The sequence below is a fragment of the Molossus molossus genome, unplaced genomic scaffold (genome assembly GCF_014108415.1).
Source record: "Molossus molossus isolate mMolMol1 unplaced genomic scaffold, mMolMol1.p scaffold_m16_p_3, whole genome shotgun sequence".
Lineage (NCBI taxonomy): Eukaryota > Metazoa > Chordata > Mammalia > Chiroptera > Molossidae > Molossus > Molossus molossus.
Window position 1 is genome coordinate 110,177,566 of NW_023425366.1, and position 135,545 is coordinate 110,313,110.

General features: G+C 45.6%; 1 protein-coding gene across 3 annotated transcripts; it reads left to right on the forward strand.

Moving 5' to 3' along the window:
* The first annotated feature begins 9,177 nt into the window (after nt 1–9,177).
* CPPED1 (calcineurin like phosphoesterase domain containing 1) lies at nt 9,178–120,881 on the forward strand. 3 transcript variants are annotated; one of them, XM_036279649.1, is made up of 4 exons: nt 9,178–9,315; nt 28,899–29,117; nt 83,128–83,550; nt 120,382–120,881. In XM_036279649.1, the coding sequence occupies exons 1-4, from the start codon at nt 9,246–9,248 to the stop codon at nt 120,609–120,611; spliced, it is 942 nt and encodes a 313-aa protein (XP_036135542.1). In that variant the 5' UTR covers nt 9,178–9,245; the 3' UTR covers nt 120,612–120,881. The 3 variants fall into 3 exon arrangements, with proteins under 3 accessions (XP_036135542.1, XP_036135544.1, XP_036135543.1); XM_036279650.1 differs by lacking the exon at nt 9,178–9,315 and adding an exon at nt 27,314–27,353; XM_036279651.1 differs by lacking the exon at nt 83,128–83,550.
* The last annotated feature ends 14,664 nt before the right edge of the window (nt 120,882–135,545 follow it).

A 135,545-nucleotide genomic window follows, 5' to 3' on the forward strand; every position in this document is an offset into this window, starting at 1 on the left:
ACAGAAACAGCCCTGGCCGGTTTGGCTCAGCGGTTAGAGCGTCGGCCTGCGTTCCAGAGAAACCCAGGTTCAGTTCCCACTAAGGGCATGTACCTCGGTTGCAGTTTGTCCCTGGCCCTGGTTGGGTCGTGCAGGTGGCAACCACTAGATATGTCCCTTTCACGTCGATGTTTCTCTCTCTCTCTTCCACTCTCTCCCTCCCACTCTATCTGAACAAAAAAATGAAAAAATGTCCTCGGGTGAGGATAAAAAAAAAAAAAAAAACCTATAGAAACAGACATTCTCTCAACTCTGGAGGCCAGAAGTCCAAAATCAAGGTGTCAGCAGGACCAGGCATTCTCCAAAGGCTCTAGGGAAGAGTCCTTCCTTGCTCCCTCCCTAGCTCCTGGTGGTCTCTGGCAATCCTTGGTGTCCCTTGGCTTGGAGCTATTATCACTCCAGTCTCTGCAGCTGCCATCACAGTCTTCTCCATGTCTCTGTGTGTCCACTCTGCTCCTTATAAGGCCACTAGTCACAGATTTAGGCCTACTCTAATCCAACATGACCTCAGATTAACTTGATCCCATCTGCAAAGACCCTATTTCCCAAATAAGTTCACTTTCACAGGTTCAAGTAGACATGACTTTTGAGGGGACACCATCCAATGCAGTGTACAACCATTTAAGATTGTGGTAAAACTTAAATGGCACCCCAATGAAAAGGCACAAATCCCAGTGCCCAGTGACTGAGTAGCTGTTGCTGTGCTTCTCTCATCACACCTGCAGCAGCAGGCTGTTCCCCTGACTCAGGTAGTTGGCTTATCTTAGAGTCTAGACAGTTCTCCACCCCAGCTGCATATCAGAATCACTTGGGGCATTTTAAAGACCAAAGCTGAGGTCTCACCCAAGACATATTCAATCAGAAACTCCAGAATGAAGTCTGGGAATAGATATGCTTTAAAAACTCCCAGGTGATGGATCTAACCCACTGGTAGGGTTGACAGCCATTCATTGAGACTAACGTGGTCAGAGTCCCCAGGGCTGAAACCCAGACTCACATGTTGGAGTGCCTTTGGATGCAGCCCTATTTCTCCAGAACATTAGCTCTGTAGAAACCTGGCTAGTGCTTTGGGAAGATAAAAACCAGTGAAACTTGTCAGATTCAAACTATGTGTAGTTGTTCCTTCTTGTGGGAAACAAAGTATCATTATGACGTCAGCAAACAGGATTTGCTTTCAACCAAACAGTGCCTGGTGTGACAAAGATGGAAAAATAAAATGAAAACAGAGGGAGAGCTGAGTGTGTCTATAGTGTCTGCCAATGAACTCAATGGCTTTCACTTTGGTCCTGAGCTTCCAAAGGCCGAAATCTTATCCAGAGATGGCCAGGAATCAACTGAAGTCACTTTGCGTGGACACATGACAAATTAAAAAAAAGCATGATGTAAGAGGCAGCCGTTGAAGCATGCGGGATTGTGTTAGTGTTGTCACCATCCATTGCGAACTGATCCAATAGTGGGGCATGTGGAGAAACGGAACTGAATTTTAAATCTGTCCTTAAGACTCTCAACTTTTGTGAGTACGTTTAATTGAGAAGTAAATTCAATTCAACATTAAGGGCTTCCTTTGTATCAGGTTCTATTCTAGACACTTGGTATATTCCAGTGGAGAGTTATATACAGATATCTATATCTGTCTGTCTGTCTATATCTTGGGGAGCTTACATCTCTGCAAGGAGCTTAAATTTAACATTAAATATACAATTGGGTTGAGATGATTGGAGCTTTAAGGAAAACCCTTATTCTTGTTGAGAAAGAAAAAAATGGTTTTTCACAACCCAAACGGAGTAACTATGAAGTATTTAAATGCTTCAGGAGGCTGAGTTCACTATTCAGATGAAGAAAATGAAGATTAGAAAATCAACGTAAGCGCCTACAATGATACCAGAAGGTTATTTACTTGGAGCGTTAAGCGCTGTATGAGAGATAAAAAATAAAATAAATGGATGAACAAAAGCCTAAGTGAGGAAATTAAATTCCAATTTCTGGGTAAAAAAGAATGGGAACAATGAGTATAACCTAATTCAAAGCTAAGAACTTTATTGGAGTAGTGAGAGATCCTTTTGGTTGTCTGTGGTCCTCATGCCAGTCAGGTGCCACTGGGCAGAAGAACAGAAGTAACAGGATGGGTTCACTGCTGCAAGTTGCTCCTTGTGGTTTTAATTTTCTTTTTTTTAATCTTCATCTAAGGACATTTTTGTATTTATCTTGAGATAGAGAGGGAGGGAGAGAGAGAGAAAAATATCGATGTGAGAGAGACACATCGAGTGGTCGGCATCCACACGACCCCAGGGCCCAGGGACAAACCACAACCGAAGCACGTGCCCCTATCAGGAACCGAACCCAGGCCTCTCTGGTCCGAGGGCCAATGCTCCAACCGCTGGGCCAAACTGGCCAGGGTTGCTCATTGTGGTTTTAAAGCAGTGCTGTCCACCTAGACTTTGCTGCCATGATGGGGATGTATGTATGTATGTATGGTAGCTACTGGACAAACACATGGATGCCCAGTTATTTGAATTGCAGGTAAACAACAAATAATTTTTTAAAAATTGATTGATTGATTGATTTGAGAGAGAGAGAGAGAGAGAGAGAGAGTAGAAACACTGATTTGTTGTTCCACTTACTTGATGCATTCATTGGTTGTTTCTCTTAATGTGCCCTGACTGGGGATCGAACCCGCAATCTTGGTGTGTCAGGACGACACTTTAACCAATTGAGCTATCTGGCCAGAGCCAAATGATTTTTTTTCATATAAGTATGCTGGGACATATTTTATCTGAAATTGAAATGTAACTGTCCTGTATTTTTTTTCTTTCTTCCTAACTCTGGTCACTCCAGTAACATGTGGCTATTGAGCACTTGAAATATGCCTAGTGTGACTGAGAAATTGTCACTTTAGTTGTATTTAATTTAAGTAGCCACATGTGGCAAGTGGATGCCATATTGGTTAGTGAGTTCGTTCTGAGGAAACAGAGTACATGAAAGGACTTCTGGCAGCGTGAGATTTCATCGACGATGATTTTAAAACTCAGATTCTCCATTCCAGGTTCTGAATGTCAGGAAGACCTGCCTCCGTGCACAAGAAGCTCAAGTGTGCTGCCGTGCTGGGAGGCCTTCAGTGGCTTATCTGCAATAATTACAACTACAACAATAATGAGCAATTTATTGAGCAATTATTATGTGCTATGTTACACACTTTAAATATTCTAAGATATCAAATTCTACCAACAACTTTATGGGTAAAAATCTGTAGGTAAACATTATCCCCACTTTATGGGTGACAAAAACAAAGCTCAGAGAGGTTAAGTGACTTGCCTAAGTGCACAGAGCTAGTATGTAGAATAAGCAAGTTTACATTCAGGTCATTAGATGAACCAGCCTAATGTATAAATGATTATGTCCTATGGACACAAATTTTCAAAGCCAAGACTTAAGAAACTTTTAAAGCCAAATGGTAGGCAACAAGTAAGATTGGCATAGGTCTAAAAAGTACCAAATGGTTGTGGAAAATGACCACAAGAGGCAGGAAGAGGATGTGAAGGGAAATCCTGGCTTTGCAACTTTTGGTAAATGGTGGGATGACTCCAGCCAAGTCACTGAGCTTTCTTGAGGCTCTGTGATCTTATTTTTAAAATGAGGTGAACTTTCATTTGGTTTAGGGGATAAAAGGAGATAATATGCATGAAATGCCTTGGCAGACACTCATAAAGAGTGATTACATGTGATAGCATACAATAGTTATAGTTTTCTAATAATGAAAACAAAATTTGTATGCTATGCAACTCACCTTAGAGAGTTGCAATGATGTCTGAAAAGTGTCAAGGAGATGATTTAACTTTTATGTTGGAAAACATAGGTATACCTGAGACATTTCAGAAATTTCTCTAGCATCTTGAAAAGCAGGAGAAATCTGAAAGTCTTGTTAATACCAAGCCTGTGGCAATATTGTAAAATCAGTCATTTAAAAAAAAATCCTCATTTTTTGGATCTGAAGTACAAAGAGCACTTTGACCTGGTCACATCTATTTCCACTTTTTAAAAAGTAATCAAATGTGTAAAACTGACATCCTCGTGGAATTCCCTTTACCCTGGCCCTACCTCAGCCCCTACTCCATCATTTGTAGGTCCCACTTGAAAAAGTTCAGGTCAGGATTGGGTAAAGATGAGTGGCATCCAGTGCCTACATTGCTAATTAATTACATTGTGCTTTCATGTGTCCATGTCTCAAGTGTGCTGCATCACAAAACCACCCTTCACTGAAGAATGATCATACTAACCTGAATTATGAGCCCAGCTTTGGGACTCTAACACTTCCAATGAGGACCTGATAGTCTGTGTTAAGGTTCTCCAAAGGAACAGAAACAATAGGATGTGTAGATATACAGAAAAACATTTATTTTAAAGAATTGGCTCATGACGATTATGGAAGGTGGCATGTCCAAAATCTTCAAGGTGGGCCAGCAGGCTGGAGCCCCAGGAAGAGCCAATGCGGCATTTCAAGTCCAAAGGCCATATGTTGGCTGAATCCCCTCTCACTGTGGTAGGTCATTCTTCTGTTCTATTCAGACCTTCAACTGATTGGACAAAGCCCACCGCATTATGGAGGGCAATCTGCTTTGCTGAAAGTCCACTGATTTAAATGTAAACCTCATCTAAAAAACACACTCATAGAAACATTCAGAATAAGGTTTGGCCAAACATCTGGGTACCAGGGACCAGCCAAATTGACACATAAAATTAACTATCACACCATCTAACCAGGAATGACTATGCCCATTAAAGTAAAGCCCAAGCAATTTATCCTAAATGAGGCCTGGGGCTCTTAGGCCAAGCCTACTGGCTCAAGTCCGTAAGACAACCAGGCTCATAATCCTATCAACCTTTGTCACCTAGTTTCACAAATCTGGGCAGATGACAAATGAGGGAAGGAGGTAGAGAATGAGTACTTGCTAGGGGCAGATTCCGGGAACAGTGAGAAGGGACAGCTCACAGCCTGCCAGTGAGGAGCAGACAGAAGATCTATAAAAAGTAGACAGAACTATACAAGCTCTGCTGCCTAGGGCCTTTGAATGTGAAGACAAATCGTTCTGCTTGCTTCACGGAGTGAGGCTATAATACAGGCCAGCACAGCAACTGCTGTCCTTCATAATCTACCTGGGTCTCTAAATACCAACACATTTTAACGGGCAGTTACAAGGGGCGGGATGAAAGAAAAAGGGCAGTTTTTAAAGAGTGGGGGAGGGGGCATGATAGTCACTAGCTGATATGCTCTCCCTCCCCTCAAATGCTCACTTGTATATGGGGAATGTAGTGGGTTATCTATTGGCTTTTTTTTTTTTTTTAAGCCATTCCCCCTTTCTCAGGACAATAGTATCCTGATCTCATTTGCAAAGATCTCTGCATTCTATCCTTACGCAAGTAGTATGGGTAAGATTGACAGAACTCCTCCAGCGGTGGCCCTATAGGTTCAGCAGGTCTAACCATGCCATTTACCCTTTGACCTTGCTTCAGAGAGGAGCACATATTCAAACTGGCACTGTAGTGATGCAAGGGAATGTTTAATGGGGCTAGTGAGTATCTTAGGAGGATGTGGTCTAGAACTGCTATAGCCATGTTCCTCCTGTGAAGGGGGAGCCTGGAGCTTCCAAGTGATGAGAGGGAATCGTCTGTGGAGATTAAAGGTAAAAAAAAAAATCACAAAAGGCAGAGAGGATAAATGGAGAGAAGCCGGACTCATAACATCATATGAACAGCTGGATCACACCTCACCTGAAGCTGCTTTGGGGGTTTAATTTATACATGTCAATGGGTCCCCTCCCCCCTTTTTCTGATTAAGCCACTTTGAACTGATTTTTAGTTAATTGCAATGAAATGATACTGGCTGCTATAATCAGTGACACCTGAACAGAATCTTGAAAGAAGAGTAGAATTTTGACCAGAAAAGAATGAGTTGAGGGGTATTTCAACAACAATAATAATATTAACAATATCGACTATAGCAAAAATGTATCAAGCACTTCATATGTTCCAGAAACTCTACCTATAACTTCATTTACTCCTAACAAAAAACCATATGAGTTCATTTGAGATGAAGCTCAGAAAGATTATGTGACTTACCCCACGTCACACAGCTGAGAAGTGGATGGGACAGGACAGCCTGATGTTCAGGAATATGTTCTTCTCATGATGCCTGTCTGCCTCCTCTAACCTTTCAGGCAGACAGCTAAAAAGAAGAGTCTATGGGCCGAAAGACCACGGTCAGGGGAGAGTAGAACCACTGACCTGTACTGTGATGAAGGGAAAATAGGGCAGGCAATGTTTTCAGAGGTCGCTGGACCGAGTGGTGGACAAGGTATTATTGCAGCCGTGACTACTGTCAATGCAAGAAATATCCAAACCTGTGGAGAATTTTTATGAGAGTCTGAGCCCAAACTGATGACATACGTCAAATGCTCCAGAGAGTACCAGTTTTGCAGCTTCCTTTATGCATTTAAAATTAAGAAGGGAACTAAGGAAGATTACATGGAGGTGGGAGAAAGCAAGGTGGGGACTGAATTATAGGACAGTTAACAAGATTATGTGCTCTCTTGAGGGTTAATACCCCCTTTGAGGGGTATTACTTCTGGTCTTCAAAGATGTGTTAACCTAATGCACAAGAACAGTGGACAGGGTTGGCTTAAAACTTTTTATTAAAGAAACTATATGCCTGGTCATGCCTACCCATCATGACCTGCCCACTTAGGAATTTATGACCAGATCACCCTGTGAGGTTACTTCCACAGAACCCCCTTTCCTTCCATACATATCATTACCAACTGTGCAAAGGGCTGAGGCACAAGAGCAGAGGGCTATGAAAAGAATGGGGGAGACTTAGTTTAGACCAGGAAAGTGTACAAGTGTGTAGGGTAAGGCTTTTCCATGCAAGTGTGACTTAAGCAGAGGCACTGATGTTCAAATAAGCGTGTACAGTCTAAGCCAGAAGGAACTACATATGCAAAGAGGCTAATAGATTTGCATGTTTAAAGAGCTGAAATAGGATATGTAGCTGCAATGTTAGTGGGTGAGAGGTAGGAATGGGCTGGATCTTGTAGTCCTTGAGGCCCCCATTAGGGCTTTTGATTCTCATTTTTCCATTTCCCCCTTAAACTTTTCCTGAGAATCCTCCCCTGGGCCAGGCCATACCCAGGTAGCAGGGATACAGTGATTAATAATAATGAAAATGATAATGGCTGATATTCATTGAACACTACTTACCACTTGCTATTAGAACTACTGTTCTAAGCACTTGGCTGCACCAAGTCATTTAAGCCTCCTGGCAACCCTATGCTGAGAGGTTAGAAACTAAATAACTAGTTAGAAACTAAGTAATTTGCAAGCTCCAAGTACCAGTAAGTGGTAACAGGCAGTCTGACTCTAGAACTGCTAGGCACTTAATATTCTTAATGTGGGGGAGTGCAGACATAAGAAACAAACCTTAGAGAATTTTTAGATGACATATGCCAGAGAGCAAGATCTCAAATTCTCCTGAGAATAATAGTTTTGCAGCTTCTTTTATGCATTTGAAATTAAGAACATACCATAGAGGTACGTCTTAGGGTGATTCCTCTGAATCTCTACACTAACCACTATGATTTATTACCTATTGCCTAAGATTAGAGGACACCCTTCCTGGTCATTTTAGCACTTCAGATATAGGTAGCTAGTTAGGAAGAGAATTTCCCAAACTTGGCAGAACTAAGAACTCTTGGGTGAGTTAAAAACAGACTCTTCTCCTGAAGATTTAGTTTCAGTAGGTCCACCCTGAAATTTGTTGGTTTTTTGTTTTGTTTTGTTTTGGTGATAAATTTATTCAAACATATCTTTTCATATGGACTCACAGTCGGGTCTTCTCCCCCATTCCTTCACTGGGTTTATTTTTAATTTTGGCATTTTAGATTCTTATATTTTAAAATGATCTTACGTAGCCTGGCTGGTGTGGCTCAGTGGTTGAGGATCGACCCATGCACCAAGAGGTTGCCAGTTCAATTCCTGGTCTGGGCACATGCCCAGGTTGGGGTGGGGGGAGGGCATGAAGGAGGTGGCCAATCCATGTTCTCTGTCATGGATGTTTCTCTCTCTCTCCCCCTTCCTCTCTCTCAAGAGTCCTGTAAAGCAGCTACAGCCCTGCTTACAGGGTAATTTATAGCTATAAGTGCCGCTAACATCAGGAATATCCATTCTTGCTACTTCAATTCACATTGTAATGGAGGTTCCTGGTGTTGGCCCAGAGGGAGAAGAAAGACGAGTAGGCATGAGGGCCCCTGGTGAGGACTGGCTGGACCAGCACAGGCAAGAGCAGCCTGGAATTTATATTTTTAACAAGTTCGACAAACACTGGCTTGCAGTTCAGTTCAATGGTTTTTGCTGGATCCTCGTTTAAGTCAGCTGCTGCTTTGCTATATTTCTAGGTGTGTCACCTTGTGCAAACTGCTTCACCTCTCCGAGCATCAGTTTCCCTATCTGACAAATGAAGGGAATGATACAGCACCATCTCCTGGGGCTGTTGCGTGGATTAAGTGAGCTGCCCCCAAAGTGCTTAGAGCGTGTCTGATATGTAGTGAGCAATGAAGACAATAATAGGATAGTGATGATGACAGGGAAGCTGAAGACCCTGGTGATTGTCATAGATCACAGCTGGTGCTTGGAGGACTGTCCTGAGACAGGGCTCAGTCCTGTTGACCTTAAAGTACGGTTCCCAGATAAAATACAGGTGCCCAGTTAAATAGGAATTTCAGATAGACAACGAAAAAAATGTTAGCCTAAGTGTGTCCCAAACAGTGCATGGGGCATGTTTATACTAAGCTAACATTCACTGCCCATCTGGGCGTTCTGCGTTTGTATTCGTTACACCTGACAACCCTACCTGTAGGGAAGGGCTGGCCCCCAGCCTGAGCCCGAAGACACCCCTCCACGCACGTGGGCTCCAGACTGGGGGCCTCCACTCGCCAGGCGCCCCAGCCGACCCCAGAGGGGCCGCTCAAGCGTCCGCCCGGCCCAGGCGACGCTAGGGGCGCCCCAGCGGCCAAGCCCGCGAGCCCGCCCGCCCGCCGCCCCGCCCCGAGCCAAGGGTGCCGCCCCCGCGGACCGGGCGGGGCAGGCAGTTGGGCTGCGTGGAGTCGTCCGCTCCCTCCCACGCAGTGTACTCAAGCGGGACGAGAAGCTCGCTGGCCATGTCCGCGGCGGAGGCGGGGGGTGTTTTTCACAGAGCCCGGGGCAGGACCCTGGACGCGTTTCCCGCAGGTACTCGGGGAGGGGATGACTTGAGGACTGCGGAACCTTCCGCCGGGGGAACCTTCAGTCTGGGTGCGCGCGTCTCCAGCCGGACCCCTTTGGGGCCGCAGTCGGCGCCGCGGACCAAAATAACGTCTGCACAGCCGGCGCGGAAAGGCTTCCCGGGCGCTCTGGAGACCAGAGGAGGCGGGTCGCGGAGCCCCGCGGGCCTTGACCTAACTTCCCCGAGGGGACAGTGAGGCAGCGAAGCAGTTAGTGGAGCGTGGGGTTGGTTTCTACGCCTTGCCTAGGACTCGTGACTCAGCACGCCGTGGCCTCAGTTTCGCCATCTGTAAAACGGGAATAATAACAGCGGGTCCGTGTGGCACGCGATGAGTGTCAGGTGCATGCCCGGCCCCTGTCAGAAGTCGTTATTTTTATTACGTCGCTCACCTTGATGTGTTTTATACGCCGCAGTCACAGCTCTTTACTGTAATATGAGTCATCCCCTAAAACGGTAACAGCGCCCATCAGAACAGGAGAGAGGGGCGCCTCAGGAGTCGCGTGCGAGTTCAGTGCTTGGACTTTGGATTTAGATAATCTGCCTCACTGTAAAAATGGGTTTGTGAGGCTTCTCGCAGGTAACAGATTAACCAGATTTTCCTTGGAGCAGATCGACACTGTTTTTGAAACCCAGCGTCTGCCACAGACTAGGTGCTGCTGAGTGAAGGTTGGCCCTCGAGCTCTAAGTCCTGGTTCCTTGGTTCTCTCTGTGGCTTTGTGCTGCCTGGAGTCAGATTCCCTCCCTTGCACTCACCCGTGCTGCGACCCAGGGGAAGTCACAGAAGCCCTGCTGGATCTGGCTTGTGCTCACCTTCCCTGCGTCGTGCTGCCTGCTTCCCCTCGCCCAGTTGCCACCCTGGTTTTCTCGAACTCGTTGAAAAGGGCCAGCTGTGGTCTCTCTCTCCTCAGGACCTGGGCTCTTGCCCTTCCCTGCTCCCATAGCTAATAGCTGGGCTGGGGGCTATCTTCACAGCTTATTTAAAGTTAAGTCACTTCTCAGACAGATTGTCTCAGTTTCTCTCTCTAAAGGAGGTTCCTCCTGCAGTCCTGTCCTAAAACCTTGTTCTTTTGTTTCTTTGCAGCTGCTGGTGGGGAGTGGGAAGATTCTGGAAGAGCATGGGGTCCCGGTGGGGGCAGAAATGTAGCTGTGGTGGATTTGGGGAAGTGCAGTCCGCTGTAGTGCCCGTTCTCTAAACATTTTAATATACTTTTTTTTTGCCCATTATGTGATTTTTGAGATTTATCCATATTGATATAAGTAGCTCCAGTTTACTCATTTTCCTGCTGGGCAGTATTTCATTGTATAAATATATACTTTGGGCATTCTGTTGCTGTATATGCTGAGTATCTTCCCTTTGTCTCTCTGAATTAGTCATCCTTCTCCACCTGCTCCAGGAGGATAACCTCTAAGGGCTTCAGTGGGCTCCTTGTCCTCTGGCTTTCCATTGGGTTCAGCCAATGGAGAGTCCCGACCAGAGAGCAGAGTAAGGGGGGATTTAAGTCAAGGTATTTATTCCTCCACTTTACTCCCTGTGGGCTTTGGGCTGGTTATATTCCTTACCCTGAAGGTCGCTGCTTTCAAGATAGTCTTTCCATGGGACATTCTTTTCAGATGTGGGTAACCACTTGCTCCCTCCCTCCTTTCAGATGTAGGAGCGGCAACAGCTCTGTATTTCTATCTTTGGGCTCCTAAATTGTCTTTTGTAGTTTTCTACACTCAACACATCCCAAACAATCTATTTTTAAACCCTCCTTTAGTTATCCTAATTCTGAATATGCCAGCTATTCCCTGATAATAATGGACATTGAGTTGTTTCTGTTTTTTTAACTCTTGGTAACAGTGCTGTTATGGACATTTGTGTACACATCTCCTTGTGAACACATAGGGAAATTTCTCCAGGACACATACCCAGGAGCAAAGTTCTGGCTTTAAGGTATAATCCCCAGCTTTACCAGATCTTGTCAAATTGCCTCCCAAAACCCTGGCACCAGTTTATACACCCGCCAGCAGTGAATGAGAGTTCTTTGTTACCCTCTGCAGATCTCATTTCAGTTCAGAATGTGTTTATTAGGTTCCTGTTGCATTCTTTAGTATCTTGTAGAGCTACCAAATGCAGACGAGGGGATAACTGGTAGACTTCTGGGCCACTGCAGTGGGAGGAGTCGGGATGTTAAGCATTGGTCCTGGGTGATGGTGGGTTTGTTAACTGAAATCACAGAATAAGGAGTAGGGTCAGGTTTGATGGGATTGTTTTGGGAAGTAATGGCTTTGAGTTGCCATCAGGAAGTATGACAGATCTTGTGGGGTATAGTGCACAGCTGGGGTTGGAGGTGTGGTTTCTACCCACAGAGAGGAGAGTAGGTTGTATTGCTGTAGGAGTCAGTGACATTGCTAAGGGGGAAAGTGTGGCGTAGTGGATGATGTGTGTCTCTGTGTGTGGAACCTTAGGATATGCCAGTGTTTAGGGGGCAGGAAGAAGAAAAAGATACACTGAAGGACTTAGCAGAAAACAACCAGAAGTTTTGGAATATAAACCCAGGAGCTGACCTTGGCACCAAAGTTGGGGAGGAGGGCTGAAGGCAGGATGGTACACAGGATCAGATGTTGACGATGTCCAGGTGAATGTTAGCTGAGCAGAGAATGGCAGGTTTGATTGTTTTGTCGCCTGGAGGAGAACAATTTCAGTGGAGATGTAGGGAGACACCTGGTACATCATGTTTGAGGAATGGCAGAGAGTGAGGATCTGAAGTCAGCAAGGGTAGGATTCTGTTTGCAACCATAGGTCAGTAGCAGCTTAAGGGAGGAGCCATGCAGAAGGACGCCTGAAGGGTTTGAAATAGCAATAATGATCGGAACAATAGGAGCATCTAACATTTATCAGGTGTTTGTGCCAGGCAGGCACTATACTCTGGGTTGTATGTGGATTATGCCATGGAATCTCCAAAACAGTCCTGCTGAGGTAGCTATTATGATTATTCTCCTTTTATAATAGAAAAAAAAATCAAGCTCAAAAAAGACTAAGCAACTTGGCCAAGGTCTCACAATTGGTATGAGATGGATCTGAGGTTGAAAATGCAAAAGGCAGGATAATTGTTGGAGAGAGATATTGTGGAGATGGGGAAAGATGGGATCAAGGCCTAGGAAGAGCGGGTGACCCTGGGACCAAATGTACTCTTTGACCATCTCTCCATCCTTCTGTCCATCTATCCAACTGTGTCTATCCATCTATCTACTGGGCCATCCACCCATCATTCTATCCATGATATGTCCCTATCTTCATCTGTCTCTCTATCCATCTGTCTTTGGTTCATTCACATGCCCACTCATCCAGTGTACTAAGCACTTGCCTTTTCCCAGCCATGGTGCTAGATGCCAGAGGGAAAAACAGATGTGTTCTGCACCTCTGGCACGTAGCTACTAGGAAAGCCTGACATTAACCTGCCAGTCACACAAACCAGTGTAAATTGCAGTTGTGGCAAATGTCAGAGAAGTGAGGGATTGGTACCAAGAGAGCATTAATAAGGACGTTCGGGGAGGGCGTCCTTGAGGAAGGGGTGTGTCATCTGATTGCTGGAGGATGATTAGGAGTGAACTGGGCCTTGAAGGGAGGGCAGACCATTGTGGACCATGGGCAGAGCAAGTCTGAAAGTCTGGCATGGTGGGACTGGAAAGGGAAGGATGAGTGAAGAAAGCACTGGGTCTGGAGCAGTGTGGTATGGGAGGACACTGGAGAATGGGTTGGGGGTAGGTGAGTTTGTCTTTGCCTAATGGCATCAAAGGATTTTAAGCTGCATGTGTATAGAATGTCAGATATCCACTTTGAATCGAATGGCCTGTCTGCAGCAATGACAACAAAAGCATTTCTCCTTACGAGGAACTTGGGGTGCAATCTGATTGGAAGCTGGAGCTCAAGAATTTGCCTTGGAGCATCATTTCCACTGCCCTACATTGTTTATTTTCAGCAACTGGAGGTGCGTGTGGTCATGGTGGTGGGGCTTTCGATGGAGATGGTGGGATGCTGAGGTGTTGAAGCCCCCTAACCCTTTGGAGCTTCCACAGGCTGCCAGTAAGGCCAGAGAACAAGAATTGTTCTCATGGAAAAGACTAGGTGGGGGGAGGGGTACATGTGGGGAGGGAGTCTTAGAAGATAAATTGATGAGATAGAAGAGTGAAAATTACCCTGGACTTCTCTAGAAGTGGGGTCTGCACTTGGTCTCCTGTGGGTCAAGCAGCCCTGGTGGGCATGCCCAGTATGGGTCCTGTAGCACAGGGCTTTTGGAGGCTCGTCCTTGAAGGCTTAGGCTGTGAATCCCTGGTCTTGTTGGTTTACTTCACTGGGTGCTGAATCCCTAGTCCACAAAGACGCCTTTGTTGCTATCACTGGCTTTTCCCTGGGTTCTAGTTCTGTTAGCATTGCTGGTGACTTTGAGAGATGCCTTTAAGGTCCATTGTCAGTCCAGGCTCTGCTGGAACGTAGAACCTTGAACCCGTAGAGTTGCCCCAAGGGCAGGCCTGGAAGCAACTGGCATTTCCTGTCTGTTGCCCAAATACATACTGCCTGTCAAAGGGGTTCGGTTAACTCAAACAACAGTGCCTAACATCACATCCCCGACACGGAAGACTCTCACTTGCTACCAGAAGCCCCTACCAGCCAGTTAAACAGTTGGTTTCTCAAGTGAAGTCTGGCAAGTGAATGAATGTCTTAGTCTGTTCAGGCTGCTGTAACAAAATACCACAGACTGAATGGTTTATAAACAGCAGATACTGCTCACCGTTCTGGAGGCTGGAAGTCTGAGATCAAGGCACCTGTAGATTCGGTGTCTGGTGAGAACCCTCTTCCTGGTTCGCAGAGGGCTGTCTTCTCACTGTATCCTCTCATGACAGAAGGGTGAGGAAGCTCTCTGAGGTGTCTTTTCTAAGGGCAATAATCCCATTACTAAGCCCTCAAGACCTAATCACCTCCCAAAGGCCCCCACTTTCAAATACCATCACATTGGGGCTTAGGTTTCAACGTAAGAATTTGGGGGCGGGGGACACAGACATGCAGCCTCTGGCAAGCACTGTACTCTAAGACCATTTCCCCTGGTGATTTACATGAGTAACTGTTCCCAGGCATTTCTTCCCACCGTGTTAACAGGAGAAGCGTGGCTTCAGTCATCCATTCCCTGTTAACATCGTCTGCTAGGCTCTGCCGACAGATGTTTACAGAGAGCAAATTGTACATGTCTCACCTGAGAAGGCTCACATTCCTCAGGCTTGTTCAAATATTCATTTTAATCAGGCAAATTGGTAATTATGTTTCCTCGACACATACCCTCATTAAGACCACTTTTTCCTAGCAAATCACTGTCTTTCTGAAAAGTTTAAGACATCTGTTTGGAAGACATTTTCAAAGGGAGAAATATCAAGATAAAATATGTTTTAAAAATTACCTATATTTAACTGTTTTCCAGTCCTAATCCATTTTCCCAGTTAATTTTACCACCAGAATATTTCCCCCTTAGAGAACAGGGTTTTCTTAAAAAGGTTTGTGGTTTTCTTAAAAAGGTTACTTCCCTGGACATTTGAAACCTCTGCAGCTAATTCAGAGGAACCAATTATATTTAATCCTGAATATTTCTTGGTCCCCTCTTATACGCAGAGAATAAACAGTCTCTATTAAAAACAAACAACACAAAAAATGTCATCTCTGTTAGGTTTCACCTAAGAACTTTTCTAGAAACAGTAGCCCTATTTATGCAAGTCTGAAAGGGGTTGAAAGTATTGTGGTTTTAAAAATTCTAACATATCAATGTCTGACTTGTTTATTATAATGAGCCGAGCCGAATGGGTGTGAAGTGGAATCTCACTGTGGTTTTTATTTGCATTTTCCTAATGTTTATTTGCATTTTCCTAATGGCTAATGATCTGAACATCTTTTCATGTGCTTACTGGCCATTTGTAATCTTTGCAGAAATGTCTATACAGATCCTTTGCCCGGTTTTTAGTAAGGTTATTTGTGTTTTTATTATTGAGCTGTGAGTTCTTTTATGTTCTGGATATAAGACCTTTATCAAGTATTTGATTTGCAGATATCTTCTTCCATTCTTTGGATTGTCTTTTACTTTCTTGATATCATTTGCAGCACCAGCGTTTTTAATTCTGATGAAGTCTATATTATCATCTTTTTCTTTTATCACTTGTGCTTTTGATGTCACATATAAGAAATTTTCACCTTGTGTTTTCTCAAGAGTGTTATAGTTTAATCTCCTATATTTAGGTCTAGGTTTGTATTTGAGTTAATTTTTATGTATGGTAGTTTTTGAAAACTACCATAGTAGATGTCTGATATTTAGCCAATGAGTAGAAAAAACCAGTTCAACAGGGCAATCATAAAAATACCACACATTCTTTTAACATTTCATTTTAATATAAACTATAAATGTACATTTATTTACTGCTCTTTGAGGTTGAGCCAAGGACGTGCGTTGGAGTATGGATTTGTGGATGTGGCTGTCATGTAGCCTTTCTTGCATAAACACCCGCAGTGAATCTTTTCCAGTTTGGGTTTTTTCCAGGGGAGCAGTCAGTTAAAAATCACTTGGAGAGCACTCTGAGTGAAGAATGCTTCCAGGTTTATACTTTCTCTTTCTTCAAATATTTTACACTTGTTTCCCTAACACCTAATTCAACAGTATTTTATTTTTACCAGCTTGCCTTTGTTAAGTCTTCCCAAAGAATCTGTTTTGGTTTTATTAGAAACAACCCTTTATATATTCCTACTTCTCTGGTTTACATGTTTAATGGAAGTACAAGCATAGACAGATTTGGGGACAACTCCTGATGGACACGTAATGAGCAGACTCCTTGGGGGCAGAGGCAGAGGTGCATAGAGCATGGGAGGGCTCAACTTGCCCTCAGCAACTGTCAGTGCCTTTATCAAGGGCATGGAGAGTGTTGGCAGATCCTTCCCGTTGGTCTAGTGGAGGTCTGTTCAGAGAGGGTCTTCTTCACAGAGAGGACTGACAACTTTTTATATTTGTGCAGTATGTGTTTTTTAACTTTGCCAAATTCTCCAACAAGGAAGGGGCAGTGGTGTCAGGACAGCTGGAGACTCCAAGAGCCCCAGAACAGCCAGCCACTCTCAGAAACGTCTGACACTCGGGAAATGCTTGAGTGAAAGAATGCCCACACTCTCCATGTAGCCTTGTTGAAAAGAAACCTAGCCATGCTAATGCCACAGGTCCTCATTTGTAAGACGAAGCAGTGTTGGCCAGGTGCAGCTGTATCGATGTGTGCGCTGGCTTCATCTGCGAGAGGGCACTGTGGCACTTTGCTGATTTCAGGTCCCAGCTGGAAGTGGGAGGGCCAGGAAGACAACGCAGCCCTTCTGGCTCTCCAGCCCTTTGGTTTTGCCACCAGACCACACTAGAACAGGACAGAGCTTTTCACCTTCCCAGTGTTCCCCCAGCTCACCTGTTCCCCCAGAAGCCTTGGAGTCATTCCTGACCTCAGCTTCTCCCCCGCCTCCATGTCCCAGCTGTCCACAGTCTTGTCTGTTCATCCTCCAGAGCTCACCTTGGTTTTGTCCACCTCCTTCCCAGCTCCTACCACTGTGGCCCCAACCACCCCATCTCTCACCTGGCAAGTCCACAAGCCGTGTGCGTCCACTCTTGCCACTCCAATTCATTCCCTGTGCAGCATTCAGAGCCATCTCTTTGAAGCAGAAATTGGGTCCATCACCCCTTTATATGGCTTTTCTCTGTTCCTCTCTTTTTCTGTCTGTGCTTTCTCATTCGTCAGGTCACAGTTTAAAGGAAGCCTACGCTGTCCTGGCTGGTTTGGCTCAGAGGTTAGAGTGTCGGCCCTCAGACCAAAGGCTCTCGGGTTGGATTCCAGTCAAGGGCTTATACTTGGGTTGCAGGTTCTAACCCTGGCCCCAGTCAGGGTTGTGTGGGAGGCAACCAACTGATCTCTCTCTTTTTCTCTCTTCCTCTCTCTCTCTCCCCCCCCTCCCCTCCCTCCTTCTTCCTCCCTCTCTCCCTCCCTACTACTCTCTCTGATTAGGTCTCCTGTCATTCACCTTCACTCATTCTTTTCCTTTATGACACTTATTACAATTTATAGTTGTGTATTTATTCCAATGACTCTGATGTCTTTCCTGCCTCTAGACTATGAAGTCCTGGAGGGCAGAAAGCCTGGACCTAGGATGGTGTTAGCAGTAGTGGATACTCAGTGGCCATTTGTTACATGAATAAATAAATGAATATGAATATACTACCTCTGGGTCACGTGTACATCTACCTAACCCATTGCTTGCACACACCATGTATTCTCTGGACAAAACAAAACAGAACCTGGGATATTGAACCAATCAGTAAAACCCTTGCAAACTACCCTGGGGCTCTGCAGTTTGTGAGTTACTCAAAGATGTCTGATGGAGGAGGTTCTTGTAACCAGGTGGGGGCCCTTGCATGGAGCTGCATCTGACCTGAGGAAGGGTTGTCTTCTCTTGACCTTCAAGGCCTCTGCGTGCCCAGCCTTGTGCCTGCAGGCTGCCTCTGCCCAAAGCACCGTCTGGGCCAGCCGCCTGGGCAACATGGGGAATGGTGGGGAAAGTCATAGCAAACAACCACCCCAGTCAGGCCAACTCCAAGTGGAGTTCTGCTTCTGAAAAGTGAGAGAGGTTCAGGAAATGCCCCCTCCCCCCCACCTTTAGCTGTTGTCTAGAATAGCATTGGCCAAAGCCAGTGATGCTGAGAGTCGTCCTGGCCCATCTGCTTGCTTACGTCTCTGAAGGGCTGCAGATAAGATTTTGGCAGGTCCTTCCTTCCCAAATGGAAGTGTGGCAGCCAAGCCATGACTCAGAAGCTTTTGTGTATCTCAGAGACTACCTTTTAGATGCATTTAGGCCAGGAGAAGAGAAGTTGGATAAATTTACTTGGTACTTAGGAAATATAATTTGGAGACTGAAGATATTGCTATAATAGTTAATTATTTTGGGGGAGGAGGCGGTCCTAAAGGACACTAATTTTTTGTTTTTTTAATATCTTTTTTATTGACTTTTAGAGAGGAAGGAAGAGGGAGAGAGGAAACATCTATGACATAGAAACATCTATTAGCTGCCTCCTGCATGCCCCCTACTGTGGATCAAGCCTGCAACCTGGGCCTGCGCCCTGACCTGGAATCGAACCTATGACCCCTTAGTGCATGGGGCAATGCTCAACCAACTGAGCCACGCCGGCCAGGGTAGACACTAGTTCTTCTTAACGGCTTCACAGATCATACCCTTTTATTTTGTTTATTTATTTGCCCTCACCTGAGGATTTTTTTTTCCCATTGATTTTTCGAGAGAGTGGAAGGAAAGTGGAAGGGAGGGAGGGAGGGAGGGAGGGAGGGAGGAAGGAAGGGGGTGGGGAGAGAGAGAAAGAAGCATTGATGTGAGAGAGACACATCAATTGGTTGATTGCCTCCCACACATACCCCTACTGGGGCCAGGGAACCTGCAACCCAGGTACATGCCCTTGACTGGGAATCGAACCTGCAACCCTTCGGTCTGCAGGCTGACACTTTAACCACTGTACCAGACTGGCCAGGGCCAATTTACCTGTTCACAGTGAACCATTCAATGGCTCTTAGTCTGTTCACAGAATTGTGTAACTGTCACCCCAGTCAGTATTAGAACGTTTTCATCACCCCAAAAGAAACTCCATACCCCTCGGTGTTCACCATCTACCTCCTTGCCAGTCCTGGGCAAACACTGTCGAAAGACACTATTAACTGTTACATTGAGTTCTGGACGTTTTACAGTTGGGATATTTGGGTTGTTAAACCAGAAAGAGTCTAAAGTGGTGGAGGATGGCTTTGTTACTGTTTTTCATTTTGTTTACCTCTAAAATAAGATTAGTCCCCAGAGAAGGTGAGGGGTGTTGCCGAAGACATTTAGATAGTGATTCACTGTGCAGATTGTTACCATGAGAAACTGCGAAAATTGCATTTGTTGGCATTTGCTTTTTAGCCAGAAAGCCTCCAGGCTATCCATCTTTGCTGTTTTATAACCAAAGCAATATCTATAATATGTGAGGAAAAGATGTGAAGGCCAAAGCGTGTGTGTGTGTGTGTGTGTGTGTGTGTGTGTATACAGAGTGAGGTAAAAGTAGGTTTACAATTGTTAATATGGCAAAGAATTCAATAATTAATAATAATACAAGAATAAACTTCATGTTTCACTTACAATTGTAAACCTACTTTTGCCCCTGCCCTGTATACATATGTATGTAGCTGCATCATCAGATATTTTCTGAACCACACTAAATGCTATGGGGAACAAAGAAGTGGGTAAGATTTGGTAGCTCTGTCTCTGCTAAGAAGGGTAGGAGTTACCGTGAGTAATAGTCGTGGAAACAGAAGCTCACGCTTGACTGCTTATTGTGTGCCAAGTCCAAATGCTTTGCATGTGTTAACTCATTAGTTCTTCACAACAACCCTTCTGAGGCAGGTACATTCTTCTTACTTTGCTGATAAGGAAACCGAGGCCCAGGGAGGTTAAGAAACCTGCATCCCATCACTTAGTTGGTAAAGGATGGAAATGGGATTTGAACCTGGCATTCAAGCTTCAGAGTCTAGGCTAGACTTGGGACCAAGTTAGGGCTTTGGGAGATGGAGGCCCAAAGTGGTACAGGGCGTTAAGCCCTTCCCCAAGCCCTCATGTATTGGTCTGATTTATCCCTCCTTATATTCCCATTTGCCCCTGGTCTCAGGGCCTGAGTATTTGCCCTGTTCTTTGCCTGGAGTGCATCCCCACAGCTCCCCCCGTGCCTGGCTTTTTCTCATCCAGATCTCGGCTCGCATGTTTCCTAGCTACTCCATCCAACCAAAGCTTTCCCACCCACCAGTCCCTCTGCCTGTGACCACCCTGATGATTTCTGTGGAAGTACGGGGCACATGTGTAATTTAGTTAGTTGTTGATCTGTTCATTGTCCACCTCCCCACTATTCTGTAAATCTTAAAGAATGGGACCTATGGCCTTGTTCACTGTTGAATGTCCAGTGACGAGGGTGGCATATGTCATAACGGTGGGTGCTCAGAACAAACTTGCTGAATGAGGGAAAGAGGCAGAGCTGCATCTTGCAGAGGAGGGAGACAGGCTTTGTGGCGGAGGTAGTGTTTGAGCTGGGCTGGGAATGACAGATGGAATGTCAGTGGGAAAAAGAATTGGTAGGAAAAAAAGAGAAAAGAGCTGGTGGGGTGGAGAGCTTCCCTGGAGGAAGGGGTGGGAAGGCAGAGGCTGTGTTTGAGGAGCAGATAAGGGTCCGTTGGAGGCATCCTGTGCTATGTCTTGTGCAGGCTTTCTCAACCTTGGCGTTGACATTGTGGGCTGCAGTAGTCTTTGTTGTGGCGCTGCCCTGTGTCACATGGGATGTTTAGCACCATCCCTGCCCTCTATCTACTGGATGCCTGAAGCACCATCCCCCTCCCGGTGTGACATCCAAAAATGTCTTCAGACATCAGGTGTCCCCTGGGGATCAAAACTGTCCCTGATTTAGAGCCATTGGTCTAGTGGGGACTAATCTATGCAGCTGGCAAAGTTTTGGACGACGTTTTAGCCCCAGGTGCCAGAATGAGTGAGGATCCATTGCCATCTTCATTTATCCCTTCACCAAATGTTTACTGACTACTTCCCACATGCCAGGGCCCAAGTGATGCATGCTGACAATATACTGGGGAGGGAAAGCAACCCTGGGGCTTTTCTCACAGAGATTAGAGGCTTGTGGCCCTTTAACAAGGGAGTTTGATGATCAAAGTAAGGGTTTTAGGAAGAGTGATTGCCCTGGTTGGATCAGAGGGGGGGGGCACTGCATGGAGCTGTCCTGGTAACCCCAGATGGGAATGATTAACACCTGACCCAAGGTGATGTTGCTGCAAATGAGAAGGATGCACCAGTATGGGAGATGCTATGGTCATGAATACAAACCATCTGGTTGGCTAAAAGTACACAGTGACACATGATTCTACCATCTACAGATGGGTGGCCTGGGGACCATAGTGGCAAAATCAGGGCCATCAGGAGAAGGAGCCAGTCTTGAAGGAAAGATGATATACTTGCTGTGGGAATGTTGAATTGAAGGTGCTGAAGGGACAAACTGGGAGCTTGGACATATCCAGAAAAACAAACAACTGCTTTCTACTCACTTTTCCATTAATTCTGTGGCTTTCTAGACAAATGGAGAAGTGCGGCCCCTGTAGTCCCAGTTCATGTATTATTTTGAGCCAGATAAGTTAATAGGAGCCCAAAACATTGAATTTTTAAATATTCTTACAGTACAATGACGTGGTATTGTAATAACAGCAACCTCGTTAATCACATGATTTGCTCATCAGACTTCTTAACCAGTATCTAATGACTTTAATTCGGTCTTTCAAAAGGCAAACTAGATTTCGAAAATGAGGCTTTTCTTTATAAAAATTAAATTATCATTGTATTCACCTTGAATTATTTGAGGTTGCCTATAAAGTCACAGGTTTAGCGCATCATAAATTATTGTAGTATTAGGTATTAATGACAGAGCTGGCTCCCTTAGGCCTTTTCCTACTTGGGTAATGAAAGTAGTGATTCATTTGCTTTTGGGAGTACATTTATTATAGTTAGTCATTGATTAACTGGTAATAGTGAAAGGATCAATGAAATTTCTAATTCTTGGTATATATTAAAAAGTCAGCTTTCATTAACAATGACCAAATATGCCCAAAAGGTGTAATAAAAATGAGAGAAAATTTATTGGCAGAGACAGATTCGAGAAAACATTTAGTTTGTGATATTAAAGAGTGATTACAATTTGAGTATCTGTCTTGTCTTTCAGGCAGGCTATTGGCACATAAACAGTCTCATAGGAAGGATTACTGCTAAGGCATGGTGTGATTTTTTAAAGGTTTTTAAGATGTTTTTTCTGTATGCAGTTATTTTACACTTGATAGTGCTTACGGAAGACTCAAAGGCCTTTCCTGTCCATAGTTTAATGCTACCCCAAATCCATTGTCTTTTTATTCCTCAATTTTGAAAGATGATTATGTTGACAGTCTCTATCAGTTAGGTGGCCCGATCTCTTTATTCTCTATACGATGGATGAATGAAAGTTCTTTCTAAGGTTAATTTTTTTCTTTGAAAAATAACTTCAAATTAGTTTAAAATTTTGATTTAGGCTATGTTAACTATTTGATTTAGGCAGTGGTAACAATAAGTCATGGTAATTTATGATGGCAGCTCAGAGCTTGTTTTTTCTGGCTTGTCATGTGGACAGACTTCAGCATTTCTAGCTGGGTAGTTCTTTGTAATCTCACCTATGTGACCACCTGCCCTGAAGTTGGGGCTCTGGAGTAATAGGCCTGGTTCTGCCCCTCACCCCTTGTGGTCTCCATCAGGTTGTTTATCCGTGACCTTGCTTGGTTTCCTCTTCTGCGCCACTGAGCAAAATCGAAGGGTTATCATAGATAAGCTGCTTGCCGTCACAGATATCTAAGGGGGCTTGATGGTGACTTGGGCCAGGTGTGGACTGTGGTGAATTTGAGAGCACATGCCCTTTTAGAGGGGTGGCCACTGCTCAGCCCCAGCCAGTCATTGGCACATTCCACAGGGGCCTGGTATGGTCAGATTGTCCATGAAAAATCACAGGTGTATGTTTGAAACTCATGAATTAAAAATGTTGGCAACAAATTCAAAATTTTATAAACCCTGTATGAGCCAAATAGAACATATCTGCTAACCAGACCATATCCAAAGATCTGGAGTTTGTAATCTCTGGAGAAATCACCAGTTAGCATCCCAGGGACAATGAATGTGCTGGCTCCCAGTCTGTACCCCGTATCAGCCCTGTGCTGTTGGCACAGGACTGTGAGCATCACAGCCTACTGGGGTAAAGTTCAGGCCTTGCCAGCATTATCTTTGTGTCCAGGCTTCTTATTTACCAAAATGTTCCATTCAAAGGAGACTTTTTGGAGACAAAAGTGTCTTTGTGGAGGGGGACAACTTTCAGGCAGCTCAGGGTAATTCCATCTTCTTTGTGGCTCTCTCCTCTTCAGACCTGCCTGGCTGCACTGAGATTCTGAACAGTAAAAGTTGCTGCTTATTAACTGTGTGACCTTGAACTTGAACCATGACTAAGTTCCCTAGCCAGGCCTCAGTATCCCCCCTTGGTTAAATGAGGGGGTTGATTAAAGTAACTCTGGGAACCCTTCCATCACTGACAATTTCCAGTTCTTCATTGGGAAAAGGTGGGCATCTGTAAGGTAAGCCTTTGGCCTCCTAGGAGGGCCTGCCTGCAATAAACAGGCTCACTCGTCCTGGCCGGTTTGGCTCAGCGGTTAGAGCGTCGGCCTGTGCACCAGAGAGTCCCGGGTTCGGTTCCCGCTAAAGGCACGTACCTCGGTTGCAGTTTGTCCCCGGCCCTGGTTGGTCGTGCGGGTGGAGGCCACTCGATGTGTCCCTTTCACATCGATGTTCCTCTCTCTCCCTCCCACTCTACCTGAACAGAAAATGGAAAAATGTCCTTGGGTGAGGATAATAAATAAATAAATAAATAAATAAATAAATAAATAAATAAAACAACCAGGCTCACTCAGCTCAGTACAGGTAATTTAATGGGTGATGATTAGATAGTAATGGATAATACCAAGAAATGTTTAGGACCAAATACCTGAGCTGGGCACAGACAGGGACCTAAAAATGAATAGGAAAATATACGAAACAATGCAAGACCATAAAAACACCACCACTTACAACAAGAACAAATCCTCTAAGTCGTTATTTTAATTTAGGGAAACAAAAATCACTTTGCATGTGTTTCTTATAAAACAGTGTTAAAGCAGTTCCTTGATTAGTTGCAAGCTAATGCTTCTCAAACTTGGATTTGCATGCGATCACCTGGGGATTTGTTACAATGCAGATCCCGACTCTGAGGCGGGTTTAAGATTCTGCTTTTACAACAAACTCCCAGTGGTGATGCTGCTGGTGGTCCACCGGCCACACCTTGAAGACTGAGGTGTGGGCCCAGCCCTGCCCTCTGAACCCCAGTGCTCCCGCTTATCCTCGCTCCGGCATCCTGGCCTTCTCTCTCTGACTCGGCCTCCATTTCCAGGCAATTCTGCTTCTTAATTTGCATTGTAAGTCATTTACTCTTTAAGCAGGCAGTCTCATATTTAAGTTATTTGACTAGGGGAAAAACAACCCTCCCCCAGCTGCAGATCCTTACACGTCTTTTCTAATGCTCTGATGGTGTATCAGGGTGCCTCGGGAATGGGCCTCAGTATGTCCACACTTCGTGGCTTGAACTGCCAGAACAATGCTTTCAGAGAGTCTAAAGAGAGTCTGGGCTCTTGCTGTGCCCTGGAAGGGATGGCATCACTGGCTCTTGAAGATGTCACCTAACTAATACCTATGCCCTGCTTTGCGGGTAACTCTGGACTTCGGTGAAATAATTTCATGCAAATGTTAATTTATTCTCATAAAAATTTGCCCTTCTGAGGGGTTGGAGCAAGTATAAATGTATACAAAAGAGTCTTCCTTCTAGAACTAAGGATTACAGGCCGCAGATATATTTAATTCAGCCTTTATTAAAGTTAGGAGGAACCCTGGCCAGTTTGGCTCAGCGGTTGAGAGTTCCGGGTTCGGTTCCCGCTAAGGGCACGTACCACCAAAAAAAATAAATAAATAAAGTTAGGAGGAGACCAAAGACCACAAGCTTTGTAGCAGGAATCTTAAGAGGATCCAGGTGCTTTTGAGAATGCGGAGCCCAAGTCAACAAATTGCTTTTATTAGGTAGACAGGTAGTAGAACAGTGAAATGTGAGCTGTTACTCGTTTCAGGTCACATCTATTTATTTTGTGTCTTGTCATCACCAAAGTGAGATTCTGTCTATAAGATTTTACTAAGTAAACAAGCGATAATGAAACTTTATTTTAACACCTCCAAGAACTATGGACTTTTTAAGACTATAACTAGCGACTAGCAGCCTTCTTCATCTCATGGCACGTAAGCTAATTACTAAAATTCTGCGGCACACCATAAAACATGTTTTGCTCATCAGACAAAAAAATAGGTATGATTTTGATTTATTCACACCAGATGGCTGTTGTCCTTTTTTTGTTTGACAGTCTAAGGGAAAAGTCAGTGCCCCTGACTAAATAGTCAGGTATTGCATGTTTTAAAAATTCTTGTGGCACACCAGTGTGCCTGCTGCTGCACACCAGTTGAGAATCACTGCCATAGGAAACTATATTTGTTCAAACATTTGTTGTAGAAAACTGTTTATAAATTCTGTTTGTTGTAGAACACTGATTTATGCTTCACCCTTGGGGTGATAATCACCTCCCTGATCTGCTTCTGATTAATTTATCTAGTTTAAGCAGCTCTGCCAACTGTCTCAGAAACAGAAACACTGCTAAATGCATTCATCAGTACAAAACAGATATTATTCAAGTAAAATAAACAAAGGGTGCTAATAGTTAACTTTAAAACACCAATCAGAATCTTAGTTTTTTCCCTGAGTTCTTCCTCACCCTTTATTTTTAATGCCTGACCCATAGGTATCTCTTACTGTGTGACAAATTACCCTAGAAGTTGGCAGCTTGAAACAATTCACATGTATCATCTCACAGTTCCTGTCAGGAATCTGAGTGCGGCTGACCTAGCTTCTCCCACAGGGCTCAGGCAAGGTGTCAGCTGGGGCTGTGGTCTCATCTGAAAGCTTGACTAGGGAGGCTCCTCTTCCAAGTTCACTCATGTGGTTTTGGATTGTTACATGGAGGGTCTCATTCTTCACAGGCCTTTGGCCAGAGCCCCCCTCAGTTCCTTACCATGTGGACTTCTCCATAGGGCTGTTCACACCACGGCAGCTTTGTTCCTGCAGAGCAAGGGTTCCAGGAGAGAGTGAGAAAGAGTGAGCAAGATGAAAGTCACACTCTTTTTATAGCCTAATCTCTCTTTTCTAAATCGCTTTATTGAGTTATGATTAACATGTAAAAAGCTGTACGTATTTGATATGTAAATTCTTTGAGTTTGGGATAAGTATTTTATCCCTATGATGATGATGATGATAAGTATTTTATCCCTATAATGATGATGATGATGATGATGATGATGATGAGTGTATGTGTGTAGTGAAAACACTTAACATAAGGTCGGTCTTAGCAGATTTTAGGTAGACTACACAATATTGTTAGCTATAGACGCTATACTGTATAGACCTCCAAAACTTCTTTATCTTGCATAACTAAACTTTGTACCCTTTGACCTCATTTTCCCATACCCTCAGTCCCTGGCAACCATCATTCTACTCTCTACTTCTATGAGCTTGGCTATTTTAGAATCTACAGACTATATAAATGAGATCAGACAATATTTGTCTTTCTGTGACTGGCTTATTTCACTTAGCATAATGTCCTCCAGGTCCAGCCATATTGTCCCAAATGGCAGGATTTTCTCTTTTTAAGGCTGAATAATACTCCACTGTATGTATGTATATTTTTGTTATCCATTCATCCATCAAGGGACATTTAGGTTATGTCTATATCTTGGTCTAGCCTTCTTCCTGAAGGGACGGATATTCTGCGGATCACCTTATTCTGTTTCTTAGAAGAAAGTCACTAGGTCCAGCCCACACTCAAGGGGAGGGGATTACACAAGGATGTGAGTATCATGACACGGGGCCTTTGGGGCCATCTGGGAGTCTTTTGTCACACACAATAAGGTCTCAGTGAATGAGCTGAATCTATCATCGTGCAGGATCTCTCACTGTTCTTAGCAAGGAGATGCATACTCCAGGGTTTCATGCAGTCCCTGTTCAGATTGAGTTCAGGTTGGCTGTGATTTACTGAGCAACTAGCACTCTGAGCTATAGGTCAAGAACTCGTGGATTAACATGCATATATAACTTGTTCTATAAAGTATGTACAGGTTGTTTTATTTGTTTGCATCTTGTCTTTTTAAGTTCTGAAAAAGGAATGAAGAAGGAAGGGCGTCCTAGAATCAGAGGTACACTTGAAGATGATTGTAAGCTATGGGCGGGTGGCCATGGGATTTTAAAAGGTTATGTACAAATGGCTTCTTCTTGCTGTTTAGACTCAGCTTAAATGACACCACCGCAGGGAGGCCTTCCCTCTGCATCAATTTAAACAAGCATTGCTTCCCTCTTCATCCTTGCATAGCCCTTGGCTCCATTCTCTGCTGATGTCCTTGTCTGTCTCCCCCATGATTCCTAAGCCCAGGAGAGCAGGGATCTCACCTGTCTTGGCCCACCCCTGTATGGTGAGCACCTCAAATGGGGCCCGGGTAGGCTCTCAGTAAGTACTTACTGAGTAAACGAATGAATCAAACATGGAAACATGAGATTAATCCCAGGAGCTTTTGGAAATTATAATATTTTCATGACTTCCAAAGGAAATGCCACTTATTCAGTTAACATGTTAAATACGTTAATTTATTTAAAAAAGAAAAGAGTTTCAAGATTGCGGAGTAGTTTTGTCCCTGTCACTAATTGCTGCTGGGCCATTGGGCAACTCAGGTCACTTCTCTGTGCTTCACTTTTCTTGGAGGATAAGCACCAGGGCTGTAGATCAGGGGTCTTCAGACTGTGCCATCCCCAGATCCCAGTTGGGCAGGGGCAGCTCTGTGTTTTCAACATTGGTCTGCCACATGAGGTTTTTGGAGAAGAAGGGACTCTGTGGCCAGAAAAAAAAGTTTGAACTCCACAGGGCTTCCATGCCCATTAGGGGCCATTCCAGTTCTGCAGAAGCAGACACTAGCTGTGGTTCTTTGGAAGATAAGGGTAGAGACCTTTGGGCCAGCTGAACCAATAGGAGGGTCAAGCCTGATAATTTCAGTGCATGTGACCTACCTCTCTTTCCAAGAATCCTCTCTCCCTTTCTTTCCCACCCCTCCAGCATCACACCTCACTTATGCCCACATCATGCTGTCTTTGAAATGTTATCATCGATTTTTTTTTTTCCCACATTGACTAACTCATTTCAAGATTTCATTTCTGGCACGGCATTTCCCACCAGATAGCCAGCGCTTCTGAGCTCCAAGTTTTATAATTAAAATTCTGTCACATCTCCTGAAACTGTGCAAATTGTGCCATTAAGCCTGGCATAGAAGATTTGAGAGCACTTCACCTAGTAATTTAAATATAATACTTCTGGTAGCTTTCAATTTGGGACATTTTCAATTCTAATTAAAAACCTATTATTGAACATTAATATCCTCTCTATAGTGTGCAGTTGTGCCTCCGAGCTCCATTTTGGCCAGCTAGCTTTTAAACAAACAGCTTGCTGCATGGCTGCCGAGGCCCACGTGGTTTGTCCTGGCCTTTGGGAAACACTGGGTCCCAGATATAATTAGTATAAATCAACATCCTCTAGACTATGACAGGAAAATGGTATGTTTGAACAGCAGCTTATTAAAATGACCTACTTAATTTAAGAAAAATATTGTATCCACTCGCACTGTAACCTGGATGCTTTCCCTGACAGACGTCATAATATTTCTTCCCTCTCCCCCCCTCTGCTTTTTTTTTTTAAGAAAAGGAAAGGGAATGGAAAGGCCCATTCTACTTCATCCAGGGTGCAGACCCACAGTTTGGACTGATGAAGGCCTGGTCCACTGGTGACTGTGACAACGGTGGAGATGAGTGGGGGCAGGAGATTCGCCTAACTGAGCAAGCCATTCAGGCCATCAACAAGCTGAAGCCCAAGCCCAGATTCTTTGTTCTGTGTGGGGACCTCATCCATGCCATGCCAGGTAAGACCCGGGTTGTCACTGTGACCTTTTCTCTTTTACCCAGTTAAGACTGCATTTGGGCAGAAAAAAAATGATTTCTCTTAAAAGATGTCTTCATTCGGTAATGGCTCATTTCGTCTCTTCATGACTGTAGCTGTATCATCGAACATCAGAAAATGCACTCATTTTATATTTAGAATTTGGCGAGATTAATCACAGTAATTAAGCAGAGCTACAGTTCTGATGATCTGAGCTTAATATGAAAAGTGGAACAGATTCCCACGTGTCACCTTTCTTTATTTCCAGGGGACAAACGTGAACTGCTTCCAGATAACTCTATCAGTAAATGTAATTATCTCTTCTTATTTCCCACCTTCTAACAATTATTTCTCCTGTATTTGTTAGTGCTTTTTTAGTTTTAAGTGACAGAAATCTAACTTAAACTGGATTAATTTTTTTAAAGGTGTGTGTTACCTTATGGAACTGTAAATATCAGAGGTGGAGTTGGGTTTTCTGTATCGCGGATTCAGGGACTCAGAGGGGTTTCAGGAGTTGGACTCTTCATTGCTCAGCCCTGCTTTCCTCTAGGCTGATTTCATTCTCATGTAGGCTCTCTCTAGGTAGTGGTTCCTGGGGGTTCTAGATTTCCATCCTTGGTGGTACAAAGTCCCAGACCGACACTCATCCAGCTCATGTGGCCCCCTGAAACCAGGGTGTGGAGTTAGCTCCACTGCAATCATGTGGTCTGAAGGACAGGATGGTTCCCCTAAAGAAGAGTATAGTGCTAGGAATGTGAAAATAATAGAAGCCTTCTACACCTTGCTTTTTTTCTCCTCTATTCTGATAATCCTTCTCTGATAGCCCAGTAAGCAAGTGGAAACTGCCCTTGCCCCTCAGGGAGGCAGAGTAGGCAGCTATGGCTGCTCTTATGTGGGTTCTGGCTCTGCTTAATGGAATAGCAATGACCTGAGGACCATTGCAGTGGCTGTAGATGTTCGTTTTCACCTGATGTTAACTTGACAACTGAGACTCTTGAGTCCTGCAGTGATGTCCAATGCCTTTAGAAGCCGAGGCTCTTTCAGTAAGCCAAGATGCATTGATTCCTCCCCATCAAGGCTCACTTTTCTGACAGCCAGCCTATCTAGAACAATCCCAGAATGAAGATGTAAGAATGGAAAAAGTGCTGTCCAGAATTGCTCTCCCCAAAGTCCAGGCAGTGTAATCAGCAGGGAGAACCCTCAGACCTTCCCTCATCTGTTTTCTAGTATTTACACACACTCTTGAACATGCTCACGCCCATGTCATCGACTCCCACCAGGTACAACCCAGTGATGTAATCGCTGGAGAAGCAGCCTGTCCTGCTGTTGGGCCTTTACAAAGGTGGTTGGATGGAGAAGGGAGAAAATAAACTAGTGGAGAAACACCTGAACTAGGGCTCAGGTGGCTGGGATCCCAGCTCCACATCTGCTCCTGCACTGGGTGAACTTGGACATGCTCCTTACCTTCTTCAGGCCATCCTTGGTGACTCTTGGCTGAGGGTTCCCGGATGCTGAGATTATACAGTGCTATCAAGTGACCACAGAGTGCTCATTTCTAAAGGAGATAGAAATCATAGCAGGACTCGAAGTCTTGGTTTACACGGTAGACCAGGTTAGGGTGTTAGTTGACCAGACAGATTAATGCTACTTCCAAATGGTCTGATTTGCACTTAGCTGTTTTTTGTTTTTGTTTTTAATCATTTAGCCCAATAAGCACTTTAGCATCAGCTAGAGCTCTGACTCTGGACCACACAGTGAGTACATTTTTGTTTTTACTGGACACTTGAAAATCAGATTCTGAATTTAACATTTTTCTGTCCAGTGGTTTCTTTCCTTTAAAAATAAGAGTGTTATGGGCCCTGGCTGGTGTGACTCAATGGTTAGAGCATTGGTCCACAGACCAAAGGGTCATAGTTCAATTCCTGGTGAAGGACATATGCCTGGGTTGCAGGTTTGATCCACAGCCTTGGTTGGGGTGTATGTGGGAGGCAACCAATCACTGTGTCTCTTCACATCAGTGTCTCTCTTTCTCTCCTTTTCTGTCTTTCCCTCTCTCTCCCCGTCTCCTCTCTCCATCCCTTTCACTCTCTCTAAAATTCAATGGAAAAAATATCCTTGGCTGAGGGTTAATAAAAAATAAAATAAGATAAAAAGAGAGTATTATCAGACTCACCAGAATTATATAACATGTTTTTGTAGATTTTTTTTCTGACTTGTTCTGAATTATGTTAATGTGTTCAGTCATATCATCACCAGAAAGGGACCTGGACAGAGGTGGGTCTGCCCTGGCATGGTCTGGAATGTGTGGTTTCTTGACTTCGTGCAGGGAGGATTTCACAATATGAGTCCAGGTGATTTTGAGGGCACGTTTTTTAAAGCTGGGCACAGTGAACAAAGGAAGGGCTTAGGATGGAAGAGACAAGATCATAGCAACAGGAGTGAGCCTAAGTGGAGCTGCCTTAGCTCTTTGAAAGAGTAGAGCCTAGGCAAGGCTGCCTTGACCCTTTAGAAAGAAAGTCACAGCAGCAGAATTGAGCCATCTGCACTGTGTGGACTCAGGAAATAAGTTACAGAGGCGAAAGGAGGGCCCTTGGAGACAGGTTCAAGGGGTTCACCCAGGAGTAACTGCTACTGCCTGCTGCTTCCCCTCGTTTGAAGCCTTGTGGGAACCCTTAGAGCTTAGGAGAAAGAAAGCAAAGTTATAGGCCTGAGAAAAGAAGCCAGAGAAGGCGTGGGTATGTGCCAGAGAGAGTGCACTGGGTCCTTTGTCTTAAGGGTTTTTATCTGTTTTATAAAGGCAGGACTTTTAGGAGAGATCCCAGGGGAGGATCTCAATAGAATACTCATCAGCTTTCCAGATGTATCCTTTAATATGCTGATTCATCAAAATGAGCTAATAGGGTCAGGGTCATACTCTGGTCAGTTTCACCTTCAAAGAATGTCACAGAAGAGGAACCAGGACCCAGGTGGGTCAGCCCCTACAGGGTCTGGATTTATAAACCATTTGCTCCTAAGTGTCCTTGGTTATGGAAGATAAGACCTTGTTATTTATCACCTGGCTATAAATTGCTCAGCTGTTTAACTGCCTGTCTCAGTTTCCCCATTCCACTTGCAAAGGAATTTTCCTAGCTTCTTACTATCCTGCCTGAATATTTCAAAATAAGACTCACAATAATAACTTTTCATGAGATTACATTGCTTCTTAAATAAAATATACTGAACATAAGTAAATTAAAAGGTACAGTTTTTATGATCAACCCTACCAGTTGGTCAAAAGACCTCGTAAATGTGAACTAGCAGACTTTTGAATATGTATTTTATATTTAGTGCAACCCAAGCAGAATTTACATCTGTTCTGAAGATTTGGACTGTTTTGTGGGGTTGTAACTGAGCCAGTGAAAGACTGTGACTGTTTTAAGTGTTGTGGTTTGAGATTAAACAGAATGTTTTAAAACTAGTTATCATTTTTTAATATGCAATTAGTGGCTTCCTCCTCATTTAGTTCTTACACAGAGGCAGACACTAGAAAAGTAATTATTTGCTTTGACTGCTTAGCACATTGTTAATTATCAAATGCATATATTAATAGGCAAGTAAGATCAGAAAACATACTTTTAATTCTACTGTAAGTAATATCTTGGGCCAATACTTCTAAGTTCAAACTGGAGAAAAAGAACTCTATGGGGCACTGGCCGGTTTAGCTCAGTGGTTAGAGCGTTGGCCCCATTGAAGAGTCACGGATTTGATTCCTGGTCAAGGGCATGTACCTGGGTTGCAAGTTCAATCCCTGGCCCTTGTGGGAGGAAGGGCAGGAGGAAACCAATCGATGTATCTCACATCAATGTTTCTCTCTCTCTCTCCCACCTTCCCTTCCACTCTTAGTAAAAATCAATGGAAAAGTATTCTCAGGTGACAATTAACAAAAAAAAAAAGAACTTTCTGGGTAATTCCTAATGAAAGTCATGATATGCCTTTCCATTATAAATATAGATCATAATATTTGTTCATCCACAAATATTTATTATCTGCAAACTAAGAGTCAGTATCAGTGCTAGATGCTATAGATGTAGTAGTTGGAAATGAGATATCCAGGTCTTTCCACGGAGCTTAGATCTGGTAAGGGAAATGCAAAACCAGAGATGGTACAAGGAGCTGTGGGAGCCAAAGAATGTAGGACAAAATCCATTTAGTTTTGAAACATATTTCATTCTGTAGACATCTTTTTTGTTATCCTGGTATTTTCTTATTTTCATAAAGCTTCTCTATGGAGAAGCCACATTATAAATAGCAAATGAAAATTTATACAGATATTGAGACCACTGATTTTCAGTTCTTCACTCCTAAGCCCAGAGTTACTCTCTTCTGTCCTCCTGATGTTGAGGCATCAACCCACTGATGCTGTTCTCAGGAGCCTTGTTAGATTTCGGCAATTACGTTAGAAGCTGACAAATGGGAATGTGATGATACAATCAGAGTGCAAGAGATTCCATTCTGCCTTTAGCATAGTGTGTCATTAACACATGTGTCCAGCCCTGTTTATTTAAAATTGCCATAACCAGTTGAAACAGAAAATGCAGGAGGAAATCTTCCCTTGATGTAAAGTCTCCTTGAATTATTCTTTATGTATTAACCTCCATTTGGGCAACTCTTACATGATTTCCTTTCAATTGCTGATTCAGCCTCAGGAAATCCTTTATTATGTAATGTGAGGCAAGCCTGCCTTAGCATTATTCCTGGATGGTATGTTAGTTTACTGTGGCCACTGTAACTAATTACTACAAATTTAGTGGCTTAAAACAACACAAATTTATCCTCTTGAAGTTGGGAGGTTAGAAGTCTAACATGGTATTCAGAGAAGCCTTCTAACAGTTTCTACTTCCAGAGACTGCCCATGTTTCTTGGAACTAGGCCACTTCCTCCATCTTCAAAGCCAGAAACAGCATCTTCTCTCTGACCTTTGATTCTTACGTGTTCTCTCTCTTTACTCCTACCCTCCTGCTTCACTTTTATGACAACGCTGTGATTACATTGGCCCATTCAGGTAACCCAGGATAAGCTCAAGATCCTTCATTTATCACATCTGCAAATTCCCCTCTTACCATGTAAGGTAACGTATTCACAGATCCTGGGGATTGGGATATGGACATCTTTGGGGGCCATTATGTAACCTGCCCCAGATGGCACAGGATGGAATTCAGGAACTCTTGCTAGCTCACTTACTCATTATTGTTATGAAAAGGAGGTGTCATTGTTATTTCTATTTTTACTGATGATGGAGACTGGCTCAGAGCAGTTAAGTACTTTTCCCAGGGTCACTGAGCTTGTAGTGATGGAGTCATGATCTAACTCATACATTTCCAAACTTCATGCACTTCCCACAGAAGTCTCCCTACAAGACGGGTGGTCCCCAGAGAGCAGCCAGGAGCTTGTGTGAAATGTAGACTCTCTGCCCAACCCAGACCCAGTGAGACTGTGAGCAGTGTAACAAGGTCTCAGATGAATCTTAATGGACATCAAGTTTGAGAAGCACTTACTACACTAAAATGCACAGGGCCTTGGATTTATTTGCTTTTCAATGTGTGGCAGGCAGTTAGCCAGACATGAGCAGAGTAAAGGCAATGGGCCAGTTACAGAAGGTCACCAGGGTGGAAAGCCCCCGGTGTCTAGCAACAGGCAAACCTGGGGAAACAAGGACCTGGCCCCCAGGTAACCTTTCCTTCCCTAGCATATTGCTGGGTCATGTGGTTTAGATCCCCTGACCTTTCATATTAATGGTCGTGGGGTTTGGACCCTCTCCTGACCTTTCCTCCCCTGGCATGTTGCTAGTCAGGTGGGTTAGACCCCCAGAGAGGGGGAATGAACAAGGCGGCCAGAGAATAGCCCTTAAGCATTAAGCCCCTAGGACAATGAAGTTCTGGCCTGTGTCAAATACATCTAGGCCTCAGCTGTGTTTCAGCTCCAGGCCCAGAAAAGCAGCAAAACCAGACCAGTGATGCTATGGCTGACCTCAGGACCAGCTGCATTGACTAATGACTCCCGGCCCTGTCCAATCAGTAGAGACCATGACCCTGAAAGGACACACCTGGAAAGCTGATGAATATCCTATCGGGATCCTCCCCTGAGACCTCTAGATAAATACCGCAAGACGAAGGACCCAGCTCAGCTGTCTTCGGTCCCGAGCCTTTCCCACCCTGTCCCCGAGGCGTGCCTTCCTTGCCTCTCTCTCCCAAGCTCCAAGGGCCCTTCTTTTGTCTCTGTAACTTGTTTCCTGAGCCCATTTCTTCTACAACTCACTTTTTTCTACCTCTGCTGTGACTTTTCTAAATAGACTTTCTCTTCTAGTTTGAGTCTTGGCTCTGCATTCCTTCTTAGCCAAAACTTAAGTAGTGAGGTCCGGTCTGACTCCCCCCCCCTAACACCTGGTGCCGTTTCCCTGCCAACAAAAATGTATTATGTACAGTTTTCATGTGTATGAAAGTGGTATGTGAAAAGTCCCTTCAGCTTTCAAAGATAACAGTGTTTAGCAAGAAAACTATCATTACTTTAGTGTTACCATGCCCCGCTTTCAAAGGGAAATGCTTTACGTTTGCAGGTTTCATTTTGCTTTGTACACAGTTTGAATAACTAAATCAGGGTGACTTCTGCTATTCAGGGCTTCCAAATCAGAACTTGACCAAAATATCCAGGAAGGTAACCACACACATTTGCTTTAAAAGGATCTTTATGTGGAATGGTCAGGAGACCTAGATCTGGTTCTTTGATTTGGGTCATATATATATGCATAATCCCTTACCTGCCAATCCAAAATTCACAAAGCTCTGAAAACTCAGAGATTTTTCTTAATTTTTAAACTAAATTCAGTTGGCAGCAAAACTGACCTGAACTGACATGAGGCTATTTATAGACTCTATTTATCCTACTTAGAATATTCATATGTTCATATATTTTGCAAGCGAAATATTACTCAAGACCCAGCTTAGGTTTTATTTAATATTTGCCCTATGCCTTATTTTTAAAGTTTGAAAAACTCCAAATTTCAAATGCTATCTGACCTAGACAGGGTTTTGGATAAGAACATACGGATCTTCAATATTGATAACTTTAGATTGATAGATGAAGAAACCTTTTATCACTAGAAGCAGAGGGTTTATCCTCCCTCTGATTTAATGTTGTTCCCCAAGTTAACATCTCTGTTCACCTATAGCAGAGTGATCCATTTTAGTTTCAAAGTTAAAGTGATCCAAGACATCTCACATTTGAATTTTTGGGATCATTTCTGTTGGAACCAAAGTGACTGAATATGAAAATAGAAATGAATTCAGAAATGATTCTGAAACATTGAAAGAGAGAGTATGTACACAGAGGTGATTGCTACAGATAAGTGCAGAATAAGCCACTTCGGTGGAAAGTCTTAACTCCCAGGTAGCAAAGGACTGAGCTTCTGCAGATAGGGCTGCAAAGGCTGGAGAGTAAAGAAACTAGTGGAGTCATCGTTAGGATGACTGTGGGAATGTCAAGTAGAATTGCTGATAAATGGAACTGTGGTTTTCTGAAAAGTCCCAAGTGAGACCTGAGAAGTTCTATTTTATCTAGTTTCGTAGCCCCTCACCTTAAATTACTTGTGACTGGCTGGGCCAAGGTCCAGATAAGAGTAGCCATGGCCAAATGAGCGTCAAGACTCCTTCCCTACTTCGAGGTGTCTAATTCTATGATGAGTGGATAGAATTAGGGAATAAAGCCATCGAGCAAAGATGGAATGCTTTGGTGCCCTGGGCTTCAGGCAAAGAATAAGCGATTTGTCCTTTTATTGTTCACGCAGCCCAGGAAGGTTGGTATTCATTTTCCCCCAGCTAGGCAGGCACAAACACATGAACATAATTCTGGTACAAGACAAAGATAAGCAAAGCTTCAGAGTCATAATTTTGAAAACCAAAGCCAGGATTAAGGCTCTGGCTGGGAAAAGGCCTTATCTCCTTCCTCCAATCCTCTACAGGTTCACCTTCCCTCAAGCTTAATTCTAAATTCTAAAGGGCAGTGTGTGTGTATGTGTATCAGCGTGTAGGTCCATCTAGTACCCAACACTGTTGGGCCTATGAAAGGTATTCAGTGAATGCAGGTCAAGTAAATCATCATGTTTCCCATGATCCTTAGCAAGGAGCTAGCACATGGTAGGCACTCATCACAAATTTCTGGATTAGATGAATAATTAATTCATTTCTCTAGCAAATCTTTATTGAGTGCTTACTTTGTGCCAGGCACTGTTCTAGCTGTTTGTGCTACATGAGTGAACAAAGCAGACAAAAACCCGTGCTTGGCCTAGAAATAAGGAATATGGACAATAGAAACATGGAATTCTTTTCATTCTCATCTTTGGTAGGATTTAAACTCGGGTAGATACAGATGTTTTATTGTTATTTTATTAGATTTTAAAATTAAATAAGTAATATGTAAATACATTCTCTTTGTAAAGATTTAAATCTATATCTAGAATAAACTGTGTAAACCCCCCACCCCCACCCCCAAATCCTTCCCTTAGGGACACCATAGTGAAAAGAATGTATGTAGCAACTTGTCTTATGTCACTGTCATCATTCTGTATGCATTGTTCCGTGACTGACTTTTTCCCCTTCCATCAGTCTGGAAAAAACCTTTTATGTTGATACATAGAGGTTTATGTCAGGCTTTAATAACATTGCATTCCATGGATCGGAATCTCAGAACTGGTTAATCCTCTCTTCTAGCCAGAACTAGACATGATAATCTCCCCCTGTGGGAGCTGAGCAAAACCTTGCTGCGATCAGACGTTCTTCTCGTGTCCTCAGGTCAGCTTTCTTCATGCTTGCAGTCAAGAGGATCGGCAGGGTTTGGGATCTGCACCAGCACTTGCACCGAGTGAACACTGGCCAGTTTGCTACACAGTCCCTGGAGAACATCTCTCAGGACTGAGTGGTACTTTCCTTCCACATCATGTCTTCTGTGCACCCCATGTCTCAGTGTCTTTCATCCAGGTGCCAAGTGCCTGCACTGCCTACCCTGCTGGAGGTGCCAGAAAGTGTCCAGGGAATGAAACCTTTGTCCCTATCACAGCAGGATCTATTGTTTCTAAAAGAAGCTTAGTTAACTCAGGTTCATTTCCTCAGCTGTGTAATTAGCCTTGAGTTTTTATTTTTAAGTGCCTATTCTGGGCTCCAAGAAATGCCAAGATTAAAGACAATTTGCTGTACAGTGTAATATACAGAAACATAAAAGGCGGGTTACATGAGGGCCTGGAAGTGACGCGCCTAGGTTGTGATGCCACCAGGCCCTGGAATGGGTGGGGGCTGTCCACCTCAGCTCCTCAGCAGGTCGTGCAGCATTACCCGGAGCAGTCAGCTGGCCTGTGGCTCCCTGGCTCCTTCACATCCATTATAAGCTCTGTTAAAGCAGCCAGGCAATCAGCAACACCACCTCCCGTCTGCTGAGGCTGATTGAAAGTGGTTTGAGCTAATTTACCTAATATTGCTAATTAGGGAGCTTGGAGCATTACTTGAAAAGTTGTTTGTGATTAGGTGTGCGATCAGAAGCAGCGTCATTGGCAGCAGTGACCGTCCTCCCTCCCTGCCAGCACTTGCCATGTGGCGTCAGGGCTGAGGGACTGCATGCCTGCTGACTGTGTCAGCTCTTTGTCCCCAGTGGGGCGTCATGGGCCCCTTGGCAGATAGGTGGTGCCTCTGGATGACCTCTCAGAAGATTGTCTTTAAATGCTTAAAATGGGTGGGATTTCAAAGGAAACTGGTTATACTGAAATATACTTATAAAAATATTTTTTTAATTATTCGATACAGTGACATATGTGCTTCTTTGTTTATCTGTTATGTAACACAGTCTAACAGCATGCTCATAACTGCGATACCAAAGTGGTGTTACGTTTAAACAATATTGGGTGATATTTACAACAACCGTAATGTGATAGAAAAAATCCTTTTGTTCTCTGTTGGTGACAAAGTCACAGGAGCATTAATACCTCTCTGATTTTCTGCCCAGCTTCACGGGAGAAGGAAATGCTAAATATTAGCTAGAGGTTAGTGAAAATGTAGATTTTTTTTTTCCACCCAGGTTCTCAGATCCCCATGACCCCAGGCTAAGAACCCTTCTCCATATGCACACATGGACACACTCTTATTTGACTAGTTGGAGCTGCCTCTTCATAGTCAATGTGTGGATATTATAATTGACCAAAGTATAAAAACTCAATGGCAGAAACTCTACCTTTAATTAAAGGCTAAAGGCTTGTAGAATAATTATAGCTAGGAAAATGTGGACATTTGCTAATTCATTGAAAATAAATGACACGAGCGAGTTGACAATTGCCTTTTGGTTAAGAAAAAAAGAACCTTCCATGTTCTTTCTCTTTGATTTCTTGTGTTCAGATCAAAAACTGAAAATTGAGAGATCCTTGTATTATTCTTTTTGTTCCATGAAGCATTTGAGAGGGCTTAAAATGAACAGAAGCACACAATGGAAAAAGATAAGAATCGACCAATCAGAAACAAAGAAAATATAAGTTCATATAGGAAGTCAAGACCAGAGGGAGGGAGGCAGAAGCAAATAGGGTAATTGTGGTTGATAAGATGGAAGTTTAGCCAGAGAGAAAAGAGAGTTGTCAAAGAAACAAAATCATACCCATATCTAAGAGAGACACAGATTTTCATAGAAAGAAACTTTATGAGGATTCCCTTCTGGGGCACTAAGTAATGTAAATCTCCAACGGGAATTCTAGATGCAGGCTTCTTAACCTGGGTTCCAGGTCCATGAACAGGTTTCATCTGGCCAGTGAGACCCATAAAACTGGGCAAACTCCAGTGTATTCGCATCGCTGCTTTAGGGAGTGCAGTGGGGAGAAGGTCTGTAGCTTCCATCAGACCCTTTAAGGACTCCGTGACTCAGAAGGATGAAGAGCCAAGAAACAAAGATTTCTGATCTCAGTGCTCTTGTTTTCAACTCCCATCTAAGGATGCTGTCCCTCGGAGCAGACCGTGACTTGTAAAGGCCATTGGCAGAGAAACTGTGAGTCTGCTGAGAGGTGCTGCACCAGCCCTCCGAGCGCGACAGTTCTGGAGCCCACTTCCACCCTCACCCCTTCCTAGGGGGTTTCTGGGTGGATGGATGCTGTGGAGGCTTGCAGATCCCCTGGCAAACAGATAGGGTCTAAACAAAACTAGTGCCTGGAGCTTTTGCTTAGCTGATTGGAATGTTTACGTCTTTCCTGTTGTTTTTTCTGCAAACACTCTTTTTTGTAGAATTGGAACATTTCACCTCTTTGATGGGCCCATTTTCTGCAACTAATGAAATGCTAAAAAGGAGCATGATCCCAGAGGAGTTCAATTATCAAGTAATTGGTCAAGTGATCAGAATGTGAAATGAAAAAAAACAATGAGGTAGGAAAATAGAGCACATTTAAATGCCAAGACCGCTGAGGACCCCCACTGAATAATACCCAGAATATAGAAAATCACTGCATGTTTGGAATTCTGTATTGTTTCCTCCAGTTCCTAAATAGTTTACTGGGAAACCATGGGGGCTCTTTTCAACAATATATATTGTTTGGGTTGTATAAAAATTTGACTCCTTCTTTCTTTTTAAATACATTATTTGGGTGAATTGCAGCTGTCATAATCCATAAGTATTCTTGTGAAGAGATTTTATATTGATATGTAAGGTAGCATCTTTAGGAATTTCACTTGGATAATATACCTTCCTTAGTCTTTTTTCCCCAAGACATATTAAAGTATATTTTATAGCATACCAAAGCCCCCTATTATATCAAAGAGTTTATTAGTTGTATCCTAAGTTTGCTCTTAGTACAGATTCAACAGTGAGTTGCTATAAATGTCTGGAAGCAGCCAACGTAATAAGTTGTAGCTGGTAGGTGGGAAATTAAATGGATCTTGTCTAATAACATGTGTAATTTAAAAACCGGTAGAACCTGATTAAGCTTGATCTGTTAGCAGTGTGGTGCTGGATCACTAGTGAGTAAATGTTTATGCTTGTAAAGTTTCAGATCACTGAATTTACACACCTCGGTTAATTAGGAAAAGATAATGGAAAGGGTTTGAGATGGGAAAGATTATGGCTCCATAAATTCTCTGGGACTAGACGAAAGTAAATCTTTTTTGTTGTTAAGTAAATTTTTTTTAAGTAAATGGTTTTTGTTTGTGTGTATGTTTGTTTTTTTAATCCTCACCTGAGGGTATGTTTTCTTACTGACTTTTTTTTTCAGAGAGAGAGAGAGAGAAACATCAATGTGAGAGAGAAACGTCCATCAGTTGCCTCCAGTATGTACCCCTACTGGGGATCAAACCCAAAACCTGGGTGTGTGCCCTGACCAAATATCGAATCCGCAGTCTTTTGGTGTATGGGATGACGCTCCAACCAACTGACCCACCCAGCCAGGGCGAAAGGAATGTTTTGGGTTTTTTTTATTTTTTTTGCTTGTTTGTTTTTTGTTTTTTGGTACGTGCCCCTAGCGGGAACCGAACCCGGGACTCTCTGGTCCGCAGGCCGAGGCTACAAGTGCTGAGCCAAACCGGCCAGGGTGAAAGGAATGTTTTTCAAAGTAATAGATACTTTTTTTAAAGTTCCACTCAAGGCTGCTTGTGCCATGGTGTCCCCAGTCCTGTTCACCAATCACTGCTGGTGCCCTTGACAGTGGAGCTGCAGTCAGTAATTTGACCTTAATTCATTCACTCCTTGGTTTGTCTGATGGACCACAACAAGTAATTGTGGAGGGTCTGCCGACGTGCCTGGCGCTGCTCAGCCAGAAACCAGCCCCGTGCCTGTTTTCAGGCCACTTAGAGGCTGGTGAGAGAGGGGAGGGAGGACAAAGCCATGCTGATGAAATAAAAGAGCGGCCTTAGTGAATGACAGCAGTGCAGTGCGTGTCGCGATGAGGAGATGCAGTGAACAGTCCTGATCTGGTCTGGTGGGTTAGAGAAGGCTTCCTTGACATTGGAGTGGAATTGCCACACTCAGGGTTTGCAAAACCAAGTCAAATCAAACAGTACCAAAAGGTATACAGGGAAAAAGTCATACTTTCTGCCACCGCTGACCTACTTCTCAGAGGAAACCTATGTATTAGTTTTTCATGAAAGATAACAGAAAATTGTCATGCTTACATACACTGGTACATAGAGTGTTTTGTTAAAAGCCCAAATGGGAGCAAGAAAGACACATGGTCTGTCAATGCTGTCTCTGGGGTCTTTCCATAGCAGCACATATACATGTCCTCTTCTCAGCGGACAAGGTGCCGGAATGTCGTGGACTGTTCCCGGCCGGTGGACGTTTATGTGTGTCCCACATTCTGTCATGACAAGTGCTGCAGGGCCTCTGACTGAGCCGGCGCTTCTTTGTATGTGTGTCACTGTTATGAACACGGCTGTGACATCAGAGTGCTTACATTCAAATCCTGGATCCCTGCTCCCTAGACTTTCACCTTGGGCGTGTTATCTCATCTCTTTGTAGCTGAGTTTTCTTATCTGTGAAAATGCAGATAATAATGGCACCTGCTTCGTAGGCTCCTCATTAAACTTAAAAAAATGCTTAGAATACTGTCTTGCATTTAATATTATCCAATAACTACAGTTACATCTGCTAGTTGTTTTTTAATGAGAGCTTTGCTGAGAGATAATTCCCCTACGACACAGGGTTGGGCATATTCCGTACAATTCAGCGGTTTGAGACTGTACAGAGTTGTGGGGTCACCACCATGAATATTAGAACATTTTCATCGACCCAGAAAGAAGCCTCATACCCATTAGCAGTCACTCCCCATGTCCCCCCAACCTCCTCCTATCCCCAGCCCTGGGCAGCCACTAATCTCCTTTCTGTCTTCACGGGCCCGCCTCTCCAGGACGATCCCTGTTACTGGAGTTGTACGCCGCGTGGTCCTTTGTGAAGGGCCTTCCCTGAGCATGGGGTCAGTGTTCACCCCTGTCGTCGCGGGTACCAATACGTCATTCCTCTCATAGCCGAGTAATATTTCATTGTATTTTTTGTTGTCATTCTGTGAGATAAACTGTTAGATTGAATCAAGTGGTAATTTGAAGGAAAATGGAAATTAGGCTTTTGTCCTAAAAACTGGTATATTTTAATCTTTTTATTCCATTACTAAATAATATCCCCCGGGGCCCAAAAGATCAGATTTACTATCTTCTTTGTGTGTCTCCCCTCCCCCCACCAAAAAAAAGTGAAAATAAAAGTGAGGGTGTTTTTAATGTCGAAATTAAAGTCCCAGGGCACGCAGTGGAGGGAAGGGTCCCAAACAGGCTCACCCTCTGCCTTCAGGCAAGCCCCAGCTTGCCATCTCAAATAGCTGAGCACCCCTTTATGGTAAGGCTCTAACTGTTCATTGTTCACAGTTTTAATTAAAGATAGTTTGTGTGAAAATGAAACCCAGTCCTGGCCAGTTTGGCTCAGTGGTTAGAGCTTCGGCCTGCGGTCCAGAGAGACCCGGGTTCGGTTTCCACTGGGGGCACGTGCCTTGGTTGCAGTTTGTCCCCAGCCCTGGTTGGGTCGTGTGGAGGGCGGCCACTCGATGTGTCCCTTTCACGTCGATGTTTCTCTCTCTCTCTCTCTCTCTCTCTCTCGCTCTCTCTTCCTCTCTCTCCTTTCCACTATATCTGAACAAAAGATGGAAAAATGTCCTCGAATGAGGATAAAAAAAAAAAAATGAAACCCAAACTTTTGGAAAATAAGTAGCAAGTTTACTAAGTTGAGTTGAGTTGCTGGTATCCACAGCCTTCTTTAGTTTCTTTTAAGTAATCACTCTGAAAAAAAATTTCCCTGATTCGTTCCTCATCATTAGGTAAACTTAAGTGGCCACCAGAAATGGGGCAGAGCTTGTTACTGTAAGGAGTAGTACTCGTAGTACTGTAGAGCCACCAAGGTAGCGGTATTGTAATGAAATGCCAGTGTTCTTACCCCGTTTTCTGGGTGAGCAAACTCTCAGGTCTGACAGTGTGCCCTGCACCACCCACTGGTAATATGATGCCGTGGCTGGGCCTGGCTCAGTAACTCAGAGCGAGGCCTCCTTTTCCTGGACCCTCAGAGAGTGCAGCCCTTCTAGGGTGAATCCTTTTACCTGCCACCCTCCGATGGGCCACGGCTGCCTAGAAACTAGGGGGAGAGGGTGCTGAAGGTTCCCTGCTAGAAGCTGATGGCAGCCGGCCCTAGGTGTGCTTTTGCATCTAAACCTACAAAATACAAAGTGATCTGTCTCTGGATCTGTGTAAGGGTGAAGCCATGTTTCTGTAAGTGGAAACAGGTGCTGTTTAGTTGAATCTAGGCCATCCTGCCAGCTCTGGGCCCCATCAGCATTATCAGGTTAAGTTAATAGGACGATATTGGCATGGGAATTGCTTCTCTTTGTTTAATAGACCGGGGCAGCAGTACTCAACTATGTCACATTTTAAAATTTCACTATCGGTAAGTTAATAAAGATCCCCGGAGTCCACACTTGGCACATGCTGTAGGAGCTTCACGGCACTTCTGAACAGAAGAGAATGTTGTCTCTCTCGGTGAGCAGGCCTGCTGACAGCCCTCCCGGGAGCCCTGGGCACCCACAGCAGGAAACATAGACCATAGCCTTACAGCAGCCTCTAGGCTCCACTAAGGACAGACGTGCCCACCTTGTCCCGGTCGTAGCATCGCCATCTCAAACTCTGTTCATTCAGAGAGGTGTAGAATTTAACAATTAATTATTTAGAAAAGACAGAACAGGATACTTGCAGTGGACATTTATCCTTCTTGACCTCCCAGTACCTTTGAACTCCACTTTGCCTCCCATGTGTGTCTTGGAGGAAGGCAGAGACTACCTGCTGTGATTGAAGCTAGATGCCCTGATGTTCTTTGCAGCTTCCTTTGCAGCTAGGACTCAGGCATGGGACCTGGTCTTAACCACACAGATCCACCTGAAGCAGACTTTGAATCTTCAGCAGTTGACACAGAGGAGGCAGGATTCATCCTGGTGGGGGAGTTGGCAGCTACAGCCACTTTCCAGGGGCAGCAGTGAGCAGGGCCCCAGCATTAGGAGCTCCCAGCATCGCCATCAGCAGTGGGCGGGCCAGGGGTGGGGGTGGTCTGTGCTTAGGCCAGCAGTTCTCCCTGGAAGCATTGTTGCATGTGGTTTGCGGTGCTGCTTCTGCCCTCTCAGCCTCAAAACGTGGTTTGGTTTTCCAGCTTTCTTTAAAACTCACAGCTACCTGATGTCCTTTAATACATTACTTCTTTAACCAGCCAGAATTGATTGCAGCAAGGAACCTGACTTATGGAAGCTTCCACAACCACTTCTAGTTGCTTTCCAATGACCAGACTTCTCTCTGTGCTTCTCCCTAGGTATCCTCCTGGTTGTTCCACTCATCCTGTTTCATTATGTGAAAACCAAATTCACTCCCTTCATGGAGCGTCCTTTTTGTTTGGTGGTGTGTTATTGTTCCCTCAGTCGTAAGGATGTGAACTTGTATTCATTCTTGAGCCATCTTTCCTCCCCACCCGTCTCCTACCCAGTTCTGCCCACCCTTCCTGTAGCTGTGCCTCCCCTCTGCCTGGTTAGCCCTGGACACTCAGGCCAGGACTTCTGCAGCTGCCTCCTGATTGAGCTTTCTACCTATAGAGTGGCTGCTCATCACATTGTCCCTTCCACTGTCCACCTGACGCACCTTCACTGTGTCGTGTGCTTGGCTCATCACCCCTGTGGTGTTCTTATTACAAGATGGCCACAGTTCTATACCCCCTCCCTGTGTCCCATCCGGCAGCATGACTTTTCAGCTCTTCGCCTTGGGAGGTGGAATGTTTCCTCCTTGCATTAGCAAAGGGGCAGTCTGAGGTGGTAATTAAGAACATGGGCCATAGCATCTGTCTCTTCTGCAGGGGTTTGAATCTCAGCTTCATCCTGTCATGGCCATGTGACTTTTGGCCATTCCTCTATGGAATGAGGCTAATAAGGGTGCCTGCCGCAGAGGCCTGTTGTGGGATGGGGCAAGGTAACGAACGTAAAAGGGCTAGCACACAACAAGCATCGACTAAGTGGTGGCTGAGCCATCCTCCCTCCATCACCATCTGTGTCCTTGCTGTTATCATTGTCATCACCACCACCACCACATCTTCCTCTGCGATTCAACACCATTCCCTGTCTTCTCAAAAACTTCTCCACAAGTACCAGCTTTTAGTGATTCCTTCTACTTGTAAACTCAGCAGTCCACCTACTTCATTAAAGTGGTGCTGAGCTCAGGCTGTCATCGGCTGCGCTTATCTGAGGAACAGTCAAGTTCAAGAGTCTGGTTTTCCCTGGCCAGTTTGGCTCAGCGGTTAGAGTGCTGGCCTGTGGTCAGAGAGACCCGGGTTCAGTTCCTGCTAAGGGCACATACCTCGGTTGCAGTTTGTCCCCGGCCCTGGTTGGGTCATGTGGGTGGCAGCCACTCGATATGTCCCTTTCACGTTGATGTTTCTCTCTCTTCCTCTCTCTCCCTCCCACTCTATCTGAACAAAAAATGGAAAATGTCCTCGGGTAAGGATGAAAAAAAAAAAAGTCTGGCTTTAGGAGTCAGAAGATGTGACTTAATAACCTTGTGACTTTGGTCTAGTGCTTAACTTCTCCAAGGCTGAGGGTCTAAAACATGGAAAACAATAGCTATATCAGTAGATAGTGGGAGGATTAACTGAAATATGTGTGAACTGGGAAACATTTTGCTTGATCAGCACTCAGTAATCGTAATAGTTGTTGGAGGTGTTGCTTCTTGGATTTCCTCCCAGCGTGTGAACCTCTTGAAGACACGTTCTCTGCCATTTATCCACTGGTTTCCCAGAACCTGCCACAGTGTCTGACACATAGTAGGTGCTCCAAGCATAGGTGCTCATATAAGCTTTTGGAGACAAGCAGGCCTGAGATTAAAACTGAGTGTCATTTAGGAGCTATTTGACCCTGGGCAAGGTCCTGAACCTCAGTGAGTGTCTGCTTCCTTATCTGGAACCAGGGAGGGGTGACATCTCTGCTCCTGGGATGTTTGGAGGATTAAATAGGATCATACATTACAGGGCCTGTGACAGACCTTGATGGTGGCGTAATGGAGTGATGGCCTGGCCTGTATTTGTTTATCAAGTGACACCACACTGGGCTCTGTAGTAGTACTATGTCTCTTCTTCTGTAGAAGCAGGAATGTGAGGAACAGAGAGGGGCTTTGGTTTCTTTCTTTCTTTGACTTTCTAGCTCTTATTCAAAATATTCCAAAAGCTTGCATGGAAGGTCAGCAACAGCCAAGAGCCCAATGAAGAGAAGTGAATGTTTGATTATATGGTTTGCCTAAATGACTAGTTCCTCTTCTGCCTTTCATCGCCATGTATTTTGCTCTGTTTTAGAGCAGCCCTAGCTAGCTACCAGATGTATTTGGAAACATGGTCTTTTCAGCGAAACGCCCTGACACACCCGTCATCGCCTGTAAACAATTACACAGTGTTAGAATCTGGCACCACCAGACAGCATGCTAGGACTCTTGTTATCCTCCTGGAAGAGGTTGCCATTAGGACTGGTTTGGTAGGTCATCCTGAGGGAATGAAGTCTGCCAGTGTGCAAACGGTCATTCACTCTCAGCACCTCTGCTGCCTAGACCCCCATGGAGGACGTCAGTGCCTCGGGTCAGAGACCGTCTATAAAATGCCAGAGGGAGGCCTGATCATGTGGGGTTTTCTTTTTTTAAAGTTTTTTAGTTTTGAATTTAAATCTTTCTTTGAAGTATAATTGACATAACATTATATTGATTTCAGCTGTACAGTAATGATCTGATACTATATATATTGTGAAATGATCAGCACAATAAGTCTAGTTAACGCCTGTCACCATACATAGTTACAGATTTTCTCTTGTGATGAGAACTTTTAAGATCTATTGTCTTAGTACTTTCAAATATGCACTACAATGTTATTAGCTGTAGTCACCATGCTGTACATTACATCCCCAAGACTTATTTGTGGGCTTTTATTTTCAAGAATATTAAGGTCCCCCTGTACAGTTTAGATTGGCAAACCCTGTGGGCAGACTGTATTATATGGAGCTCGTCGCTTCGGTGGTAATGTTTGTACTTATACTTCAGAGCTCTGTATTATTCAGGATTAGGGTGGCCAGCCAGTGTGGTTTGCTGGGGACTGTCCCAGTTTCAGCACCAGGAATTCTCGTATCCTTGGAAACCTTTTACTTGTGCGCAGCTGAGACGGTTGGTCACTCTCAATATGCTGTAATAGGATTCTCCTACACCCGGATTGTAGTGTGTGAAGATAAACATCTTTCAGGACATTGTAACTAAAACTTTTGGAGGTGAGGCATGGGAAGTGGTCAGTACATGCTTTAATAGGAATGTTCACCACTTGAGGAAATAATCCACTGGGGATATATTTGGGGAACATCATGGTTGAGGTGTATAATTTTGATCTCAGGGATTGAAGTTGTACCTTAAACTTCCCTAAACAACCTTCAGTTGCTTATTTTGTCTGATTTATTATTTTGCCTGCTGGCCTTCCTGGCATTTCTCAAGAGGATCACTAACTGTTGTTAGGTAAGTGCATCTCTGCTGCTGCCCCTGGAGCAGCTTGCACAGAACCGCCGTGTGGGAGGCAGCTCTGCAAAGGGCTCCTGCAGTTTGCAGCATTTGCCCTCGTGGCTTTCTGGGCGGGGCTCTTATTTAAAACCACAGCAGTGGCCCTGGCCAGTTAAGGTCAGTGATTAGAGCATCAACCTGCCGACTGAAGGGTCTCGGGTTCAGTTCTAGTCAAGGGCACATAACTGGGTTGCAGGTTCTATCCCAGGCCCCAGTCGGGGTCATGCGGGAGGCAACCAATCCTCTGTCACATCGATGTTTCTCTCTCTCCCTTCCTCCCTCCCTCCTTTTCACTCTGTAAAAATCAATGGGAAAAAAATCCTCAGGTGAGGATTAACAACAACAACAACAAATTTTTAAAAACCCGCAGCTGTGTTCACAGCCTCAGGTACTGTGGACAGCATGCTTTCCCCATCGCCCACCTCCTGGACATTGCATTGTACCTGTTCCAGGAGCTGTGCAGCTGAACCAACTTCTGTTTCTTTGAGGTGCCTTGCAGAGCTCCCCAGGGCAAATTTCGAACATGCCACTTAACCTGATTTCATGTCACACTGTCCAAACGTGCCTTCCAAATTTGTTGGATGTGTCTAGCAGTTTTCATATGATGAAGCAACAGAGAGTGAATTAATTTTATTACATGGATGTGAGCCTTCTCAAAAGTATCTATTGCAAAAATGATCTAACGTCACAGCTAGTAGATACATAAAGATATATATTGAAATGGTTGTAGGAGGGTCACCCTGAGAAAATTTCAGTGATTAATTCATAGGGATCACTGTGATAGTAGTCATAAAAATGATGCAGTTCCAGTGCCAAAAGATGCCCATCAGAGACCGTTTGGTGTCTCATGCCCTAGAGAGAGAGAGCTGTTCTGAGTCTTTGATAGGCCACCTGCCCTGCAACTTCCTGTGTGCAGAAGTTCACAGTGAGGCCAACTCTGCCTCTTCCTGCTGGACTTTAATATTTTCTTAAAGTTGGTCCACTGTAAAGTACAAAAAAAGCTAGTATTGTCTCCTTTGGCCTCTTCCTCTCAGCAGTAGAGACGTTGCTGTGAAATTGGAGTTTTATAAATAGACTGTGGCAGAGGATCTTAGAGGGCTTCTGCAATAAGTCCTTTTGTAAGGTGAACAATGAACCTGTGCTGCCCACTCACCCCATGATTTGTTTAATCAGATTTGTATAAGTCAGATATAGAAACTGTGCCCCTCTCCCCGTGTCTATTGAAGATGACTGCTCTCAGAGGAGGGGATGTGGCCTGTGGTGCACATATAGCCACAGCAGATCGGAAACCAGCAAGCAGTTAGCTAGTTGCTCATCAGAGTTGCCTGGAACTATGAGGCCCTCATCTGGATTGGGTTTGGCTAGAAAACATCCTGTCAGATGATCTAGAGACAGAGCCGGTTATAGAAGCCATGTTTATTATTTCATTTGTCATCAGACAGAGACTCTGAAACCTTGAATGGGGGGTTCAAAGGCCACAGTGCTCCTGAGTGCAGAGCTACATTACTGAGGTGCAATTTTAGGGCCAGATAACTGTTTTCTTCCACCGTACAAAGCTGTGCCGCACAAAGAAATAAGGAATTGGAGCCGAAAAGTACTGGCAGCCATAGAGGAAAGCTTGAGAGAACCCCAGTGAGGTCCCGTGAGCTGTAATGAAATAACCACGAGACACTTTTCAGTGACCCAGAGCCTTATCTTGGCCATTTGTGGAAATCCTTGTTTCGGCTCTGTGCGATCTACACTGGAGGGACAGCTACATTTCCCTTTTCCTGGATCAGGCAGCTAAGAGGGTTGGATTTCCCAAAGCCCGCACTTAACAGGAGAGACTAGCACAAGGAGGGGAGGCTCCCACAAGGAATATGATCCAGGTGAGGAGAGAAAGCACAGGCTTTATGTAAAAAATAGGATGTGTGTTCAAATTGGTCCATACAGTTGGAGCAGGAGGGTGGAGTGGACACAGGGGATTCTAGAGAAATGGGGGTTGGGAATCTGGAGGAAAAGTGATTCTATTATAAGAAAGAGAAGCCCACTCAAGTTAGTTTAAGAAAAAAAAAGTGACTGGGGGTGGGGTGGGGGACTTGGGAGGATATCATGGAATCCAGAGGCAGGGCTGTGAAGAGTACGAAGTAAGGCGGGGGGAAGACTGGGGTAGACAGGGGAGACAGCTGTGAGTGACCGGCCATCATGGCCTCGCTTCATTAAAGACCAGCTTTCTTGGTTTTGGCGCACAGAAAGGTTGATTCCTGCTCTGCCCACATGTTAGTTCATAGATAAGGTCTTCAGTGAGATGCACTGACATCAGAAGGTCTAGTTTCAGAGCCCTAGAAGAGAACATGTGATGGGTTCAACTGGAGTCAGAGACCAGTCAGCCATTGCCAGGAGCTAGGGTCACACTGCACAAACATGACTGCTGGCGCTCATCACCATGAATATGTGCAGGTGGGGGATGGGAATGGACTGTGTCTTCTACCAGAAAGTATCTACTGAAATTTGCCTGGAGGAGAGAGGAGGGCATTTCACTTTGTTGCTTAAAGATTCTTTGGATGCAAGCAACAGAAACCAAGTGGCCAATTGAAAGGGAGGGAGGGCAGCTGGTGTGGTTCAGTGGTTGAACATCGACCCATGCACCAAGACATCACTGGTGCCCTGGCCGGTTTGGCTCAGCGGTTGGAGCATCGGCCTGTGGTACAGAGAGACCCGGGTTCGGTTCCCGCTAAGGGCACGTACCTCGGTTGCAGTTTGTCCCCGACCCTGGTTGGTCGTGCGGGTGGCAGCCACTCGATGTGTCCCTTCACATCGATGTTTCTCTCTCTCTCTCCCTCCTGCTCTATCTGAACAAAAAATGGAAAAATGTCCTCGGGTGAGGATAAAAAAAAAAAAAAGACATCACTGGTTCGATTCCTGGTCAGGGCACATGCCCAGATTGTAGGCCAGATTCCCAGTGGGGTGCAGGAGGTGGCTAGTTGATATTCTCTTTCATCGATGTTTCTATCTCTGTCTCCCTTTCTCTTTCACTCTTTCTCTCTAAAGAAAAAATGTCTTTAAAGATAAAAAGGGTGGGGGGAGGGGATTAATTGAAAAAGTAAGAGGTGGCTCACAGGATTGAAGGCAAAGCTGAGAAATATGCGTCTGGAAAGCAGAGGGACCAACTGGATCTGAGGAGTTGGGAAGCAGGGTTTAATGGCAGATCTTTCCACAGCACTGCTGTCCAGGGGCGTCTGGCTCTGCCATTTTCCATCCTGTGTCACTGTACTCAGGAGTCAGTTCCAGAGGGAGAAGGCCCAAGACGTTGGAGTCGGTGGACGATGCACACACTCCTCCCATGACCACATCAGAAGTACAGCTAAAATAGAGGTTAGCCTGGAGAACCATCTGAAGCAGCTGAACACAAGTCATATAACCAAGGACACACAGAAGCAGCCACAGTGAGACTGCCAGGAAGGGTGGAGACACCAAACAGCTGGCCCCACACCCACATGCAGCGGTTGAGAATCCAGAGGGATATCTCAGCTGCAGAGGTCCCACCTAAGAATAGGGGACTCAGCCCTACACTGGGATCCCCAGTCTAGGGTACCACATAACATCTGGCTGTGAAAATCAGCAGGGATTTTCTCTTCCTGGGGAGACAGAAGGCTGCCAGAAACCCAGGTGCCCTCTTAAAGGGACAGTGCACAAACTCCCACTTGTAGGTGAAGGAGGGACAGCTCCGGGGTCATACAGGAAGAGACTGAGTTGTGTGGCTTCGGGCGAGGGCTGGAGGGGCAGTCTCCAGTGCCCTGTGTGGGGTCTTCCTATCACACAGTCCACAGTCATCATCTTCCCTGTGTTAAGCACTCCCCTCATCAGCCTAGTGAGCTATACTAGCTGCACCCTGATGACTCCCTGAGACCCTACCCCACTGAAAAGGTCCATAGGGCCCAGGTAGGTGGCAGCTGGCCTTGGTATACCCTGAGTCTTTTGCTGAGTGGCCTTAGACCCAGTACTAGTGCCAAATTTGAATCTGTATTAACCTGATGAATATCACATACCCTACTTGGTGACTTCCTGAGAACCTGCCTCAAGCATTTTCCAGGATCTTTCAATGGCTGAGCCTAATGGGCACCTGGCAGGTGGTGGAGGGCATTGGGGCACCTTGAGCCTTTTGCTGTCTTGCCCCAGGCCCAGAATGGGTGACAGCTGGCCTGGTTAGCAGCTTGGCCCCTCCCATGTGCACCCAGGCCCATCAGTGGCTGCTACCAATCATGGATCTCTTTGTAGCTCCTAATACGTAGCGTCGGGCAGGTCATAGGCATTGTCTGACATTGACCTACACCAGAAGCCCTCTCAGCAAAGTGGGAATAGAGAGAACATACCTCAGTATGATAAAGGCCATATATAACAAACCCACAGCAAACATAATACTCAATGGGGAAAAGCTAAAAAAAGTATTTTCTTTAAGGTTAGGAAAAAGACAGGAATGTCCACTTTCTCCACTCTTATTTAACCTGGTACTGGAAGTCCTAGCCACAGCAATCAGACAAGAAGAAGAAATATAAGGCACCCAAATTGGAAAGGAAGAAAAAACTGTCATATTTGCAGATGACATGATAGATTCAACCAAAAACTACTAAAACTGATAAATCATTTCAATAAAGTAGCAAGATACAAAATAAACACTCAGGCATTGGTTACATTTTTATATACCAATAATGAACTATCAAAAAGAAACTAAGAAAACAGTTGCATTTACAATTGCATAAAAACAACAACAACAATAACAACAAAACCCATCAATCTAAGGATAAATTTAACCAAGGAGGTAAAAGACCTGTACTGGGAAAATCATAAGACATTGAGAAAAAGTAATTGATAAAGAAACAAATAAATGGAAGCATATATTGTCCTCATGGATAGGAAGAATTAACATCATTAAAATGACCATACTACCCAAAGTAATATATAGATTCAATTCGATCCCTATCAAAATACCAATGGCATTTTTCACAGAATGAGGATAATCCAAAAATGTATATGGAACCACAAAAGACTCTGAATAGCCACAGTAATCTTAAGAAAGAGGAAGAAAGCTGGAGGTATCATGTTATCTGATATCAAACTGTACTACAAGGCTATAGTAATTAAAACAGCATGGTACTGGCATAAAAACAGACATGTAGATCAATGCAACAGAGTACAGAGCCCAGAAATAAACCTATGCCTATATGGTCAATATTGGACAAAGGCAAAAAATATACAGTGGGGTAAAGATAATCTATTCAATAAATGGTGTTGGAAAATTAGACAGGTATGTGCAAAAAAGAAGCTAGACCACCTTCTTACACCAAACACAAAAATAAATTAAAAATGGATTAAAGACTTAAATGTAAGTCTTGAAACCAAAAAACAAAAAAAAAAACCTAGAAGAAAACATAGGTAGTAAAATCTCAGACATTTCTCATAGCGATATTTTTTTTCTGATATGTCTCTTCAGGCAAGGGAAACAAAAGAAAAAATAAACAAATAGAACTACATCAAACCAAAACCATCAACAAAACAAAGACAACCCACTGAATGGGAGAAGATACTTGCCAGTGTTGCATCTGATAAGTTTATGAAGAACTTACACAACTCAACATCAAAAAAAACCACACACAAACAATCCTATTTAATAATGGGCAAAGGACCTGAATAAACACTTTTCCAAAGAGGACATACAGATGGCCAATAGACATATGAAAAGATGCTCAACATCAGAGAAATGCAAATCAAAACCACAATGAGATGTCACCTCACACCTGTCAAAATGGCTATCATGAGTAAATCAACAAACAAATGTTGGTGAGGATGTGGAGAAAAAGGGAACCCTCGTGCACTGTTGGTGGGAATGCAGATTGGTGTAACCACTATGGAAAACTATGGAGGTTCCTCAAATAAAAATGGAACTGCCTATGACTTAGCGATCCCACTTCTGTATATACATCCAAAGAAACCCATAATACTAATTTGAAAAGATATGTAACCCCTGTGTTCATTGCAGCATTATTTACAGTAACCAAGATATAGAAGCAACTCAAGTGCCCATCAGTAGACAAGTGGGAAAAAAAAGTGGTGGTACATATATATGCAATGGAATATTACTCAACCATAAAAAGGAATGAAATCTTACCATCTGCACCAGTATGGATAGACCTAGAGGGTATTATACTAAGTGAACTAAGTTAGACAGGGACAAATACCATATGATTTCACTTATATATGGATTCTCAAGAACAAAAGAAGTGAACAAAGAAAATAGAAACAGTTATAGACACAGAGAACAAACCAAGGGTGCCAGAGGGGAGGGGTGTTGGGGGACTGGGTGAAAAAGGTAAAGGGATTAAGAAGTACAAATTGGTAATTAGAGAATAGTCACAGAGATGTAAATTACAGCATAGGGAATATAGTCAATATTGCTATAACCATGTTTGGTGCCAGGTTGGTACTTGAATTAACAGGAGGATCATGTTATAAATTATATAATTGTCTAACCATTATGCTGTACACCTGAAACTAATATAAAATAATGAATGTCAACTGTAATTGAAAAAAACAAAAAAACAAAAAACAGTTCCAGGGAGAGGAAGGCTAATTGTCCCAGGAAGAGCATGTCATCTTAAAAGGACAGTCCCAGTGGAGCCTGTGAACAGTGGAGGAAGGGAGGTCTGCAGTCCGCAGTGGTGGTGCAGGGCAAAAAAGAAATGAATGCAGAATGGATCGACAGGTTCCGCCACAAAGAGCTACATGAAATAAGATGCAGAGGCAGGAAAGCCCTGAAGATAGGAGTCTGGTATAATTTTTGAAAGCATTCCATTTTTAGCCTGTGTATTAGTCTGTTTATGCTGCTACAAAAAAATACCATAGAATGGGTGGCTTAAACAACAAAAATTTATTTCGCACAATTCTGAAGGCTGGAAGTCCAAGATAAAGGTACCAGCAGACCCAGCATCTGGTAAGAGCCCTCATCCTGGTTTGCAGACAGCCACCTCCTTGTGTCCCCACATGGTGGAGAGCTGAGAGCGGATACAAGCTGTCTTAGGTCTGTTCTTATAAGGGCGCTAACTCATTCAGTTGATGAGGACTCCACCCTTATCTAATCACCTCCAGTGACCATTACTTCTTAAACCACCAGATTGGGAGTTAGGGGCATGAACAGTCCATAATGTGTTAGAAAATTTAGTCATTTTTCAAAGAAATATTTTTGGTGGTTGATACAGTATTAGGATAGTAAGAAAAAAAATTTACCATAAACTCACACTGTACTGAATTTATGATGGTGCAGACTAGTTGAATTTGCTTTAACTTAATTTTGTTGTCTTTAGCTTGTAAATCTGAAAGGCAATAGAGCTTGGAGTTGGTATTGACACACATGCAGAATAACATATATATGTTATTTTTTCTTCACACCATCATATATAGTCGCTCGCTTTATTCGTACATTTGCCTGCCAGGATTGCCCTCAAGTAACTGGTTTTCAGAGTTTCATAAATTTGGTCTACTCAAAACTGACACAACTTGATTTCTCCCCACCAACCTGAAGACAACTGTGGTTGAACAGAAGGCAGTTAGGGAGAATTAAATGGGTGCTGTCGGGATGAAACACAGCTCCCTGATTTGTGTGGTAGGGTAATAGATAGCATGAGCATTTCACATCCAGCTGGCAACTCATTAAAGCCCCAACAGTGATTCAGGTACATGTTTACATTATAAAGTAACATCAGGTAGGCTTTTTAAGACCCAAAGGATGTTTTTCATCAAACTTCAGTTATAATTTGTGGTGTTCTTTTAATGGATCTTTCTAAAGAAAAAATGAGCCCTTTTATTTTAAAATAGTACTTTAACCTCTGCCCTGTTCCTGTTGTGTTTGATTTTACAAACTAGAACTAGTTTATTATGAGAAACCTTCATCTTCAACACAAACTTGTGCTTATCTGCTCATTAGTTGAGGGTGTATTGGGAGATGCTTGGACCTGGAGGTGAGACAGAACTGGGTTTGAATTATGGCACTACTTTCTATTAGCTTGGTGACTCTAGGGAGTTTTCTTATTATTTCTAATTCAGTTTATTTATTGAGTTACCTACCAGAGGCATTTCTCATACATTTTATCATTGAGTCTTCAAACTCTTACTGAGGATTATGTATTAAGCTACATATTTTTAAAGTTTTAAATGTTTCAGCCCTGGCCAGTTTGGCTCAGTGGTTAGAGCGTCGGCCTGCGGTCTGGAGAGACCCAGGTTCGGTTCCCGCTAAGGGCGCGTACTTCGGTTGCAGTTTGTCCCTTTGCGTCGATGTTTCTCTCTCTCTCTCACTTCCTCTCTCTCCCTCCCACTCTATCTGTACAAAAAATGGAAAAATATCCTCGGGTGAGGATAAAAAAAAAAAAAAAAAAAGTTTTAAATGTTTCAGCATTTTAAAAAACTGACAAACTGAAAAGCATAGAGAACACCAAAAATAGTCTAAAGATTAGTAAAATGAGTACACAGGCAGTTTACGAAATAAAACATTGACAATACTGTAGAAGCCTCTGTGCCAGTTTCAGTTAGGCATTAAGGGCCTGTGACAGAAAACCCAAAAAGCAGAGGCATGTATGTTTTACTCCTCTCAGGCAGTAAGACATTTGGGGATAGGTATTCCTGGGACCCACACTTTTTTAGCTTTGTGTTCCTCCATCTTTAGTGTGTTTCCCCTGTTTCCATGCTTACGGAATGGCTGCTGGAGCTGCAGCCATCACATCTGAGTTCCATGAAGGAGAAAAGGCCCATTTAGTGACTGCCATTCCAGAGACCAGAATTGTAATGTAAAATGTAGTTATTAACAGAGACCATTTTTGCTGCCATCAAAATGTAGGTTCTGGCCCTGGCCAGTTTGGCTCAGCGGTTAGAGCGTCGGCCTGCGGTCCGGAGAGACCCGGGTTCAGTTCCCGCTAAGGGCGCGTACCTCGGTTGCAGTTTGTCCCCGGCCCTGGTTGGTCGTGCGGGTGGCAGCCACTCGATGTGTCCCTTCACATCGATGTTTCTCTCTCTCTCTCCCTTCCTCTCTCTCCCTCCCGCTCTATCTGTACAAAAAATGGAAAAATATCCTCGGGTGAGGATAAAAAAAAAAAAAATGTAGGTTCTGTTGGTAAGGAAGAGAAGAAGGGTAATTAGGTAGGCAGCCAGCAACTTCACCCTGACAGCTAAGCACTATCCTAAATTAAGAATGCTTTCTTTTTTATTGCATCTTTGTATTTTTTTTCTATATGTGTATGTATCCCATAGAAATGTATAGCATATTTTACACGTTTTTAAACTTAATATAATGGTATCATATCCTATATATGTTCTCCCCACAACTTGCTTTTATTTTCTTCATTCACCTGTATGTTAGAGTCATCTACATTAATATGTATCATTCTAATTCATTTATTTTCACTGTTGGAAAGTATTCCAGTATATGACACTACTATAATTTACTTATCCACGATGTTGTTGTTAGAGAGGATGTTTTCAGTTTTTTGCTGCTATACCCTCTTCTGTTCCACTGATCAATTGATCGATTTTTCTCCTTGTTGTTGGTGTTACTTTTCTACTTATTTGTATTTCTGGTAATTTTTGGTTGGATTCCAGTGAATTTTCCCTGGTTGGAAGCTAGATTTTTTTTCTCTATATCTAAATATTTTTGAGCTATTCTAAGACACAGTTATTTGGGAACAGCTAATCCCTTCAATCTTGCTCTTGAGTTTGTGCAGCAGGCCCAGAGCAGAGTTTAGTCAGGACCAATTTTTTTTTTTTTAATCCTCATCCCAGGACATTTTTCCATTTTTGTTCAGATAGAGTGGGAGGGGGAGAGAGAGAGAGAAACATCGACGTGAAGGGACACATCGAGTGGCTGCCTGCCGCACAACCCAACCAGGGCTGGGGACAAACTGCAACCGTGGTACATGCCCTTAGCAGGAACCGAACCCGGGTCTCTCTGGACCACAGGCTGATGCTCTAACCTCTGAGCCAAACTCGCCAGGGCTAGCCAGGACCAATTTTTTCCCCACTACTGAAGCAAACCCCTTGAGTGTTCTACCTGTTGGTATTCCTCTCTGACAGGTGGGCATAGGAATTGTTCCAGCCCCGTGTGAGCTATTCCCACCGAGAACTATTCCCACTCGTTCTTCCCAGTGTTTCTTTTCTTGGTTGGAGTAGCTTCCTCATGTGTTGATTAGTTCTCAGTGTAGGCTGGAGGGGGGACACTCAGCAGATTCTGGGGTTCTCTGTCAAAGCAGCTCTCTCTTCTCTCGTTCTCTGTCCTCAAACTCTTGGTGCCTTGATGCCTGGACTCCCAGCTCCGTGTTCTTTTTTTTTTTTTTTATCCTCACCCGAGGACATTTTTCCATTTTTTGTTCAGATAGAGTAGGAGGGAGAGAGAGGAAGAGAGAGAGAGAAACATCGACATGAAAGGGACACATTGAGTGGCTACCACCCTCACAACCCAACCAGGGCCGGGGACAAACTGCAACCGTGGTACATGCCCTTAGCGGGAACCGAACCCGGGTCTCTCTGGACCACAGGCCGATGCTCTAACCACTGAGCCAAACTGGCCAGGGCCCAGCTCCGTGTTCTTAACTCAGAGAGACCATTAGACTGCCTGGGTCTCCCCTCCCTGCAGCATGGCTGGAAACCACGCCATATCTAGGCAGTGTAGGGTTCACCTCACTGGTTTTCTGTCTCTTCTGGTCACTGACTGCCGTGGCCTCCTGAGCAGGGTCTTGAGTGCCATCGGTTTATAGAATTTGTCCAGTTTTTAAATTGTTCCAGGTGGAAGGGTAAATCCATTGTGTGTACTTCCTCAACTGAAAGCAGAAGTAAGTCCTCATTGTGGTTTCAGCTTCCCATTTTTGTAAGTACCGGAGGCTTACATCTTTTCACATGTGGAGTCACCGACCTGGTGGTGACCTCTCCACACTGTTCATCTCGGCCTGTTCTTTCCACTGAGATACTGATGCCCTTCTCTGGTGACCTGAAATAGTTCTTCATGTATTTCAGGTTACTGTTTGTCAGTTTGTATTGGCTGTTACTGACTTTTCTTAGATTTGACTATCTTTTCATTAAAAAAAATTTTTTTTTTTTTGATGAACAGAAGTTTTCAGTTTGTAGTCCAATTTCCTATATGTTCAGTGCACTTTTGTTGTTGTTCTGTTTAAGAAGTCATCCTTTACCCTGAGGTCATTAAGATACTCCGTTTTCTTCTAAAAGCTTAAAGGGTCTTTTATGCTTAGGTCTTTAATTTGTTTGGAATTGACTTTTGTGTGTGGTAGCAATAGGGACCCAGTTTTATTTTATTTTATGTTCCTGTTGGGATTGCCAGTTTCCCTAGCACCATTTAATGAGTAGTCTGTGCAGGAAAGAGTCGGCATGGAGGGCCCGAGACTTCCCTCTGAGTGGCCCGTTCACCAGCCCAGCCCTTAGCTGGCATCGGGGATCCTGGATTTCGAGAGGGTCCCCACTATTCCTGGGACTGATAAGAAGGACTCACTGTGCCTGAACTGTACATACAAGTGGTTTATGCTGAACACCCCTCTCCTGCAAGTGTGCAAGGTGGTACGTGCCAGGCAGAGGCTGCCTTTGGACCAGCCCCCAATAAAAAGCCTGAGAACGGGGTCTCCGATGAGCTTCCCTGGTAGACAACATGTCATGAGTCTTGTCACAGCTCCTTGTTGGAGGATTTAAGCACATCCTGTGTGACTGTACTGGGAGAGGACTCCTGGAAGCTGGCACCTGATTTTTTACACACTTGGCCTTATGCACCGGATCCCTTTGCTGATCTTGGTCCGTGTCCTGTGCTGGAATAAATCACACTATGAGTAGTATGTGCTGAGTCCTGTGGGTTCTCCCAATGAGTCATCAAACCTAGGGTGATCTTGGGGACCTCCAGCACACAATTCTTTCCCTGCTGATGTCAAAATAATCCGAGTTCTGTAGATATTGGGCAATATCCGTAACTACTCTTAAACATTGGTTTCTTCATCTAAACATCCAAGCCCCCTTTGATTTCAGGTGTTTCATATGCTGCCTGGCACATACTCTTTATCATTCAATGAATGATAATTAATAACATTAAGAAAGGAGTAGGCAAAAAGTACTGTGGTAGTTTGGAGGAAGTTACATATTCAGCTGATAAATCTTTCTGCTGGTAAATCTTTCGGCAGGTATATTTTATGTTTTTGCAAATAGTGAAATAAATTTACCCATAACCAATTAAGGTTGGCAATCATGATTTTTTCCCATCATCTTGGACTATTTATAGTTGCTTTAATATCCTTAGTGAGGACTTTTGTCTTCCTAATCTTGTCTGAGAATTTAAAACCCCAAGGTTATTTAACATGCTTCACATTCCTGCCTTTGTGTCATGCTACGAACCAAATATTTTTATTCCCCCAAATTCCTGTGTTGAAATTGTAACCCCCATGTGATGGTACCAAGAGGTGGGAGCCGTCATGTGAGGGCATAGAGAGAAGTCAGCCATCTGCAACCTGAAAGAGACCCTCCCCAGAATCCCCCTGCCAGCACCCTGGTCTCCGACTCCAGACTCCAGCCTCCAGAGCTGCGAGACATCAGTTCCTGTTGTTTATAAGCCACCCAGCTTGTGGCACTTGGTTATTATAGCAGCCGGAATCGACTGGAATGTGTCACTGTACAATTTCTAACGTAGCAGGCCAGCTCTTCAACCAGTTGCCTTTGTTCATGTAATGTTTCTTTAGGTTAACACTTCATTATTAGTTCAATGATTTTATTAAAATGTGTTTATTAAAATGTCTGCAGTTATTTGAAATATTTTTCCTAAAGTATTATGGTCGTTTGTAGATATTTCTCTATTCACGTGTTTATAAGAATGTCTCTATTTTGTTTTGTTTTAAATGCTGTTGACTTTGACCACAGATGGGCAATGGTAAACACACACAGTGACTGGTACTGTATACTAGACATTTTAAGTCTCAGCACAGTTAACTGGGGACCCTGTCACAATTCCAGCAGTTGTCTTATTGGGCCATTTAGTGTCTCTTGTGCCATAGAAATTCACATGCCTGAACTGCTTTTCCATAGTGATTTTCTGGTGGCTTGTGTGAACAGATCAGTAGTGTCCCCCTAATTTCTTCCCCTGAAGAAGGAAAGCAGATAATCACGCCCATTTCAGAAACTGCTCTGAATTGAGCTTAGAATACCTTAAATGGCACCAGAAGTGAATGGAGTCCCTTTATCACTCGTAACGACTGCCTCTCTCCTGCTCACCTGTGATTCTCGGCAGCTCTCCACCAACAGGTTCTTCTCAATTCACTTATTCTACAGAAAAGCGTCCGAAGGAGGATTTATTTTTTCTGCCCATTTTTTAGAAGTCTGATATAAAACTATTCTGAGTGTCTCTGGTGCCATTTATGAGGCCGAACAGCTCTTTCTGATGATTTACCTCGTCTAGTGTCCTGCCCACTCCATTATAAATACCATCCAGCTAGTAGGCCTGAAGTTATAGTCGTATTTTTTCATAGTTGGTTCCCATTATATTGCTGTATCAGGCAATTCTCCTGGCTTCGAAATGGGAATGTTACCTAGGGCAGTGCTGGCTCCTTAGAGCTGTCAAGCACATTCCTTACCAGGCATGTTGACTAGTTGTGGACCCGTAGCCTTTTCTCCTTTGATCAGGTGAGAAAAACCTGTACATTACTTAGAAAAGTGTTTGGCTGCAATTAACAGGCCATCCAAGTATTAGTAGCTTACATAGGGGTCCTCAGTTTACCAGTCCGGCAGTGCCCTCGAGGACCCAGGGTCTTCATGCCTTTAAACACCATCATTCTTGCCCTGGCCGGTTTGGCTCAGCGGTTGGAGCGTTGGTCTGCGGACCAGAGAGTCTAGGGTTCGGTTCCCGCTAGGGGCACGTACCAAAAAATAAAATAAATAAATAAACACCATCATTCTTAGCATACTGGCTTTTATCTTCCTGTTTGTTACCCTGTGGTCTCAGGATGGCTGTGTTGACCACGTATGGGTCCCCTTTTATCAGCAAAGCAAACACTTCCCTAAAATTGTGTCCTATGTACATACCTTCACCCCCACCCCACTCTCACCACCAACTGGACATCTTCCGAGGTCCCATCAGTCAGATGCAGGTCTCATGACCATTCCTGGATTCGAGGGAGTCTTGAAAAAAGGGAAGAGAAATGTGCTTATAGTCCGTTAGCTGGGCATGCCACATTGCTGCCCCAAACAAAATTTGGTTTCTGGTGGCAAGGAAGAAGGGAGAAAGAATGGATACTGGGTACATGGTTGGCGGTGTTGGCCACAGATATGTTTTCTCCAGCTCTCTCTCTTTTATACACCACACCACACCCACAGAGAGATAAATAACCACCAGAATCCAAAATGAAAGCATCCTCTCTTTGCCAAACTCACTTTTATTGCTTTCACTTGTTCTTGGGGGTGGGAAACAACTAAATACTTAAATACGAGGTCGAAAGATCTGCCCCCGCTGACCTCCCATGGTCTGATCTTGTATTATACTTCTTCATGCTGTCTGTGAAGCAGCCCACTGTCATTTTTAAGGTCTCACACTTCATTCTCTTCTGTTCTGCCGTAGGGCCTTGCACCTGCTGTTCACTCTGCCGAGAATCCTCTCTCTCAGCCCCTCTTTCCCCAGTGTCATCATGACCTCTCAGGGAAGCTTTTCCTGACCACCTCAGCTGGCTCAAAACCCCTGATACACAGAGGGGAGAATTTCAAGTGCCCCTTTCTTCATAACACTCATAATTCATTATCATTTTACATTTATTCGTGAGCCTTTTTTATTGTCCTTATCCTCAGTAGACAATAAACTCCATAAGAGCAAGGACCAGACCTATTATAGTCATGACTTGTAGTCTCTCGGAATGTTTTTGGCTGCAGGTTAAAACAAAAAGTAGCTTAAATAAAGTGGAGCTTATTTTTCTTGCATAGTAACAATTCACACGGTCATAATCAGTGTCTGCCATGTTTTGTTTTGTTTCATGACTTAACTCCTGGTTGTAGATGGCTGCTGTGGCCCCCCGTCTCCTCCATCTTTGGGAAAGGAGGAAGGCTGGGAGGCAGTACCAGTGACATCTGACCCCTTTTCCAAGATAGCAGAAGTTTCCCTGGATTCCCTTTCTGCCAGTGTCACCTTTAGCTAGAAAGGAGTCTGGAAATCATGAGTGTAGCTTTCCCAGCCACTGCGCTGGAGGTGAACAAGGGAGAAAATGGGACTTGGGCTAGCCCACCAGGAGTGCCCCCCCTGCCCCATTGCTCCAGAAATTACCTGGACAAGTACTTTGATATCAGTAGACAATACCCAAATGGAGGGAAAACTCACCTGCTCTGATCATTTGTTCATTCACTCATTCATTGGTTTGAGCCAGGCTTTCTACCAGTCACTCTATCATACACACACTTGCCTATTCTCATGACAGTTCTGGCAAGTTAGATGTTACACTTATTTTGGGATAAGAAACTGAATCTCGGAGAATAAATGACTTGCCTACAGTTACACAGCTATGTAAGGGGCAGAACCAAGACTCAGACCCAGATCTCTCTCTGGAGCCCTCTTGCCTCCCACCGTGCCCCCCTGCTTCCCTGGACAGCTGGGTCTGATCCTGTGAGAGCTCCCGCACTTGACGTCTCCACCAGGGGCAGTCATCGTTAGCCTGCCGGAACGAGCTTCTCCCCTAAACGTGTTGGCGGAAACAGTTTGCTAATAATATTGCCACTGTAATTTAGGGTGGTTTTCTGTTTGGTCTCTAATAAGGTGACATTTATTTTATGAGCAGGGTTATAATTTTTAGCACAGAACCCTGTATGGTAGGCTACTTAATAAGCATTTACCCAGCAGTTAGTCCACACTCTTAGCACTCTAGATAATTTGCATAATGTTTTCCTGTTTAGTTGGTAAAGCACTTTGCCAGGAGCTTCTGCCCTTTATTATTCCTAAAGATTCCAGCATTCATTCTTGTTTCAGAATAAATGAAACAGTGATCATCTATATTCATGTCCGCAGCTGACAGTTACGCATTTGTGAACTAAAATATTCAGACATATTTTATTTCTGCACCATGCTTTAAAAAAAAAATGTGTGTGGCTTTTTGTGATTATAAAATAATACATGCTTAATTGAAAAAAAATTGGAAGAAGAATGAGTAACATTTTGGGCATATTTCCTTCCTAATCTTTAAAAACAAAAACATTCTTTTTTTGCATAGCTGAGTTCATAAATTATCTGCAGTTTTGTGTGCTGCGATTTTTCATGTAACATAAACAAGCCTCCTTGTTATTACAAGCATCATTGTGAATGGCTGCATAATGTCCCTTCATTAACAGCACACCATTAACAGCTTCACTATTTTGAAATGCACCCTGAAATAAAACCATGATACTGCACCTTAAGTAAAAATATTTTCAATGTTATTTTATGTACTTTAAGATAGAAACATTTTCTTTTTGTTTATCCTTACCTGAGGATGTTTTTGCATTTACCTCAGATAGAGTGGGAGGGAGGGAGGGAGGAAGAGAGAGAGAGAAACATCGATGTAAGAGAGACACATCGATTGGTTGCCTCCCACACGACCCCAACCGGGGCCTGGGATGAACTGCAACCGAGGTATGTGCCCTTAGCAGGAATCAAACCGAGGACTCCCCGGTCCGCTGGCCAATGCTCTAACCGCTGAGCCAAACTGGCTCGGGCTTTTTTGTTTTGTTTTTTGTTTTTTTTTTTTTTTGGAAACATTTTCTTGGTAGATATGCTTCAGCATCTGCCCCTTGATATTAAGAAGACTATAAACATGTTTTGTGGGGTTACATACCAAGGAATACTCCTCTGTCTGCCAATCTCTCCTTTATTCTAGCAGTATTTCTTCTCTTTCTAAATGTCCAACGTCTTCCTCATTTTATGGTTCACCATTACTGGTTCCTGTTTCCCTGGCTGGTCTTCTGTGTCTTGATTTTCCCCTGCCCAGCAGGAACTAGGGTGCTGACGTCAAGGCCAGATTTATCAAGACAGCAGTGGGAAAGCACGGCTCCTCCTCAACCCTCCTCCTTCCTCCTTTCTCTTCCAGCCCTCTGACCCGATGGCCTCTGACAGTTACTCACAAGTCTGAACACAGGTCCTTGGACACTGCAGAGAACCACACCGACATCCGCTAGAGTTCTCCCCCACTTTTTGGGAAAGGGATTTCTATAACATCTGCCATGGCTGGGGCTGATCCTAAAGTTAGTATGGAGAAAATATTTTGTGTGTGTGCGTGTTTCTTTTAGCTCTGTGGTTGAAGACGTGGGAAATAATGTGTTCTACTCTGGGACGTGATATATGCTACAAATATGAGAACTTATTAGAGGAGAGATTTTAAAAAATTTTTTAGATAAAGATATTTCATGTATTTTCTTCCAAAAACATTACTCCCTTTTATGTTAAATGTGTAGTAATTTAAGGAGTGACTTTCTGGCAGTCTGCAGAGTGCATTCCAACTCTATGTTATGAAGAAGTTAAGAACTGGTACCTTGTGTTCTCCTTCCGGTGCCAAGCCCTTGCCTTTGACCTTTCATTTCTTTCACTATTCCTAGATTAACCTGCATATGATGGCATTGCTGTTGTCAAACAGCCTGAAGTGGGACTGGAGTTTGCAGGTGGCCGTTCCCAACACAGAAATAGTTGCTATATTGTAGAGATTTCAGTCTAAGGGTCCCTCTGCAGACAACTCCCATGTCCATTAACAGAAAGCCTGCCAGTCTCATCATGGCTCTGTGCATGGGAGTCCAGTCCTCGAGCCCAGTACTAACAAAGCATTGACAAGAACTTCAGGATGCTTTCCTGTTTTGCTCTGTAATGCCTTGTGTGGGGATGCTTAGCCTTTTCAAGAGGCTGGTCTTGAAAAGGGAACGGTGTGACTACCAACCAGCCTTGCATTCCTCTCCTGTTGTGTGGAGGAGGTTGTGAGTCTAGGGCTATGTGTGCTACAGAGAGTGGTTTGATGGTGAGCGTAGAGTAGCCTGTGGCTGTCTTTACTGGAAGGGGGCACAACTTTGAGTTGCACATTCCTTTATTCCTGCCTTTAACTCCACATCTGGCTCCTCATAGAAAATTATTTATAGTGGAAGTGTGCCATTCCATAGTCATGACTTAAGGAAAAAACCCCCCAAAAAAGAACATGCTATCTGTTATTGATGGACATTTAGAACATCTCATGGATGTTATGATGTGAGCCTTGAATTGCTAACATTTTCTAAGGGAAGAATGATCCAAATTCTGATACATCTGTTAGCAGGTCCTCTACCTGCATCAAACAAATAAGCATCAATTTTATTGTCATCATGACTTTTCCTTGGTAGAATAAGATGCCAGTGATTTTTTTATTTTAAAAAATGATCAGATCCTTTAGTCTTGCAGGTATGTGTCATTTCTCCTGACTCTGAGAGAGTGAATACCAAGAAGACAGAAAATTACTCACGTGTTCCCTCCAAATGGCCCCTTCAACTGTTCGATATCTGGTCACCACTGTGGTGACTTCAAGCCTCTTTACTGCCCGCTATAGTGTCTCTTTTCTTCTCACAACTTAGCAGGCCCCTCTGGCCTCACAGCCTCCCACAAATAACAGAATTCTTTGGCAAGGCAAGGGTAAGCCCCTAGACCACCTGTTAACTTTTCATTTTTAAAAAATAGCATGGGCAATAAAAACATTGCAGCCAGAGATGATTTGAAACCTCAGTCCTAAACATTGCCATCCCTACATAAAACCCTTCAGGGGCTGCCATAGCTCTTAGAATCCAGACATGTTCCCATGGTGGGCCACAGGCTCTGCCTGATCTGGCCTGCCTGCCGTGGCTCCTGTCACTCTCCCATGACCTCTCTGGCCCCTAACCATACCACCGCTCTTCAGTTCCACAGTGGGCTGTGTGCCTTTCACATACTGTTCTCACACATACTGCTATCTCTGTCTCCTCGCCCCTCTTCCCTTCCCTGAACTCCTGCTTGTCTTCTGGATATTTATTATCTTAACCTGAAGACTTTGCTCACACGTGGACAGGAAGGTGATTTTTTTTATTACAACAATTATTGTGTAATCATTTATATAGGTTATGGAGTTGCTATTTTACAGTAAACAAAAATAATGTTATGATTTAAAGTTTTGCTTTTTTTATTTAGTTTTTCATTTTTGTCATTATTGTATGTGCAAGCAGATTAATGAGTCAGGTGGCTGTGCGCAGAATGTTGAGAAGCAACAGTTTGAAACTCCTCACTTGCCCTTTGCTCACTTCTCATTGGCCACCACCCTCAATGATTTTAGCTGTTGTTGATAATCACTTATGTAGTTCTAAACAGCGTGCTCAGGCTACTTCTGGATCTGCTTATTGTTCTTTATTGCGTTTGCATCTTTGTTAAAGCCTAATTTTAATTATATAGGTATTAATATTTATAATAGTTATATATACATTATTTTAAGCATTATTCACAACTGAGCTATGTAGTATTCCATGATTATTTTTTCTGCGAATGTTATTTGCATTTTCTAAAGGTCTTAGTTTTTTAAATGTACTAATTCAGCCTCAGTCTCGTTTTCCAAAGGCATAAGTGCTTAAATTTCCTGTCAATAAATTTAAAAACATTAGGTATTCTATCAGTTTCAGCTTCTTGAAGAAATTTCTCCTAGAGCCGTCTGTTCCCTCACTGGTTACTTTCTAAGCCTGCTCACAGCTATCACCTTGGGATTTCCATCCCCATTCTAGGGACTGACTACCTTCCCCTCTCTCTCTCCTTTGGATCCCTGCTTTCTTCCTTTTCAAATGCATCACATCTTCATATAGCTTCTGGGAAATAATTTACATTTGAAAATACCTTCATTTGACCCTGACATAAAATTGATAGTTTGGTAGTTTGGCTGGGTATAGAAACTTGGGTAAGGAGTCATTTTTCTCTCAGAATCTTTGCTTCCTTGCTTTTGCTTATTCGATATGGGTTTTCAGATGCTCATTTCTATTCTGATTCTTGATCTTTTTGTGAGACTAGAAACATGGAGGATCTTCTGTTTGTATTCAGGGCTCTGAAATAACACTGTGATATACCACAGTGTAAATCTGTTTAATCTGTTTGAGAAAGTCATGGCCTTCAAATATTTTTTAATTATTTCATTGATGATTCTCCCTGTGAGTTTTTTTATATTCTCTGGTACTCATATTCTTCAGCTGTTTGACTTCCTATACTGGGCCTCAACTGTTACCTCCTTTTTTCTATTTCCTTGCTTATTCTACTTTCTGAGATATTTGCACAACTTTGTCTTTAAGTTTCTACTGGATTTCTTCTACCATAGTTTTAATTTCTAAGAGCTATTTTTGGTCATTACTCTTTTTACTTATTTACATTTTTATTGATTCTTTTTTTTAAGAGAGAGAGGAAGGGAGAGAGAGATAGAAACAGAGATTTGAGAGAGAAACATCAATCAGCTGCCTCCTGCACGCAGCTGCCTCCTGCACGCTCCCTACTGGGGATTGAACACACAACCTGGGCATGTGCCCTGACCAGAAATCAAACCAGGACCTCTCAGTCCATGGAACGATGCTTAATCCACTGAGCCACACCGGCTGGGTGGTCATTACTGTTTTTAAAAGTAGCATCCTGTAACTGTTTGATGAATACAGTCCCTTCTTTCTCTGAGAATATTAATGATAGTTTTTCTCCCTTCTCCCCAAATAGTCTCTGCTTTCTCCTGTTTCAGTTATTTTGGCGTGCCATTCATATTGGACTTTCCTTCACTATCATGATCCTTGGTTAGCTGCTCCAGCTTGAGTGCAGGGAAAAAGAATGCAGTACTGAAAAGCTGATTGAATGCTTTGTGTGTGTGTAGGGGGCGTCTTGCAACCCATGGTCTTCACACAGGGTGGTGAGACTCCTCTCTTCCCATTGTCTTCAGGTCTTTGCTTTTTGGCTCTCAGATACCCCAGAGGAGATTCTTCCTGCCTCTGGCTGGAGGGCTCTGCCTGGCTGCTCTCATTTGGAGGGCTCTAGGATCCAAATGGAGGAACAAGGCTGTGCACTTTGCCCCCAACTCTACCTGCTGGGTCGCAGAATCCTGTTTACTTTTTTGTTGTTGTTATTGTTAATCCTCACCCGAGGATATATTTTCCATTGATTTTCAGAGAGAATGGAAGGGAGGGAGGAGGGGGAGAGAGAGAGAGAGAAACATTGATATGAGAGACACATCGATTGGTTGCCTCCTGCACGTGCCCCAACTGGGGCTGTGGATCAAACCTGCCATCCAGGTACATGCCCTCAACTGGGGATCGAACCCATGACTCTTTGGTGCGGGTGGGGGGAGTGAGCAACACTCTAACCACTGAGTCACACTGGTCAGGGCTCTGCACGCATTTCTTTAGTTATAGTCCTGGGAGTGGAATTGCTGGGTCATTGAAAACACATGGGTTTAACTTCGGGAAATACTGCCAAAGAGTTTTCAAAAGTGGTTGTACCAGACTAGACACTTACTGACTGTCCCACTGCCAGCTGAATATTTAAGTTTCTAAGTTGGGTAAGTCTATTAACAGTTGTCCATCTGCTTTCTGGGTTTCATATTTCTGTGGCTTTTCTGTGGTTTTCTCCTTTACCATTGTTCTTGTCCTTGAGAGTTGACTACCTTTGCAGTCGGATTTGTGGAAGGAACAGAGCTAAAAGTTTTCAATGTGCCACCTTGAATTGGAAGCTCTGATATGATTTTAAGGTGGCTTTTAGCTCTGTCTCACCAAACACACTTACCCTGTGTTCTCTCTGACTCATTTCTGCTTAATGGTTTTATGAAAACAAGATTTTATTGCTCTCAGCCTTTTACAGCTATTCAAACATTGTTTTCTATGTTCTGTGTTATCAACAAAGTAACAAGATAATTCTGATCCAAGTCTTTATCGGACAAAGATTAATACAGAACACAAACTGAGAGTATAGTTTGTAGAATTCTTTCCCTTAAATTTTTTTCCCCAAGTTTGCAAAACCCTGAGTAAACTATTATATTTAGGATTTCAAGCTGATTAAATAATGTTCAGGTCTAGGCAAATGTGAATACTATAACATTTAACCTTGTTATATCTCAAGTGTGTGCCCCAGGTGTTCCCCTCACCCCTGGAACCTCTGTGGTGTGGGACTAGGAGGCAGGGTACAATTTGCAGAGCTCTGGATTGGAAGTCAGGCCATGTTTCCCCAAAGCACCAATTCTGTATGTTTACCCCTACCCACCACCTGCAGGGATAGCAGTGAGGTGTCCCAGACACTTTCTCTGCTCACAGTGGTGGCGTCTCTGTCGGCAGGTGAGACAAAGGCACACTCAGTGGCCGAGATGCTCCGGAGCACTCAGACTCTGTACATCCCATCCTTTACCACTCAGGCCCTCCCCCGGGAGAGCTGACCCTTGTCCTATACTTAAATTCCTCTTGACCCATCCTTGCTGCATCACAGAACTGGCGAGATCAGGTTTCTTCTCCCCTGGTTACAGTTCATGTCATTCGGTGGGGTTTTTACTCATTAGAATAATATTACCATGAGGAGGGGCCCAGTCACCTGGTGAACCAAGCATGTAGCATGTTCTAGTACAGTAACAGGCCTGTCAGGATGCAGTAATATAGGAGCTTAGCCACATGGTAAGGACTCCATGAATGACAACTGCCATCGTATATATTCTTCTGAGTAACCCAGGAGAGTTATTTGCTTCATTTAGTCAGACTTTAACTGTGACCTTTGGTCACCTCACTCTTTCTTTGGGGCCTTAAGAATATAATCAACCTGCAAACCCTTTATTTTTTATCTCCCCTACTTCTTCATATATTAGAGACATGTTATCCTAAAACCACTAATATAGTACATTTTACTTCCATTAATGTAACAAATAATATTTCTAAGTATAGATACCCACAAAATTATACCTCAACTGACCCTCTAATCAGATGCATTTAATAGATGTATTACTTTACATAATAACATTTCTCTTTAGTATATATTAGATTCCCTTACGATCATTTTTACCTATGGGTATAAATAGTGGTTAGGTTCCTATGCTAGCTGGTAAGAGCATTTTTGAAAGGATAAAAAGACACAAAATATGACAACAGTAATCAATCTCAAATGTTTTGCTGGGCAAGTATACTGCAGCCAGGGTGAAAAGCTTGTTTATAACTCTTAGGTCGTCGAATCAGTGCATTTGTCTATGTGGTGAATTAACTAGGTATTTGTGGGCTCACCTGAGATCTGACCACCAGTTAAAATGTTATTTCTCTGACAAAGCCCGATTGCATCCCCAGCAGCCCATTTATTGAACAAACTTGTGCGCACAATACATCTGTAAAATAAATACCACTCTAAGAGGTTAAGAAATTTTTGTAATTGTAGTGTCTTTCCCTCTTCTTTTAATACTTCTGGGTACTACAAGGGGATAATTTACAAAGCAACAAACCTTTTCAAGTTAATACATCCATATTACAATGTTTTCAAGTGCCAAATTATAACGAATTCAGACATCCCAAAGCCTTATCTTTATTTGAGGGCTCGACACTACTCTGTCGGAATGGAATGCTTAAAACCATGGCTTGATATCAGTTTCCCCAGCAATTCCAGCGACCTCCCTGAAACCTTTGGCAGATTTGACAGTTTGGTCCGAGGGTTTTGCTGCAGTGTATTCCCCATTACCACAGCTGGAATGCCAGTCTGAAAGTTAAGCATGCTACATTTCAACAAGTCTAAAGCTCTTCTATATCCAACACACATTTGGTTATACTGACTGTACGTAAACCCAGGGGCACATTGTCCACTGTTGAAAGCCTGTGAGGGCTCTTTGCTCTTTATGGTCACTTAGTCAGTGGTTCACTGACCAGTGTTGTGAGGACAGTCCTTAACATCGAGTAGAAGTGTCCTTCCCCCTGACATCTCCAGCACAAGCCTTGTGTACACATTCTAAGCTTCATGGGGAAAGGACAGTGTCCTCATTCCTCACTCTCCCGGGCCACCTAGCCCATGCACGTTACATTGTCACCAGATGGGGATCCGGCCCAGGGTGGGTCTGCCTCAGGCCGGCCTGTAGTGTGTGGGTTCCTGACTTCATGCAGGAAGGATTTCACAACATGTGTCCGGGTGATTTTGAGAGTATGTTTATTAAAGCTGGGGACAGTGAAACAAAGGAAGGGCTTAGGATAGAAGAAGCAACAGGAGCCCAGCCGGTGTGGCTCAGTGGTTGAGCGTCGACCCATGCACCAAGAAGTTGCTGGTTCGATTCCTGGTCAGGGCACGTACCCAGGTTGTGGGCCCGATCCCCAGTGGGGGCATGTAGGAGGCGGCCAGTCAATGTTCTCTCTTGATGTTTCTGTCTTTCTCTGCCTCTCCCTTCCTCTCTCTCTAAAAATAAAGAAAGAAAAAAAAATTAAAAAAAAAAAAAAAGCAACAGAAGAGAGTCTAGGCAGGACTCTGCTTTGGCTCCCTAGAAACGTTATAGGAGAGAAGTGAGCTAAGGCAGGGCTGCATTAGCTCACTAGGAAGTCAGAAAAAAAGGGGGCCTTGGAGATGGGTTCAGGGGCTGAGGCTGGGACAAGATGCCGCTCCCTGCTACTCCCCTGGAGACATGGTTGCATGTCTCTTGGGGACCTGTGGAGTTTAGAAGAAGGAGAGTAAAAAGTTCATGCCCAAGAACAAGGCATGTTCTAGAATGAGCCTGTGCCAGCATCATGTGTCTTGAAGGGGCAAGAATCTTAGGGGAGGGTTTCAGCAGAATAGTCGTCAGCTTTCCAGGTGTGTTTTTAATATGGTGCTGTATCAAAGTGAGCCTATAGGGGAGTTTGGGATTATTCTTTGTTCTACTTTATAGCTTTACCTTTATCTTGGATCTGTCTGGCTCTAATCCGGTTTTTGTTATTTGTTCCCCTGGCTTCATCCGTCCTTGGGTTGGCAGGCACTAATGGCACTAATTGGGTATCTGTCATCTGTCTCCCTGACCAGGGTGATTTAAGCTATGTATTCTCTGGTTCGGGAGGAGAGGTTTAAACTATTTGCTCTCAGGTGTCCTTGGTTAGGGAAGATAATGTCTTGTGATTTGCTGTCTGTAAATTGGTCAGATTGTTTGGCCTTGTTTAATTATCTTGTCTCAGTTTCCCCATTCCACTTGCCCAGGAGTTTTCCTAGCTTCTTACTATCCTGCCTCAACGTCATTGTTTTTTTTCCCATTAGTGGAAAATTGGTATAGCAAATTCACTATGACTACTTTATACCTGGAGACATTAAGGCAGTGCACACAAGTATGAGACGGGGCCCGGCCGGTGTGGCTCAGTGGTTGAGCATCGACCCATGCACCAAGAGGTCTCCTGTTTGATTCCCGGTCAGGGCACGTGCCCAGGTTGTGTGCCCAATCCCCAGTGGGGGGCATGCAGGAGGTGGCCAATCAATGTTCTCTCTCATCGATGTTTCTATCTCTCTCTCCCTTCCTCTCTCTATAAAATCAATGAAGAAATTGTTTTAAGTACGAGATGGCATCATGGTGGAGGACTGTTGTCTCAGTGAAATGAGGGGTGAAATGCTTGCCTTGGTGCCCTGGCAGTTAGAAACACTCACTGTGACAGGGGGGGCATGTTTATAATTGAGTGTTGCCAAAGACGGCACCGCAAGTGGGTCCCGGAGAGAGACTTAGATGGCCAGTCTCCTCGCTCCCCTAGTCCCCGCCTGTGATCCCCACCAGCAAGCCAGTTTGCAGGCCCGTCTTCCGTGGCTGAGCCCTGGGCTCCGTGCAGCCCAGCTCTGAGTCTTCATCCCCTGCTCCCTCCCCTGTGACTGCAGTGAAGTCTTGGTTTGCTCATCTGTAAAGGGTGGTGCTAGAGCAATGGGGTTCATGTGCTATGTGAACCCGAAATAGCACGATACCCCTGAAAAGGTCTTTGTTTATGCTTTAGCTTTGAAGCAGTACAAATTTCTTCAAATTAAACATTTGTCAAGAATCATGTGCAAGTGAAGCTGATACTAAGTAAATGCAAAACCCTCTGTGCACTTGCAAAATGGCAGGGACACTTCAGCTGATACACAGACCATTCTGTTTCAGGAGCAATCTTGAAACATGTAAGTACTGAACTGGGCAAGGTTTTCAGATGGCGTCTTTTGCATAAGATGCCCAAAGGCCATCCATTGCACTGTCAGAAGGATGATGTCAGGCTAGATGGGAGAAAATATAAGAAGGTGAGATTAAGCATATGTAACGTTGAATTACGATTGAGAGAGGGGAGCGGGGTGACAGGCTGGTGATGCTGAACATGCTCATGCCTGTGGCTGTGAGGGGCCGGTAGGAGGTGAGTGCAGTCTTGCAGGTGGTGAGCTGCAACCTGGGGAGAAGAAACGTGGTCCTGCAGTTCTGTGATGCTAAGAGGGAGGTAAGAAGGGACTGAAGGAGAACAGAGGACCAGCTCTGCGGGGGAAAGGCTCAAACACTGTGTACAATTACTGGGAGTTAGGGTTTCAACATACGAATTAGGGCTTGGGGGATTCAGTCCATAACAGGCAGATGCTACTATGCATTGTAGTGTCATAGATTGCAGTAAGCCACAAGTTGTACCTTTAATTGCCTAAAAATTGGCCACAGCTGTTAGTTAGGGCAAGAGACTTTAGAAGACAAGAGGAATGGTGGTGGTGTGTGTGTGGTGGTGGTGTGTGTGTGGTGGTGGTGTGTGTGTGTGGTGGTGGTGTGTGTGGTGGTGGTGGTGTGTGTGTGGTGGTGGTGGTGTGTGTGTGGTGGTGTGTGTTTGTGGTGGTGGTGGTGTATGGGTGGTATGTGTGTGTGGTGGTGGTATGTGTGTGTTTGGTATGTGGTGGTGGTATGTGTGTGTGGTGGTGGTGGTATGTGTGTGTTTGGTATGTGATCGTGGTATGTGTGTGGTGGTGGTATGTGTGTGGTGGTGGTATGTGTGTGTGGTGGTGGTAGTATGTGTGTGTGGTGGTGGTAGTGTGTGTGTGTGTGTGGTAGTGATATGTGTGTTTGGTGGTGGTGGTATGTGTGGTGGTGATATGTGTGTGTGGTGGTGTGTGTAGTGGTGGTGGTGGTGGTATGTGTGTGTGTGTGTTCGTGTGGTAGTGGTGTGTGTGTGTGGTGGTGGTATGTGTGTGGTGGTGTGTGTGGTGGTGGTGGTGGTATGTGTGTGTGTGTTCGTGTGGTAGTGGTGTATGTGGCGGGTGTGTGTGTGTGTGTGTGTGTGTGTGTGTGTGTAGAAGCTGGAATGCAGCTAGATAGAAAAGCTGTTGAACCTTCTGTTTTTATCAGAAAGTTTGGAGTGAGGAGGAAGGGTCCCGAGGCTGCCCAGCTGATAGCCCACTATGGAGTCAGGGAAGAAGGAACTAGAGATGTGTCAGTGTGTATCTTCATGTCTTCTGGTTCATTTCTACACTTAGCTGATCCCACACATTTGATTTTAAGGTAAAATCAAATAAGACCAAATCCACACACATCTACCAAGCATCTTCATTGCACAAAGAAAATCCTGCTGGAGACTGCTCACCACTGCACAGCCTGGCGTTGGGGTGGGGGCCGTGGTGAAGCCAGTGTCCCTGTGCAATCCCAGCAGAAGAAAGTCCTGACCTGAGGCAGGCCCGCAAGACTAGGCGGTGTGAAAGGATCTGACAAAGTACAGCAGTAATTTTTAGGACAGGAAATTCTAACCCATCGCAAACTGAGTTGTCCACCTCCCTTTCACCAGCCTCAGCTGGAGAAATCATTGGGTTTGCAAGTAACTGCTCAGACTGTGCTTCCTCGAGGGCCATATTGATTTTGTTGTTCTTTAAGCTGCTAAGTGTATTGAACCAGGAAGTCCACTCTCTATCCCCCTGAATGAGCAGCTCCTTACATCCCCGACTGCATCTCTCTTACTGGGGTTGTCCTGCTATTTAATTTAAATTTTCCTGACAGTGGTTGACTGTATCAGCATCATTTCTCGTTAGAATTCTCATGCCTACAGGGACGAAGGAACAGAGAAGCCTTATTTTCTTTAAACAACATGTCCATTTGCTGTGGAGAACATTGCTCTTGTTGAAAAAAGAAGAAAATTTTCGTATTAAAACGGTAAATAGATTCACAACACTTGAAATCTATTTGCAGTATTGGTTGTTCCAACAGCCTCCATAGGAAAGAGAAAATATTTTGAAGGTCATGCAGGTGGGTGGCTTTTAACGGTAGTTTGCTGGTGGCACTTTGTCATCACTGCGTATTGCTGGCCGGGGTGGGGATGGTTAAGAGGAAAGGAAGCCCATGGGTTCACTGTTCATTTCTTCTATTATTTTCTGTAAGACGTTGCATTCTCTACTACTTTGCAGCAGCTTCTTTTTTCCTTTACCCCCAAAGGGGAAAACAAAATGTGTATTATCATGGTGTTCTGTGCTTGGCAGGGGAGCACTAAATTTCTCTGGTATCTGCCTGCACTTCTGGTTGAGATCTACTTTAAATGAGGGATAGTGGCTATTTTCTCTTCAGAAGATGGAACCCTAAGCTAGGAGGAAAAATGGTGGTAACCTGGACACCTCTGTTCTTGGAAATGAAGTAACCCGCCTCGGTTCTCAATAAACAATAAATTGTGGTGCATTAAAATCCTAAGAAAAGCTACATGGCCAAGAGTTCATCTCATCCTTCCAAGGGTTTTCCCATTGCTTCTGAAATATGGCAGTATTCCATGAATAGCCGTCCCAGGTTCACGTGATATTTACGTTTAATCTGTGCTCCCAAAGAATTTAATTATGGAATAAATGAACCAGGCAGTGGGATTTTATTCTAATAACAACATTTAATCTTGTTTAATTGTGTTGAGCTGCAACCTGTATGAAATCAGAAACCGATGTTACTGTCAAAGGAATGGAAAAGAAGAAGGTTCCTTAGTTGAAACACAAATCCCTGGGAAAGAGTGCAGAGCATGCGGAAACAGAACAACACCTTGTTGAGAAGAGCCTGCTAGCGACAGAAGCCAGGCCACAAACGGGTGTCTGATTTCAGGTGCAGCTGAGAGAACACTCAGAGTATCTGGCGTCTTATTTTGTAGGGTATAGGATTCCTTCTCCACAGGGCACAAAGCCAGAGGTGAGAAAGGCCTGGTCCTGCATGGCTCTGATCGGCCTCTGGGCCATCGCCTGGGGCAAGGTGGTGGGCTGTGCGAGGACACCGAGCTCTTGTCTGGGCTCGTCTGGGCTTGCATCAAGTCATCCAGTTCTAACAGTGGTCTGATGACAACATAGGGTGTGTGTGCATGCAGTGTGATGTGTGTGTGTGATTAACACTCCTGTAGTTAGTTATATGTCTCTGATATTTAAGGTAAAATCAAATTGTGTATATGGGTAGGCAGTTGGTAAATCAGTGCCCACCCCTCCCCCGCCCCGTGCCAGATGCCAGTTTTCCTCCCTGAGACAACTACCAGGTTCTTGTGTATCTCTCCCAGATACATTTCTGAGCACATTTGCATCTCTTCCTTATATTTTATTTTCATAGTTTTATTTATTTACATTTTAAACAGAGAATCTATTTATATGGACCAACTTTCATATGTTTTTAAGGCATCTTTCCAAAGATAATGTATACACATATTATGTGTAGTTCTCCTTTTTTATGTTTTTCACATAAAAGGCAGCAAATTATGCACAAAGTACAGGCAGACCTTATTTTTATTGCACATACAGATACTGCTTTTTTTTTTTTTTTAACAAATTGAAGGCAAGATACTCCACCAGCAAAAAGACGACTACTCACTTTATTGCAATGGACTGCGACCAAACTGGCAGTGTCTCTGAGTTGTGCCTGTATTGATCTTGCCTTTTTCCCTTAGTATAGACAATCTTTCTCATTCTTTTTTGTGGCTACATAGTATTTCATTGCTTGTCTAGACCATAATTTGTTTACCCAGTCTCCTCTCTGCGTTCACTTAGGTTGTCTGTTACGATATGCTACAGGACTAAGGGTGGGGTGAAGCAAGGGAGGTGTCTAGGGAGCAGCACTTAAGGAGGTGTTTGCTCCCAGGGCCATGCAGGTGCAGGGCCAGCCCTTGCACAGACCTGAGGGTGAGGGTCTTCTTAAACCTTGCACGTACTCCCCTCATCCTACTCCTAGCCCTGCTCTGCTCTTACAAACAGGCTGCAAGAATAAGTCTTGTTTGTACATTATTTTTCACATGTATTGTTTTCACACCAGATGTTAAAATGTTAGGGTCAAAGTGTATGTGGGTCTTTAAATTTGAATAAAGGAAACCAGCCAACACTATAAGAGACGACCTGTTTGTTTCCCCGTACCCTGACCAACAAATTGTATTAGCAACACTTTTCGGTTGTTGCCAGTTGGACGGGTAACACATCAGGGAACACGTGGCCAAGCCCACTGTTTATGAGACTAGACCCGAAAGCACAGTCTTGCGTCTCAGCATAGAAACGTACGGAGTTGCCTGCAGGACCCTCTCTCTCCCCCATCGTGTTCGCCCTGCGTGTGCTCTTGGCTCTGATGAGGACATGGTGTGTGTACCCATTTCCGGTCATAGCTGAGAACACCAGCTTTGGAGTCAGGCTGCTTAGCCCAGGTGGGCCTGAATTTAGGAGGACCATATTTCACAAATAGAAATATAAGAATACACATACTGCATGGGGCATACTAATAGTAAAATATTATCCGTTTGAAATTCCATATGCCTGGACATCTTGTATTATATCTAGCAGCCCTACCTGGGTTAAAATCCAGCAAGCATCTTGTAAACTCTGTGGCCTTGAATGAGAGTCTCACCCATGCCTCAGTGTCCCCATTTGTGTTATTTATTCTGCAGCATTGGATCTTGTAGGAGCAAATGAGAGAATCTGCATGAGGCACTCAGCTCGGCGCTGAGAACACGACAGGCAGTCCAGGATGTGAGCTCTTCGTATTGCTCTGGCTACACACTCTCCACCGCCCCTTCCCGGGGTGGCAGGCTCTCTTCGGACCTCGTGCCTCATCCTGCTATTTCTTTGCCTAGGACTCCTGCCTTCTTTCTCAGCAGGCCCCAATGCATCGCAGGCCTTTTGATGTTGGAATGTTGCTTTCTCTGGGAAGGCTCTCACCCTTCTCAACTGTGTAGGTTACCCTCACCCTGTGCTTCCACAAGGCCTGATGCACCTATCACGCAACTTCACAACTCCTGTGATGCACACGGTCATCGCCTTTTTCCATGTCTGATCCCCCGTCTAGACTTGAGCTCCATAAGAACAAAGATAACTCACTTCTTTTGCTGGTGTGGCCATGACCTAGCACACAGTAGGACAGCAAATGTGTTGCAAAAATGCCCAGCTGAAGACAGATAATTTCCGTTCTTCTAACCCAAGGATAACTGGGGCGTTTTAGATTTTGTCTCTGGCTTTGAAAGAGCAGTGACTGTATTTGGAGTTTAACTATGAAACTTCTATTAATTTTTCATTACATTGTATATTTAAAATCCTAAATGAAACTGAAGATTTAGCGGCATAGCCACCGGTGCCAGAGTTCAGATTATAAAATGGAATCTTGAAGTAAAAAGAGGTAGTCATTCTAAATAAGACCTTTTCATGCATCTGACCCCCAGCAGCTCTAAACAGAAATGAACTGTGGTCATTCCTCCCCTGAGGGCACTTGCAGTTACCTAAGGTGAATCTGCTTATAAATGTCCTGGAATTTCTTTGTCCCTGGACATTGCATTGTCTCTTGTCAGCATCAGCCTTGAGCAATGTCATTCGTGTACCAGCTGCCTAGTACTACCGTGGCAAATTGTATATTCCATCATCATGTATGTAGACATAGTAGCACCAAGGCTGGCTCTAAAGAACATAAACACTAGAGAGATCATCACTTTGGGGGAAAAGAATGTTTGGAACACCGTGGCCAACAGTGACAAGTACAGACAATGACGGACATTTACATATTTTCTCTTCTGTGTTTTCTTACACAAACAGGACAAAGCTTACACATAATTTACATGGTCTTTTTTTCTTTCCATTTCTTATATCACAGCCCTCTTCTAGTTTTTATCACCTCCTGCCTGAAACCATAAAAGCGCCTCTCTGCCAGTCCCTCTCCGTCTGTTCACTGCCCGCCAGCCATCCCATCTGCCTGTAGCAGTGAATCTTTATGAGGACATAGTCCTCTTAACATGACCCCCTTCTCAGAACACATCCGGGCTCCCACACCCTCACTGCCTCCCTCCCCTTTGTAGTGCAGGCGCACAGGTGGTCGGGACATTACTTTCAGCAGTACCTTTAATCTGGGTCACCGTCCCGTCCGAGAGCAGCCAGGCCGTGGATGTGTCTGCGGTGACAGAAACCCAAACAAGCCTTCCTAAAAAGCTGTAAGCTTCTTGGGTGGTGGACCTTGAGCGTAGCTCTCCTGGATTCCACTGTTACCCAAAGCTGATCCTGAAATTCGCATGGAAGTTCAGGGGACCCTTGCAAAAGGAAGGACACAGTTGGAGGACTCACACTTCCTGATTTTAAACTTACTAGAAAGTTACAGTAATTGAAACACAATGGTACTGGCACAAGGATAGACTTATAGGTCAATGGAGTAGAAGTGAGAGTCCAGAAATAAACCTTCATATTTAGGGTCAATTGATTTCTGACCAGGTTGCCAAAACCATCTGGTCTTTATAGCAAGCGGTGCTGGGATGCTGGATACCCATGTGCAAAGAGTGGCTCCACGACCTTCCTATCTCTGTATTTGTTTATTTTATTAGGATTAAATAAAAAACATTTCGGTGACGTATGAAAATTCTCAACTCTTAGGCATCTGACAATGTAGTTAAAAGTAAATGAACACAAAAGTTGGCAGAATTTCAAGGAGAAACGGATCAATCCAGTTGCAGTGGCAGCGTAACCAAGTCTTTCAGAAATAGATGCAGATCCACAGGCCAGAAGTAGAGAGTAATGACTGAGATCTGCGCACACCACGGACCAGTGTGACTGGGCGGGAAGTGGAGGAGCTGTGCACGAGGTTAGAGAATGCGCGCTCTCCGTGGGCTCACGTGGGATATTTGGAAAACTGGCGCCTGCTTGGCTGTACCGGAGATCTCGCTACTGCTACTCTCTCTGTCATCAGAATCTCTGAGATGGTTCTGTGTTTCCCTCCGTCTCTTTCCTACGTTGTTGCTTCCAGTTCCTGTTTCACCTCTGCCTATTTTATGACCACCTAGATGAATTTCTTCATTTCTGCTTTATGGGCTTTCTTAGCTGCAATTGCTTCATAAAGACCTTTTGCTTTCTTTTTAATTCATAACAGAAATAAAATGTTGGGTGCCGTTTTCGCCTGTGATGGCGACCTTTTTCAAGTGAGTTTCCATCATCCCTCGGGCAGTTGGGCTGCTCTTTCATCATTTCTCTTACGCTGTCTTTGCACAGTGCTGAGCATGTTCACCGGGACTAACATGGCGCGGGAAGGTGTCCACTCTCCACTTGGCCGCATAACATTCGAAACAGTGGGTGTGCATCTGTCATTTACTTGACGGGTTCTCTGAGCCCCCAGTTTGAAGAGAAGACTTTGTGTCTTTGGCTCATAGCTCACTCCCAGTAACTAAATCAGTGCCTTATACATAGCCTACACTCAGTAAATATTTGTTGAATAAATTAGCACAGAGGGGCTCAAAAAACAGCTGTGGAATTGAATTGGTCATTTAAAAACCCATTTATTAAAGTTTTAATGCATTATGATAGGAAGTGTGGAAGCCTGGAATCTGAGGGAAGAGAGTACCCACATACTTTCCAACTCTCTAGCTAAATAATCATCTCCATACTGAATCCTATGCCGGGGATACACTTACCATTAAGACATTGAGCCCTTGCACTTTTACACACCATTAATGGGATATGTGTGCTGGGCATTTGGCAAGGTGCATGTGCCAGTTGATCAAGCCACTCAGGTTCTAAGAATTTCTCCCATGGAGGTGCTCACATGGTCTGTGAAGCCATGTGTACACTGTGAAAAACTTTGGTTTGGGGCTGATGTTCAAAGCTGGGTCCACACACCTAGGGATGCACATTATGACCCACTGAGATGGGGCAGCAGAGTTACAAATATTTATATTTGTTTTTCATCTAAATGAAAGATAGAAATCAAGCGTCACTCACACTTACTGTCACCACACCGCCACCATCATCGTCAGCAACGCTGGGTCGGAGGGCCACTTAGTCATGAATCCCAGGGCATCCCGGGGGAAGGACAGTTCACCCAGGAGGGGACGGTCTCCAGCTCAACTCACTTATTGATTTGCTTTAGCATATGATTACTGCCCAGATGAATGGATTTCTAGATTATTCCCTCTTATTTTGTGTTAGTAAATGCAAAAACAACCTCGGCCATTTCAGAACGTGACCCACACTTTTTCTAGGGATGCCGTGGCGTAAGGAGCAGACGGAGGACCTGCAGCGGGTGCTCAGGAATGTGGACAGCGAGATCCCACTGGTCCTGGTCAGTGGCAACCACGACGTGGGCAACACCCCCACCCCTGAGACCATAGCAGAGTTCCAGCAGACTTGGGGAGACGACTATTTCAGCTTCTGGGTCGGGGGTGTCCTGTTCCTCGTCCTCAACTCTCAGTTCCTGTACGACGCCTCCCAGTGCCCTGCCTTGAAGCAGGCCCAGGACCAGTGGCTGGACCAGCAGCTGCGCGTCGCGGGGCAGCAGCAGTGCCAGCACGCCGTCGTCTTCCAGCACATCCCGCTGTTCCTGCAGAGCGTGGACGAGGACGACGACTACTTCAACCTCACCAGGGCCGTGCGCAAGGACATGGCAGACAAGTTCGCCCAAGCAGGTAGCAGCAGGACCCCGGTGTCGGGTGGAAGGGTGGTCTGAACGCGAGGTTTCCCGATCCTTCTCCTGCCCCTGTAGAGCCTGGCAAAGGGGAGAGAGGATGGGGCTTTAGACAGAACTAGATTCTGATCCTGGCTCTGTCACTCACTGGCTGTGAGGCCTTGGGCAAGCGGCTAGACCTTCCCAGCCTCAGTTTCCTCATCTGTAAATAGGATTAGTGGAAGTAACTCTCACAGGCTGGTTGTAAGGGTTAAATGAGAAGAGGCTGTAAAGCATTAGAATAGCTGTCCTAAAGTTGTGGTAACTGCTCATAGCTGAGGATGGGGGCCCTGCAGGTGGGGTAGGGTCTTATGTGACTATATGTGCCCCCAGGAAAAAGGGAGGTGCCAGGGGCACCTTTTCTCATTTCTCGGAGGAGCAGAAACTTGCCCAAGGGCAGGTGATCTTTAAGAGCCAAGCTTCACACTCCTTTAAGTGTAACCTGGGAAATCTTGGGGTCAGGAGGGAGGCCACAATGGGCCTGGGGTCACATCGGTTTTCCTTCAGAGAGGTCAAGTTCTCCTCCAGAACCAGGAGAGAGAAACCTGCGGGGTGTGATCTTACACCAGAAGCACTAGTCTGCTGTCATCTGATCATGCATTTGACGCGTGCCCGCACACTCACACCCGACGCGGGTGCTCCCTCTGCAGGACCCGCTTCTGGGGTGTTCTGCGTGGCACCAGCTCACACACCTCTTCCCCTCCTGGGAGCACCTGCAGTATTTCTCCCACGAAAAATGCCACTTCTGAGCCGATCCGTTGAAGTACCAGTGACTTGCCAGGATTCCAGTTTTGACCATTGTTGTGTCTCTCGTTTTGGTCCTAATGCCTCTGTGTAGATCTTTCCAGAGTGTGCTTCGTCCGCTTTTCTAAACTTTAAATGTATTGGCTAGGTGGTGAGGAGAGCGAGGTGGCCTCACCAAGTAGCATTCATTAGAATTAAAAAAAAAAAAAAAAATCCTAACACTCTTTTTTTCATCTTTGAGCATTAAATGAGTTTTCATTTACTTGTGAAAAGTACAATAGGCCCTTCTGTAGTTTTGAGACATTTTACAAAATAAAAATTTAAAAAAGCTTGTATAATTGGAGACATTTTCCCACTGTTCCCTGGAGATGAAGTTCGGAAACTTATTCTGAGGTCTTTGAAGTTTTGTGCCATGCTTGAGTTGGCCTAGAAAACTGTTTGATGACAAGGAAATAAAGTGTCAAGATGGCATCGGCACCACCATGGAGACTGTTTGTAGCCGAGAGTAATGTCAGAGGACATTCAGTGCCACTGAAAGGATTCCTTTCGTGTCAAACGTGAAGTGACGCAAATGCGGTCCCCTCGGCGGCCCTCTGTTCCCCGTTCGTGTCAGCCGCAGCCTTGAGTGGCATGTGGTTCGGGGCCTCCCATCGCAGGGTGGAGCACGTGCAGACCACCAGCACCCCCAGATAGAAAGACCTGTGGATGGCTATAAAAAGAGAGCCCACAGCTCTAACAGGGCATCCTCGGGGAAGCCTGCTGCCCACCCCCCAGGAACCCCGGAGGCTGGCATCATACCTGGGCTGCACCGGCCACCTCCCCTGTCAGGCCTGCAGCCCTACAAGCTCAGGAAGGATTGTTGGCACACCAGAGCTGGTCAGCGTCTCGGACGTGGACTCCACCTGCCCCGGCTCACAGAGACTAATATCTACCACCAGAATGCCAAGTAAATAATGTAGGGCAACACGGAAACCCTCCCCTCGGCCCCAGCAGCACAGCCTCTTCCCAAAGGCAGAGCGATATGGGACACCAAATTATAATCAGGAGGTTGCTTGCTAAGCAGGGCGCAGAGCAGGGAGCTAGGGTTCTTATTCCACTCGGAGTGGCATCAGGCTCTGGAACCTTGATGGGCTGTCTCCAGGAGGGCCTCCCTGCCCAGGAAGACTCTGATAGGTCTTGTGCCTTTAATCCTGCTTCCTTGACATCTCTCCAGCCTGTCCACGTCTTTAGGCCACCAGCGTCTGTCATCTGGGTTATGCCAGCAGCTCTGAACTGGTGCCCCAACCCCTCCTCCCAGTTTCAGTCCATCCCTGCCTAGCCACCGGAGGGGCATGTGGCTCCACGGCCTCCACCATCTGAGCTCCCCTCACCCCGAGTAAGGTCTGCTCCTCACCCTTCCCCATCATCTCTGCCTCACCCATTTCACCAGGCCAACTCCTGCTTTACTCTGACACTCTCAGTATGAGGTGCCCCCCGGCCCCATCCCACATCTCAGCTTTCCTTGATCCCAGAGGATTTGTGTGTCTTTACTTGTCTGAATCCCCCACTAGACGCTTAGCTCCTTGAACACAGAAACACTGTTGTAGTCACCTCTGCGCTCAGGAGGCCTGGCTCAGGTCAGCTGGTAATAAATGTCTCCTCAATGTTTGTGGGATGAATGAAGGACTGACAGACTCGCACTCCTTCCCTCGGTGACTGGCCGACACTGTGCCAGCGCAGAGCAGACCAGGTCCACGCGTTTGCAGAGCTCCCGGCATAGCCTTTCCAAGGCTGTTCCGAGTGTCAGCACCCATCCCGTGGCCTCCAAGTCCCTTGGTCTTGTGCGTCTTTCTGCTCTGATCCACCTGCTGGCTGTGCAGGCTCACTAAGCAGTCAGTTTCTCTCTTCACAAGTGGCCCCTCAGCATTCCCACCAGGCCCCACCTTTACATGTGAGAAGGCATCCTCTTGGCTGCTGGCCTTGGGATCTTCACCTTGACCTGCTTACAAGGAAAACAAGAGAGGTAGGCACCCTTCCTGCAGTCACTTGTCAGTTTTGGTGGCCTAACCAAACCACACCCTTTGCTTAATGGCCTTTCAAACACAACACAAACCATGGGCGACATCAGGAAGAGATTGGATCAGATGTGGACACAGCTCTGGTAGGCTGTGCCCAGCTTGGCTTGGCAGGTCAGGTGGGCTCTCATGTATCCACCTGTGACTCAGTATGCAGGAGAGGGCTCGGGCCACAGCAGTGTAATTTGAACTCATTTTGGAAAGCCAGAAGTTCAACTGACATTTTGCAAAATCAATTAACTTTAAAACCATGATAACATTGGGGGCGATGATGGCAGATGGTATTTAATACTGCCTCAGCTTTACCCCCTACAGCAATATTATTCCCTAACACTATTTCAGTCTCATTTATCTCCTGCGTTAAAATGCCACGGCTAAAAAATATGTCAAAAGCTCATCAGAATATCCAGGGTAGCTTTTAATTATGATAATTGTGTTGTTATAAAATATCCTTTTAAAAAAGCACATCCCTCCTCAAACCACCCCGGAGGTAGAACCCAGCTTCTTTCCAGCAAGCTTAATGAATAATTCTGAATCATTGTGTGGGATGAATAAATGATTTCATAAGGAACATCAACAATCATCTCACATTGTTGCATTAATTTCTAAATGGGATGAGGTAGATGAGGAGGAGGGGTGTTATTGTACAATGGGCCACCGCGTGTGTAGGGATGTGATCTCTGAATCCAAGCCTGCAATCTCCCAGCTCAGGTTTCCCTAGAAACGGGTGCATTCTTCTCTCTTTCTGGAGCTCAGTAAGAACGTTGTCGACCGCAGCACAAATAAAGTTATCAGGGCAGGACAGGTGCACAGATGTGAAGCTGCTCCCATTCTATTGTCTTCTCTTCGCTGTGCCTAAGGGGGAACAATTTCATCACTGTCCTTGGGATGTTGAAATTGGTTTTCCCCTTAATTCACCTGATACCTAGTTGGAGTTGCAAAGGTAGATAGTAGATAATGTAATCTTGGTTGAACCTGGCCATTGTCTCTGTCCCTTGTGCCTTTTTCAGCAGAAGGTTAATATGTGACCCAGCTAATATGGATTGCAATTTAAAAACTCAGTCTTAAAAAATAGAAGTCTAGCCCCGGCCGGTTTGGCTCAGCAGTTGGAGCCTCAGCCTATGGACCAGAGAGTCCTGGGTTCGGTCCCGAAGTCTAACTCGTTAACTGTTTGCCTTGATGTCTCCATACCTTTCCTTGTTTTCGCTCTCAGCAGAGAGTAGAACCATGTACAAGCAAATTTGGCAATTATGAAAAATCCCAATAAGTTGAACTGTCCTACAAAAGTTAATGAGTACTTTCACAGAATTATAGTTTCATCTCTAGTATTTATGCTTAAAAACAAATAAACAAACTAGAGAGAGAGAGAGCTCTTAGCCCAAGGTTATGGTCTTAGAATTTCAGTTTTAAAGAACAAAAAGGTTAGTTTCCAGGGATCACTTTATAGGAAAAATAAAACATCAACTCTTACTCTAACATCTTACTGCATTGTGCTGGAATCATTTTACATCCTGGTTTCTTTCCGGAAGTGGGATCCCAGCTTTGCTCACCTTTGTAAGCCCAGCCCCTAGCTGAGACTGTCACATAGCAGCCCCTCAATAAATAAGAATTGGTTTAAACTTTCCTGGGCAGTGTGGCTCAGTGGTTGAGTGTTGACCCTTGCATCAAGAGGTCGCTGGTTGGATTCCCGTCAGGGCACATGCCCAGGTTGTGGGCCCAATCCCCAGTGGGGGGCATGCAGGAAACAGCCAGTTGATGTTCTCTCTCATTAATGTTTTTATCTCTCTCTCCCTCTCCCTTCCTCTCTCTCTAAAAATCAATAAAGAAAAAAAAATTAATTTGAGTCAGACCTATTCATGAGCAAAATCATAGGTAATGTCCATATTACCTGTGGATTGGTGTTGACCAGCTGACTCTTGGATGGGAAGTGCATTTCCCTAGACTGGGGCTGGCAAACTTGCAAACTTTCTGCAAAGGTCAGAAATGCTGGACTAGTCTCTGTAGCAGCTACTGAACTCTGCCTTGTAGCATGAAAGTCACAGGGGATTCCTGAGCAAGTGTTCAGTAAAACTTTATTTACAAAGCAGGCAGTGGGCTTACGTTTCCCACCCTTGGCTTAGAGAAATGTTTCCGTTACAATGTCACTGTGGCTCTCCCCGTGACCATGTCCATTTCCGAGATGCTTCTGGTGACTTCAGGTCAGCTGCCTGACCCACTGCCCAGAACTGGGCTCAGGTTCCTCAGTGGAGGGTGTGCCTGGGTGAGCACGTTCCCTTGGAGGCCCATGAGTAACTGGAGGTGGGGATGGAGGCGAGAGGGTGCCTGAGGGTACTTAAAATCCAACTCTTGAGTGTTTATTTTAACATGTGTTAGAAAAAATATAATTGGCTCATTAATTTAAAGAAAAATAACAGGTAAATAGTAGTATGAGTGGTGTGCAGATGAGGCGGGGATTGTGAAGGTGGCACGGAGGTGACGAGTTTGCGTGCCGGATGGGCGCCACCAAGCAATAGCAAGGGGAGCAGGCAGGCTTGACACTGGACGGACCTAGATCCAGACCCTCAGGGCTGCTCCCCAGGTACCTGGCTCCACGTGAGCTGCTGAACATCCCTCTGCCTTAGTTTTCTCACTTGTTAAGTGGGACTATTGTCCCAGCCTCATAGGGCTGGCGTGATGATCAGATGGAGGCTGGCATGTGTCAAAGCCCTTGGCACAGTGCCTGGAACACAGTGTGTGCCTGATAAAGGTTGTGTGCTGTATATTATATGTTGCGAGCCCCCAGCAGGCAGATTTGCTTTGGGAGGGGGCCTGGCTTCATCCTTTAGTTAGAGCAGGGCTTCTCACCCCACTGGTGCTGGCAGGAGGGGGCAGGATCTTGTGGGGTACACACGAGAGTCTCCAGGTGAGGACATGTTTGGGGACATGCCTGCAGTGTGCTGGCATAACTATAAACTGAGAAAGGGAGGCATTAGCAACTCTTTATAATACAAACTACAGTGAGTGAAGCAAGACAAAAAACCCTCTTGGTTCCTAGGAAGATAGAGTCACAGGAAATCAGATATTTTTTCAGGGTGGATGAGGAATGCATGTTATTTTTAGTATTATCTAAAGGGTGTATTAGTTTAAAGGGTTGGAAATCACTGAACCAGATGGAAAACTCCTGTGGAATTTAGTGATAGAATTTGGCCCTTTGTTTATTTTTTTAAAGCACGTTCTTCCCCCAGTTAATGTGTTAGTAAGCACACCTTTTATTTTTATTTTATTTTATTTTATACAGATAGAGTGGGAGGGAGAGAGAGGAAGGGAGAGAGAGAGAGAAACATCGACATGAAAGGGACACATCGAGTGGTTGCCACCCGCACAACCAACCATGGCCGGGGACAAACTGCAACCGAGGTACGTGCCCTTAGCGGGAACCGAACCCGGGTCTCTCCGGACCGCAGGCCGACGCTCTAACCGCTGAGCCAAACCGGCCAGGGCAGTAAGCACACCTTTTAATGCATAACTTCATAGTCCTATTTTTCTGAATCTAACACATGTGTTCGCAAGGAAATGGCAATCATCTTATAATGCCCTCTGTTAAAAATGCGTTTTAAAAACTATCTTACTCGTTTCTTTTTTTTAACTAAATTTCAAGGGAGAACTCACAAATAATTCTTTTTTTAAGCACGTGGAGAATCGGGAGTTTCTGGGGGTATATTGGATTCAGGAATTTACCCTCTTTATTTTTTATGATTGATCTTGAGTTTATTTTCCCAGTCACCTCAGCATAAAACATCATTTAGTCATTTGAAGTCTGTGTTTCATATAAAACTAGATAATAGACCACCTGCCGAAACTACATCTGGTGCAAAGGGAGGGATTGCATTTCTCGCTTTGGAGGTGCCCCTCACAGTTGGGCCAGTGAAAGCTAATCAAGTCCTGATGGTAAATATTTATACATTGAGAATGTGGCGTGTGTACATGTGCTGCAGTTCCCAGGGTTCGGTCAGCATTCGTCCATTCATTCAGCAGCTCGCTTGGGCCCGGTGCTAGGCAGTGAGGACAGGATGAGTGGAACAAACAGTGGTCCTTCCCGGGTTGTAAGTCACTCTTGCACTAAAAATTAAACTACTTGTTGAAAAATCCCATTGCAGCATTTCAAAAAGGAGCCAAAAGTGCTTGGGAAATAGTGGTGTCTGTTAAAGTGTATCAAGTCAGAATATTATATCCTCTCTCCATAGGTCGTGTTTTAAAACCATCACTCGTGTTGTTTTCAATACGCGGGGGGGTCCTTTGTCCAATTGGAATAGCCCTCACCTGGCTGAACCCCTTCCGGTGCCAGCTTAAAGTGCTTTGTGTTTACAGACGTGCTTTCACGTCGGAGGCGTCTGCTCCCCTGTGTCCAACGGTCCAAGTGCAAATTTAGGACTACATAAAATGACCTGGAAATTGCTTTAATGTCACTTTCCCATTTTCCTTGACAACAGCGTTTGCCTATTGATGACTCCTTTGGAGGTAAAAGAATGGCGCCCCTGTGGGCAGAGCCTCCAGCGCAGATGGGGCTCTTCATGCCCCTTGTCCCAGCCCTGAGGGTATTTGACTGTGTCCGCCCTACAGGTGAGGACACAGAACACAGTACAGGTGAGGACACAGAACACACAGTAGGAAGGGGCAGAGGCTCTCTGGCTCTTGAGTCCATCTTCAATGGAAAGTATAGACACATAAGAGGAAGAGAAAGTTTTTCTTAAATGTCTCTTTATGCAAGGCACAGTTCTGTGCGCCGTTGGGAATCCAGTGAGGAGTTCCCTGCGGTTACCTTGCCCAGGTGGAAGGAGCCTTGTCTAGAGCAGGTGCGGTGCTGCCCTCGCCATGAGTCTGCGGCGGGGCCACCCTGCCTGGGTGGGGGTCTGCGCTTCTGTGTCCCTTGGGGGACTGTGACTGCACTTCCTCTCGGTACCACTGCAGGAAGATACCTGATAAAGCAGTTTTTCTCCTGAAAAAGGCAGGCGACTAATGAGCTTCTTGTGAGCCAGGGCTAATGTTCAGTTTTATTATCACTCACATTATTGTCAGTGGCTGTCCTCATTGTCACCACAGCCTGCGCAGCTGCAGCAACCCTGCAGGATGTTGGCATTCTCTGCACTTTATTGACCAGCAAATCCAAGCCCTAGAGGCTGAATCACTTGTGCAGGCCACACAGCTGTGAGGCGGGGGTAGCAATAACCTGGGTTTGGGTGGGGATTCAATCAGCTAATTCAGCACCTTGACACGTTGTCGTTATTGCTATTAATATTTTCCATCTTACTGTTACCATTATAAAAACATTTAAATGACATTAGATACATTGATGTGTAAGAAACATACTTTCTTTTTCCATGAGCTCACACCTCTGACCCACTGCGGGGTTGCCAGAGTGTTGCCAGAATTGGAAGCCAAGTGTCTGACAGTGCTTTTCGCCACTCCTCGGCCCACCACACGGAGTGCCAGTCCCAGGGACACCCCACGATGTGCCGCCAGTGGGTGCCAGATGCCACAGGGTACCAACTTCCTCGACCATCAGCCTTACTCCATAAGTCATTTAAAACACAGTGAACAGTCTATTAATATAATAATAATAACTGCCCCTTCTTAAATACTATTCTACCAGTAGTATTGTGATTTTATAGACAAGGCAACTGGGGCACAGAGAAACCAGTTCACTTACTCAGATTCACACAGCTGGGAAGAGGCGGAGCTGAGCTCGGACCGAGGGTCTGACTCAGGGGCCTGGCCTCCTAACCACGGTGCCCTCGGGGCCATGAGCAGAGTGTGCATCAGGCCCGGGTGCCACAGCCAGGCCAGCTTGGGCTGGGGCAGGTCCCACCTGCTCACCCACCACATCCACTTTCCACCTGCCCTACTTCAGGGCTGCCTCAGAGAAGGCGCCGGGCCAGCCCGACACAGAGGCTCGGAAAGGGGATGTCTGAGGGGGTCCGCAGAGTGAGGGTCCAGGGAGCCTGCTGGCATGGAAGTCCCTCTGGCCTCAGCAAGCAGCAAGCGTACTTTCAGGGTGAGCCTCTGAGCCCATGCCTTCACCCGCAGTGTGTGAGCTGTGCCTTCTGTGGGCATGGTGCTGTCTTCGTCGTTTTTCTTGGAACCACCTCTACCGACTCTCTGAAGGGCTCCGCAGGGGTACAAGTTCAGTTTGGCTCTTATCTGAGGATGATGGGCCCCTGTAAAAGCTCACTTAAAAAATGGGGACTGTAGCTCATAGAAAATAGTGGTAAAATTTTTTTAAAAAAGGTTGATTTGAGACATTCTCTTAATAAAAGAGACAAATAATGGCAACCCGGCAAGGTCCACTTGATAAAGCGTTGGTTGTTACTGCAAGTGTGCACTAAGTCTTAGAATGAACAGAGAATATGCCACATGTCGGCTTGGTTTCCTTGGCCAGAACTGTCTAAAATAGTTGTCTGACAGCATCCTGCACTTTGCAGTTGGGCCTGGCAGCAGCACTGAGGGTCGTTTCTGTAAGAGAGTAGTATTTGCGGGTTCATCAGTTCTCCTAAGGGCCTCTTTCTGAATCCGTCAGTAATCTGATTATTGCCCTCCTCTGGAACCAGCGTGTGTGTTCTCTCGGCCCGAGCGGCGACTTCCCCGTGATTCCACAGCTCCCCAGCGTCCCTTTCTCAGCGCTCTGAAATCCTGCGTCTTCAGTGTGATTTGTGATTTAACTCAAAGATGCCGTCTGCCTGGTTGCACAGGTTGGGGTGTTTTGAGTATGCAGCTTGGTTTGTAAGCAATTTGTTCATGAACATTTAATTGTTATTAAGAAGTTGCTTTTCAGCCCTGGCCGGTTTGGCTCAGCGGTTAGAGCGTCGGCCCGTGGACCGGAGAGTCCTGGGTTCACTTCCCGCTAAGGGCACGTACCTTGGTTGCATTGTGTACCCAGCCCCAGTTGGGGTCGTGTGGGTGGCAACCACTCGATGTGTCTCTCTCACTTCAGTGTTTCTCTCTCTCTCTCTCTCTTCCTCCCTCCCTCTCTCCCACTCTCTCTGTCTGAAGATAAATGCAAAAGTGTCCTTGGGTAAAGATAAAAAAAAAAAGAAGTTCCTTTTCATACAACTGAAATCATATCACATGAGCATTTTAGAATCATTAATTATTATCTCATGTGATTTTAACCACAAACCACAGATCATTTGTCCTATGTTATACCACATTCATTGAACTCTTTACATTATTGGACATTTAAGCTATTTCCACTTGTTTTTTCTGTGGTAAATACTACTGTCATGAATGTCTTCATGCACTAACAAGTCCCAGTCTTAAATAAAAATGCTTGTACATTTTTAAATTTATAAAGCGAATGCCTGAAATTGGTCTTGGTAAGGCCCAGTGTGACGAGAAGCATTTTATGTGGGAGAGGTTCTGCATTTTCACTGGAAGAGTCGTTGGCGCTCTTGCCGCTGGGGTGGGTGACTTCCCTGATGGTTACGTTCACCCAGGCATTTGTGAGCGCCTGCTGCACACACTCTCTGCGTTCGGAGACCGGGGGGCAAAGAGAAGCGGTCCCCCGTCCTATCCTCAAGAAGCCAAGTCTGGGGGGGGAGTCAGAAAGGAACCAGACTTCCTGTCGACGTAGAAGTGTTAGAGTGGGGACTTCGTGACACTTCAAGGAGGCTTTTTAAACTATTTACATCGCATTTGAAGATGTGCGATTACTTTGTTTACTACCTATTGGATAGGGCGTGGTTTCCCCGAAGAATGTGTGAGGAGTGCCCGATCTGTTGCCACGGATACCTCTACGTCGAGGCCGTTCATCCTTCCTTCCTTTTTATTCCTTTCTTCTTCATTCAGCATTTGTTTTCTCCTTCCTTTACTTTAAGTCATAACAACCCTTACTTCCGGTTGTGTCTGCATGAAATCACTCCATCAGATGTTTGCTTTGGGGGTACCATTCAATCAGTTCAGTCTATTTGGAGTTGCCTGTTCTGTGCCAAGCCCAGGTGTCAAGGCAAAGACCACTTTCAAGGGAGAGAAATCTTTTTGGGTGATTGATTCATCAGTGCACAGAAGCACTGTGATTGGCGCCCCCCCTTTCCTATCTTCAGATCAGAGTTGTGGAATAGCCTTTCTCAACTTCGTCAAGGTCACTGGGCCTCCGGCCAGAGGTGCCCATTCTTTATCAAGGTAAAGCCATCTGCCTCTGGGACAGCCGGGGGCGGTCAAAGGGACTTTGTAATTATATAAAAATTATACAGTTTTAATTGTTTCTTTCTTAAAAACTGTGAAAGCAGATCTTACAAGATGTTATTTGTTATCTGTGGGTGGCGGGGACATAAATGTTATGTTACTTTTTAGACTCATCTGAATCTTCTAAGTTTCTCAAAGAATGAAAAAAGAATAATGAAAATAATCCCTTTAATGGAGTCTAGTTCAGGGGTTGGCAGACTGTTTCTGCAAAGGGCCAGATAGTAAATATTTTAGACTTTGTGGACCAGAGGCAAAATTGAGGATATTACACTGGTACTTGTATAAACCTAAATTTAGCAATTTAATAATATCAGAAGCATTCTTAGCTTACATTCCTTACAAGCAAACTGACAATGGGCTGTGGTTTGCTGACCCCTGGTTTAAGTACTTAAGATCAGTCATTGTTGACACTCATATTTAAGGATAACAGTTACAGAGCCATCAATTAAAAATATATATGGCTCTGTAACTGTTATCCTTAAATATGAGTGTCATTCCACACTTAATCTCATCTAGCTACAAGTGAAAGGCTAAACTGAAGGGGGGAAGAGATCTTCTTTCTTTCTGGTGACCATGTTTTAGATATTTTAAAAACTCACTCTGAAGTATGTTGTTTCTCACTTCGAGATGGTCTCCGAGTTGCCATGTAGACATGACCTAATCTCCCCCGTGCTGCGGCCCTCCCCCAGATCCCACCAGGCACTGTTGAACGCATGCTGCTTAGAAAGCAATTTCACAAACCGTGGAAGGGATGTCCTGAGGACCACTGACCAAACACTTCCACGGAGCCCTGCTGGACCCCACCCTGTCAAGGAGATGTCCTGGGACCTCTTGCAGAGCATGCGACTCTATTTTTCGCAAGATGTTCCAATGGCGAGCTTATAGAGTTTTCAAAAACAGATTAATGGTCACCCATAAGGAGTCACTGTTCTAAAACGTACAGGGTAGTATTGATTCCTTTTGATTGTATTCCAACTCACCCAGCTCAGAGAAGAAGGAAGTTTATCATCTCATGTAAATAGAAGGCTGGGGGTGAATCAGGCTCTCTGTTGGGCTAACCCAGGGACCGGGATCTTGCCCTGATTCTGCTCCCCCCTCCCCATGTGGCCCTTCCCTCAGGGTGGACCTTCTCAGGTGGCTGCCCCAGCTCTGGACATCACGTCAGACTTGACAGCGCCCAGAGGCAGAAAAGGGGACTTTTTAAAAGAAACAGGACCTGTCCCAGACCCCCAGCAGGCACACCCCCCACAGTCCCCTGTTCAGACCTGGGCCACAGACCCTTTCCCAGCCCTCGAGCGGCCCAGGACGAGAATTGCCACAGTGGCCTCAGTCCTGGTTCTGGGGATGAAGCCCAAGACCTCCCAGAGCAGGACCTTTCCCAGAACAAAATCAGGACTCTTTTAGCAAAGAGAAGAAAGGGGCTGTGGGGAGGCAACCAGCGTTGCACCCATGGCAAGGAAGGGAGGACCCCATGTTCACACCTTGTTTCAAAAACCGTGCCGAAAGCTGTCCCCTGTGCGCAGTAGTGAGCCTGTGCTGGGGGCTTAAACACCCCCTCTCAGACTCGCACCGCTCCATGAGGGATCTGTTATCAGACCCTTCCTAAAACCGAGGGAGGTAAAGTCGCTTGTCATGAAGCATTTATGGAACAGGCAGGGTTCAAAACCAGTGCTCATTCCATTCTGTCTGACTTCCACCTGTCAGGAGGCCTGACATTACAAGAGGGTAACCCCTGAGGAACATGGTAATTATTTTGCAATATCAGAAAATGCTGGAACTTGCCCTGGCTGGTTTGGCTCAGCAGTTAGAGAGTCGGCCCATGGACCAAAAGGTTGCAGATTTGGTACCTGAGTTGCAGATTCCATCGCCGGCCTGGTCGTGCGGGAGGCAACCAGTTGATGTGTCTGTCTCACATTGATGTTTCCTCTCTCTCTCTCTCTCTCTCTCTCCTCCTCCTCCTCCTCCTCCTCCTCCTCCTCCCTCTCCCCTTTCCACTCTATCTAAAAATCAATGGAAAAATATCCTCGAGTGAGGATTAACAGAAAAAAGAAAATACTGGAACTCTCCTGTTCCTTAGATCATATTAGCAAAGAGGAGAGTCCTCTAGGACACCTACTAAAAATGTAGCTTAAACGTCACCACAGGTTTCATATAGCCAATCGTCAGTCCATGCATTTATCCAACAGTCACTTTTAGAGCAGTAGCTCTATCCTGTTCATTCTGGAGATTGATGTTCAGTTAAACAGATCTGGTCTCTCCCCTCACAGACCAGTAGGAGGCACCAAGGTAGGAACAAGAAATTGCAGGACAAAGTAATGTTCAAGGATCAGGAGGAAGGAGAATCAGTTTGGTCCAGCTTGGCCGGAAGTATTTTCCCTGAGGAGAGGAGTAAGCAGGGTCTTGAAGGATGAATAAGAGTTCATCATGCAGAAGTGGGCAGGAAAGGGGTGTTCAAGACACAGCAGAGCGTGGGTGGAGACCGGAGCCACGGAACAGCTGGGGTGTGCTGGAGCTGGCACTGAAGCTGCGCAGTGGCTAGAGTAGGACTCAGGTGTTCGGTGATGTGCAGCAGGGGCGGAAGGTGACGGGGAGGCATGGACGAGATTGCGTGGGGAAGTGGCACAACCGGGCTTTGCATTTGAGAAAGCCAGCCTTGCGCAGTCTGTTCAGGATGCATTTTCTCTTCCTTCCTTCCCTGGTTTTGTTGAGGGTACCAGACTGACAGGCCGAAAGTACTTCTCTCCAGACCCAGTTATAGCTACGTGTGACCACGTGACCCAGTCCTGGAATTTAGCAAGCAGGGCTACCGGGAAGGCTGTTTATTGGCCCTGCCCTCTTCTCTCTGCTTGGAACTTGGACACAGTGTCTGGGAGCTCTGTAGCCATCTGACAGTCTCAAGGACAAAGCCATAGGCTGAAGACGGCAGAGCAGAGAGACCTGGATTCAGTGGGACCCTCACACAGCTGCATCCGCCCTGGCTGCCACCTCCTGCCTCTCTGTGGGATGCAGCAGCCATCATAAATACACCCAAGTACACCCTTTACCTTTAAGCCACTGACAGCTGAGTGTCCTGACATGTCTGGGGACAGAAAGGAGGGCAGACTGGAAGGCAGGAGGACGAGGAGACCAGGAGCCACAAAGACCTCCCTAAGGATGGAGAGCAGAGAGGGCTATGAGTGGGTTCAGGCAGAAAACCCACAGGACACACGGCCCAGGAGGGGGAAGGGAGTCCAGAGTGCCTCCTGCCTTGCCTGGTGACTGTGCCTGCTGGCTCAGGGAGCCCCAAGGGGAGGAGCAGGCACTGGGGCAGAAGGACTGAGCGAGTGAGTGAGCGAGTGAGCGGCGTTTGCAGGGGTGCTGGGAGAGGTCCTCAGAGCAGTCCGAGAACTAAGTCTGGGCTGGGAAAGCATTCGGAATCATGGGCGGGGGGGTGGCTGCAGTTATGACATAGGGAGGCTGTGGTCACCCAGTGAGCAGGGAAAGCCACCATCTAAAGGGCCATGGAGAAGCGAACACTGAACTCTTTAATGAACCTCTGCCTGCCTAGAATCTGTCTGTCCTGTTGCTAGAGTGAAACCGGCTCCCATTTCCATGCCTGCGGCACCCCCTCCCGAGACCTCCCTGGCTCAAGTCCCACCTAGGTCCCTTTTCCCCTGGTACATTTCATCTCCGACACTGCAAAACTCTCCCCCCCGTGACTTGCTGCCACCCCTGTCACCTCCCTTGAGTATTTTTGGATGGATTTCCAATTTGATACATGAACATGCCATCAGTCAAAACAATCTTTTTAATGAGCCTCTTGTCCTGACAGCTGTGTTTAAGATGGGCCCTGGGAAACGGGTAATGGAAATCTAGAAAATTGTCCATTCTGGATGGAAACCTTAATGTGTGCCTCAGCTCCAGCTCCTAAAGAGGATATTATGAATAGCAAAAAAAAAAAGATGTAATTTGTGCAAATGAAAAAAAGATCTCTTTGATACTTAGGAAAGGATGGAAGGAAGGTGTGATCACTGCGCACCGCTGAGACGGCTCCGCAGCTTCCTGCTGTGTGACCTTGGGCACGGCTCCGGCTCACCTGAACTTGTCGTGACCCTGGGCTGGTTGATGTTATTCTCACCCCAGAGGAGGAAGCTGAGCCTCAGAGAGGCCGACGCAGGAGCCACACTCACACAGTGGCCGCGGCAGACGGAGTTTCCGGCCGTCTCCTGACCCTCCCCTGAGCCGCCACTGCTCCCCTGGCAGCCAGAGATTGCTCGTGAGCTCCAGCCCTCCTCCCACACACACAGGCTTTGAATTTCCAAGTCGCCAGGAAGGGGAAAAGGAAATGTCAAAGCTGACCATAGCCTCCCGTGTAGAAAAGAAGGGGACCGAGAGGAGGTGGCAGGACGTAATTTGCTCCGAGTCCCTGGCAGGGAAGCTGCGCTGCACCCACAGGCCTCCAGGCCCGAGGGGGCTCCTGCTCCCGAGTGGGAAGGCTGTGTCCCGGGTGGGAGGGTGTGGTGGCGGAGGGAAATGTCCGTGGTGAACAAACGGGCCTGTCCCGCTGCCCTGTGTCGGGACGCCTGCTGCAGCCACCTCCACCCACCCCTCTGCCAGGCTAGCCGTAGTTTCACCCCTCCCACCCTCCTGCGGTCCCACTCACAGGGGCCTTGAAAGGGAAGAGTACAATGTCAATTAGTATGTAGGTGAGGCAAAGAAAAGTGTAATTTACATGGCTTTTTTTATTTTTTATTCTCACCCGAGGACATTTTTGCATTCATCTTCAGATAGAGCAAGAGAGAGAGAAACATCCATTTGAGAGAGACACATCGAGTGGTTGCCACCCACACGACCCCAATCAGGGTCAGGGACAAACTGCAACTGAAGTACATGCCCTTAGCAGGAACCGAACCCGGGACTCTCCGGTCAGCGGGCCAACGCTCTAACTGCTGAGGCCAACTGGCCAGTGTGCCTTTTTTTAAGGAATTAAATTGAAGTAACCATTTTTATTTTTATTACTATTTTTAAATATGTGTTTATTGATTTTTGTAGAGAGAAGAAAAGAGAGAGACAGAAACATCAATGTGAGAGAGAAACATCGATCGGCTGCCTCCTGCAAGGCCCCTATTGGGGATCGAGCCCACAACCTGGGCATGTGCCCTGACCGGCAATCACACCGGGACCTCTCAGTCCATGGGATGACGCTCAATTCACTGAGCCACACCAGCCGAGCAGGGGGAACCATTTTTTATAAAGAAAGGAAAGAAAAGAAATCTCTTCTGGTTATAGAATATGATCTGGCCTTGGGTCTAGGTCATTTAAAAAAGTGACCCATTACTTTCTGCCCAAACAACACGTAAAATAACAGAAAGGAAAATACAGAGGAAGAGAGAATCTCAAGAGGTGGCTGCGAATCCTTAACACAAGCCAGATGTTTGGCATCATGTGGACCAGGCATCTGAACAAATGCCTGAGGGGACCACACGTCGGTGGTTTGCGCCCACAGGAGAAGAGGCAGGGACGCAGGTTCCCGGGCCACCTGGGCCCATGGCAGTGAAGCCCTCACCAGCCTGTGGCTGCTCACACCCTTCAGAAGATAGGGGCTCAGCTCCCACATGGGATAAGGCACCCCTCCCCCAGGTCAGGTGCTCTGTAACCTGCTAACCTGAGTCTCTTCTTGTGCTGACCATCCTGCAGCAAATAGGAAAGGTAGATGGCTCCTCCCCCGAGACCTCGCCGTCCTCCCAGGAGCGTCCCTGCCCCAGGTCCCAGGGCTTTCTCAGAAGCTGTACTAACTCTGAGTGTCCCCATCTACCTGAGCAGCCCCTGAAGGGCTGAGAGTCTCTGAACGCCCTGACCTCCCAGTTCACAATATAGAATGATCATCTGATAGCCTTGATTTTGCACACCAGAAATAGTTTTCAGGATTTTTTAGAGTAGCTCTGTATGTCCTGAGTGGAACAATGAAATGATACAGTGTCGAGAGAATCAAAGCAAGTTGCAAATCCATAGATAGCATGTCTCCTTTTTGTGACATTAAATGTATTTGTACATATATGTATTTTTATAGACTTATACCTAATATCTATTATTTGTACCGATATTTAAATTATTTGGGTAATACACACTTTTAAAATGAGAAGAGATTTCTCTCCCCCTCCTTTTTTTTATGCTCTGTATTTTTACATTTGATTTTACTTTTAGCAAGCAGGCATTGTTATTTTCTTTTAACTTTTTATTTGGGGATGTTATTTTATTTTATTTTTTATCCTCACCCAAGGACATTTTTCCATTTTTTGTTCAGATAGTGTGGGAGGGAGAGAGAGAGAGAGAAACATCAACGTGAAAGGGACACATCGAGTGGCTGCCACCTGCACGACCCATCCAGGGCCGGGGACAAACTGCAACTGAGGTACATGCCCTTAGCGGGAACAGAACCCGGATCTCTCTGGACTGCAGGCCGATGCACTAACCGCTGAGCCAAACCGGCCAGGGCTATTTGGGGATATTATTAAGCTTACAAAAAAGCTGCAAGTAAAACGAACGCCTATCTGTTTGCCCTTTACTCAGCTTTATCTGGCGTTTTACCCCAATTGCTTTATTTTTTATTATTTGTGAAAGATATTGCAAATACTTATTTTTTCCTGATCTGAGGGTTAGTTGCACGTGTCATGTGTGTGTTTTCCTATTTTCCTTTCTTTCCTACCCAAAAGGAAGGTGGCCGTGCGAGGTGTTTTGCACCTTACTCACATACCCTTGTGGCACCCTTTCCACATCAGCTCCTGGCGTCTTCCTCGTTCTCCGCTGTCACTGTGCGCGTCAGTTCTTCCCTCCTATCCGCGCGTCACTTTTGAACACAGAAAAGCAATAAAGGTAAATAGTGGAAAGAAAATGTAGAAGCCACTGAAAAGACCAAACTGAAGCTCCAAGAGAAAGCCTTTGTTCTTTTCAAAGTGGGTGAGCTGAGGGAGAAGTCGAGCCTGGAGCCTCGGGCTGCCTCTGCCACCACAAGTAGAGGAACAGAGGTGGCAGGAGGTCCATCTGACCTTAGGTCAGGATCCCCGGAAGCAGGGTCCAAGACAGGGGTTAGAGGACATGTGAGGGGACCGCTGGGGAGCAGGGAGATGAGGCTGTAGGACAAGGCAAGGAAGGAACAAAGATAAGCAAAGGTATGTGTTCGGCTGGGGTTGGACTTCAGCCTCATCCAGCCAGAGCTGCAGAGCACAGATCCTACCACAGGTGGCCCCACCTAGAGGAGGCAGCCAAGCCCTCCAACCCCCACATACAGGAATCTGTAGGAATGCTGAAGAATTGAAAATAATACACGTGATTAGGCTTGTTCGTGGTTCCTGGCTCATAGATCTTCAATAAATGATAGCTTTTACTATTGTGCTCATTATTCCCTGTTTTGCTTTTTTTCCATAACAGTTTTATTGATGTGCCATACCAGTAACATACCATACAATTCACTTAAAGTGTACAGTTCAGCAGTTTTCAGTCTATTCACGGAGTTGTGCACCCATCACCATAGTCTATTTTAGAACGTTTTCATGACCCTGTAAAGAAACCCTGTCCCTTTAGCAGTCACTCCCCCATTTCCTCCCCAAATCCTCCCTCTCGCTTTGCCCTAGAAATCTTTCTGTCTCCATAGATGTGCCTCTTCTGGGTATTTCATATAAATGGAATCATACAGTACATGACCTGGAGCCTCACCTTTTGCTCCCTGTGTCAGTCATTGGCTATGCCCCTTCCCCCAGCAAGGGGAGGCAACCTCCTGAGTGAGGCGGCCCTGGTTCAGGTCCCAGGAGAAGGGCCACTGTGAGCCATTAGCAGCCAACGCTCCCAGGAACTGGAGGGTGGACACACAAGCCTATAAAGGGGCCTGGTGGGGACAATGACAATGTCCACCAGAGTATATCATGAAAGGGTTTTGTCAAGACTAAAGTGATAAGGATTGTCCAACACAGTGAAGAACAGGAAGGGTGGTGGTTACTCAGAATTTCTGATACAGAAACATGTAGTATGTTGTCCTGGACAGTCTTCCTTTTCATCTTTGCAAGGCTGTCCCTTGCACGACCACCAAGGGGCGAAATCTTAGTGAGTACACTCTCACACTCTTCTGGGGATTTAAACTGGTTTACTTCCTGAAGGATAATTTGACAGTCATATCAAAAGTCTAAATGTTGGGAATATTTCCCCCTGAATCAGGAAAGGATGCCTGCTTTCATCACTCCTGTTTAACAGCAGTTTGGAGGTTCCAGCCATTGGAAAAAGAAAGAAAAATCATCTAGACCAGAAAAGAAGTAAAACTCTCAAAATGTAGATCATATGATTGTTTACTTAGAAAAAGTCTTAGGAACCTACAAAACAATTACTACTATTAAATGAGTTTAGCAAGGTCTCAAGATATCAGGTTAATAGTCAAAAATTAATTTTATTCTTATACTCTGGCAGCAAACTATTTTCAAGTGAAATTGTAAAAGTAATTCAATTTACAATGTTACCAAAATACAGAAAATGCCTAGAAATAACAAAGATATGTAAGGCCTCTGCCCTACAAATGACAAAACATTGATTACTAAGAGTAATGAAAGGAGACCTAGGTAAATGGAAAGATAGACCATGTTCATGGATTGGAAGATTACTGTTAATGTAGCGTGTACGCCAAATTGATCTAGAGAATCAACATAATACCAATAAACACTTCTATAGTTTTATTTTCAGTAGAAATCTGCAAGCTGATTCTAACATTTCTGTGGACATGCAAATTACACATAAAAGGAAAAAGAAGAACAACTTGAAAGACCTACCCTACCTGGTTTCAAGACTAACTATAACCCTGCAGTGATTGAGACTGTTTGGCAATTAGTATTAAAAGATAATAAATAGATAAGTGGAACAGAAAAGTGAGTTAAAAAATAGACCCAAGCATATATGGTCAATCACTTTCCATCAAAAGAGCTGGGGGAATTCTGAAAGCGTCCTCAGCATCCATCACCAGTTGAGTGGGTAAACAAATTATAGGATTTCCATATAATGGAATATTGCTCAGCAGTAAAAAGGATGAACTCCTGATACCTGACAGATCTTTCAAAGTCGTGCTTTCGTGATTCTTTCAAAATTATGCTGAGTGGAAGAAGACAGACCAAATAAAAAATTGCATATACTGTATGATTCCATTTACAGAAAATCCAAATTAATCTATAGGAACAGAAAGCAAGTCAGTGGAGGCCTGGGACAGGGAGGCCCGCGGACGTGTTCATGATCTTGATCCTGGTGATGGTTTCCAGGTGTGTAGGTATGTTACAACTGGTCAAATAGGTGCCATTCATGGTTCTTCAATCATACTAAGTTGTACAGAAAACAAGCCTACGGATGCTTTGACCCCGCAATTCAATTTTCTTACAAAATTTGGAAATTGTTGACCCTGGAGCCAGCCTTGTTTATGTGGCATTGTTACATTTTTTTTGCTCTGCCAAAGTGCCTTATCATAAGTTGTGATATGATCGTAATCCAGCATTTCTGTTACAGAAATATTCAGCGCTTTAATTAATATAGCTGGGGCCCTCTTTAGGTGGCCACTATGTGCTGCACACAGGACAGCGGTTTCTCACAACCGCGGCTCTACAAGGTGGCTGTTGCAATCCCTATTTTACAGATGCCGAAACTAAGGCCATTCAGTTACAAAGTGCCAAGGCTGGCACTGGATTTCCACGTCTGCCCCATTCACGGTGTGGTATAAAACACACACCGGATTTTTTTTTTTTTTAATCCTCATCTGAGGACATTTTCCCATTTTTTGCACAGACAGAGTGGGAGGGAGAGAGAGGAAGAGAGAGAGAGGGAAACATCGATGTGAAAGGGACACATCGAGTGGCCGCCACCCGCACGACCAACCAGGGCCGGGGACAAACTGCAACCAAGGTACATGCCCTTAGCGGGAACCGAACTCGGGTCTCTCCAGACCGCAGCACACACCGGATTTTTAAGACTTAGTATGAAAATAAGAGTGGAAAATTAATACTATCTCATATATTGATTACACAATGAAATGATAATATTTTAGATGTTTGGGGTTAAATAACCAAAATTAATTGCATCTGTTACTTTTTTTTTTTTTACTGTAGACACTAGAATATTTTACATCACACATGAGGCTCACCTGCGTTCTCTTGAACAATGCACTGCACAGCTCTCTCCGCCCCGTCTTGACTCTGCAGGACAGCTAGCAACCCAGTCCAACAGTACCTGTTTACACTGATGGAGTATAAACTATACAGGCGGGTTAAATTTATAGTTTTGCTCACTGGTACATGTGTTTACTCTAAACCCATTAGCTATTTATTTCAAGAAAAATTGTCAGCAAGCAATTCTCTTTAACATTTCAGGTCTGAGTTACGTTTTTAAATGGAAGGATGTGCACCCTTTTGGTTTAACGTAGATAAAGGTCTTTAGAGATGTTCATGTTTACAGAGTAACTGACCGATTTTGTGTTCACTGAAGCACTGTTCTGTGCTGGGCAAATGCACTCGTCTCCCCCTGTCGGAATGGCAGTTTCATAAACTGAACTACAAAGTATTGTTTCCTTTATTTTTAAGAAGCTCAGAAGCTTCTAATTTTTGAAGAATCAAGAAATCATGACTGAATTTTGATCACCCAAATGTTTTTTTGGGTTTTTTTTAGATGCTATTTCTTTTCCCCGGTTACTAGGGGGTTGCCCTCCTCCCTCTTTAGTAAATAAAGTTTTATTGGCTCACAGTCATGCCTACGTGCTTACCTACTTTCTGTGGCTGCTTCTACCCTACAAAGGAAGACAGAGTTGCATAATTGCAGCAGAGATTCCCATGCCCTAAAATATTTACTGTCTGGCCCTTTACGAAAAAGGTTTGCAGATCAAGTTAGGACTGAATCAGTGAGTGGCTGAAACTGGAAGTGTTGGGATGCTTTGATGCTTATCAGGAGAAGGAAAGGAAGACCCAAACCTGAGCTTGGAACTTTGGTCTTATTCCATTTCAGCCCGTCTGGTCTGGCCCTCTGGCCTTGCCTCCCCTGCCCTCCACCTGAACCAGAATCTGACCCGGAACCCTGCTACTGTCACCCACTCGTCCCTGGAAGACGCACATAAGAATGTCTCCTATGTGAGACGTCTGGTGAGGATTCAAAGGCTAGAGAGGAAATACCTGCTGATAGGTGGCCAGTCAGCAGGAGCCTTGTTGTTGTTGTTTAGCTCCTGCTGCTTCCTGAACACACCTGACTCCTGTTCTTTGCTCATATGTCCCATTCATGATGTGCTTATATTTTACCTCTGCTTAGCAGGTGTTTGGTTAAGAGCGCTGACTCGGGGTTCAGATCCCAGAGTGACACTTCCAGGCTGACGCAGGCAAACTACTGTCTCCACATCTGTCTTCTCATCTGCAAACCTGGGGTGATCGTGCCTTCTTCATGGGGAAATTGTGGGGATTAAGTGACTTAATAACATGTCAAGTGCTGAGAACAATGTCTGACAGATAGTGAATACTCCGTAGCTCTTAGTTATTATTATTCATTATTATCACCAGAATCATGATTCTAATCAAGTCCCAGTCCGACACAAGCAAAAAACTAGAGTAAGTTAGGCATGTGTTTAGGTCAAAGCCACCCCTCCAGGAAGCCGCCTTCCTGGGCCTGCAGTGCCATGACCCTTGACACTTTGTGCCTCCGGGGGGTAGACAGAGCAACTGCTTCGAGCTAGCCTGGTCCCGGTACACGTCCTAGCTGTGTGAGCCTGGGCAAGTCAACTTCTCTGTGGCTCATTCCCTCACCTATAAGGGGAGGTGGGTCATATTCTCATGGGGGTCCCCATGAGGCTTAACTGAGATGATGCATATTCCAAGTGCTCAGCTCGGAGTGGGTGTTAGCAAATAAAGCACTGCTACACCATGCTGTTGTCACTTTCTGCATTTTACTATGAATGACTCTACATTACTGCCCAGCTGTAGGCAGGCCTTAAGCTTTCCATTCCTGGGCATGTCGATCTGGGCGCCCACTACACTCCAACAGCACCTGGCACCCAGAGGGAGCTCGGTACAAATGTTCGTTGTCTGAAATGGGCCGAAGCAGCGGCCTCCTGCCTCCCCCAGGACGCGAGACGGCCTTTTCCTCTCCACCTGGCCCGGCCGCCTGGACCCAGGCCCTTTGGCATTTGGAGAGATGCATGCTGGTGAGACTCGGAGTGCGATGTGCCGGAGTGCAGAACTCCCAAGTCGGCAATCAAAACCAGAACTTCGTAGTGAAGAACCTCTGGCTGAATGAGCCTTGACCCCGATTTCGAGTCAGCAGCTCACCCTCCGGCCCTGAGTAGGACACACCTGTCCCTCCCCTTTGCCTAGGCCCCCGGCCCGTGGCCGCAGCCTCTCAGCTGCCTGATGAGGAGAGTCTTTCTGCAGAAAGGGTTACTAACACCTGCTTTCTGTATGTTCACATCCAGGCTTTCTTTTCCACTTTCTTTTTTTTAACGAGTTACTTTTACCACTGAACAGAACAAATTCGATGTGACTGATGATTCACAACAGAATTTCCACAGTTTCAGCGGGCAGTGTAAAGGTGCATGGGGTGTTCACAGACGTGTACTCAGGCGGGATGAAAGTAGAAGCTGTCCAATTTTAACTTGTTCACACTTTCCAGGCCTAAGTCACACTCAGGCTGTAAGGAAGCCAGTTTTGTTTGTTTGTTTTGTTTTTATCCTCACCCGAGGACATTTTTTCATTTATCTTCAGATAGTGCAGGAGGGAGAGAGGGGGAAGAGAGAGAGAGAAACATCAAGTGGTTGCCACCCACACGACCCTAACTGGGGCCGGGGACAAACTGCAACCGAGGTACATACCCTTAGTGGGAACCGAACCCGGGTCTCTCTGGTATGCAAGCCGACGCTCTAACCGCTGAGCCAAACCAGCCAGGGCAGGAAGCTAGTTTTTAATATCAAAATTGTCCCAAGGTAGATTCCGATTTCCTGATTGATTCAAGACAAGTTTTTGATATTAGAATGTTAAACTACACGGAGAGTGCATCCCAGTCCTCTGACTGACTTGAAATGAATTTGAATCAAGGCAGCTTAAAAATAGCTTTTATGGCGTCTTTATGACTTAATACCGTGGAGAAATAAACATGAAGCTCATGCCGCAGAAGTCGTCTTCTGCTGATGCAGGGGCTGCCTTTGCTGGGAATTCTCCTAGTGGTAATTTAAGAAGATGCTTGTCAACTCCACACAGCAGTTCATAATTCAGAAACAATCCATACGTAATACTCAATTAAGGAACCACAGAGGCATGTTGGCCAGATGACTGATGAACAGCCCAGATGGAAATCCTGCACCACTCTTAAAAACATGGCCAAAATCAATTCCCCATCAGGGAAACCAGGACTTATTAATACATTCCCTGCCTCCATTGAGCCATGAATCAATGCTTTCCTATCAGAAGCTAATACAAAGTCGAGATGGGCAAAACTACTTACAAGTCCCCATGGCCTGTTGGTGTGAAAGGGGCGGGACTCTCCCTCGGACCAGAGCCTGCACGTTGCAGAGCCAGCACGCCACGTCCGTCCCCCTCCAGCGAGGAGCAGCTGGCCCTGCCCTGGAGGGGGCCTCAGGAGATGATGAACACCTGCTCTTTACTGGGTGCTTGTTACCGGCACCCGAACTCTCCTCCAAACCTGCCACCCATGAGACAGGGGTTGCCATTTGTCTTACAAATGAGGAAATCAAGGCTCACGAAGTTCAGTAAACTGCCGAAGGTTCCAAAGGACAGAACTGGAGGCCACAAGGCAGGCAAGAGCTTGGGCTCTGACATACCAGGGCACCCACGTTCTGATCCTGGCTGCCCTGTTTTCTAGCTGTGTGACTTTGCCTTGGTTTCTTAATGTCTCCAGGCCTCAGTTTTCTAATCTGTGAAATGGAGATCATTCAGGTCCTTACGACACACGTCCATTGGGAGGATTCAGTGAGATGATGGATGAAGTCCTTAGCATCCTGTCGTCTTCACCCCACTCTGCCTTAGTATTGGCCCTTCCTCTGGGGCAAAACAAGGGGAACATAACCTTGGACTTGCCATAAAGTGGGAAATAGAAACTCCCACTACCACACACCAGGCTTCTGCCTCTGGTTCCCACCCCGAGTCCCGTCATGTGTTTTGGTTTTCACTAGGCTAACCAGAACTACCTCAGAGCCTTGCACTCTGCCCCGGGACCTGGGAGAGTGGAGAGTTCTGTTCGTGTTCCTGCTTTTGAGGCAGACCCCAGCCCGCAAGGCCAGGTGAGAGCTGGGCTCTGGCATCAGAGTGCCCGCGCCGCCTCCGGCCGACGTCCTCTACACCTGCTGCGTGACCAACGCGGGTCTCATTCAGGACTCCAGAACGCCGAGTCCCTGTTGAAATGGGGTGGGGAGCCCTCGTCCAGCAGAGGGGAGCCGGTTCTGGGCACAGGGGCTCTGCTCACCGACACCTCCTTCGTCTTTATTGCTCGTTCTCTGCGGGCATCGTCGCTTGTGTAAGGGTCTGCATTCAGTCACATTTTCTGTGACATGGGACATTAGCAATAACGGTGAGCCCTAGGGGCCTGGAGTGGGAAGGTGGATGGGACCGTGCACGGCAGAGAAGCCCAGCTCTGAAAGTCCCCCGGTCACTTGAACAGCCCCCATTAACGCTCCTGTCTCTGCAAATGCCAATCGATACGGCGTGAAATTTAAACATAAATGAGTTTTTACAGCTAATTACAGCTAATGCGAGCAACTTTCAAAATTGCCAAACATTCCTTCCAGAATAGTACAGTTTGCAACTATGAATTAGGCACAAAGAGCCAGATTTCATAAACATAATTTAGCGTACAACGAAATAGTAGTGCTAAGTGCTTCCCGACAGGCCATTAGGAGCTCCTCGAGGCGGGACTAATAGCACTCGCCCCCGTTTGGGTCCCTGCTGGCCGCAGGCTTTGAAACGCGAGGACACAGTCATTTCCAGGGCGAGTGCTCGGGAGCTGTTCACGTCTCCATTTGCAGCGAGGACCCATTGGGCACCCAGCTCTCGAACCACACAGCTCAGGCCCTGGGATGGTGGCACCTCCATCTCTCCCGTCATCTTCCCCAGTCCATCTGTCGCACCACCTCTATGCTGGTGCCCACCTTACCGGTCCCACCCAACCAGCCTCACTGTGAAATAACCAGTGTGAGGAGTTGAGTGTATATCTCTCCCCCATTCAGTCGGAGGTACAAACACATTCACACACACCCTCTTACACATACGTTATCTGTTTGTTTGTTTGTTTGTTTGTTTGTTTGTTTGTTTTTTACAAGAACAGGATCATACAACCCTTTTTGCATCTTCCTGTTCCAACTGATTATTTGGTGCCTTTCATTGTCGGAATCTGTTAATCTACCTCTTCTCTCAAGTACACCTGCTACGGTTTACCCAGCCTCCCATCAGTGAGCACTGCAAACAGTGCCGCAGTGAGCACCGCACTGTGCGTTCTGCCCACAGGCACAACACACCTGCGTCTGTGGACTCTTCACTGGGCATTTCCGAAGGATAAATTACTATCAATGTGGTGGTGTTGGGTCAAGGGCACAATGAAATGTGAGAAGATAGCATCTTGTTACCCTCTGAAATGAGTTGTGTCTGTTTGCATCCTATTAATCGTAAATGGGAACAGCTGTTTCTCCCCACCTGTGGCTGTGGGGAGACCTGGGTCACCGTCCCTTCCCTCCCTACATGTGGACCTCAGCTCACAGACAGCCGCACCTGCCCACAGGTGGGTCTCAGTCGCTGCCACATGCTTGTGGCTATGGTCTTGAGAGCCCTGTCAAAAGTCTCCCAGAATCCCACTAACCAGCAGCAGCTGCTGTAAACATTTTAAACATATTTTCTTAGCAACCATACCTATAATTTTGTCATTTCAAGAATGTGACATAGGGGAGGGATGAGATAAACCAAAGAACTTATATGCATGTATGCCTAACCAATGGACACAGACAACAGTGCTTGGCGGGGGGTGGGGTAGGGGGAGGGTGTCTGTGGGGGAAAAGGAGAAACATCTGTAACAAAAATAAAATAATACATGTATCAACAACAACAAAAAGTGTGACATAAATGAAATCAAACAGCATGAAATCTTTTTGGCTTTCTTTAATCAGCATACTTTCCATGATATTCATTCAAGTTGTGTGTATCAGTAGTTCTTCTTCTTGTATTGCTGAGTAGTCTTCCATGGTGTGGGAGTGGTAGTCTAACCATCCACCTGTTGAAGGACATGCAGGTTGTATGCTGAGTAGTCTTCCATGGTGTGGGCGTGGTAGTCTAACCATCCACCTGTTGAAGGACATGCAGGTTGTATGCCGAGTAGTCTTCCATGGTGTGGGCGTGGTAGTCTAACCATCCACCTGTTGAAGGACATGCAGGTTGTATGCCGAGTAGTTTTCCATGGTGTGGGCGTGGTAGTCTAACCATCCACCTGTTGAAGGACATGCAGGTTGTATGCTGAGTAGTCTTCCATGGTGTGGGCGTGGTAGTCTAACCATCCACCTGTTGAAGGACATGCAGGTTGTATGCTGAGTAGTCTTCCATGGTGTGGGCGTGGTAGTTTATCTTTCTATTGAAGGACATGCACGTTGTTTCCATTTTCTGGCTAATACACATAAAGCTGCTGTGAATATCTGTGTACAGATTTTTTGTTGCTGCTGTTAATTCTTACTTAAGGATATTTTTCCTTTTTTTTTTTTTAGATGGAGAAGAGGGAAGGAGAGAGAGAGAAAATTGATGTGAGAGAGACACATTGATTGGTTGCCTCCCACACGGCCCTGAGCAGTGCCGGGATCAAACATGCAATCCAGATACGTGCCCTTGACTGGGAATCGAACCCTTGACCTTTGGGTCCACAGGCTGATGCTCTAACTGCTGAGCCAAACCAGTCAGGGCTATGTACAGACTTCTGAGTGAGCATAAGTTTCCATTTCTCTGGCACACATGTCCAGGAGTTGTGTTGCTAGGTCATACGGTAATTGCATGTTCAGTTTTATAAGAACCTGCTAGCCAGTTTGCAGAGTGGCTGTACAACTTGACATTCCTCTCGCCCTGTAAGAGTGATCCTGTCTCTCTGCACCAGAGCCAGCATTTGTGTTAGTAACATTTTTTATTTTTTGTTTGTTTGGTTGGTTAGTTGGTGTAGTGATTGCGATTTTTTCACCCTCTTTGCTGATTAAAAGCTATATATTCCATTTTATTCTTTTAGAAATAATATATATGTTTCTTTTTCATTTTGGAATAATTTTAGACTTAAATAAAAATTACAAATATAGTACAGAGAATTATCATATACCTTATACCCACTTTCCCCTACTATTAATATCTTATGCTAGCATGGTATATAAAGTCCATAATCAGATTCCTTTACTTTTTACCGAACGCCCTTCTTCGGCTCGGGATCCCGTCTAGCATATCACATTGGAACTAGTCATCACACTCCCTCCACCTCTTCTTGGCTGAGGCAGCTTCTCAGACTTTCCTTGTTTTCAGTGACCTTGACCGTTTGGGTCAGCATTTATAGAATGTCTCTCTATTGGGATTTGTCAGATGTTTTTCTCATGCTGGGGTTATGATATCTCATTGCAATCATGTCAAAGGCACATACTATTAACATGACTTACCATGTGGCTCATATTTGTTCAGTTTCTCCACTGAAATCCTACTCTAGGAAGTCACTGTGCACAGTCCACACACCTCTGGGGCGGGACATTATGCCCCACCTCCTTGAAGGCAGAATGTCTATTTAAGTCATTTGTGAGTCTTCAGTATGGGAGGTTTGTGTCTTTCTCCCACGTGTATTTATTTATTTAATCATATCAGTTGGACTTGTGGATTTTTTTTTTTTTTATGCTTTGAGTTATAATTTAATTCTAGTTTTGTTTTCTTCAATTGTTAAATTTGGCCATTGGGAGCTCTTTCAGTTGGCTGTTGCGTCCCTTAGACGTGCCCCGTCATTGTGCATTTTTGAACATTCACTTACTTTCTGGCGCTGCAAGATACTCCAGGCTCGTCCAGTGTATCCCCCGCCCCCACCCTCCAGTCAGCCATCTCTCCACAGATCCAGCATCTGTCTGGTTGGAGAATGGTGTGAGAAACCAAGGTCTGAGCACTAGGCATGCTCACTGCTAACCTATGTCCTTGCTTCTCAGACACTCTCAGCTGAGCGAGAGAATGTGTGTCTGAGTACCACCCTGTGTATTTACACATCTGTAAATATTTCTGGATGTAGCTGTTTGCTTCAATATTAAGCTAAACATGAGTTCATACAGATGTCTCCAACTCAAATCCATTACCACACGGATTATTCTAGCCTCCTCCCTTTCCCCCCCACCTTTTCTTTTTGCATTTTTTAATCGAACTATATCATTCACATACCATAAAATTCACTTTTAAAGTATAAAATTCAGTGATTTTAATACATTCACAAGGTTGTGCAACCATCGTCACTGTCTAATTCCAAATCCTCTTTGCCATTCTGTAAGGAACCCTGTGCCCTTCAGCCGTCCCTCTCCATTTGCCTTTTCCTTCCTCCCCAGCCCCCTGACAAACAGTCATCTTCTTTCTCCGTGGACTTGCCTATTCTGGACATTTTATATCAGTGGAATCACACAGTGTGCATCCTTTTGTATCTGACTTCTTCCACTCAGCGTAACGTTTTTGAGGTGAATCCATGTTGTAGCATGTGTCCATGCTTTGCTCCTTTTTATGGCTGAGTACTATTCTGTTGCCTGGATGTACCACATTTGTTTGTCCATCCATCCATCCATCCATCCATCCATCAGTTAATGGACATTTAGGTTGTTTACACTTTTAGGCTATTGTGAATAAATGCTGTTATGAACATCCATGTACAATTTTTGCCGTAATGGATGCTTTCATTTCTCTTGACTATATACCAAGGAGTGAAATTGCCGAGTCATGTAACTATATGTTTAACTTTTTGAGGAACTTCCAAAGTGGTTTTCCAAAACTGCTGCACCATTTTATATTCCCACCTGCACTATGAGAGGGTTCCAGTTTCTCCAGATCCCTGCGAACACTTGTTATCTTTCATCTACTTTATTATAGCCATTTTAGTTGGCATGAAGTGATATCTCATTGTGGTTTTGATTTGAATTTCCCTGATGGTTGATGATGTTGAACATCTTTTTATGTACTTATTGGTCATTTGTATACCTTCTTTGGAGAAATGTTTGTTTAAGTCCTTTACCCATTTGTTGATTTGGTTATTTTGAGTGTGTGTATGTGTATGAAAATGTTTATTTCCTCAGCCCTAGTGACAAAAGAAAACTGATTTGGGGAGTGGGGGATAGGACAGCTGTTAAATGTAGTGAAGAAATTTCACAAGCCTAAAGAAACTATTGAAAGGAAGAGTGAGCCCTGGCCAGTTTGGCTCAGCGGTTAGAGCGTCGGCCTGCAGTCCAGAGAGACCCGGTTCGGTTCCCACTAAGGGCACATACCTCGGTTGCAGTTTGTCCCCGGCCCCGGTTGGGGTCATGTGGGTGGCAGCCACTCAATGTGTCCCTTTCACGTCAATGTTTCTCTCTCTCTCTTCCTCCTTCTCTCCCTCCCACTCTATCTCAAAATAAAAATGTCCTCGGGTGAGGATAAAAAAAAAAAGAGGAAGAGTGAAATAGATTTATATCATGAAATAGAATCCTACTTATGCCCTGGCCAGTTTGGCTCCGCACTTAGAGCATCGGCCTGCGGTCCAGAGAGACCCGGGTTCGGTTCCCGCTAAGGGCATGTACCTCTGTTGCAGTTTGTCCCCAGCCCTGGTTGGTTGTGCGGGTGGCAGCCACTCAATGTGTCCCTTTCACATCGATGTTTCTCTCTCTCTCTCCCCCTCCCACTCTATCTGAACAAAAAAATGGAAAAATGTCCTTGGGTGAGGATAAAAAAAAAAGAATCCCACTTATGATAAAAACACAAATCAGCTTGAATTTCTGAATAATCAGTAGAATTCAAAGTGACAATTTTCAATTGCAATATTCTTTTTCTTTTTTAAATACGTTTTTATTGATTTTTTTAGAGAGAAAGGAAGGAAGAAAGAGAGATAGAAACATCCATGTGAGAGAGATACATCGACTCACTGCCTCTTGCACGCCTCCCACTGGGGATTGAGCTGGAAACCCCAGCATGTGCCCTGACCAGGAATTGAACCTGCACCTCAGTCCATGGGACATCGCTCTATCCACTGAGCCACACCAGCTGGGCAGTGTACTCTCATTCTTAATATTCTCCCAGAGTCCTTAATCCTGGGAAAAGCAGGGGAAATATGGCCAAAGGTTAAAGAACCTTTCTTTCCAGCGTTATCCCACCAGCCATCAGAAGGTAATTAAATATTTAGCCACGGCAGATTCCGAGCTCCAAGTCAGTTCTTCCCATTCTCTCCTTCGATCTCCATTTTAGTTGATCTAATGAAAGCTTCTGACATCACAGTTAAAACCCTTAAGATAAACCAGAGTAAGAAATCCCATTTACTTCCCTACTAGGTTCAAAACTATGTTTTATGTTTAAAATAGTATGCACTGTTATTGACTGTGGTGAACTAAAGGTTGTAAAGAGCTGATAAATGTTTGAGTTTCTTAATGTGCAAAACCAAGTAGTGCCTAAAAGGGTTGTAATCTTTTATAAATAACCTATAAATTTTCCTGTAAATACAAAAAAAAAAAATTGAAGAAATTATTAAAGCTTGTACTTAATACAAAACACAGTAAATGGGCCCTGGCCGGTTTGGTTCAGCGGTTGGAGCGTCGGCCTGCGGTACAGAGAGACCCGGGTTCGGTTCCCGCTAAGGGCACGTACCTCGGTTGCAGTGTGTCCCCGGCCCTGGTTGGTCGTGCGGGTGGCAGCCACTTGATGTGTCCCTTCACATTGATGTTTCTCTCTGTCTCTCTTCCTCTCTCTCCCTCTTGCTCTATCTGTACCAAAAATGGAAAAATGTCCTCGGGTGAGGATAAAAAAAAACACAGTAAATGGGAGGCCAGGAAATCGCCCGTTTTGAGACCTTCCTTAGCTGATTCCTGGAAACTTCCTGGTGAGGTTTGATCACACTCGGGAAGCCTTTGCTTTCTCTGTTCCCTCTGGTGGCTACGGCCTTTCTGGTTATTTCTTTTTATTGTTGAATTGTAGGAGTTCTTTTATTTTCCGGATACTAGAACCTTAGATGTATGATTTGCAAATATTTTCTCCCATTCCGTGGGCTTTCTTTTCATTTTCTTGATAATGTTCTTTTTCCATTTTTAAAACTTTTTATGAAAGCAAGTTTATTATATTTACAGTGAAATTCAGCTTTTTTTAATTCCCACCCCTCCACTCCCCTTCCTCTTTGACCATCATCAGCTTGTTCCCTATATCGGCGGGTCTGTTTCTGTTTTGTCTGTTCATTGGTTTTGTGTTTTAGATTCCACGTATGAGTGAAATCGTGTGGTATTTGTCTTTGACGTATTTCACTTAGCATAATACTCTCTAGGCAAAATGTCATTCTTTTTATGTATCTGAATAATATTTCATTGTGTATATATGTATATCCACGTCTTCTTTATCCATTCATCTGTTGATGGACATCTAGATTGCTTTCATATCTTGGCTGCAATGAACATAGGGGTGCATATATCTTTTTGAATAGATATTTTGGGTTTGTTTTTTTTTATAAATACCCAAAAGTGGAATTGCTGGGTCATACGGCAGCTCTGTTTTTAAGTTTTTGAGGAATATCCATATTATTTTCCACAGTGACTGCACCAATTTATAAACCCACCAACAGTGTGTGAGGGTTCCCTCTCCACATCCTTGCCAGTACTTATTTGATAGCCATTCTGAGCCGTGTGAAGTGTTATCTTGTGATTTTAATGTGTATTTCCCTGATGATTAGTGATGTTGAGCATCTTTTCATTTGTTTGTTGGCCATCTGTATGTCCTCTTGGGAGAAATGTCTATTCAAGTACACTTTCCACTTTTTAAGTTGGATTGGATTTTTTTTATGTTAACTTACATGAATCCTTTATATATTTTAGATATTAACCCCTTATCTGGTGTATCATCAACAAATATCTTCTTCCATTCAGTAGGTCTTTTTGTTTTGTTGATGGTTTCCTTCACTGTGCAAAATCTTTTTAGTTTGATGAAGTCCCATTTGTTTATTTTTTCATTTGTCTCCCTTGCTTAATGAGACATTGAAAAAAAGTGTTGCTAAGAGTGATGTCAAAGAGTTTACTGCCTATGTTTTCTTCTAGGAGTTTCTTGGCTTCAGGTCTTACCATGTAAGTCCTTAATTCATTTTGTGTTTATTTTTTTTATATGGTATAACAAAGTGTTCTAGGTTCATGTTTTTATTTGTGTTTTTTTGCATGTATCTGTCCAATTTTCCCAAAGTTGCCTATTGAAGAGACTGTCTTTTTCCCATTGACTATCCTTGCCTCCTTTGTCATAGCTTAATTGTCCATGTCAGCCTGGATTTATTTCTAGGTTCTCTATTCTATTCCATTGATCTGTATATCTGTTTTTATGCCAGTACCTTGCTGTTTTGATCATTTTAGCTTTATAGTATAATTTGATAACAGGGAGCATCCTACCTCCCACTTTGTTCTCAAACTTTCTGTGACTATTTGGGGTCTTTTTTGATTTCATATGAATTTTAGCATTAGTTATTCTAATTCTGAGAAGAACACCATTGGTATTTTAATAGGGATTGCATTGACTCTATATAGGTATTGCTTTGGGTAGAAAGGATACTTTAACAGTATTAATCCTTTCAGTCCATGAGCAGGTATAGCCTTCCATTTATTTGTGTCTTCTTTTAGTGAAGATTTGGAAGTGGTAAACTTTTAGTCTTTGTATGTCCAAGCATGTATTTATTTTGCCTTTAAAATTGAATGATGGGCCCTAGCCAGTTTGGCTTAATGTTTAGAGCATTGGCCTGTGGACTGAATAGTCAAGGGCACATACCTGGGTTGCAGGTTTGATCCCTGGCCCTCATCAGTGTTGTGCACGAGGAGCCAATCAATGTGTCTTTCTCACATCGATGTTTCTCTCTCTTTCTCTCTCTCCCACCCTCCCTCTCTATTCTATCTAAAAATCAATGGGAAAATATTCTAGGGTGAGGATTAACAACAACAACAAAAATTGAATGGTGGTTTAGCTAGGTATAAAAATTGAAGTGTATAGTTACTTGCCCTCGGCATTTTGAAGGTATAACTCCTTGATTCTGTTATTGCTGAGATGCCTGCTATCTAATTGTCATTTCTTTGTAATATTCTACCATGTTGTCTTAAGTTTTTTATCTCTGATGCTCCACAATTTTACTATGATATGGAAAATTCTCGGCTATTATTTCTTTAAATTAGTCTTACTACTATTTATACCAATCCCCTGTTACAGTTTCTCTTGAGCACCCATTGATACTTCTTAATCTGTCCTTTGGGTTCTTTGAACTGCTTGTTCATATCACTGGGTCTCTGTCATCTTCTGGTTCAGTTCCTCAGTTCTGCCTTTTATTCACTAATACCACATGAGCTCTTTGATTAATGCCAAGTCTAGAATTTTTGCCACTTAGGGTTGTTTTTGTTTTAAATTTTAATGGTAATTTCTTTTATGTCCACCATTTCTAAATTTTCATTTTCAACTATATCTATTCAATGTATGCCTGTTTTGCTTCATAACATGTTATTTGTTCGGTTTTTTTTGTTGTTGTTGTTGTTGTTTTATCCTCACCTGAGGATATTTTTCCATTTTTTACTCAGATAGAGCGGGAAGGAGAGAGAGGAAGAGAGAGAAACATCGATGTGAAAGGGACACATCGAGTGGCCGCCACCCACACGACCCAACCAGGGCCGGGGACAAACTGCAGCCAAGGTACATGCTCTTAGCGGGAACCGAACCCGGGTCTCTGTTGACCGCAGGCTGACGCTCTAACCACTGAGCCAAACCGGCCAGGGCTGTTCAGTTTTTTTTTTAATAGATATTAGTCCTTTACTAAGGACTTTTGATATCCTAAACCCATTTATTTAAAATATTTTTCAGACAAACCCGGCCAGTGTGGCTCAGTGGATTGAGCATCATCCCATGGACTGAGAGGTCCCAGTTTGATTCCCAGCCAGGGCACATGCCTGGATTGTGGACTCGATCCCCAATGTGGGGCATGCAGGAGGCAGCTGACTGATTTATCTCTCTCACATCGATGTTTCTCTCTCCCTCAAAAACATCAGTAAAAACATATTTTAAAAAATAATAAATAAAATAAAATGTTTTCCAGACAGTTTTATATCATTGACTTAATCTGGAATGAATCTGTGTTCCTAAATGAAGAGTTTGTAGACCGTCTTACTTAGTTTGAGGTTTCTTCATGGGTGGTGGCATTTTTTAATTTCAGGTTCAATTTGAGTAAGAGATATTTTTTGTTTTTGTTTTTGTTTTTCTCTTTCTCTTACTTTCTCTCTTCACTAACTCCTCCCCTGTCTATGGTGTTGGTTACTTCCAGCCCAGCCCCATCCAGGACCAGGTCTTATAGTGACTTCGCGCCCTTGCCCACAGTATTGTTGGGGAAATGTGTTTCTGTTCCTAGACTTGAGCCTGTGTCTCCTTCCTTCCTGGACCACAGGCGGCTGCCAGCCCTCGCCGGTGGTGTGCTGCGGTCAGCTCCTACCAGCTCCAAAACCAATGATTACATTTTAAGGAATTTTATGAGCAGGTTGTTAAACAGCCATTATTTAAATTATTCAAATTCACCCTTAAATAAATTATATTAAACAGCAAAGGTAGTAAGGACTCGAAACTTACCATTTTCTAATTGTCTTGCTACGTATCACGGTCACCCGTGCTGACGAGGCTGACAGCGCCTGTATCTGTGTGGCGGAAACACTGTAATGTGCACAGCCAGGCGTCTCTTCCTGCTCTGGGTCAGTGACGCCGTGTTGGTCATTTGAGATCAGCCATGGAGATTAGGAAACATTACAAATCAGGTCTTTATTTATTTTTTTCTGGAATCCTTGTTTAACACACCAGCACGGCATTGCCCTGGGCCCGGGCACGAGGCAGCAGGCAGCGGCCCTTTTCCTCAGTCTCCTTCCGTAAACACCAGCGCTCGTGCCACCTCTGTTTCCGTCGGGGGCCAGGCTTGACTCCTCGTCTCCCAGAACGTGCTCTCCGTCTTGATTATCTTACGCCAAGAGCTTGACTCCCAGAGGCACTGTCACCCCGCTCGTTCCTCTGCCTCCCTGCTTTGTGTCCGATCCAGAGATCTGTTTATTTTGTTTCTGGCCCTTCGCACTATTTATTTTGATGTTACGGTTGCCTCTGTCCTTTGGTTTGCTTTATGTTGTATCCATCATTGCTTTAAGTTTGGAGTGGAGGATTACATTAAATATTGAACATGCTGTGTTACCTTGACCAGAACTCCATATCCATTATTTTTCGTAGACATGTAACTTCAATCATATGGCCGCTCATATTGCCCTCAGAATATTTCCTTCAGCCTTCTTCCTCTCTCCCAGTACTCACCTCACGGTCCTTTCCTATTTGTCTTCCCTCACCCTTCCCTGTACTCACTGTGACAGATGCGATAACATCCTGCACATGCGAGTCCTCCCGGGAAAGATCCCGGAATCACACATCTGCCTTCTCGTGCATTACACCTGCATGATCTTACGCATGCAGTATGATGATGCGTTGTTCAAACAAGAACACTTTGGAGCCTCCACGTGACCTAAATGGAAACCCTTGGCCCCTAATGTTCTTTCTCCTTCCCTGCAGGTATCAAAGCTGTGTTCTCGGGTCACTACCACAGGAATGCCGGAGGCACCTACCAGAACCTTGACATGGTGGTGTCGTCTGCCATCGGATGCCAGCTGGGCAAAGACACCCACGGGCTCCGAGTCGTGGTGGTCACCGCTGAGAAAATTGTTCACCGGTACTACAGTTTAGATGAGTTGAGCGAGAAAGGAATAGAAGACGACCTGATGGATTTAATGAAGGAAAAATGATGGCTGTTTATGATCCATTCACTTTTCACTTCCACTATTTTTTCAATTTTGACAGAAACAGCAGCTGCACCCAACCACTTACTAAATATAAAAGTATACCAGGCAGATTGGTGAATGTATGTACTTTTACATAAATCAGAGAGCTGGGTCCTATCCCAGCTTTAAGAAAGAGAAGGGGTTGAGGGTTGGAGCCTGGGAATAAAAGAATAAATGTGCTGGAATATCTCTGCATGAGTGTTTGAATAAACTCTCCTAATGATGCGTTTTTCATCCGTCTCAAGTTCTCTGTTTGTGAATCAAACTGTTTTCGCATAGCGTACGGTGAATGTGTACACGTGGACCTCAATCCCAGCTGGATATCCAGGTGTGGTCTCTGCTAAGTCCTCGACAGACTGCATCTGATAGTGTTAAACTGGAGCCGTGACCCCAGTGCTCGGCACAGCCAGGTGTCTCTTCCCCTCCTAACGAAACAGTTCTGTCCTCGTACCCGAACCGAGTAGACACTCTCCCACGAGGAGCACAGTGGCCGGCATGTGCTGTTAAATGCCGAGACCTCTATGCTGATGACAGTTGATACGAGTCAGAGCTTGAGTTGGCCTTCTTGGTGACCAGAAACGTCACCTTTGCACATCAATCAGCCACCTATATATAAGAATCTCACCGAAGAGACTAGGGCCAGAGCCCTCAAGTGCCTCCTGCCGTTGCTAGGCAGCCGCTCTTAGCTTGCCCCGCTCCCGGTGAGCGCTGCAGGGACCCTGCAGGTCAGTGTCCTCACGCGGTCAGAGTGACCCTCCACTCGTGACACTTGGCTGTGTCTACTTGGACAGAGAAAGTGGGAATTGATTTAGGGCTTTTCAAAAGAGTCAAAGCAGAACTTTCAGTGGGGCAGACAGCTTTCAGCCACTTGATCGGAATTGGCGGGGACATGCACCAGTCAGCACACAGCCTGTTTCAGTGGGGGTCCTGAGGGCCGAGGGTACTCCCAACTCATCCAGGAGCACCTCACAGCGCCCCGCGGTCACACTGTCACCTTAAAACACCTTTCACAACCGACTGCTTACAAATGAACTGCAACATCCATTCAAAAAATCTCTCCTTCAAAAGTTTGTCAGTCTAGCAACACCACGAGAAATTAAATAGAAAGATAATTGGATATGTAAATTTACAAGGAACAGAAGACAAGAAGTTAATTATGCTACCGACCCGCGACACGCCGTAGCTCATGGTCGTGAGGCACAGGAAAATTCCACAGCTTCCAAGTCAGATGCTCCTGTGTTAGGGTTCTGTGTTCTTGCTTTGTATCCGTTTCTTTTTGCAGGTGTGGCTGAGCGTGCAGCAGGAAGAGGTTTAGTAAGTGGCATAACTAATAAGCCATGCGTGTGAGGCATGGGCGGTGGTGACGCTTTGAGGATGAGCTGCCACGCTTGTGTCCCAGGATCATGAAGGCAGGCGTGGGCTCCGGGAAAGGGGACGGGTGTCAGCACAGTGGGCTGGCGGGGCTGCCTTTGTGGTGTCCCGTGTGCAGGACGCCCTGGACTGGGGCACTGCAGTTTTGGGGAAGGATACAGAGATAATTACAAGCAATGGAAATTAAATTTTCTAAGCCTCCTTCCCAGAAACCTAATAATTAAGAGTTGATTCAAAACACAGCAAGAATATGCTAAGGATAGGGAATCATATGAAATTCTCGCCATTTTCAAAGTTGCCAAACAGCAATATTTGCAGTGGTGAGGATTTAGGAAGTGATTTTGTAAACGAGTGTGTATCGTCCTGAGTGATAAACACCAATGTTTTCGCTTGTGATTCCTTTTTCTCTCTAAATCAAATACCAAACAAGTCCCTTATACTGTGGAAAACAAGAAAACAGTCAGTGATCATAAGTGCTATGGTTTTTGAGTGTTTACTTAGTGCTAGATGCTGTTTTAAGTGCTTTGGTTCAGAGAGGTGGTTCCCCTTGGCCAAGGTCATACAGCTCTTCCGTGGGGAAGGGTCGGGATGCAAGCCGTCCGACTGTTAAGCCCATGCTCCTTAACGCTGTCCTCTCTTTCCTGGAAAATGCTTTTAATGGGTGAGAGTTTGAACCAGCTCAGCCCATGGCAACGCTACAGTGTTCGGCACCTTTGGCCGTCCTTCCTGGGCGAGAACCCAGTGTTAGCTGGAGGCCCTCGGACTCCATCCCTTCTCTGAATTGTACCAGGTCCACGGTGGCAAAGCCTGTCCCAGGAGCAGACTGTTCAGACGGAGACCTGTTGCCCGAGGAGAGTGGAGAAATTAACTACAAGGGCCACAGGCCACAGCTCTGCCCACATGAGGAATGCTCACCAGATGACGCTTCACTCCTGTGTCTAGTTCCCACCAGGGGAAGGAACGTGACGTTCTCTCAGGGCAAGGAGCACCACCTAATGCTCTCCCTTCAGTGAATCATCTCATATGGGGGACAATAGGGCTGCCAAAGGGGGAGGTTATTTAAATGGCTGAAAAGTGGATTGTCAAGACTCAAACGAGCAAGTTTGCAGACCAGGTGGGGAGAGGGTCATCTGACTGCACTCGCTTTTTACAGTAAATACGTTTATCTCCAGTCTTCAGGTATGCTTCTCCTGAGGTTGGAGAGGGGTCAGGGGGTGGACCTGGCAAACTTGATGGAACTAGCAAACAGACAGAACATGTCTTAATATTTTGTGCTTTTCAGCATTCCAAGATTGTCAGCCCCTGATAGAGTTATAAGGCAAACGCCACCGTTTATCTTACGTAGCGTCCAGAGATACCAAGTTCTGTATATCTGTAGAAACTGTATAGACAGAATACAGTTTAACATTATAGTCTGTAGTCTACCGTGAAATCTTTTGAGAAAAGGTAGCAAAAATATCATTTGCATTTACTCGAACTCTTAAAACTTACTCCCCAAGTTGCCTAAAACAGCTCTTTGTGCAGTCATGAAACTGGGTGGCTGGGGCGGGGGGTGGGTTTGGAAATTGAAGGTCAAGGCAAGTTCTCGTGAAAGCTCTGTGTAGTAGACACCAGGGATTTCGTGTTCTGATCACCTTCGCAGGTTCAGCTGCACATGCAAAAGGTCGTGCATGACAGGTAAAATTAATTTTTCTTATAACTTCGAAAAATACTGTCATGTCATTGGAGAGCTCATCTATATGATTCTTTTCTACAAATAATTACTACTCGCGTCTTTCTAGAAAAGATTGTACTGACTAAATCCTCTTCCAAGTGATTTTTATTTCCTTTTTATTTTTTAAACATTAGTGACTATACAAACACAAATGTACAGATTGATTTTTTTTCCTTTGGGTTTTATCTGTGTAAATAACGTTGATTGAATATGAATAATTATCAGATACCTTTCATTGTTCATTATTCTAATCTGATACGTGTCTTTAAAAAGCCATTTTCGTCATTCAAGTAACTCTGCACCTCACCTAGAATCAAGTCCAAACTCCTTCCGGAGACGTTCAGGCGCGGCTCGCTCTGCCCCTGCCTGCCTCAGCGTGTCGTGCAGCCTGACCTTCCGACCTTCACTGCCCTTGCCCTGGGTGCTTCCTCTGCGGAGATGAGCTTCTTGTCATGGCTCTGCTCTTAGCGCGGGGACCACTGCCGGCGTGGCCATCCGCCGCCCTGTATCGCGGGCACTCCTTGCCCATCGCCCTCGCCCGCCAGGAAGGACCGGGCTGCTTCGTGCTCTCGGGGTGTATCCCCCGCCAGCACGGGGCTCCAGGTGGCAAGGACCTTTTCTGTCCCATCCCTCTTCCCTGGCACTGTGCCTGGGGCACCGGGTGGCCGCTCAGTGAACACCTGGCAATGACTGCGGCCTCGGCGGAGCGAGTCAGGGTACAGAGCAATACTACCCATCGATGTCAGCCCTTAGTGCCGGAGGAGGGAAGGCAGGGAGGCGTGTTCCTAAGTCTCGTGGTCGTTCTTTTGGGATTGTCCTCAAAGTTAGGTATTGTCAACAGGCCAATAAAAAACTAACAACGTGTCCCGCTAGTGTGGCTCAGTGGTTGAGCATCGACCCATGCACCAGGAGGTCGCCAGTTCGATTCCCGGTCAGGGCACATGCCGAGGTTGTGGGCCTGATCCCAGTGTGGGGCATGCAGGAGGCAGCCAGTCGATGTTCTCTCTCATGGATATTTCTATCTCTCTCTCCCTCTCACTTCCTCTCTCTAAAATCAATAAAGAAAAAATAAATAAATGAATAAAACTAACAACGTGCCGTGGCCAGTTTGGCTCAGCGGTTAGAGCGTCGGCCTGCAGTCTAGAGACTCCTGGGTTTGGTTCCCGCTAAGGGCACGTACCTCGGTTGCAGTTTGTCCCCGGCCCTGGTTGGTCGTGCGGGTGGCAGCCATTCAATGTGTTCCTTTCACCTCAATGTTTCTCTCTCTCTCTCCCTCCCACTCTATCTGAACAAAAAATGGAAAAATGTCCTCGGGTGAGGATAAAAAAAAACAAAACAACTAACAACATCACTGTTATCTTTGGTTCTCCACTCACAGTGAAGAAATCAGGGGTGACGTGAGAAGTGTCCTTGCGGTACTAACCCTAAACCAGCTCCCTGAATGAACACTGTACCCGCAGCCAAAGCAGGGGAGCCCGCCAAAGGGGCTGACTAGGCCAAAGGGAGTAGGGAATACATAAAACAGGTGGCTGGAAAACCAAGTCTCAGACTCAGAAGAAAGGATAAAATGTATCTTGAAGTGCTGCCTGAAGAGGTTATGGAAATGAATGAGATGCCTGAGAAAATGTAGTAGCACCAGAAGAGACCTAAGGACAATCCTAATCCCAACCCCACTAGGGATCCAGCCCAAAACCTGGGCATGTGCCCTGCCCAGGAATCGAACCAGCCACCTTTCTGTGCATGGGACGACACCCAGCCGGCTGAGCCACACCAGCCAGGGCAGAGGTCCTGCAGTCACACCCAGGTTTCAGTCCCTGCGGCCAGCTGTTCCCTCAGCCGTGGGTTCTCTGGCTCCATCTCCCGGCCTCTGCCCCTCAGGCCTCATCGGTGAAGGGCACCTACTGGGCCAGGTGGGGCGCTCCAGCTGACGGCAGCACTGTCAGCTCAGAAGGCCTCACAAGCAAGGAGCTTTCTTTCCACCACGGTCAGTCCTGAGTCCTGCAGTCCGTGTCTCCAGGGTGTCCCAGCAGCTCGACATGGTGACGCCCCGCAGCTCCAAGCATCCCGTCCTCAGGAAACCGTGTTCACAGACAGGAAGAAAAGGCTGGTGGGGTGGGTCTCACCTCCGGAGCTGCTTTTTCTGAGAGATCGTCTCCCAGAAGCTCCCAGCAGCTTCTCAACAGGTTCCCATGGGCCAGAAGCAGAAATGCCAACGATACAACCCCACAGATGCCACAAGTCGAAAAAGACGGGGAGGAGGGTTCAGGCCACCTGTGGTGGTGCAGCGCTTCCCACCGAGTTCCAAAAGGGAACAAGCAAAGACCAGTTTTTCCAGGGACCTTGGGAGGGAAGTTAATAAGTGGAGAAAAGTGTGGGTTGAGCATGTTAACAGAAGGAGGGAGCAATCAAGAAAACGAGGGTAAAAACGGACACAGAGCAGGAGAAGAATGGATGGGAGGAGGACACTGGGGAAAGAAATGGGTTTGGAGCCCAGACTTGACCAGGAGACCAGAAACAAGAGGATGGGAAGGGCGGTAACAGGAAGAGAGTGGGTGGACCGTGGGATGGTTGATTGACAGGCAGATTCCACTTCCTGCGGATGCATTTCCCAGGGGGACTCTTTCTGTTCCACTCTGTGCAGCACGCGAGGTTTCTGGACTCATGTACAGTTCTCCTCCGTCTTGTCAGGCACAATCCACCATCTGTGCAGAACCAGGAACCATCTGGCTTCCACCGAAGGGCTGCCTCCAGGCAGACCATCTGGGTGCGCTTTGGACACTGAAAGAGCAAACTGAGGGTGTGGCTTCCCACCAGGCCGCGTGAAAGTCTCCCCTTGGGCTTTAAAGCTGTCCTTTCAAACGTTCATAGAAAAATTAGACAATTTCATCTCTTACACTGTCTTTGAAAGACTCTGAATTTGCTTTTTTCATTTTCTTAACTACCAACATATCCCTCAACCACATATTCTGGCTGTTCCAGATTTCCTGGAAAGCCATTTAAATGAAATCGCACCATACTTCCCGTGCAGGTTGCGCTTCCTGGTCTCCCATGTTTGTCAGACAAGACCGCGGGCGCCTGAGGGCAGGGACAGCAGCTTTCTGGCTGCCGTGTTCTCATCACCTGGCCCAGGGCCTGGCACGCCTCATAGATATGTGCGGACTCCCTGCTGATACACTCTGCTAAGCAACTCTCCCACATCGAGCCTTCCCTCCGACGAGTCCTCCATCCCAAGGATGCTTGCCAAGTACGCCGCAGCCTGTGCCAGGCACCAGCAGAGAGCCACCTGGGACCTCAGGAGACCATTAAATATCGATGCTTCCTATGTCCGGGCAGCTTTCTCTGTATGCTTCTGCCCCTGGGACACTTTGACACCAGTAGCCTTAATTAGCACTTTGGGGATGACAATTCCCACATAAACCATTTTTAAGATGAGGTGAACTTCTGAGCCTTGGAGTCACAGACGCCAAATGCCAACTGGACAGCATGACAATGTCCCAAAGATGGTTCGGGCACACCGTTTCCAAAATTTAATCCATCCCCCTTCTAAAAACACTTTCTCTTCTACTGTCCCGTCTTGACAAGGGGGGTGTTCCCCCACACCTCTGCCTCGACTGAGCCCCACTCCCTCTGCCCCACGCGCCAGTCCGGCCTCTCACCACTTCGAGCACTCTGTGCCCCCGATCCTCGGCACAGTGGTCGACAGCAGGTGCCCCCCTGCACAGACTCTGAGCCCCAATTCCATCCGGGCCACTGCGGCTGCCTGGCTGGGGGCAGGGTTTTAACCTCTTACCAACCTTTACGTCGTCATCTGTAAAACAAGGATGATCACGGGCCCTGGATGAGGATTAAGTGACACAAGGCCGTCGGGCAGTCAGCCCAGTGCCAAGCACACCGTGAGCACCCAGTGAATGTCATCTCCATAGCCGTAGCTGTCATCCAGGTCACTGAGCCACTGCTGCAGCCTCCGAACCAGTCTCCCTGCCCCTGGTATGTCTTGCCCCTTCCAAGCCAGGGAAGGAGGGAGGAGGGGAGGCAGGGAGGAAAATCTGCTAATAGGATAGAGTCAGCCCATCTGGGGTTGAGTCCTGGTCTGTCACTCAATGACTCTGTGGCCTTGGGCAGGTAATGGCCTGTTTGGGTGACTCAGTTTCTTTATCTATAAGATGGGTACAATATGGTACCTTCCCTATAAGGTTTAAATGGGCCTGTTTCTTAATGCATTAGCACAGCGTTAGGTGCAGAATATGCACACGGTAGGCAATAACAACGATGCTGATCGTCATCAAACATCACCCCACCCCTCAGAACAGACCCCTGCAGTACAGCTCAAGGGGCTCACTGTCCCCCGACCATTCACGTGTTGAGTCTTCCAGACTGGCTCCTTAAAAACAGTTTATATTGCTGGACGCCTAGGACAAGAGTTACCAAAGGCCCGAGCACAGGCCTGGCAGCAGGGGAAGGGACAAGCGGAGAAGGCACGATGAATAGCTGAGCAGCAGCTGGTGTTTTTATCATGCAGCCTCGAAAAGGAAAAAGAAACTACCCTCTGGTCAGCAAAGGAGAGGACAGCTGAGCAGGGGGAGTCTGCTACGTGGCCAGTCCCTCTTCCGAGTACTTCACGTGGATGCAAACCCGTTTTGCAGGTGAGGACACTGAGGCACAAAGATGTTAAGGAACCGGCCCAAGATCACACACCTTTTTTTAAAATATTTTTTCTTTATTGCGTCAAGGGAGGGGGAGAGAGAGAAACATCGATGAGCGAGAACATCGACTGGCCGCCTCCCGCACGCCCCCACTGGGGATCGGGCCCACAACCTGGGCGTGTGCCCTGACCGGGAATCGAACCGGTGACCTCTTGGTGCATGGGTCGACACTCAGCCACTGAGCCACACCGGCTGGGCCCGAGATCACAAACTTTTAAGTGGCAGAGCCGGACTCAAGCCCAGGCCGCGTGGTTCTAGAGCCCATGGCTCGGATGCTGCACACGTGGCTTGGGGGCCTGGCATCGGGGAAGCCCACAGCCTCCTGCAGCGGAGGGGGTGGGAACAACGCAGGCAGAACCCCAGCTTGTCCTTCTTCCAACACGGAGGTCCCTCTGCTCGTCTCGGAGTCAGACTGGGAAAATTCTTCTCATTTCAAAATGATGTCTCCGCAGACAAATTGAACCACTTAATCATTTAATTTAGTTAAGTAGGTTTTTTTCCCCCCGTCTCTCCAAGGAATTCTAGCACTAACGTCAGACATTCCCCAGATCTCCAGCAGAGGGGTTTCGTGGCCCGCCGTTCACACCTACAGGGCCTCCGCAGCTCCTTGCGCAGAAGAAAAGGAAGTTTCCTTAGCTTTAGTTACTTCTCCGACACAACTGGCCAGGGGGTGGCAAAGGCTGATGTCATGTCTAAGGAGCGGCGGCCCTGCCCTGCTGCCGGTCTGTGTGGACGGAGCAATCTCAGAGGGAGCGTCTCTATGAACAGGCTCCCCCACAGAGACGCTCTGATTATCGTCTCGGAAAACAAGCTCTCTGCTGCTGCGTAGACGGTTCAGCAGCTCCTCTCCAACAGGGCTGACCATGGTGACACCCTTCGGTGATCACACCAGATTCTGGAGAACTAGACCTTAGGAACTCGCTCTGCTTCGGTCTGTCCTGGGCACCCCACCGACCTTGGCTCCAGTGGGGTTCTTCAGGGCTCTGCGGCTGTTTGCATTGGGCTGGATTTTGCTAAGCATCCGACATTCAGATTAAACCACCAATGCGCTCGTGTGCCCCTAGGTACCATTTATTGTCTCATAACCAAACCCAGCAGAAAGGAAAATGGTTCAATACCTAAAGGATTAGAGCAGATACAAATATTAATGGATACTGATAAGTTTCACAATATGCTTTTGTGTAAAAAGGGGAAAAGCGGAGGAGTAATTTGAATCCCTCAGTGGCAGGATTCCACCGAGCTTTGGAGAAGTAAAGACTTTCCACACAGTTAATTACAGGGCTTTCTTCTGGTTCCACGTCCTTCTGTTCCAGGAAATCTGTGCGGGAGAAGCCACGTGCCACAGGAGGCTGGGGGAGGAGACCCATTTCACGTTTTCTCAGTTGCTGTAACGATGCTGCCTTCTTGGCCCTCCCCTTTGGGTCAATCCCCACATCCCTTGGTCTTCTCAACCTCTTCTCTGAGCTCTGACGATTCCCACCCCCTGCTAGGTGGCTTACCAGGCAGGACCTTGCTTTGCCTACAGCTCCCTCTGGGTGTAAGCTTCCCCTCCCCCGATGCCACTCACCCCCATTTCCATACATGAGGCTGGTGTGCTCCCCATTATCCCGATGCCCCTCTGCTGCCTTTCGCTTCTTCATACATCCACAAATGCTCGGCCACCCGCTCTGTGCTGCGGGTACCCTTCAAGGCTCATTCTCATTGCGATCGTCTGCCAATCTGTCGGCGCATCCATCCTTCATGGAAGGCTTCCGGACCTTCATCCAGAGTGACTTAGTGGCCATGTGAACACCACACGCCACCGGCATCCATTGCTTCTACCTGTGCAGCATCCACGACACCTTCGGATTTTATTTGGGGGGCCTCCCCTCCCCTACTGTAGCCTGTAGCGCAGGTGGGGTTGGTCCCGTTCCTGGGTTTTGCCGAGGTTGAAGTAGGAGTGGATGTGACATATCAGAGTGCCAAGGTTCTGGTGCCAGGGTTCAGAGAGGACCACATGACCCGGGTCAGACAGTCTCAGGACTCCTGCTGGATATGTCGTGAAGAGAGACTCTCTTTCTACTGGGGATCCCACCTAGGAGAGAACCTAGCTGGGAGTGAAGCACCGGAGAGGAAACTAGAGCAGAGAAATGGGGAGAGAACAAGACAGAGGAGATGAGGACCCAAAATAAGCTCCTGGGTCCAGCCATACCTGAAGCCAGTGAATGCCTGGCTGTTCAGTTACATGAATGAACATCTTTCTTTCTGCTGAAGTCTCTTTTCTGCTATTTGGCAAAGCGAACGAGCTCTGACTCACACACCATCCTGTATGTCGATCTCAACTCCCGTTATCATCTCCATTCAACCTCTGCAGCTTCCTCCCCTAAGCCAGAGCCGGGCTGGTGAGGGGGTTGATTATAGGCATGGCAAGGGAGGGGTGTGCCCCTACTGATCCAGGGACAGCGCAGACTCAGGAAAGAAACCAGAAATTCAGACCATCCTGTTCGGGGGATGAGCCAATGCTTCACAGATACCCGTTTGTGACTCTCAATTAGCTGCAAATATTCACTGAGCAGCTATACTTACCAGGCCCTCGTCCAGGTCCAGGGAAAGAGCAGTGGACACGTGAGGTGGACACCCTGCTCTGAAGGCCTGTTACATAACGTCCACTGGCTCGTGTATCTGATTAAACCCTCCTGTCCTTCTGCAGCAGTCGCCAGGGAGCTGCCCTGCCCTTGAGCGTTACAAAGATGAAAATCTCAGGTACTTTTATTATGTCGTGAGGTCGCCACTTGGGTGGCTTTTATTCTGCCATAGAGAATAGATACTCTTATTCTGTTTTTCAAAACCCATTCTATTCACAACTTATGAATTGATGCCCCGGTTCATTTTAAGCTATTCAATATCATAACAGTATTTCTCTTTATTGACGTCTCTCATCTGAGGAGAGCCCAGTTGATTGATCCGGCCATTGAGTTGCAAGAGATGCCTGGATTCGGGAAGGAAATCCTTAGTGCTGGGCTGTGGCCTACATACTTATTTCCCCAAAGCCAAATGTGAAGCCCTAACCCCAAATGTGGTGGTCCTGAGCGTGGGGCTTTTGAGAGGCAACTCCGTTTAGATGAAGTCATGGGGGGGGGGGGTTCTTACGGGTTTAGTGTCCTTCTAAGGAGAGGAAGAGACCAGAGCTCACTGCTCACCGGCTCCTTCTTCCTCCCTCCCTCTTTCTCTCTCCCACTCTCCCTGTCTCTCTCAACCATGCAGGGCACAGGGAGAGGGCAGCCACCTGCAGACCAGTAAGACCTCTCACCAGAACACCGACCCTGCTGGGACGCCATTTGGGATGTTAGGACCATGGTCCTCATTATGACAGAGGAGAAGGACTTACAAAGGCAGGGGACAGAAACACGGTGCACTGTGTCAAGAGTTCTGTTACCAATTTTTATGATCTCACCCAAATATTTTATTTCGCAAATGGGAAACTGGGGTCAGAGAGGTGGGGGGGCTTGTTCAAGGTCATTCAATAGCAGGAAAAAAACAGAAGGAAAGAGAAACCAAGTTGACCTTGACATTCCAGGGTTGTGGTCTAAGTGATAACTACCAGAGAAGAAAATAAAATAAAGCGATGATTAGGGTATCAGGCTGAGATAAAAGACACGTCTAAAACACACACGCTCCCAAATGAGATCCGAAGGTTACTGCTTCGCTGAAGGATAATTACAGAGCTGTCTGAAACCGGCAGGCAAGGCCAACCCCTTGACCTGTCGCTCCCCGCTGGTGGGGATGCTGGGGGCGGCTGTCCATTATCTCCGGGGAGGGACAGCTCCCCACCTGCCTCCTTCCCGTGCCGTGGGACCTGTGGATGCCTCTCCGAGGCGGCCAAGCCAGCGGACAATCTGTCCCACCTCTGCGGTCCCGTGACAAAAGGTTAATTCCAGCATCCTACTTTTAGCCACACATTAAACAGAAGGGGTCCTCCCCTTTTCCGGTGGTAATGACCCCCTGCCTCTAACGAGGTGGCTTTTCAATGTCTTTCTTGAAAAAAAGAGAAGGTGACTCATCTCACAAGCCTGAAATCATTCGTTTCGGGCAAATGCATGTAGCTATGGGTAAATACCTTCCAGTGAACCTTTCTAATCAATAGTCTCTGCTTTTATGAGGAAAGGAGCTGATGGCAGGAGGTTTTAAAAGGAACGCAGAGACCAGAGACAAACATTTCCACCGCACGCTGAGCTGGACAGGTCATTAAGTAGGTACTAAATTCTGCTGAAGTTTTAGGGAAGAACTTGTAATTCTGGAATGTTAGGGCTATGAAGACCCTATGAGAAAATAGAGTGTAGCAATAACCAACAAATGGCACTCCCTCCATCACCTCCCCTCTCACACCCATGCCAGACATCAATAATCTATCACAGCACTATTGCCGTCTGAACTCTCCTAGACACGTTCGAAGCATTCATTGTTAATCAAGGTTATCACCCTGGATCTACATTGTCTTTTATAGTCAAATTTAAATCAAGTTAAATTAAATGGAAACTAGAGTTCTTCAGTCACCCTCGCCACGTCTCAAGCGCTCAGCAGCCACGCGTGGCCAGCGGCTGCCACGTCGGACAGCACGGGGTTGAGCATTTCCATCATTGCATTTTGTCCCACTGGGCGGTGCTGCCCTAGATGGATATTCCCCAAACGTCCGACATTCATCTATCGTCACACTGTTTGCCACACTGACTCCCCCGGGAGCCAGCCTCCAGCGCCCTTCCTTCCCCTGCCGGCCACTGGACGCAGGAGTGGAAGGAAGACTCCAAGCCTGGGGTGGGTGGAGCCACCGGATGGGTGGAGGTTGGGTGCCTGAATGACTGGATGGAGCAAGACACGAGCCATTCTGAGCGAAGACAGTAGTTTTCTGGAGTTGTTAGCGCAGCTAGTCTTACCTTTCCTGATTACTCCAACATGGTCAGAGAGTTAAAAATACACCAGCACCCAGCTGTGGCTTTCTCCTGGACTGAACAGAGAGCTGGAAAAGAACCTTGAGTTGAAATAACTCTCAGTAAGCAACTTGGTGTTATTTAATGCCAGGTGGGTCTCGTAGCAGGAGAGAACTGTCATTCAAGGAGTCCAGAGGAGCCACTCTGGGGACAGTGGCATTTGATGAGGCTGGCCTGGGTGGCAGCACCCAGACCTGGTGGAGCTGTCTCGATCACGTTGGTGATTGGTCTAGGCATGGGCATGTGACCAGGCTCCAGCCAATGAGACGTAAGGGGAAGTCTGCTGTGATCTGGGGTCTGTTTAAAAAAGAGACATGTCCTCAGAGGACCCCTCCCACCCCACCTGCTTTTGGGCATCATGAGGCTGTGGTGTTGTGAACCCTAGAACTGCAGGAAAGCTGTCCCAGCGCCCACCCTGAGACCAGGGGCTGAGTTAAGTAACTTTGGAACCACCTGGCTGCTCATTCAGTGAAATGATAAATGTCTGTCATTTGGGCCACTTTTCACCAGTGTTTTACTTGTGGCCCAAACTGTTGCGCCATTCTTCAGAAGAGAACTGGATTGGCCAGGAGGGAACAAGGACCCAAGGTCCTACGACTGGGGTGCCTGACTATGACGTCAGTGCCCTCAGCAACTTTCCAGCTCAGCAGAACCCCTCAGAGGAAAGGGAGCTTTGTGGGGATCCCAGAGCCACACAGATCGGGCCCCCACACACTCCAGCACCTCTCATCCTTCAACAGGGCTGTGTTCCCGATGCCCCCTCCCCCACTGTTGGAGTTCTGTGGTCTGTTCTAGCAAATGGTCGCATCCGAGGGGGGCATTGGGATGTTTGGCTTGACATTTATAATCTGCTGTAGGTTCCAAATTCCCTATAATGGGTGTGCAAGACTTGAGTAAACAGAGGGAAAGAGCTTTTTAAATTTTTTTAAAATATGTTTTTATTGATTTTTTTAGAGAGAGAGAAACACGCTCCTCACTGGGGATGGAGCCTGCAACCTGAGCATGTGCCGGGACTGGGAATTGAACCGGGACCTCTCAGTCCATGGGACCTTGCTCAATCCACTGAGCCACACCAGCTGGGCCTTTTGAGAGGGAGAGAGAGACATCACTTGGTTGCCTCCCACGCGTGCCCCGACCAGAGCCAGGGATTGAACCTGCAACTGAGGTACGTGCCCTTGACTAGAAATCGAACCCAAGACCCCTTGGTCCGCAGGCCTACACTCTAACCACTGAGCCACACTGACCAGGGCCGAAAGAGCTTTTCACCGGGGGTACTCTGTAATGATGCAGCTTCCTGTCCTTGTCTATGCAGTGCCTGGCTCAGAGCTGAGCGCTTCCCTCTGCTCGTAGAAAATGCGAGCACATCATTGTGAAGATGGAAGAAAACCTGCACAGCTGTAGCTCCTCAGGCAGTAAAAGGCCCGAGCCGGTCCTCAGACCCCCCCCCATGTTTGAAAATGCAGACCCCCAGGCCTCAGCCCCAGCAGCTGTGACTCAGTGGGTCTGGGTGGAGCCAGGAATGTTTCCCCAGCACCTTAGGTGAAGCCCACAAAGTGGTGAGGACCAGGTTCCGCCCGGGGCCAGACAGGCCCTCAGTGGGCTGGCCCAGGGGGCCCGCGGCCTCAGCTGTGGCGCGTGTTCATCAGCCAGCTGAAGCCCAGGTGCCGCCAGCCCCTCCCAGATCTCCCGCAAGCCCAGGAGGAGGTCCGGGAAGCGGAGAGGTGAGCAGCCCCCTTCTCTCTCCACAGGGTGAACAAGGGCAAGCTGGGCCACCCCCCGGGACTTCAGATGCGTGTCCATGTCCCTGCTGAACCGGCCTTGGACCCGGTCTCTGAGGTTTCACTGGACTCCAGAGACTGGACTGACTGGAGGAGTTGAGGGAGAAGGGGGTTGTCTGAGGCGAGCAGAGGTGGGGGAGGGGCAAGGCTGGACTGTGGTGGGGGGGGGGCAAGCCGAGGAGAAGGCCTGGCCCCGTGAGTGAGGCAGGGACAGACAGACTTGCTGGGCCAGGGGCGGTACAGAGGCCAAGTGCTGGACGAAGGCCTCTAAACCACAACCTCCACACCCTGGCTTTATTCTCGGACAGGGGCTGGGTGTGCAGAAAGGAAAGCGGCACCCCACCCCACCCCGTTCGTCCCTTTGTCCC

Coding starts and splice junctions, on each gene's coding strand:
- CPPED1 (XM_036279649.1), top strand. CDS start 9,246: ATGTCCGCGGCGGAGGCGGGGGGTGTTTTTCACAGAGCCCGGGGCAGG. Junction 29,118..83,127: donor CCTCATCCATGCCATGCCAG/GTAAGACCCGGG, acceptor CACTTTTTCTAG/GGATGCCGTGGCGTAAGGAG. Junction 83,551..120,381: donor AGACAAGTTCGCCCAAGCAG/GTAGCAGCAGGA, acceptor CCTTCCCTGCAG/GTATCAAAGCTGTGTTCTCG.